Raw genomic sequence first — 140,929 nt, forward strand, 5'->3', positions numbered from 1 at the left:
AGATGTCAGGAGTGAACATGTGATCCATTTACGTGTGTGTGTGTGTGTGTGTGTGTGTGTGTGTGTTTCTCTTTCTCTTCCAGGAGAAAGTCCTGCTCGACTAGAGGTGGGAATCTCTCCAAGATGTTTGCTCCTGAAATTTCAGTCTCAGGCAGAGAAGTGGTCAGGTGACAGCCCTGTAGGAACCCCCAGTCCTTGCTCCCAGCAGGGGGACTTGTAGAGAGGGGGTTTGTAGAGAGTAACTGAGAACCGTCCTTTGTCTGTCACACGTGTCCAGGGACTCGGTTCCGGAACATCCTGGAAGGCTGTTCTCCAGGGACGGTGAGGTAGGCAGGACCTGCCCAGTGCACTCAAGGGGTCCTCAGGCTAAGTGCTCCTTCCGCAGCTCACCGGGTAACAGGACTGGGACAGGGACGGTGGTCACCACCTGATTCTGAAACACAAATCTCTTGATTCTCTCAAATACCCAGAGAAAGATGAGCAGGATGCTGACATACTGGATCCAGGCGAACTTGATCATTTCCCAGAACCCTGGGCGATAGGTGCAGGGTTAAGGAGTCAGCCAGGTCTTTGGAAGTTAAGTTATTCAGCCCAAATTGAGGGTGGAAATGGCAAAAATGCCACAAATACCCACAAGAAAAAAAAGAAGGGGCTGGAGTGACAGCACAGCGAGTAGGGCATTTGCCTTGCATGCGGCCGACCTGGGTTCGATTCCCAGCATCCCATATGGTCTCCCGAGCATCACCAGGAGTAATTCTTGAGTGCATGGGCCAGGAGTAACCCCTATGTACTGCCGTTGTGATCCAAAAGACAATAAATAAATAAATAAATAAAGATCCTTACTTAAAAAAAAAAAGAGAGACAAGAGAGTATTACTATGTAAATAAGGGTGATTTTGATCTAGAATTCCTCAGAAAGAAATGTGGCCAGGAAATGCTTTTACCCACACAGGAAGTACAGAAAAACCAGGTAATTTATGTGGGGCCGCTGCCCGCAAGGGGACGTCTCACCTCTGTTCCTTCTTGGGACAACTGAGAAATGCTCTTTGCAGAAACTAAGCCATGGATGCTCTTTAACTGAAAGGATATTCGATGACTTCCAGTGGGTACCGGATCACAGCATCAATCACAAACGGAGCCTCGGCGGCCCTGCCCACCAGCCAGACGGGGTTGGGGACGGTCAGGACAGTGGTGACTGCAAGACAGTGAGGCAGGAGCCCACCTTAGTGCTCTCTGGCCAGAAGAGACCAACGGCAAGGCAGACACATTGACAACTCTGCCCTGCAAACTGGCTCCACCGAAATGGTCCCAAAGGAAAGAGAAACTGAATGTGAAAAGCTGCCCACAAGTTATTTGGTAGAATATCTGTGAAAATACTTGGGTGCAAGGTGTGGGAACAGACTATGGGCGGGTCTAAGTGACTAAGTGACTAAGTAGAGGCACGTTATGCTACCACTAAAATCCATACCAATTAAGACTTTATAACTTGTCATGATATAATTACATTACAAAGTGAAAAAAAAAGTTGGATACCGAATTGTGATAAAAGCAGTATAAAAAGGAAAAATAATCCTGCATTTGGACAAAGACAGGAAGGAGTAAAGAAAGAAAAGTTGAGTTGATTTCAGAATTACTCAAACAATTATTATTTCTGCCACACATGGCAGTGCATGGGGGCGACTTATGGCTTTGTGCCCCCAGCAGTGATCAGGGGCCTGTGGTTTATACCACCCTGTCCGCTGTTGAGATTACTTATGGGAGGGCCAAGGATATAACTCAGTGGTAGAGCTCTTACTTTACACATAGGGAGGCCCCTAGGTTCAATCCCTAGCACTGCAGAAAGAAAATCCTGTATTTGGGGGGTAGTCTGTGTGATTTGGGCCTTAGGGCTTACTCCTGGCTCTATGCTTAGGTGTGGTTGGGGGACTATATGGGGTGCCAGGGGATTGAACCCAGGTCAGCCACCTGCCAGGCAAGCACCTTACCTGCTGTATTATCTCAGCAGCCTCCAGATCCTTTATTTCTGGGGCAATGCTGCTGCAGAAATACTATACAACATTGGAACTGTAGGCTCATCTGTGTAGTAGCCAGAATGTCTGGCTTCCAAGTAATACTTTAGCGGAAAACTCTGACCATCGGCCAGCCAAAAGTGCTGGGCCCAGCCGTGGACCCCAAGCCAGCAGCGTGATGAATCCGGCACTAGTTCAGTTCATTGGCACGGGTCTGCCGACCCAGGCGGGCTCTTGGTTAGTAGAGACCGGACAAACTCACAGGAACCGCCTCCTCTGCTCACTGCGCAGTCCCTGGTCCGGACTCTTGCAGCATGACGAGTGCTCCCCAGAGCCCCCCGCGACCCGGGAGGATGTGGGGAGCGTCCGCATGTGTCGGCCCCACTTACCATTCCTCTCCTGGTAGGCAGCGACAATGCGTGTCAGGTCATAATCCCAGGCAAAGGGGCTGGTCCCGTTAATGACTGACACCTGGGATATGGCAGGACAAAACGGTGAGTATCAGGGCAGCTGCACCGTGCAAGGGGTGGACCACGTGCTGTGCATGTGGGGGCCATCGGCAATGGACCCTGGCTGCCAGGAGCAACCCCTCCACATCACTGGGTACTGCTAGGGCTGTCCGGCCACCCATGCTGCTCTGAGGCCACCCTCTCGCTCCTGGTGGTCTAATCCAGTGTTGGATACTCTTTTCTTCTGTGCGGGTGGCCCAGTGAGGAGAATGCCTGCCTTTCGAGCCGAGGCCAGGAGTCGGATGCCCCATGCTGCCCACAAGTGCTTGCACTGCCATGGCAAGTGTGAGGAAGTGGGCGAGGAGAGCGCACGCAAGGGGCAGGGATAAGACAGTGCAGGGGTGGGATGCCTTCCTGGCATGCAGCCAATCACAGTTTGATCTCTGGCACCAAGTAGTTTCCCTGAATACTGCTAGGGGTGAGCCCAGAGCACCCAGCCAGGAGTACCCCTGAGCACTGTTGGCTCTGCAGCCCAGCCCCCATCACCTAACAAAAAGGTGGGCCCCTGGCTGGTGAGAAATGGAAGTAGAGTCTGGCAAGAAGTCTCTCTCTCTCTCCCCCTCATTTTTTTGGACCACATCTTGCTCTCTGCTCATGAGTGAGCCCTACTGATGCTCGGGGACCACATTTGGTGCTGAGGATTCATCGAACAAGCCTCTACTTGTGCGATCTCTCTGGCGTGCCTGCATCCATCTATGCATCGGTCCATCTGTCTACCTCCTTCTGGTGATCTCAGTTCTGTTGCCAATGTCTACTTGTCTTTTCATTGTGTCTATTCACTAACATTATACCCTTATGTCGTGCACAAGGCCTTACAATACTTATCCTCTGGCATTTGCATAAATCACTTGAGTTTCTTCAGGGGTCACTCCTGGCTGTGCTCAGGGAACCATCTGCAGTTCTGGGGTCCAGAATAGGGTCGGTGGCATGCAAAGCAGCATGCCTTAACCCCTCCAGTATATCTCCGACCCCCCCCCCCCCCAATCACTTCCTTGCGAATGTCAAGGTTTCATTTCGTAAAATGCCTGAACAGTCTTCCATTGTATGAACATGACACTTCTGCGCTGGTTTTTCGGCCACCTCTGGCTTAGCACAGGGCCCCTCCTACTGGTGCTCAGGGGGCCGTAGGAGTGCTGAGGGTCGAGTCTGGATTAGCCACATGCAAAGCGTGTCCCTTACCTGCACACTCTCTCTCTGGCCCCCAGACCACTTCTTTCTTACACACTACCAATAGCACTCCGGCTGCTTCTGCATTGTAGCTGACGTAAACAGCATCAATAGACAGTGGATCGATATGACTTTCGAGGTTAATGTTCCAGTGTTCTTGGCTGGATCATCCACTAAGTGTAGCAGCCCCCCGCCCCCCAAAAAAAGTTTATCTGGGGAGCCAAAGAGATGGTACAGCAGGTAGGGTGCTTGCCTTGCACACAGCTGACCCAATTTCCATCCCTGACACCACTATAGTACCTTAAGTCCCACCAGGAATAACCCCTGAGAACAGAGCCAGGTGTGATAACCCCTGGGCACAGCAAAGGTGTGGCCCCCGCCCGGAAGAAAAAACCCTCAAAAAATGCTCCTGTCAGGGAAGTAAGCTTGCCAGCGTGAGACTGATGGTCACACCGCTACTCTATCTTTGTCTTCTTAAGGACACTCCATTGCTTTCTCCAAGATCAATGCACATTTACATCCCTACTGATGTGCACTAAGCTTCCTTCTCCTCCTACTCTCTGTGCTCGGTGCCCGTGATGTGGCCGTTCTTGCAGGCAGGGGCTGGTGTCTCCTGGTGGTCTTAGCTGGTGTCTCCTGGTGGTATTAATTTCCACTTTCCTGACATGAACATTTTTTGTGGGTTTTTTCTTCTGGGTGGAGGGCACACCTCGCTGTGCTCAGGACTTATTCCTGGCTGTTTTCAGGGGTTACTCATGGTGGGGCTTGGGGAAACAGATGTGGTGTCAGAGATGGAATCTGGGTCAGCTATGTGCAAGGCAAGCACCCTACCTTTTCGCCCCCCCAAAGGAACATCATTGGGCCACACCCAGCGGTACCTCGGGCTTATTCCTAGTTCTGCTTTCACTCCTGGAAGGCTGGGGGGACCATGTGGGAGGCTGGGGATCGAGCCCAGGTCAGCTGCATGTGAGACAAAAGCCTACCCCTGTACTATTGCTCCGGTCCCTCAATTTTTTTTTATAAAAATATCAAAGGTTCTAAACTTTTAGTTATAAGATGAATAATATCTAAGTCACTAATACTTAGAATAATCACTGAAACTAGTAATACTGTATTATATGAATAAAATTTGCTGGGAAGGGAACTTAATGTTTCACACAAACACTCAATGTGTTAGGTGACAGTCATGTTCGTTAGACACGAAGATCCCTTTCACACGTGTATCAAATCCTCATGGTGGATAACTTTTTTTGTTCTAATAAAAGAAATTTACTTAGAGAAGTGTGAGGGGAGAGAAATACATGTTCAAGGGAGAACGTGGGCTTCTCTGAGGGAAGGGATAAAGCCCATAGTGGATAATTTAAAACCACTGAATTTTTTTTCTGATGGGAATTGAACCAAAGGGCTCACATATGCAAGGTAAGTCTCCACTGCTGACCCCATTCCTGGCTGACAATGGACAGTTTATTAAATTTTTTAAAAATTGTTTTTGTTGGGGCTGGAGCAATATGGAAGCATCATCATATATGACCCAAAAATAAAATTAAAAACTGAAAATAAATTAGGGAGCAGAGTGACCGTACAGCGGGGAGGGCGCTTGCCTTGCAGTTGTACGGCCCAGGTACGCTGCGGTTCTCCACCTGAGTGTTTTTTGAGAGCAGAACCAGTTTCTCTTCCACACCTGGCTGTTCTCAGGGGTCACTTGCAGTGGTACTTGGGGGACCACACACTGCTGGGGATTGAACCTGGGTCAGCCACACTCAAGGTAAGCATGTGGTAAGGCGTTTGCCTTGCACGCAGCCGACCTGGGTTCGATTCCCAGCATCCCATATGGTCCCGAGCACTGCCAGGAGTAATTCCTGAGTGCAGAGCCAGGAGTAACCCCTGTACATTGCTGGGTGTGACCCAAAACCAATAAATAAATAAATAAATAAAAAATTGTTTATGTTTTTGAGTTATACCCAGCAATGCTCAGAACTTACTCCTGGTTCTGCTCTCAAAAAACGCTCCGGTGCCCAGAGAGGCAAAAATGTATAGTCGAAGTGACATCTGCACTTGTTTGTTCATTGCAGCACTCTTTACAATAGCCAAAATCTGGGAAAAGACTGAGTGCCCGAGAACAGATGACTGGTTAAAGAAACTTTGGTACATCTACACAATGGAGTACTATGTAGCTGTTAGAAAGGATGAAGTCATGAAATTTACATACAAGTGGTACTACATGGAAAGTATCATGCTAAGCGAAATGAGTCAGAAAGAGGGGAAAGACATAGAAAGATTGCATTCATCTGGGGATATAAAGTAACAAAATATAAGATTAATACCCATGAATAGCTGAGATCAGCACCAGGAGGATTACTCCATAGCTTAGAGGCCAGTCGGGTATTCTAGGGGAAAGGGCAGATCAGATAGAGAAGGGAGCACCAAATAAAGGGTGTTTGGAGGATCCTCCCAGGAGGGGAGATGCATGTCGAAAGTGGACTATGGCCTGAACATGTTTGCCACTCAAAGCCTCTTTTGCAGACCACAACACCCAAAAGGAGAGAGAGAACACAGGGGATTGCCCTGCCACAGAGGCAGGGGGGATGGGGGGATGGGGGTGGGAGGGATATTATCCATGGTGGTGAAAAACGGGCACTGGTGGAGGGATGGGTATCTGATCATTGTATAATCAAACCAAAGCACAAAAAATTGTAAATCTACAACTGTACCTCATGGTGTTTCACTAATAAAAAAAAAAAATTTAAAAAAAACACTCCGGTGGAGCACCGCAATACACCCGGGCCGTCCAACTGCAAGGCACACGCCCTCCCCGCTGTACTGTCACTCTGCTCCCTAATTTATTTTCAGTTTTTAATTTTAGTTTTGGGCCATATCTGATGATGCTCTGGGGTTACTCCTGGTGGTGCTCAGGGAACCAGTGTGGGGTGCTGAGAACTAAATCCGGGTTGGCTGTGTCAAGGTAAGCGTCCTACCTGCTGTACTATTAGCTCTAAGCTCCGGGAAGTATTTTCAGTTTCTCTTCCACATCTGGCTGTTCTCAGGGGTCACTTGCAGTGGTACTTGGGGGACCACACACTGCTGGGGATTGCACCTGGGTCAGCCACACTCAAGGCAAGCACCTTAACCCCTGTACTATTTTGTTTGTTTGGGCCACACCCAATTTACCTTCCTAAAACCGGAGAAAGCAACAATAATGGGCTAGATAAATAGTACAGCAGGTTCAGGCGCATGCTTCCTGGCACCCCCATTATGGTCTCCCAAGCTCACCAGGAGTGACCCTTGAGCACAGAGGCAGGAGGAAGCCCTGAGCACAGCTGGATGAGGCCCCAAAATCGAAACTAAGAAGAATAACAAACAGCAAAGCCTTCCAGAAGCACCAAGGATCACGTTATGTTTTATCTTACAGTTCCCTTCCTTTTTGTATTCCAATTCATGTTGATAATAGCCAGGATTTATCTGCTTATCTGGGACAATCCTTGTTTATGCTATAATCACAAACAAAATCTGTCTTTCATTTTCAAAAGCGGACCAGCCCATTTTACATGCCGCTCCCGAATGATGCCAGAAAAAAACTCACAGAGATGTGAGCTCTGGCTCCAGACAGGTAACTCCTGGCCCCCGGCTTCAGAGTGCAGGATTGTGGGGAAACGCATCCCTGTGAACCCGGCTCCGGGGGTGAGGCTGAGCTGCCAGTTCTCTCTTACCGGCCCGACTCTGCGGTCTCTGGGGGAGAGAGGGATGTGGGCGCTTTGACCACCGAGGGAGACGGTAAATACGGAAGCTGAGACTCTCCCCCTCACCGTTCAGGTGAGGTCAGACAGGAAAGTCAAGCCATGTGCTGCAGAGGGTGTGGGGCTAGGCACCGGCCTTGTATGTGGCAGGCTCGGGTTCGACCCCCAGCACCATATGATGCCCCGAGCACTGCCAGGAGTGATCCTGGGGCACAGAGCCAGGAGGAAGCCCCGGGCATCGCTGGCTGTGGCCTGCACACAGGGATGATGCAAGGAGAACGCTCTTTCCTATGGGGGGGGGGCGGGGGGCGGGGCAGGAACAGCCCAGAGAGGACAGGAACCTACTCGAACTAGCAGGGCCAGCCCAGGGGGACTTGCAGAGGCCCACAGGGACCAGTTTGTGGACTGAAGATCAAAGGGCAGCAGGGCCTGGGGAGAGACAGTGCTGGGAGCGGGAGAGGGCAGGGCAGGGCAGGCCTCCGCAGGGACAGAGCTGACCAGTATGTGCCATGTTAGACATCAGCATCTTCAATCACACGCATGTGCCTAATTACTGGGGCTTCCAATAAAAATACTGAACGCTCTCAACAAACACCATGACCTCCCAGTACCTGTACTGCACACCGTAATGCACAAGTGGAGAGAGGGAGGGAGGGAGGGAGGGAGGGAGGAGGGTGCCCGCCACAGAGGCAGGCTGGGGTGGGGGGATGGTGAGAGGGAGAGGGGGACATTGTGGTAGGAGGCGTGTACTGGCGGAGGGATGGGGGTTGGGTCATTGCGTGGCTGAATCCCAGCCATGAACAGCTTTATAATGGCCTACCCCATGCTGATTCAATAAAGCACTGCACTGTAAGCACTGTCCTCCCGTTGTTCATCGATTTTCTCGAGCAGGCACCAGTAGCGTCTCCATTGTGAGACTTGCTGTTACTGTTTATGGCATATTGCATATGCCACGGGGAGCTTGCCAGCTCTGCCGCGCAGGCAGGATACTCTTGGTAGCTTGCCGGGCTCTCCGAGAGGGATAGAGGAATCGAACCCGGATCGACCGCATGCAAGGCAAATGACCTACCCACTGTGCTATCGCTCCAGCCTCAATAAAAATTAAAAACAAACAAACAAAACACACACACACACACACAAAACCAAACCAGGGCTTAGTCTTAGTTATTTCCTTATTTTGTCTTCTGGGCCACAGCCAGCAGTTCTCAGGGATGATTCCAGGCTCTGTGGTCAGGAGTGGCCCCTGAGGCCAGATGCCGCTGGGGGCTGAACCAGAATCTCGGCTACAAAGCCCGGGGCCTGGCCTCCTGCATTCTCCCTCCAGCCCCTTAGTCTTACTTTGGAAACGTTTCACACAAATTGAAAAAGGTCACTAGGATATGTTGTGTATATATCTGAAAACAAAAACCAATTTGGTTCTTAGAGACAATTTTTCTTCCCTTTGCAAATGTAAATATAGGTGCAGCTGGCTGTCTGTTCTGAAAGAATTCACGGCAAACATTCCTCAGAAATCCTCTTCTGCGATCCTCACAGAAAAAAGTCATTTCTGACTTCCATTTTTTCTTTTAATGTTTTCTGGAGGCACGGCATGGTGCTGGGGGCTACTCCGTTTGGTCCCGTGCTCCCGGCAGCGCCAGGGGGCCCTAGGGTGCCAGGGATCAGCCCTAGGGCTCCAACCTGCTCCCATCCTTGGAGCCATTTTCCTGGGCTCGTTTCTTCCTCCTTAACTTGACGGGCTGGGAAGAGGGGGAGCGATAGTCCAGCGGGTCGGATACTTGCTCCGCACGCAGCCAACCCGGGTTCAATTCCTGGCACCCTAGATGGTCCCCCGCGCGTGGCCAGGAATCATCTAGAGGGCAGAGCCAGGAGGATTGATGCGTGTGGCCCCAAACCAACAAACCCCAACTCCTCTGGGGTCTGGAGGGACATCACAGTAGTGAAGGTTCCTACCCGGCCTGTGGCTGACCCGAATCCATCCACGGCATCACAGTCTCACTGGGAGTGACCCTGAGCACAGAGCTAGGAGTAGCTGCTTGAGCACCACCGGGGATGACCCCTCAAAACCAAACATAAACAAAATGATGGGGGCCAGAGAGACCGTGCAAGGACTCGGGCATTGACCCCAGTTCACTCTCTGGCACCACGCGGTCCCGAGTGTCCCCCACTGCAGTCCTGAAGGAACCGCCCAGGTGGCACAGGTGGGCCCCAGCCCCGGGTGGCCGGAGCAGCACCGCACACTAAACTGCCAGGACGGGCCCCTGAGCTCCTGAGCACTGCCTGGGGTGCCGCCCCCCCCCCCCCCCCCCCCCCCGCAACAAGGAGACACAGAGAATGAGGCGCCCCTTACGTTGTAGCGCGTGTCCAGGCCGCTGGAGCCGAGTGGCTGCTTCTGCTGGAGTCTCAGCTCTCCGTTCACGTAGACCTGGGAGCCCGGCACGGCGAAGGACGACTGCAGGTAAGCCATGCTCTGCATCACCAGCGTGGACATCCTCTGCAAGCATTCCAGGCACGCCGGAGCGTCAGAGCCCGGGGTGCTGGGCACTAGCCCCTCAGCTCTCTGCTCAGCACTTCCCGGGCTGCTGGCGGCTCAGATAAATCTACAGGAACCCACTGAGAGAGACTTGATTTGCCTGCGTTGGATCCCAAATGACGGACGCCTCAGAAGCGCCTCCGCGGAGCAGAAGTTAGACAGAGAGCTGGTGTGAAGGGGAAGAACGGAAGGGCGGAGAGATACTACAGGCCTTTGCCTCTGGCCCACCCCGGTTCAGTCCTTATACAGGGTTTTTCAGTGCCGCCCGGAGGGAGCCCTAAGCCACAGAGTCCCGCTTCTCCCCACCCCATAAACAGACAAGGGGTGAGGACGGGCCTCCCGTAGGACCGACTCACGTGCAACTGGTAGGAGAACGTCAGGATGAGCTGCACGCCCAACACGTGCTCTGTCGCCCGCAGCGGCAGCTCCAGCCTAAAGTGCAGCACGTCGGGCTTCCCGTCCTGGTTCCGGTCCTCTTCTCTGGCCTGGGAAACCGAGAGTGCACCCCCCCAGTCTACACCTGCACCCATGCACTGGCGAAACAGGGGGGCGTGGGGGCGCCTCCTGCTGAGCAGGAGGCTGTGGGCTGGACCCCCAACTCCGGCCCTGTGGCACTGTCCCGGGGACCAGCAGAGAGGGGGCTCACGGCGCCCCACGGCCAGGGGTGGGACCTCTGCAAACAGCAGCAGCCACAAGGCCGGGAAGTGGGAGGAAAGGAGAGGAAGGAATCGCCTCCGTGTATCAGGCGGGGCCCCTGGCCTCCTCCACACTCCCCCAGAGCCACCAAGCGGGCAGTGCCACGGCCTGGCTGGCGTCCTTCTTCAGCTGTCTCGTTTGATGTCATTGGCTTGTTTCTCTTTCAGCACGCCTGAGTATGCATGAAAATGAAAACAAGCCGCCAGAGTTATCCTCAGCTCATATGAAAGTGAACTGACACACACACTCTCTCTCTTTCTCTCTCTCTGTTTTGGGTCACACCTGGCAGATTTCACGCCTGGAGAGCTTGGGGGACCATACTGGGTGTTGGGGATAGAATCTGGGTGGGCTGGGTGCAAGGCAAGTGCCCTCCCCACTGCTCTATTGCTCTGGCCCTCAACTTTCTCTTTTATCGAGGCATCAGAGTTTATTCTGGCATCAAGGTCCCTGTTTTACCACCGAGCGTGACCCCAATCCCTCCAGCATTGCTCGCTCCCCTCTCACTGGGTCTCCCCAGGGCTTGTCTGCACTAGGGCTGTCTACGCCCTTTCAGTTTCTTCACACTCTGCATATGAGGAAGGTCTGCGGTGTTTATCTTTCACCTTGACTCTGGAGAAGTCACCCACTCCGGGTGTTTTGGTTTGGCCGTGGGCCACACCCAGCGGTGCTCAGGGGCCACTTCAGGCGCTCTGCTGGCTGGGGCGGGGGGGGGGGGGGGCGGGGGTGCCACTCTGGTGGTGGTGGGGGCGTAAACAGTGCCATCGACTGAACCAGAGCCCTCTGGCGATCTCCCCAAGAACTCAGACTTTCTCAAGCAGAAAAGAGCCCAACAGGAACCACCCTGCATCCCCCAGCACTCGGCAGAAACGCGCCCCGCGCTATTTATACCTTCTTCAGCCACAAACGCTGCTTGAGATTCTTAACGCTGGACCTCAACTCATCATCGATGTCGAGGCCTTACAGCCTACTGCATCTTTTAGCGTCAATCAATAAAATGAAAAAGGAAGCTGAGGAAAAGCAGTGAGGCATTAAAACTACACAGACCTTTATAAATTATGGACGTGAAAGCGGGAAAGCAGAGTGCGGGGTGGCAGGGGCATGAGGCGAATTCCCGGTCTGGAGAAGGAACGTGCTGGTCACCTGCCCTGTCTCAGGGGGACCCTGAAGAGCGAATCCTACAATGACAATCTGTATCACTGTATCACTGTCCTCCCGTTGGTCATCGATTTGCTCGAGCGGGCCCAGTAACGTCTCCACTGGAGACTTTGTTGTTACTGTGTCTGGCATATCGAATATGCCACGGGGAGCTTGCCAGGCAATGACCAGACTTAAATGATCCTAAAGTGGGGGGAGACGGGAGATCCTGGCCACACTCGGCACTGACTCCACTCCCTGAATCGGGTCGGCTTGCTCCCGACGGGCTCCCCACACCCCCTCTGCAGTTCCCTGACCTTGCTTCACTCTCCTTTTCATCACCAAGACCCTTATGCACGGAAGACACTCTTTGTTCTTTGTCAGGCCAGCAGGGTTCAGGGCGGCGAGATCTGTTTCCCCGACCTTTCCGTCGTTTCTCTGCCTCCAGACAATGATGCCCTTATCCGAGGTCGGCTCACCGAGAAACCTACCCTTTTTTTTTTCTGCTGGAGACAGTTTTCTCTGTCCTGTACCCCCCAGTTTCCTCAGTGCCGGGAGGGGTATCTGTTACTGATGATCGGGTTACGGAGGCAATTATGTCTGTGCAATTATGAGCAGGACAGAAAGAGGCTGCCTTGTCTTTCCCCTTGCATTTCCCTCGTCTGGTGTCCGGGAAGGGTCTGGACTCGCATGCAATGGGCTCGTGAATCCACGCCTTCGGGATCTCTTGGGATGGACCAAGAGACAAAGATCAAGTGTCTCAACTTGCAAGGGAGGACAGCAGCCAGGCGGGAAGGGCCAGAAGAACTCAGACTCAAAATACACTGTGGCAGGAAGGAAGAGAACTGCGCTTCAGCTCCTCTTTACAATACACCGTGGGGAAGCAGAGCGAGTATTATCCCCATTGTACAGATGAGAACACTGAGGCTTCAGGGATTTATTGTGAAGGCTGATAAATGGTGAAGACCTGACTTAAAACCGTATCTCTGACTTTAAAACGTTCTAGGAATAGCTGTCCAGACTTAAAAAAAAAAATTAAATAAATAAAAAACAGGGACAAAACTCAAAAAGACATTTGGCAGGACAAGAGAAAACCCAGTGCCATAGATAGCTCAATGGGCTGAATGAGTTCCATCCTCAGGCAGACACAGTCCCCTGAGTACCACCCAGAGCAACCCTTGAGTACTAAGTTGGGAGTAGCTTCTGAGTATTGCCCAGAGTGGCTCAAACGCCAAATCAAAACGCAAGACTGCTGTGTGACTCCTTCACCTTCCTGGGAGACAGAGTGGGCATAGCGGCATCATTAGTGTCACTGGCTACATCCCCTCAGCATCGGTTGCCTATTTTTTTTAAGGGGCCAGAACTGTTTCCGGTGCTGGAAATAGACTGGCAAAGAAAACAGAGCAAGAGCCCACTGCAGTGGCGCTCCCATTCCCAGCAGTGAGGCCGAGAAGAAATCAATGAATAAATCTATCTCGGTGGTGGAGAGTGCCCCGGAGGAAGATGAAGCTGGCTAAAATTAGGCTATGGCCAGGGCAGAGCTGAACAGAACCTTGTACAGAGAAGATTCAGGAAGGTCTGACTGCTGGCAACAGCAGGGCGGCGAGGAGGCATGGGGAAATGAGGCAGGGCAGGGCCGAGGGAGCAGCAGGGTGGGGATGGGTGAGGCAGAGAGGGCTGGGCAGGGGGCACAGAGGGCCCAATCCTCCCATGCCCACAGGGCTGGGTAGGGTGGGTCTATTCATTTTTGGGGGGGGGGTCACATCCGGCAGTGCTCAGGGGTTACTCCTGGCTCTCACACCCAGCACCCGGCAATACTCTGGAATCACTCAGGGGACCATATGGGCTGTGGGGGATAGAACCTGGGTCAGCCCTGTTCAAGGCAAATGCCCTACCTGCTGGACTATCGCTCTGGCCCCCAAGGGAGGCCTTTTTTCTCTGCTACTGTAGATCCACAGATAAAATCCACCATCCAACGCCATTCTACTCAAATCAAGTTTAACACACAACAGCAGTGCAGGCACATGCCGAAAGAGCTAATACTTTCTTGAGTATGACTGTCAAGGTTAATATCAATAATGCCATCCATTTGTCTGGCTAAGAGAACTCCGAAATCACACCCACCTCTTATTTTTAAAAAAAAATTTGGGGGAGTCACACCCAGCGATGCTCAGGGGGTTATTCCTGGCTCTGCACTCAGGAATTACTCCTCGCAGTGCTTGGGGGACCATATGGGTTGCTAGGTATCGAACCCAGGTCGGCCGCATGCAAGACACACGCCCTACCCGCTGTGTTATCACTTCGCCCCCCCTTATTCTTTTAAGCTCTATATGTGTTCATTTGAGAACAATTTTTGGGTTTTCTTTGGGGATGGGGGTGGATGTGGGTACCCGGCAACGCTCAGGAGTTGCTCCCGGCTCTGCACTCAGGAATTACTCCTGGTGGTGCTCTGAAGAGACCATGAGGAATGCTGAGGATTGGATCCGGGTCAGCAGTGTGCAAGCCAACTCCCTCCCTGCTCTGGTCCCTGGGAACAGGTTTTATATCTGATCCGGTTCCCGTGTATATCCCAGGAGAGAGGCACCAGCACCGGCAGTTATAATGTCCAGCTGCCTGGTGGTGGTGTTTTGGGCCACACCCAGCAATGCTCAGGAATTACTCCTGATGGTACTCAGGGGACCCTATGGGATGTTGGGATTCGAACCTGGGTTGGTCATGTGCAAGGCAAGCATCCTTCTGGCTGTCCTATCTCTCCAGCCCCTGAACCTGGTGGTCTTTAAGGAGTTCCACTGAGGCTGAGGGAGGCTCTGGGGCCCAGAGCCAGAGCTGGGGCAAGTGCTTCTGATGCAGTGCTCTTTCCAAGAGAGCCACAGGAAACCTAATTCTCTTGGTGAGTAAAGGAGGATCATCCTTTCTAGGGATAAGCAGAATCCATATGCACAGACCAGGTAGGATAAATATGGGCACTGTCATTGCACATCAGAGTTCAATCAGAACAGAAATTTCAGTAACGAGGTGTTAAGGGCCAGAGAGATAGCACAATGGTCTGAGCACCTGCAAAGCCAAGCCTGTGAGGGAGGAACCTCAGAGCACTGCTGGGTGTGCTCCCCAAATCAAAACATCCACATAACCATTAGCAGTCATCCTCCTGCTTTCTCCTCTCCCAATTCCCCAAGTCCTTGGTGAACCTTAATCTATGTCTATTTGTTGACATTTCATATGAATGGGACCATCCAACACAGGTGCTTCATGGCTGGACTCCAGTTCCCATGTGACTAAGATTGTGCCCGCTGTAACTTGTATTAAGACTCCATTTCTGGGGCTGGAGCAATAGCACAGCGGGTAGGGCATTTGCCTTGCACGCGGCCGACCCGGGTTCGATTCCCAGCATCCCATAGGGTCCCCTGAGCACCGCCAGGAGTGATTCCTGAGTGCAGAGCCAGGAGTAACCCCTGAGCATCACAGGGTGTGACCCAAAGAACAAAAAAAAAAAAAAAAAAGAAGAAAAAAGAGTCCATTTCTTTGGGGGCCTAGATATAGTATTCCATTGTATGGGCGGATCACATTTTCTTCCACTTCCTCTTCCTCCTCCTCCTTCCCCTCTCCTTCCCTCTTCTTTTTTGAACTTTTGGGTCACACCTGGGGGGGATACTTCTGGCTCTGCACTCAGGAATTACTCCTAGTGGTGCTCAGGATCAAACCCGGGTGGGCTGCGTGCAAGGCAAAAACCTTACCTGCTGTACTATCACTCTGGCTCCATCTCCATTCATTTTTTGATAGACTTATGGATTGTCTTCACTTTCTCTGCTGTTACGAATAAGGCTGATAAGAACGTTTGTAGCACAAGTTTTCAGGTAGACTCATCCCTTCAATTCTCATGGGTACACAAACAGCCGGGAGTGGAGATGCTGGCATAGAAGGTATCAATATGGAACTTTCTGAGGAGCTGCCCCCCCCGACAATTTCTATTTTCCAAAGTGACTGTGACTTTCAGCTTGCGGCCACAAGCTCAGTGCCTCGGTCTCACATGCACAGGGCATGGGCCTGGGAGCTGTGCTGGCCACTGGCTGCACCCTGGCCAGGCATCCACAAGCACTGCAAAAAAGGAGTGAGCCCCAGCGGTTGCCAGAGCTAAAGAGATGGGGCATTGCCCTGGCCAGGAAGTGCAAGCCCTAGTGAGCACTTACAGACACCCCCCTCCCCCTGGCCCCCTAGCAAGCAGCGAGATGGTAACCTGAGTGCCTCAACCAAGAGTGTGGCCTCAGCCAGCACCACAGAGAGCAGCAATACACACAAGCACCACTCAACACCAACGCAACTGCAGACCAGGGTCTCTGTCACAGCAGCAGCAACCGCAGGAAAGGGCAGGGAATAATGAATAAAGTTTAAGTGTGTCTAAGTATTTTAAGAAAATGTGCCGAGGCGGGCTGGAGGGATAGTACAGCGGGTAGGGATAGTACAGTGGTGGCCTTGCACGCCGCCGACCTGGGTTCGATTCCCAGCATCCCATAGGGTCCCCTGAGCAGCTCCAGGAATAATTCCTGAGTGCAAAGCCAGGAGTAAAGCCTGATCGCTGGGTGTGATCCAAAAAGAAGAAAAAAAAAGATAATGTGCTGAGGGACCAGAGAGATGGCAGAGTGGGTTAGGTGCTCGCCTTGCATGCACCCAATCTGGGTTCCCACGGAGCATCCCACACAATCCCCTGACCTGGCGGGAGTGACTCCTGAGGGCAGAGCAGGAATAAAGCCCTGAGCACAGCCCGGTGTGGTCCAAAACCCAAATCAAACCGGAAACAACCACAACAAAAGAGAGGGAGCAGAAAGGGGTGATGATAACTGCACTCTGATCCCGAACCAAACGCGCAGTACTGGGAGCAAGTAGCCTCATCCAAGGGCCGGTTTGCAGGACGAGGACGCGAGCCAGGCTGGCCCGGGGCACGCTCGGGAGGACCCGGGCCCGACCAGTGCCGTGGCTCCCACGTGCCGGGGTGCACTCAGAACCCTGCCCCTCCGTGTTGCGGGCACCGCTGCCAGCCAGCGCAGGCTTACACGCCGGGCTCACGTCCTGGTCAAGGCTCCCTTCTTCATCCCCTCTGATGGTTTGGGGCGTCCGGAAGCGACCGGGGCAGGGACGGCCCTTCCTGGACTTCTGGGCCAGCGCGGGGCCGGAAGATGCCTCCTGGCCCAGTTCCTGGGGGCGTTATGGACCGCTCGGAGGAAGCCGGACGCACGGAGACTTCACCCCCAAGAAACCACCCGCGCTCGGGGCCGCGCGTCTCCCGCGAACCCTTCAGGCCCACGCAGGGCTCCCGGAGGGGGCCAGGGGGTGTCCGTGGCGCGGCCCCCCGCCCAGTCCCGGGGACGGGGATGAATCACGCACCGAGACGAGCGGGATGCGCAGGTGATCGCCCTGCAGGCGGTTGAAGGCGGGAAACGTGCTCCAGGCCAGGAAGCCGTCGCTGCCGGGCGCCAGCAGGGCCACGAGCAGCACCTGGTGCTGGAAGCGCACGCTCGGCTGCTCCTCGTAGCTGCTGCGCTTGGGCCAGAAGCCTGCGGGGCGGAGGGCGCGGGTGAGCGGGGGGCCCGGGCGCGCGGGGGGCGCGGGGCGCGGGGGACGGGCGCGGGGGGCTCACCGTGGCTCCGGAAGGCCACCAGCAGCGGCGGGATGTAGGTGAGCACGGCGGCCAGCAGCAGGAACAGCGCGGCCTTGGAGCAGAGGCCCGCGCGGTAGCCGCGCTCGGCGGGGTGAGAGAAGAGCTCGTAGAGAGCCATCGGCGCGGCGTGGAAGCCTGCGAGCGCTCCAGCCGCTGCACGAACAAATTTGGCTTCTCTTGGTTGCCATAGCCTTGGTCTCCATGGCAACCGCCGGGCGGAGCCAATGGCGAGGCCGCGGGGCTGCGCGAGGGGCGGGGCTAATGGGAGGCGGGGCCAAGGCTAACGGGGTTCGGGCCCACGGGGGCGGGGACAGGGGCGGGGCCCGCGCTCTGGCGCGTCGACCTGGCTTTAAGGTGTCCCCCGCCCCGGAGTTTGAGCAGAGGCAAAACCCAGAGCATGTGCGTAAAACAGGGCTTTCGTAAAAGGTGACTAAAAGCAACAGATTGCGTCTGTGTCAGCTATTGGCCCTCGCTGCGGCGCACGCTTTCAACTTGCTGGGCACTGCACACCCTCCTCTGGAGGAGGAAAACACACAACATAAATGTGGGCGCAGCCCGAGGCCAGGTCTGGGCTAAGACCGAACCCGGGTTCCTTTGTCTCCAAATGTTCTTTTGCTTCTCTTGACTTCACATAGAGAAACGGAACACAAATCTTCTGTTTTTTAAGGAGCAAGAAAGGGTTCCTTCCAATGCAATTCTCTGCCATGCTTGTTACCTTGTAATTGTCACGTGCTTTGGAGTCCTTGTCAAAGACAAAATTGGCTTATCATTTAATCGAATGCTTCTCACCCCCACCGGTATTTCCTTCCTTTCTTTCTTTCTTTCTTTCTTTCTTTCTTTCTTTCTTTTTTACTTTTTGGGTCACACCTGGCATGCTCAGGGGTCACTCCTGGCTCTGCACTCAAGAATCATTCCTGGCGGTGCTCAAGGGACCATATGGGATGCTGGGAATTGAACCCGGGTCCGCAGCGTGCAAGGCAAACGCCCTACCCGCTGTGCTATCACTCCAGCCCCCCTCACCGGTATTTGTAATGACGCTGAAGGATTGGTTTGGTTTTGGTTTGACCCTGGTCCAAAGTTGAGTTCTTCGTGGAAAGCCCGGCGCGATGCCAATAGTGCGATGCCAATAGACAGTGGAAGTGTGTGCTGAGTGAGTCCAAGGAGTTGGTGTCCTGATTGTTGAAGGCGACCTGGAAGTGGTTTTTTCATTTGCTTTTAATTAAACAAATTTATTGAATCACAGTGATAGACACATTTACAAAGGTGTTCATGATTGGATTTCAGTGTACTTCTCCCACCACCAGTGGTCCCAGTTTCTCTTCTGACTCACGGAAATGTTTTTTTTTAAATGAAGAGAACTGCTGAGATCCTAGCAACACAGTGAGAAGCCACGGCCTGCCTACTGGCCTTGAGTCTTTAGCAATGTCTTCCACCATAAAATGCTTCTGACATACCCAGTCTGGATAGAACTACTCACTTCTGGGCTGGAGTGACAGTACAGCAGGAAGGGCGCTTTGCCTTGCACAGGGCTGACCGGGGTACAATCCCCGGCATCCCGTATGGTCCCATTAGCACCTCCATCAGTAATTCCTGAGTGTAAAGCCAGGAATAAGCCCTGAGCACTGCCATGTAGCCCCAAAACCAAAACCAAAATCAAACAAACAACCCCCAAACTAGTCATTCCTGCTTTAAAGATTTCCTAAGGGGGCCTGGCATGTGACCAACCCTGGTTCTGATGTAGGATCCCTCAGTTTTCCCCTATCAGCAGGCACTGGGTTTAAACCACCTTACAAAGTACATTACTCTGCTGTCTAAAAATCTAGTGTTCTGCAAATGACTCCTCAGACAGTCAATGACATTATTAAAACTCTCCACAGGCCCAGGCAGCGGCAAGAATCTCAGCCAGAACATGCGAATAGCCCTTCTGGGCAAAGAAAGTATCAATAGCCCCCAAGGCCTCTGAGCTACACAGCCTGCACCTTCCCAAGGGCACCCTTAAACTATGTGAATCATGCCCAGGGTAGCACTGCAGACCAATAAAATAACAGAACGGGTTGGAGTCATAGTACTATAGGTAGTGCACTTGCCTTGCATGTGGACGACCTGGGTTCGATTCCTGGCACCCTCTATGGTCCTCCATATTCAATAAATCAAAGTTGTTTTGGGGGGTTACACCCGGCTATGCACAGGGTTTATTCCTTGCTCATGCACTCAGGAATTACTCCTGGAAGTGCTCAGGGAACCATATGGGATGCTGGGAATTGAACCCGGGTCAGCAGCATGCAAACGCCCTACCCGCTGTGCTATTGCTCCAGTCCAGTAAATCAAAGTTAAAAATAAAATGACAGAAAAAAATAAAATGACATCTTGAGATGTTGGGATGCCCTAACTCAGGTGGTAACTAATAAACAGCACCAGCAGTCCCAGAGCAGTGATCCAAACTGGTACTGTTATGAAGAGAATCTAGAAGACTCCTACAGGGCTGGAGTGATAGCACAGCAGGTAGGGCGTTTGCCTTGCATGTGGCCAACCCGGGTTCGATTCCCAGCATCACATATGGTCCCCTAAGCAACGCCAGTAGTAATTCCCGAGTGCATGAGCCAGGAGTAACGACTGTGCATTGCCAGGTGTGACCCAAAAAGGAAAAAAAAAAAAAAAAAGAAGACTCCGAGATGACAATTGTTCTACGGTACTTCCTCTGATGTCCTTCCTGTCTTTACTCCCAATAAACTTTCGTTTCTCAGCATCTTTGAATCTCATGCTAGTAGCCACGTTTCCATGAGCCTGTGCAAACCCAGGGCCTCTCCACGGCTCTCACTGCAGAGACTAATACCTGTCATCTAGTTTCCGGTGACAGTTTGGTCCTTTGTACCGCATATGGCCTGAACAATGCCAGGAGTCATTCCTGAGCACAGATCCAGGAGTAAGCTCTGAGTACTGTTGGATGTGGCTAAACACATCCCCACCCCCAGAAAAAAGGAAGAAATAATGGTGAACTAGGGGCTGGAGCAATAGCACAGCGGATAGGGCGTTTGCCTTTCACGTGGCCGACCCTTGTTAAATTCCCAGCATCCCATATGGTCCCCCAAGCACTGCCAGGAGTGATTCCTGAGTGCAGAGCCAGGAGTAACCCCTGAGCATCGGCTGGGTATGACCCCCCCAAAAAAAATTAAAAAAAAAGAACTAATGGTGAACTAGAGAAAGACATCAAGAAGCAGGTAACGAGGGCCTGGTAAGAGACTTGCTTTGTACTCGGTCACGCTGGGTTCAATTTCTGGCACCCATATGGGGTGCAAAGCCAGGCAGGAGTAATAAGCACTGAGCTACACTGGGTATGGCTGAAAACAAAAAAACAAAAAGGAAATTGGGAATTAACTTCGGTTGGAGAGCTAGTGATGTAGGCAGGTAGATAGGGAAAGGCCCTGGACAATGAAATAGGCCAGCAAAAGTTCTGGAAAGAAAATTCCAAGGCTGATTCACTTTGTGGATATGGATAAGACCTTGAGCAGCGGACCCTGAGGAGACTGGACCCCTCTCCATGAAGGAAATTCCTCGAATTCCCTCGGACCTCTTCCTCAATCTGAATAACTTTAGTGATTCAGCCCAAAGAATCACCATCACCTCTCCCAACCTCCTTGGTAACCTCCTTAGCAACGGGACTTTTACCTGGGAAGAAGCCCCCCCATGGGGGCATGTTGGAGAAACCCTATAAAACCATAATGAACAAAGGAAAGGCATGCCGATGCTGCCCAAGCCTGTGTGCTGCTTGGGCCCACATGGCCAAGCACATGGTGCCCGAGTACGTGTTGCCCGCATCTCCCCTCTTGAGATGTGTATTTCCATGCTTTTGTGTCTAATGCTAGGATGTGTGTAGGGGCTCTCTCCGCCCTCGCAAAAGCTCGTGTTCTCTCTTGAGTGCGTTCTACTCTCTCTCTCTCTCTCTCCCCATCCACACCTTAAAAACCCTCCAAGTAAAATCTATTTATTTCACTGCTTGTCTACTCCTGAAATTCCTTTTTGTGAGGCGAGACAAGAACTCAGTAACCCTGGGTCCTGGGTGGCAGAAGCAGTTGGGGAGAAAGTGACCGTCTTTCTCCTCCCTGCTTCACATAAGTCACCCGTGGGGCCCACCGACATCAATAGTACAGTAGATAGGGCACTTGCCTTGCATGTGGCTGATCATGGTTTGATCCCATATAGTCCCCCAAGCACCACCAGGAAGGATACCTGAATGCAGAGTCACAAATTGCATAGCTGGGTGTGGCCCAAAGCAAAGAAAAAGCAGGGTATGACAAAAGACAGACACCGGATACCTTTGAGAGCTTCAGATGACAGCCAGAAGGCTGCCTCTTCCCTCGAGGGGTGTATTAAAAACTGTTCTACGGGCAATGAGCTGTTTTCAGGACTGGCTTGCTCCAGGACACGATGACCAACTCTGTAAAGGGAAGTCGGTGTCCTGAACAGTTTCTGACTATCAGATAATGACCAATCATCTTCATTTTTCAGGTTTTAAACCTATTTGGAGGTTCACAGTGATAATTCCATGAGCTAGAGCACAATCCTGGGTCAGGGTCCCCTGAGCAAGGCGGGGAGCAACTTCTGAGAACCAATGAATGTGTCCAAACACAAAAGACAAAATGAAAATCCATTTGAAAAATGGGTCTTTTTATTTTTCACTCTCTAGTTGATCTCATATGATTCAAGAGCTTGAAATATTTCTTTCCTGCATTTGAGATGCATAGGTCATTTACTTTACATCTTCCCTTGTATGTGTCTCTTGGATATCTCATATTTAATACATCCAAAATCGAACTATAATTTTTTGCTTTGTTTTGTTTCCATGTGGGGAGAGGGAACACCCAGAGGTGCTAGGGCTTACTCTGGGCCGTGTGCTCAGGGATCACTTCTTTAGGGCTCAGGGGAACATATGGGGTGTTGGCAATCAAATCTTGGTCTGCCATATAAAAATTAATCACTTTACAGGGCTGGAGTGATAGCACAGCGGGTAGGGCATTTGCCTTGCACGCAGCCCGACCCGGGTTCTATTCCCAGCATCCCATATGGTCCCCCAAGCACCGCCAGGAGTAATTCCTTAGTGCATGAACCAGGAGTAACCCCTGTGCATCACTGGGTGTGACCCAAAAAGCAAAAAAAAATTAATCACTTTACCCACTGTACTATCTCTCTAGCCACCAAAAGCAAACTTTTTAAAAAGCATTATTGAATTGCCATGAATTACCAAGTTACAAAGTTATTCATGATTGAGCCTCAATCATCCAGGTGTAAAATGTTCCAACACCAGTCCCTTCACCAGTATTCCCTTCTCTCTACCAATATTCCCAGTTTCCCTCCCACCTCCTGGGTCTGCCTTTATGGTAGGCACTCCCCCCCTTTTTTTCTCCTTCAAAATCAACCCCCACCGCCACCACGACCCTGGAGTTTTGTGCCACACCCAGCGATGCTCAAGGATTACTCCTGGCTCTGGACTCAGGAATTCCTCATGGTGGTTGCTCGGGGGACTGTATGGGAAGGTGAGAATTGAACCCAGGTTGACACATGCAAGGCAAATACCCTGCCCTCTGTACTATCGCTCCGGCTCCTAAAATCAAACTCTTGATTCTCACAGCCCACCCTCAAACTATTTCAGGAAATGGCAATACATTTAAAATCCTTGACTTTATTTATTTATTTTGCATTTTGGGTCACACCCAGCGATGCACAGGGGTTACTCCTGGCGGTGCTCAGGGGACCATATGGGATGCTGGGAATCGAACCCGGGTCGGCTGTGTGCAAGGCAAACGCCCTACCCACTGTGCTATCTTTCCAGCCCCTAAAATCCTTGACTTTAACTTGGGACTTATACTTTACATACACTCTCTCTGCAACTTTGGTCAATTACCTTCAAAATATATCCAGAATTACAGCTGCTTCCCACTTCCTTCCCAGGTACCATCTTGGTTTAAGACCTTCTACTGGCTTATACACACCCCACCCCTCCACCAAATCCCTCCATTGACTTCTCATTCTTTGTAAAATTCCAAGTTCTTCCACTGGAGAGAACTCAACAGGATGAGCATGTGGGATGTCTCTGGGGGCAATCCCCACCACCGCATATCACACACACTCTACCCTAGAACTGCCGAATGCAAACCCAGAGCACCGGGGCCTGGAGCAGTCCCTGAGCTCTGCTGGGTGTGGTCTAAAAACCAAAAACAAACAAAGGCAGCTCATCAAGTAGAACTCAAAGCTCCAAACTGTTTTGTGCTAGATCCCTTTGATCTCACCTCCTGACACTCTCCGCTGCCCCTTCTCTAGTCTGCTCTAGCTAGCTAGCTAGCTACCCAGGCTCCTTCCTGTTCCCAGAATAAGCCAAACACTTCACCTAATTAGCATTCTGTCCCACCATCACTTAGTCACCAGCCCTGCTTCATTTTTCTAAAGGGCACCTGACATAGTTGACTTCTCCCACTAGAGCAAAGCTGCCGGCTCCCGCTCCGTGTTTCTCCCTAATATCCAGAACACCATTGGCAACAATAACATCTAAGTGGGAAATTCAAAGTCTTTTCTCCCTTACAAACAAGCAAGCAGGGCTCCCCGGGTTTAGCTCATGAGAGTGCACGCCTCATTGGTCTGAGACCCCGAATTTGATCCCCGGTACCACAGGGACAAAAACAAAAAGACAAACAAAAAACAAAAAAACACCTGGCTGCCCAGAGACCCACAAGTTGAAAATAACAAAGATACTTCCAGAGTGAAACTAGAATCCACAACATGCTTCAGGAATTTCAATGGGAGGAAATGATGAAAGGCGACGTTGAAAACCCGCCAGGACAGCCGCATCCAGGGCACGTGGCGGATCATGTGCCCCGTGAGCCCACATTCTTGTCACACAGTCACCTGCTCGTAAACAGAGGATGACCCGGAGCACACTGCCCTGCCGCCTGCTGGGAAGACAGCAATGACATCGCTGGGAATGTCAGGACAGGGGCCCTGGCAGGTGACACACACCCACCCACGCACGCAGCCCATCCGGGCGGGTGTGGGGTGCGGGTGCTCCCTGCTGAGCCCCTGCCCCTAAGGACCAGGGTGTCTTCGCCAGCAGAGCGTGGCTACTCCCCCGCCGGCTCACTGGGGCTGCTTCTCCTTGGCTGTTTACTCGGGAATCAAGGGGCTGGGGAAGAGGGCAAAGTGGGGAGGGCGTTTGCTTTGCATGAGCAACCATACCCAGCATCCTATATGGTCCCCCGAGCACCCCCAGGAGGAACTCCTGAGTGCAGAGCCAGGAGTAACCCCTGAGCATTGCCGGGTGTGATCCCCCAAAAAAGCAAATAAATAAAAAAATAACTTGGTGAATCAAGGAGGACACGGGGTCTGTTTATAAACTCAGGCCCAGGGTGGGCTGCTCTCTGCCGTCCGGCTCTCCGAGATGCGATAGCTGCACGGCCTACTCGAGCAGCGGGGCCCTTGCCCTCCCGGCCACCTCCCGTCTTGACCCCCCTCACCCCGCCGAAAGTCTCTCCTCGCCGCCCCCCTGCAGCCAGCGGGGCCCGCACCTGGGCAACCCCGCGGGGCTCTTCCGCGTCGGGTCCCGCCCCCGCCGGCCGGCCGGCCGGCGCCGGAAGCCCCGCCCCCGCCCGTTGCTAGGCGCCGGCGCCGGAAGTCCCGCCCGCCGCGTAGTCCCCGTCGCCGCCGCCGCCGCCGCCGCCGTTGTTGTTGTGGTCGGTGCGCTGAGCTCCGCGGCTCCCCGGGCCGGCTGCGTCCTTCCCCGCCGCCGCCATGAAGTGGATGTTCAAGGAGGACCACTCGCTGGGTGAGCGGCGGGCCCGGGGGCGGCCGCGGGGCGCCGGCGGGGGTCCCCTCCCCCACTCGGGCCGGGCCGGGCGGGGCCGCGGTCGGCGCGACTCGGGGGGGCCCCCCCGCCCCGGCGAGGCCCAGGCCGGGGCCCGGGGCGGGGGGCGCGCGGGGGGCGCGGGCCGGGCCGTCAGCCGCGCGTGTTGTGCGTCTCTCCTTAGAACACAGATGCGTGGAGTCGGCCAAGATCCGAGCCAAGTACCCCGACCGGGTTCCGGTGAGTGTCGGGACTTCCCCGCCCCCTCGCCGCCCTGCCCCCCTCCCCCGCCGCCTCCGGTCGGGAACCCGGGGCGGGGGGGTCCCCGCGGGCCCGCCCGCGGCAGCCCAGGGGGTCGGCGGCGGCCGCACGGCCCCGGGTTCGAGGGGGAGCCCCCCCGGGGGTCGGGCGGGTGCTGTTCAGGCGGCCCCAGTGCTGAATCCGCCGATCTAGGCCAGCCGCGGTCGGTCGGGGCTCCCTGGCCAATTATGTAAGGACGATGTTCTAGGACGGGCGACAGTGTCACTTGGGGGAGCAGGGGGGCCGGGAGACCGTCGCCGGGCGCCTGGAAGTGGCTCCGGAGCTTCAGGACGTTGGTCTTGAACTTGGAGCCTCCGCCTCTCGCCTCTCTTCCCGCACCCGCCACCCCTTCCGGGCCTTCCCCCTGCTCGGTGGTAATGAGTCGGGCTGTGTCCGCCTCCCCGGGCAGGGGAGATGCTTTCTGGCCATTGATTTTTAGAGGACATCCAGTCCTGTTGTTACGGCTCTTGGCTTGTGCATGATTGCTCTGGGGACCGAGCAAGAGGGACAGATTGGAGACCTAGTTCAGGGAAAAGCAACAGGCCAAAGGGGTGGTCTGGTTCTGGCCCGGGAGTGCTGATAACCCCCCAGTTGGGTTGTAATTCTGGTCGCCCCGGTTCCTGGAGACCTTAGTTCCCCCTGCAGAGTGAAGGCAGAGCTGTGCTGGGGTTCTGGGGTTACAGGGTGGAGAGGGAACCTCCTCATGTCTTCTTGAGGCGGCCGGGACAGCATGGTGGGAAGCTTCATAAGAAGGGCTGAGATCAGGGATGAGAAATAGAATCGCTGACCACAAAAAGGCACTTACCGCTTCTCCGTAACGCATTTATATTGGTGGAGCACTTTTCCTCAACCTTCTCCCGATCATGGTCCTTTTCCAGCCTTGTTTTCCTTCCTGTGGATCCATTTGCCCCCTGGTTTCATTCTGTGGCCACCATTTACGTGTTTTCACCTGGGGCACCCTTGAAATTCCCTGGGGTGCCTTGGGGGGTAGGAGGGGGCCTATGTCATTCCCCTGGTTATGCAGTGCTACTCTGTAGTGTGGTTTCCTGAGCCAGGACATGTGTCGTGTTGTTCCCCCCACCCCCCCCCCCCAGCTGAATCTGGTCTCGGACAGTTTGAGGCCTGAGCCTCACAGTCGATGTTCAGTTCTGACCTCCCTTTGCTTCCCCAGGTGATTGTGGAGAAGGTGTCAGGCTCTCAGATTGTGGACATTGACAAGCGGAAGTATCTGGTCCCATCTGACATCACTGTGGCTCAGTTCATGTGGATCATCAGGAAAAGGATCCAGCTTCCGTCGGAAAAGGCCATCTTCCTGTTTGTGGATAAGACGGTCCCACAGTCCAGGTGAGAGGTAGTGCTGGTCGTGCCCATCCGCTTGGCTGCTCACAGAATTCAGTGCTTTGGAGGTCTGAAAATGCTCTGTGGTCCTGAGTAAGGCTTTTGAATTTGCTGCTGTCAGGAGCTCCAGGAAAGGAAGAACGGTCTGTATGTGGGAGTTAATTTGAGTTAAGAAAACAGGACAAAGCGTGAACTTTTGTTGTTGTTGTTGTTTTCTTTTTGGGTCACATCTGGCGATGCACAGCAGTTACTCCTGGTTCATGCACTCAGGAATTACTCCTGGCGGTGCTCTGGGACCACATGGGATGCTGGGAATCAAACCTGGGTCGACCTTGTGCAAGGCAAACGCCCTACCCGCTGTGCTCTCGCTCCAGCTTGAAAGTGTGAACTTCTTATTTCTTGAGTATAATGAAATGCAGAAGAAATCTAACCTTAGATTCCTGAGAATTCTTTAAAATAGCTGAAGACTGAGCATAAGCCATCAGTACAACTAAAGCCAAAAAAGTGATTTCCTGCTGGTGGGCTGGGTCCTGTCATTCTCTGTGCAGCTCCTGTAGGTACTCTCTGTTCGTCCGCTCTCTCCAATCTCAGTCACACCCAGGTCACCGTGAGCGTCCGGGCTGCCTGATCCTTGAGTCTGATAAAACGGACTCAGTTTTATCCAGTAATGGGCACTGAAGTTGCTTTGCAGGCTCGCCTCTTCCCTCGTCACCCCTGGGTCTGAAGGGCCCAGCAGCCAGCATTGTGGTCTAGCTGTGCTGCCTGGGAGCAATCTTTGGGATGACTCGGGTCCCGCTTCTCGGAGGGGCTTTGCAATTCCCTTCTGTGTGGGAGACAGCCCAGCTTTAGTCCCCTGTGCAGAGGAGAATGGACTGGCTCCATCTGAATTCCTAGTCAGCCCTTTCCCGTTATTGATTGAGGACTTCTAGGCCTTGTGCCAAAGGCGGCCCTTCCCCCGAGTGTGAGTTCCTGTCATTGGTGTCACCCAGACCAAGTTTCATTGGTTCCATCGCAAAAGCAGCACTTCTCAGTGCCAAGCCTCCTGTCTGTTTGCTTTTGTTTTAGCTTTCTGGGCCACACCCAGCTGTGCTCAGATCTTACTCCTGCTCTGAGGATCACTCCAGGATCACTCCTGGCAGGGCTCCGGGGACCAGATGCTGTGCTGGGGATTAGACCCCCGTTAGCCACAAGCCAGGCCTCACTTGGTATTCTCAGCCCCTCACTGCTGCTGCTTGAGACGCGCTCACTGTGGTCACGCTGTGTTTTTGAAAATCCTTGAAAGCAGCAGAAGAGGCCTGCGTTATTTTGCTACAAACGGTAGATGCTCAGGCTCTGTGCCCCGGTTTCCCGTCCCAGGCTCCGCTACTTCTTCTTTCAGTGGTGAGAGGTAGGAGGAGAAGAGAGGAAGTTCTTCGCTCAGGCTGGGTTTTGCCTCGGCTGCCCCCAGGTTTACTGGTACCGGTAGGCCCAGTGGTGGTGGTGTTGCCAGAGTGACCCTGCCCGCAGTGGAGGTGGGCCTGGGCATCTGTGGTCACTGCGTTTCCGCCCAGGTGCGGGGGGAGGAAGTGGGTACCGGGACCTGTGGCGTTGTGCGGGCTTCCTTCCTCCGCTGGTGTCTGCAGGAAGTGGAAGGCGACTCTGGAGACGCTCTAACGGCTCATCCAGCGGCTAAAACGGCTGCAGGTTTTGGCAACCCCCCTCCCATTATTCCTGAGCTATAAATAGAACTGGAAATGAAAAGTGATTCTCAGGGCAGCAAGCGCTGCTCCAGGGCCATTTTCTCTTCAGGGCCCATTTGCTTCTCCAGAGTCAGGCGTGAGGTGCAGAGCGGCCGGGCTCGGAGAAGAGGCTCAGGCCCCTGGGCCCGGCCCGCCCGCAGTTGGCCCAGGTTCTGTCTTTGGGCCCCGTACTTAATGCAGCACCCTGTAGTAGGGGAGGTGGGAGTGGGTTGGGGGAGTTTTTTCTTTTTGCTTTTTGGGTCACACCTGGAGATGCGCAGGGGTTACTCCTGGCTCTGTACTCAGGAATTACTCCTGTCGGTGTTCAGGGAGCCATATGGGATTCTGGGATTCGAACCCGGGTTGGCTGCATGCAAGGCAAACGCCCTACCTGCTATGCTATCGCTCCAGCCCCTGGGGGAGTTATTCTTAAAATCAAATTTCTGGGAGCCTGAGTGCTGCACAGCTGGGCGCCTTCATTGTATGAGGGAAGCCTGGATTTGCACTGCACAGTTCCCCCGAGCACTGCCTGGAGTGACCCTGAGCACTGAGGCTGGAGTAGTTCCAGCACCACCGTGCTAGGTGTGGCAGAAAAATTCAAATGGGGAAAAAAAAAGCCATACTTGGTCTGCAACAAGTCTAGTGAGTCCCTTGGGTTTATGCCTATGCTAATCCAGCTGCCTGGGGTCTGCCCCACTCTTCCCAAGGCTGAGGTCTCCCCAGTCTTCGGGGAGCAAAACCTGAGGTCAGAGACAGACGCGGCCTGCAGGGCTCCCCCTGTGGTGGCAGTCAGATCTGCTGAGACCAGGAACTGCACCAGCCCCTCAGTCACTCACCCTGGCCTCTGGCTGAACTTCCGCCCAGGGTGTGGAGTGATCATCTGGTCAGTCCAGTGTCATGATTGGTGTCAAAGATTAATTCTAGAAATAGAGGCAGCTTTCTGTTTTACTTCTGAAACTTAAAGAGGAGGTGGGCAGAAGCTCTTAATTGCCTTTTTTGATTTAGCATTGGGAAGTTAAATTCTCTGTCAGCACCTGCATTAACAATTTGGCCAAAAACGAAAGGGAAACTAACTCCCTGGGTGCTGACAGGCCTTGAGAGTGGGGGCGCCCTCTCTGCTGGGGCTTTAGAGGGGACTCAGGCCTGGGGGTAGCACTGATTTGGCAGTCTTTTGTTTAGAAGACAGTCTTGATAATCCTGTTTAAAATAGAAACGTGAGTGCGTTTTTAAATATCTCAAGATGCTTAACTTGGAATGTTACGTAGGGAACCACCTGTGCTATTTAGATGCTTTTTTCTTATTTCTGGGTATGAGGAAACCATGGGACCATTTCTGGTCTCTTGAAGACCAGATTTCGTTCAGCTGTAGAATAGTGTCTAATTGTAGCAGAAAGAAGTTTGATAAGGGAACATCCAGCGATGGCTTTAGATTCCCGGAGGCCTTCAGGGTCTGGTGACTTTGAGGTGTGACTTTCGGGAGCTACAGCACTGGCCGTGGCCTCCAGACCGTCCCCCATCTGTGCAGCGGTGACCCTTGTCGGGAAAGCACGCGGGCTCTGGGCAGAGGGGGCGGGGCATGTGCGGTCAGTCTTGGTTGCGGGCCAGGAGCTGTCCACGCTGGTCGCCTTGTGCCCTCTGACTGTTGCTTCCCCTAGGCGCATGGCAGCTCCTAGCTCCAGCTCCTCTCAGAGGCATCTTTCCCATTGGCGGTTTTTTTTTCGCTGGAGATGTGGTTTTGTCTGGATCTGAATGGGGAACTGAGAGTTTGGGGGGCGGGCCTGGAGAGGTGCTTCAGCGAGCTGAGAGCACATGCTTTGCATGTAGGCGACCTGGTCCGGTCCCCAGGATGACATGGTCCCCCGAGCACTGCTAGGAACAATCCCCAAGCTTCAAGCAGGGAGTGGCCCCCAGCACCACCGGAACAACAGAAACGACAGAAAACCATGCCCATGCATTTTGGGGGTAGTTGCGGTTCATTTCCCCTGGTGCGCCGGGACCCCGCTGCATCCTCGGTGGGCTGGCCCCAAGGGACAGCTGGCCCAGCGTGAACAGCTCCTGGCCCGCAACCAAGCCTTTGGCATCCTCCGTTTCCTTCTGTACCACGCCACAAGCGTGGGGCGCAGTGGCACCTGGGTCTGGGCAGCAGCCTGAGCGCAGGTCCCCTGTGGGACATCAGGGGGCCGTCTGCGACCCCTGCCGTGACTCAGATGGCTCGGCACTGGCGCTCTCCTCAGTGGCTGAGGAGCCGGGCCTAAGGGACACGGGCCTTCTGCGCTCACCGCCTATGACTGGCCGCGCCTGCCTCCCTGCACGTCGCCTGACTGTCCTCCTCATGCAACTTTCAAGAAATGTCGAAACGGTCTGTGGCCAGCTCTGACTCCAGGCCAGGTTATTCCATGTCTCTCTTCCTCCTTCCCTCTGTCTCTTCCTCCCTCTCTCTCCCCCATTTCCTCCCCCCTTCTCTCTGTCTCTCTCATAGCACCCAGGGATGCCTCCAAATCAGGGTTCTCTCGCAGGCTGCTGAGGTGCTTGTAGCTCCCAGCAGTGAGCAGTATCTGTTTCCAAGTTCCTTTTCAAAAGGATCCCCTGGGTGTAAGGACACGGCGCGGCCGCCAGCGAGACCGTTACTCAGCTGTCGGTGACAGGACCTGGCCACTTGGAGGGGAGCGGCTGGCACTGCCACTCTCCCGAGGAACCTGTGAGGAAGGTCACGCCTCGGGCTGGCCCACCCTCACCGCCAGTCACAGCAGCCGCGCCGTGCAGGCTGCCTGGGGACCCATAGCAAAGTGGCCGAGTGAGTTCGCGTGGATGACCTTGCCCGGGTGTGGCCGCTTCCTGTGTGTGAGTGTCAGAGGATGGTGCCCGTCTCACAGGACGGTCAGTTCCTGAGTCACCTACAGCAGCACCGAGCCCAGCTGGCTGTCATGGTTGGGGTCTTAAATTAGACGACGGAAGCCTGAGTGTAGACATTTGGTCTGTGTATCCGTAGGGGTGGAGAGAGGCCCTGGCAAGTGGGTCTCCTCCAAAAAGACCAGAACCTCCTGTCTGGGGACCATGTCTCAGCCCGCTCCTCTTGGAATCAGCTTTTTTTTGGTGCCAGGGGTCAAAGCCGGGGCCTTGTCCATGAGAAGCGCGTGCTCTGAGCTGTCCCCCACTGTCAGTCTTAGCCGTGGTAACACAGGCTGAGGGGGGCAGGGGGACTGTACGTAGGAGCCCAGGTTTCTGTCCCGAGCAGCACTGGGTGTGACACAAAACCAAGGGACTTGAGTCTGGGTCGGACGTGAGACGGCCTTACTCGGAGGGAGGAGGGCCGGCTGGAGTGGTGTCCCAGTTCTGCAGGCTCTCTGGAGCCCGGGGTCCCCTCTCTGCTCACTGCCACCCAATGGCATCTGTGCTGCAAGAGTGATCTGACATTTCCTTGTCGCCTCATGGTGAACAAAAGAGAAAGAGGTCAGGTTGATTGTACTAGATTGTACTCACCCGGTATGTGTGAAGTGTCCGTGTGTAATCAAGTCGAGGTATTTCACTCTTCAAATACTCTCTTTCTTTGACTCTTGTGTATGTTTTACCCTCAGCGCATCCCAGCTCAGTTAAGCGGCATCTGAGTGCTGAGCCATGGCCCTCTGGGGGCAGTGCTCCGGGAGCGGCCTGCCCTGCCCCGTGCTGGCCGCGGGCGTCTTAAGGCCAGTGTCCTCCGCCGCAGGTTGTTGCTTCACAGCGCGCAGACGAGCAGAGCACACACCCCTTTAGGGCCCTGGCCGCGCTCCTGTTCCCGGGAGGCCGCACAGCGGGTGGGCCAGAGCAGCACTTGGGGTCTCCGCCGTGACCTGGCCCCTGTTGGCCCCCCCGCAGTCTGACACAGTCTTACGGGGGCTTCCAAGTCGCAGTCTTGCTGCCGTAGCCGCACTCCCTACAGCTGGTTTGTCTCCGGTTTCTCGAAGGCCACCTGGCCCGCACACACACCTGGTTCCCCGACAGCCCGCGTGGCCCGTGCACATCCGGTTCCTGACGGCCTGCGTGGCCGCGCACACCCTATTCCTGGGTGTTACTAGGCTCCCCTGGAGCTGGTTCAACTCGGTCTCGCGGCAGAGCCTGCCAGTCGGTGTGGCAGTGCTCTCCCACCCACACGTTTAGTTTGACAGCAGCTATTTCTGGAAGGTTCCTAGGAGGGTGGGGCTGGGCCTCTCTGGATCCCCCACGCAGAGCCAGAGCTTTCTGTGTTCATGTGAGGAAACACGTCCCCTCCCGAGCCCCACAGCGTCCTGCGGGGCGGCTTCCCCCAGATGAGCCCAGACACTCCCTGGGCTGCGACCGCCTGAAGGAGGAGCGCGCCTGGGTTCTCCTTCCTGGGCCCTCCGCTCACACAGAGACAACAGTGGAGCTTGTTTCCTCCTCACCCTGGTTGTGCAGGGTACCAGGAGACGTTCCAGAAGCAGGAGGCTGAGCGCACTCCGGGAGAGGGCGGCCCCGGCAGAGGCCTGGGCTGGAAGGCTAAGGGGAGGCCAGTGCTGAGTCCTTGGCAGAAGAATGGAGCATGGCTCCGTCTCACTCCCATCCGGCTGCAGTTCCTTCGCTGCCGCACAGCAAGAGATCGCGGGCAGCCGACTGCCCTTCCCCGCCCGCTGCCTGGAAAGGCGGGCTGGGTCCGCGAGCCCCCAACTCAGGTGTTTGTGTTTCTCCCTCCAGCCTAACGATGGGACAGCTGTACGAGAAGGAGAAAGACGAGGACGGATTCTTGTATGTGGCCTACAGCGGAGAGAACACCTTCGGCTTCTGAGGGCCGTGTTGGGCCGCGCCCCCCGCTCGTGTCCCTTGTACATAGCCGGCCGCTTTCCGTTCCCGCCAGGACCTCCCAGACAGACATGGTAGTGCGTTTGTAACTGGATTTAGTTCTTTAATATATTATCGGAAGGTTTTGTTTCCTTAGAGTAGTAAATTATCACACAGTTTTATTTCGAGTTTTCTTTTCAGGCTGTCCTCATGGCTACCCTCTGCCGGGAACACGTTCCTCTGGGGGCCATGAAGATGTTTCCATTCGAAGTGAGATAGGTGGGTTGTTCAAGTTAAAGGGAGAGACACTGACACTAGCTCTGGATTATGTTTGAAGTGTTAGGTGGCTAAGTATTAAAAGCATCCAAATTAAATCCTTCGCAATCAGAATACTTGCTTCACTAGATTTTGCCAACTGCCAATCATGTTGGACTGAAATAATATGTTCCTCTTCTGAAACTATTAAATAATTAACAATAAAATTTCCTCTTATAAAGGCATCACAGTGTCACTGTGTCCGTTATTCGCCCTTGTTTGGGTGGGTGCCAGAAGCAGGTCCTACATCTGCTGATGCCAGAAGGGGTTGGGAGTGGGGGGTTTGCGGACTGGGAAAAGAGTTTCTATCAGGAGGGATTTTTAAAGTGGTTAGTAGATCCACAACATCCGGTACCAGGACCAAAATAAGGGAGACACTGAGAAATTCTGATCTCACCATGGCCTTCTTGCTCCCCTCACCCTGTGCCTGGTGGGAAAAATAACTTTCACTGCTTCAGTTTCTCTTTGGAAGTACAATTAGATATGAACACGTGCCCTTATTTTTGTTTTTCTTGTGCTGGGGATGGAACCCAAGGTTTCCATATACACGGCAAGGCTTCCACCAAGAAGCTACTCCGGGCTATTATACTTTTTCTTATACAGAAGGAAACACATACATACATACAGAAGAAAACAGATACATACATTGCCATCTCTCGGGACCATACAGGCTGTCTTGGTGCCCTTTCCAGAGGTTCTGAGAGTCTTCATCTATTTTTCTGTCAAGCAGTATTACACTGTCGCTCTCTCTTTATCACTTACCTAGTTCCCTGTCAGAGGTACCTGTATTATTTGCAGTCTTTCACTGTTACACGGTGTGTCGTGATAAACCACCTCCATACAGGGAGGTGCTCTTCAATCCCTTTGTAAAACAAAAGAAAAATTTTCCAGACCCACTAGTTCCATGATTTCTCATAAATCATGGGGGTCAGAGTGACAGAACAGCAAGTAGGGTGCTTGCCGTGCATGCAGCTGACATGGGTTCAACCCTGGGCTCCACAGATAGTCCCTCAGCTCCTCCTGGAACGACCCCTGAGTGCAGAAACAGGAGTAAACTTGAGCACTGCAGGGTGTGGCCCTCCCCAAACAAAAATAGACAAAGTCACATATATGTCTAGGCTTGCCAGGACAATGCCTCTAAGAGAAAATGTTTAATTTCCTAAATCAACGAGCTGGAGAAATGCTAGGTAGGATGCTTGCCTTGCTCATGGCTGACCCAGGTTTGAGCTTGACATTCCCTATGTCCCCTGAGCACCACCAGGAGAGATTCCTGAGCATCACTGAGTGTGGCCTAAAAACAACCTAAAAACTTTTTACTTTCTGTGTTGGAGGCCAGAGCCCCATGCAGATGTGACATCATAAAGAAGGGATAACCCAGCCACCAGGGAACAAGTAGTTAAATCACTGTCAAACTCTACTGGGAAGCAACCAAGACCTTGAGCTTTTTTGTCACCAAATTAATCATCCCATCCTGTGTTAGCTTCCTAACTGTGATGAAAAGTTGACTTTTTGTTATTGTTGGCAGCATCTTTTTGATTCCCCCATCCCCCACCCCAACCTGACTCAAGACCACCTCTTTGTTTTGTTGCTAGCATATGTGTGTGTGTGTGTGTGTGTGTGTGTGTGTGTTGGGGGGAGGGGGGAGAGAGAGCGAGGGAGAGATTAAGAATTGTAAATCATGGGCCTTTAAGTTAAAAACAAGTCTCCTAGTCACTAGCCCAGAAGCAGAAGGCCAGACCCCGTTGGGACCAAATACCGAGCTCTTTGGAGATGCAGAAGATGAAGCACCGCCTAGAGAAGGGGGAGCCCCTCGGCAAAGGAGCCGCTTCCAGAGGGAAAAGGCTCCGGTCAGAACAGGAAGGCCTCGCAAGAGCCAGAGCTCCCCTCTGTCGCGGTCCCCTTCCAGCTGAGACAGCTCCAGGCCCAGTGGTGGCAAAGCCCACCTTGCGCAGCTCTGGGCGCGCTTCCGCGCTGTGACGATCAGACCCTCAGTGCAGTGTCTGTGCTGGGGGGATGCCAGTGTCCATGTGTGCAGGGGCCTGTCACACCCTCCTGAGACCCTTACGTGGGGCACCCAGGAGGCAAACGCCTTTGAGGAAGCCCCACTAATCTGTGTCAGTTTCCAACTGGAAGCGAGTTTACACTGACTTCCGGATGAGTGAGATGCAGGGCGGGTACCACGCCTGTGCACGCAGCACCGTGCTGGCCACGGCGGGCACCCCCCGGCCTGGCGTGGCTCTCCCCACTGTCCCCTCATCTCTCCCTGTGCTGGCTGCCTTCTGAAGCAGCTTTCTTTTTCTTCCTCGTTTTCCAGTCACATCCTGTGGTGGTCAGGATTTATTCCTTTCTGGCTTTGTGCTCAGCGGTCACTCCTGGAAGACTCAGGGGACCATATAAGGTGCTTGGGGTCGAACTTCGGTCAGCTGCAGGCAAGCCAAGTGCCCCGACCTGCTGTACTCTCTCCAGGCCCCCAAGGTAGTTTTCCTAGAGCTATGAGAAAATACAGAAAGCTCCACCAGCCTTAGCAAGTTCAGTGAGAGAAGAGCATTTCACAGCACACAGCTGGATGTCTCTGGGAGGACGCTGGCCTCTCTGGAATCATCAGACAGTTTCCGTCCTATCTGGGGCCCAGACTGATGGCAATGGCTGGTGAATCCCTTGTCAGCCAGGAGAACAGAACAGGGCATATACACATGAAGTCGGTTAGCTCTTCAAAGACACTCCTGTTTGCTTCACAGCCACATGCCCACAGATGCACTAGAGAAGTAGAGGGAAGAAGGTTAAGTGATCTCAGAGCCTTGCATGCGGCTGACTCAAGTTCAATCCCAGCAGCCCATATAGTCCCCTCAGCCCACCAGGAGTGACCCCTGAGCACAGAACCAGACTAAGCCCTGAGCATAGCTGGTGGTGGCCCAAAAAACCAAAACAAAAGAGAAGTGTTATAAAAACGCTAAACAGGGGCCAGAGCTGTAGGATGCTTGCCTTGCACGAGGAGATCTGAGTTTGATCCCTGGCACGACTGGCCACTAGGAGTGATCCCTGAGCACAGAGCCAGGAGTAAGCCCTGAGTACCATTGGGTGTGGTCCAATAACCGAAAACCAACCAACAAACCAAATAATACCCCTCAAAACCTGGATCCTAGCTAATTTACATATCACAGTTAATCTAGGGACCAGAGCAATAGTGCAGTGGGTAGGACATTTGCCTTGCATGTGGCAACCCAGATTTGATCCCCAGCATCCCACCTGGTCTCCAGAGCACCACCAGGAGTAACACCTTAGCATAGCTCGGTGTGACCCCTTGAGAAAAAATCCCCCCAAAGCTACAAATAATCTCAAAAAGATAACACCTTTTAAGACAATGTAGGGGCTGGAGCAATAGCACAGCGGGAAAGGCATTTGCCTTGCACGTGGCCAACCCGGGTTCGATTCCCAGCATCCCATATGGTCCCCCACGCACTGCCAGGAGTAATTCCTGAGTGCATGAGCCAGGAGTAAACCCTGTGCATTGCCGGGTGTGACCCAAGAAGAAGAAAAAATACAATGTAAGTCCCACAACCACACTGCTGCCGAGTGGCAGAAGACACCAAATTTGAGATTTATTTATATATCTGGGAGCCACGCCGGGCAGTGTTTGCGGGACCATGTGCGATTTTGAGCAACTGGAGTCGGCTTACCCGCTCTTCTATCTTCCAACCCCCAAACTTGAGATATAAGAAGAGAGACCGTCGTCAAACCACCCTATTAGCAGTGGCTTCACACTGCTGGAGACTGGGGCACAAATCGTCTGAATAAAGCATTAGTCCTTCCTCTGGGAGCTTACGGTATGTGATAAACAAGTCAGCACATAATCAAATAATAACAAAGCAATGTAGTAAGTGCTGGAACAGAAAGTATTACTGGAACAGAGGAGAAAATAGCTATTACCTGTAAAGATAATTGAAGAAAAAAAAAGCTTTATTTGTAATAGCAATAAAAATAGATTGGCAATCTGGCTTTTAAAATGTAGTTTCTTGGCTGGAGCTCTGTGCTCAGGGATCACTCCTGGCAAACTCAGGGGATCATATGCGGTGCCCGGGATTGAACACATACTTCTGTGTGTTGGACAGAGGGATGGACACACACTCCTCCAAAGAGCACAGAGGATGAAGCAGAAGCGGGGCTGGAGCATTTGCCTTGCACGCGGCTGACCTGGGTTCGATTCCCAGCATCCCATAATGGTTCCCGGAGCACCACCAGGAGTAATTCCTGAGTGCAGAGCCAGGAGTAACCCCTGTGCATTGCCAGGTGTCACCCAAAAAGCACACACACACACACACACACACACACACACACACACACACACAAGATGAAGCAGAAGCAATATCAAAAGGTCTTCATCATAACTACTTAACAGAAAAATGCAAAGCAGGGCGATAGTGAGGGCATCTCAGACCGAGAGAGCAGCATCGAACAGACCCCAAAACAGGCAGCGTTGGCGTGGAGCTGCTGGGAACATGGAGGGCGTGTCGCTGGGGCAGCCTCAGGGAAGACAGTCTGGAGACTTATTCAGATCCTGCCGGAGCTCACGTACTGCCCAGCACGCATCCAAAGAACAGCAGCATTCATTTGAAAAGACATGAGCGCCCCCTGAGTCGTCGGACCAGCTCCCGAGCAGTCAGGGGGTCCCGGGCCAGCTCCTCTCCTGTACCAGGCTGTGCACCAAGGCCTGGCCATGCTCCGGGGCACAGCAGGGGCAGGCCAGTCCCCTGAGAGCCAAGAGCCTCTGAGCAGAGCCGGAGCACCTTAGCTTGGTGAGAACGAGGAGCCAGGCGGCCCGAGATGGCTCCGTGTTAGGGCTTCCCTCCTGCAGGCCAGAGCTGGAGTGTTCCACGGCCCAAGCCCCTCCTGGTGGCACTGCCTGCTGGGTCCCGGGCAGCACAGCCCAGTGCCACAACGACCAAGTGTGAGTTCTGGGAAACGAGGCGAGCACTGCAACCCTGGCCTCCAGCTGATGCGCGAGCACTGGGCGCGGGGGCCTGGCAGGGAACACGGCAGATGTGAGCTCTAAGAAGGGAGGAAGGAGCTCAGTCTCCTGCTTTCCACGGCAGGCTGGGTGGGGCGGGGAGCGAGCGGGCAGAGCACGGCTGAGGGAGCCTCTGGCGGGGCAAACTGGGGCTGCCACGGTGCTATTCCCGGGGTGTCCCGGAGAGGTGGTGCGGGCAGGCCTTGCTGTGGACTGTGGCAAGATAGGGGAGCAGGGGCGCTGTGGTCAGGGGCCAGGGGCCCACCACCCGGCTCCCCTGGCACAGGATTCGAGGCGCTTTTCACTCTCCTGGCTGCTGAGCTAACAGCCATCACAGTTTCCATTGTGCAGTTCTCTCTGCCTGGAGCCCAGCCCGGGCTCGGGGACGATGTCTGGAACCCAGCAGGCGGGCCCCTGGACTCTTGCCTCTGCTTCTCCCATCAGGCCACGTCCCCAGGCCGGGAGGGTGCAGAACCTGCGTATTCACCCCCAAAGCTGGTTTCTAACCTCGCTGGCTCATCGGAATGAGGGACAAGAAGCCTGGCCCCCCTGTTCAGAGCCCAGGGGGCCAGCCACCGCCTACCCACCCCCAAAGCCTGGTTTCCTGGAGAAAGTCTCTCTGTGCCTTCTGTGCCCAATTAAGAATTATGAGAAATCCTACCTGGAGATCGAAAACTTACACGGAGCCTCCTAATTGGAACCACGTTTTGTGGCCCAGGCGACAGGTTGGAAAGCAGAGGGAATTTCCCCCACATTTACTAGGAAATGGCCGAGTTGGTACTAGAACATAATCACTTAAATGTCTAGACCAGAGCCGATTCAACTCTACCAAGTAATTACTAAGCACATGTGATTAAAAATTAAAACAATTTTTTTTTTTTTTTGCGGGGGGCCGGGGGGACTACACTCAGCAGTGCTCAGAGCTCATTCCTGGCAGTGCTCAGGGAACTTTTGGTTTGCCAGGGATCAAACCCAGGGCAGCCACTTGCAAGGTAAGTGGCCTATCTTCCATACCATCTCTCTGGCCCCCAAGGATATGGTGTTTTTTTTTGGGGGGGGGTCACACCTGGGGTTACTCCTGGCTCTGCACTCAGGAATTACTCCTGTCAGTGCTCAGGAGTATTGCTCCACCGGGACATGGTGATTTTTAAAAACATTTTTAAAACTGAGGGGTGCAGCTGGAGTGATAGCACAGCGGGTAGGGCGTTTGCCTTGCACGCGGCCGACCCGGGTTCGATTCCCAGCATCCCATATGGTCCCGAGCACTGCCAGGGGTAATTCCTGAGTGCAGAGCCAGGAGCAACCCCTGTGCATTGCTGGGTGTGACCCAAAAAGAAAAAAAAAACAACTGAGGGGTAATGACAAACAAAATGCATAGACCTGAAGGGTAGAGCTTAATAAATATCTACCCGTGTAAGAACAAAACATTTCTCAGCGGCCAGAGCATAGGCTCTTCCTGCCGGAGACCCAGGGTGGGCCGCAGGCACTGTGGAACAGACCACAACATCGCGTCACCTGCAAGGCCCCCGCGACCCTGTCCGCCCAGCCTTTCTTCCTCATCTTTACCCCAGGTACCAGCCCGTTCTCTCCAAAACACACCTGACCGGTACCGTCTGCGGCTTGCTCTCCCCCAGGATGGCCCCTGGTCTCCCTGGACAGAACTGCCTGGAGAGGCAGCACAGACGGGAGGCCACTGGCCTTGCAGGTGACCACCCAGCACCACATCTGGTCCCCTGAGCACCCCCCGGGGTCACTCCTGAGTAGCCAGGAAGAGCCCCTGAGCACTGCTGGGGTGTGGCCTCCCAGTCCTACTCCCCCACCCCCCCCCCAACCCCACTCTCCCTCCTCCAAAGAGAACTGCAGGGGCCCGTGAAGTGCACACTGAACCTCTACTTGCTAGCAGGTTCCCTCCTGTTGTCTCGCGACGCCTTTAAACAGCCCCGTGTCGCCCCCACCATGCACAGCGGCCAGCGGCTCGAGGTAATAAATACCGCCCGCAGCGTCTGCTCTCGGCCGGGGAGCCGGAGAACTTTGGCAGGGCCGGCGCGGAACATTGTCTCAGAGCCAGAAGCTGCTGCCAGGTCCAGGTGGAGGCCACGTCCCCTGTCCAAACCCCCCCTCCTGCCCCCGCCACGGCCACGCCGCAGCAGGATGCGCCCAGCTGGCAGCGTCCCCTCCCGCAGAAGCAGGCGGCCTCGCTGCCCCAGACGCTGAGCTCACGCTTGGCACCCCACGGCTCACCAGGCACGTCACCCCAGAAACCGCGCACGGAACAAACACCAAACGACTGAAGTCGGCCTTTCAGAAAAAGGGAAATCACGCAGTCTCGGAACAGTCACTTGTGAAGATGAAGGAGTGGACACGTGGCTGTGAGTCTGGGGCAGTGTAAGGCCGGCGGTGGCCCCTGAGGTCAGACATGCTCTCGTCCCTGCAGTGTCGCTGGGGTATTTCCTGGGGCTCCTCTAGTTCTGTATGTGTGTGTCAGGGCTACTCCTGGCTCCATGCTCAGAGGTCACTCATGGCAGTGCGTGGTGGGCCCCCCAAGTGGTACTGGGACTGGAACTCAGGTCTGCAGCATGCAAAGCTGGTTCTCGGCCCACCATGCTCTCCCCAGCCCTATTTCTATAGTTGAAATAGGAAAATATTTCTCCATTACTTTTTTTTTTCATTTCTAAGAAAATTTTTAAACAGGCACTGTATTAACGTGTCTTAAAGATTCTAATATAATAAAATCTAAAGAGTATCCAGTGAGAAGTTTCCTTCCACTGCTGGGCCCAACCTTCCTCTTTGCCCCTGTGACCCCGTTAGTGGTTTCTGGGTTTCTATGCTGAGCGAGTACCTGGCAAAACAGACAGATTTCTTTCACTTTCTGTTTTTTGGAGAAGTGTTCTGGGCCTTACCCAGAGATGCTCAGGAATCACTCCTGGCGGTGCTCAGGGAACATATGGGATTGAACTCAGACTGGCCACGTGCAAGGCAAATGTCCTACTCATTGCACTATCGCTCTGGCCCCTCAAAGGATTTATTTTGAAAACAAAAAAAAAATCAGGGCTGTTAGGGGCTCGGGATGTGGCCCATGCTTTGCACATGCGAGGCTAGGGGTGTGGTCCTGCTACTGTGAAACAAAACAAGAGACCAGGAGCTGGTTAGGAGGAACGAGTCTTAATTCTGCAATTTATGGAGGAAAGAGGGCTTGTGTTCTCACTCAGACTTGTGCACAAATGTTCAAAGTAGTTTGTTCCCAAGAGCTGAAAAGACAGGGACAACCGCTGACCTCAACGTCCGTCAGTGATGCCTGGGGCAAACAAGTCCTAAAACCGCCGTGGAACTGCAAGTGCGGGCCATGCCACACTGCCTGACTCTTGAAGACATTAAAGGAAAGAAGTCAGCCACAAAACACCAAATTCTCGAGGATTCCATTCCTATGGAAGGTTTGGAACAGATGGATCTGTGAGACAGAAAGTAGCTTATCACTTTGGCGGAGGGCGGGGGGGGGGGGGGAGGCAAAATGAGAAGTGACAGCTAGTAGGCATTGTACAGGGTCCGAGAGCGCACTGTGCAGTTTCCTCACAAGGAACTCCTAAAGTTGATTAAGGAGACGGCTGCTTTGCGGGAATTCCAAAAACCCCTAAATTTCATGATATGTGACTTTATTGTCAATAAAACTGTTTAAAATACTTAAAAACAGATACGCCCAAGAAACACAGTTGGTCCCCGTACTCGGGGCAGTTTCCATTTTCAGTCAGCAGTTGGAGGGGAAGAGCTTGAGAGCCAAACAGAAGGGCTGGACCCCAATGCCATAGGCCTGGCGGCTGGGTCGGTTGCTCACGGGAGGCATGTCTCTTGGTCTTTCAGGAAGGAAACGTCGGTGGGAAGACGCGGGGCACCCACCGAACAGCAGCAGGAACCTTTCGCCACGACAGCAGGTCGAGGCGGAGGGAGGCTCCACTCTGAGGGCTGAGAGCACGTGGCGGCCATGGGTTCAACAGGAGAGTGGATCTTGGCGGGCAGTGTCTGAGACACTTCCCGGCTAGCTCAGGCAGGTGGGGTGGCCCTCCAACGGAAGACGGCTGGACAGGGCAGAGATGCCCTTTGTCAGGCAGAGCTCCAGTGTGTGTGCAGAGCCCGACCTCCCCGATGCCCACAGGGCACTGACAGAGCCCGGCCCAGGTCCCAGCATGGCGCCTTCTGCTCTCACGTTTCCGGGAAGCATCAACCCCAAGCGAGGGCAGGTTCTGGGCATGAGCGAGATGCCACATTAGCTGAGAGCGTTTCCATCCAGTGCAGGTTGTTCCGTGATGCAATTTTCTTCCATCTTGGGAGAGATGCGTAGCTCCGAGAAATCACCAACCTGTCCCCATCTTCTGAATCAGCTGAAACGTGGCCGGGACTCTTCCCGGGGAGGAAGTGGCTCCCAGACATGGAGGCCCGCATGCTTCCCATCTCATCGGAACTGCTGGTACTCGGCTGGGCTTCTGAGCCAGGAGGCGAAGGCCTGCTTCCGGAGTGCGCTCCAGGCATCCTGGTACGCAGAGGCGGCATCCTTGTAGTCCTGGTATGTCTCCAGCGTCTGCGCCCTAATGCACACACACCAGTAAGCAGAGGCTCTTGGGCCCGCTGCCCTCTGTGGCCCCAGGGGTGCTGGGGCCATCAGAAGGGTGCAAATATTAGAAGACTCAGGAACAGGAGGGCTGTGGCACGCTCCGTGTCCTCTCATGGGAGTCACTCAAGGGGCAGCTGTTGCTGGCACCACGGTGTGTGAGATTCAGACTATGTCCCTGTGATCCACATGGAGCATGTGCTCCTGTGAGCATGTGATCATAGGTAAAATGTCCTGGGGAACGGGGTGGGGGGAGGGCAAGCCAGTGGTGCCAGGGTCTGGCCCCGGGCAGCGGGCTCCTTTGAGCTCTCTCTGACCCCAAGTGTCCTACTCTCTGGCTTAGATTTTTCTCAGTGCTGACCATTGCCACCAGAGGCTCTGTATTTGCCTTTTCTCTTTTGGGTTTAGGCCAGACCTGGCAGTGTTCAGGGCTTACTCCTGGCTTTGTTTTTTGTTTTTTGCTTTTTGGGTCACATTCAGAGATGCTCAGGAGACTCTGTACTCAGGAATTACTCCTGGTGGTACTTGGAGGGCTATATGGGATGCCGGGAATTGAACCTGGGCAGCCATAGCAAATGCCCTACCCGCTATACGATCGCTTCATCCCCTTACTCCTGACTCTGTGCCCAGGGACTGTTCCTGGGGTGGGGCAGGGGGACTCGTATGTGATGCCGGGAATCAAACCTGGGTGGGCCGCATGCGAGGCAAGCCCTGACGCTGCTGTCCTATCTCTCCGGCCCATGTACCAGAGGATCAGGCTGTTAGAAACCTCTCGGCTGCATTTCTCCAAACAAACCCAGGCACTTCCCATTCTCCTGGGTCCCTTCAGCTGCTGCGACAGCGCTGGGCAGTGCCTGTGACACTCAGGCCCCCAAAACAATCTCTGATGCGAGTCTCGCCTTCAGCCAGCGATCAAAGTTGAGGCCGACTTCTCAGGCCTCAGCGCTGACTGGGCCCTGCCCTTGCTCCCTCAGAGTTGGCAAGCGGAGAAGATCGAGCCTTACTGCCTTTCTTCCCAACCGCTTTACCCTGATTCTGCTCTGATTCTTTGGTTTTTCACCAAGGCCTGAGGAGAGACCCAGGTCACTTCAGCAACGCGGCTCAGTCTAGCAGACAGTGATGTTATTTCACCTGAGCCCCAATTTCCTAAAAACAGCTTCTGTCGAGCTGGAGATGGTTCAAAAGGCAGGAGCAGATGATTTGCCTGCAGGAGGTCCCAGCTTGATGCCAGCACCCCCTGAGCTCAGCCAGGTATGACCCCAATACAAAAGTAATCAAAAAAGTTATTTTTTTTTAAGGCTATGGTTAAAAAAAAAAACCCTCCTGGGGCCAGAATAATACTATTGTGGGTAGGGAACTTGCCTTGCAGGCCGCCAACCCAAGTCTGATCCCTGGTATCCCATTTGGTCCCACCAAGCACCTCCAGGAGTGATCCCTGAGCAGAGCCAGGAGTAAGCCCTAAGCGCAAAGCGTGGCTCCGTGTGGCCCTAAAACTCAAACCCAAACCCAGACTGCTGTGGCATAGGGTAACAGGCACAGCAGAAGCAGGACGGCGCCCGAGCACTCGGGGGTGTAACTCCACCCCCCCAAACCAAAAAGAATCAATTCCCTTCCCCATTCTGTGTCTGGAAACCTCAAAGAACTGTCCCTCCCTCGGAGTCGCAACCCTAGTTCCTCAGACAGGCCGGGCAGACTTGCAACCTTTACAAGAGGCAAATAAAGTGCTTCTCTAACTCGGAACGTTCACTGAATGGCCTCATCCGGGCAAGTGGCAGTGGGGTTGGTTGGGGACAGTGGCTGGCTTGTAGCTGAGATCTGAAGTGAGTGGCAGTTTGGGGGCCAGACCCTCACCTGCCTGTACCTACACAGACCACCCCACCTGCCTGCACCTTATACCCTAGACAGACCACCCCACCTGCCTGTATTATACAGACCAGCCACACCTGCCTGTACTTTATACCCTACACGGACCACCCCACCTGCCTGTTCTATACAGACCACCCCCTGTCTCCTGACGCTCCATACCCCCAGCCACCAGCCCCGCCCCCTGCATCATGCTGAGCGCTACCCAGGGGGTTGTGGAGGGCAGAGCACAGGCCAGTTAATATGGCTCCCGGACAGGCCTCCTGCCAAACTCAGCCACAGTGGGCAAAAGCCAGGCCAGCGGCGTCACCTGAGCGAGTCCGGCCACTGGTCCTCAGGGATGCTGGCGAGTAGCTTCCGGAATGCCTGAAAGAGCTCTACTTTGCAGATTTGGGATCTGTTGGGAAAAAGACAGGGTCGGTATTTGCTGTGGACCCGGCTCTATCACAGAAAGACATGAAGCATCACGTGGTGTTCCCTTTGGAATGTTCCAGAGTCCCCACTTGGCAAAAAAAAAAAAAAAAAAAAAGGAAAACTTGATTTTCCAAGGCTCAAATTGGCGGTGTCATCAGCAGAGAAACCACCACGGTGACATGCTGAAATGGGGTAAGGACTGGTGTGGGTGACAGTCCCCTGCGCCTATCAGACCGTAGTCGGGAGTCGGCCAAGGCCCCTGCGGCAGCTTCTGTTGGTGTCGTCAGAGATGGCACTTGGGGCCACACTGAGGTGTGTCACACCGAGAACCACGCAGGAGTTCCTCAAAACGCTAAACACAGACTAGCGTCAGGATTCCGCTCTCTGCATACCCAGAGATCCGAAAACAGACGGTTCCCCAGAATCTGGTATATAAACGCTCATGGCAGCATTAACTCACGATGGCCAAGAGAGAAACTCCCCCAAAGTCCCCAAAAGTCCCATTGATAAACATCTAATTAGGGATGAATGGATGAACCAGAGGTGCTAAGAGGCCAGATCAATCCCATAAAGGAAGGACACAGGCTCCCCGGTGGGTGAGTCTGCAAAACACCAGTCATGTCAAAGCAGCTGGACACACAGGGTCGCTCACTGGATGGCTCAGTGACTTGATGTTCAGGGCAGATACATCCAGGGATGAGGAGAGTGGGAGGGGTGGGGAGTACAGGGGTGTTATTTGGGGAACAACGGGTAACAGCCAGAATATTCTGGAATTACAGGAGTGAGGGGCCAGCCACTGTCTCCTGGCCCAAAAGCTGTACCTGGCCTGAAGGTTTCTCATCCCTTTCTTCGTTGTCCCCTGGGGAAAGCCGTTGGCAGTGACGTCCAGGGGCTGATCGGGAACTGCACTCCAGCTGATGGCTACAAGAGGGAAGGTACCACGTTCTGAAAAGCGGCTTCATGTTCTGAAAATGCCAAAGGCGCCTTTTTCATTTTCATCTTTTTTTTTTTTTTTTTTTTTGCTTTTTGGGTCACATCCGACAATGTTCAAGGGTTACTCCTGGCTCTGCACTCAGGAATCACTCCTGGCAGTGCTCGGGGAACCATATGGGATGCTGGGGATTGAACCCATGTCAGCCGCGTGCAAGGCAAACGCCCTACCCGCTGTGCTATCGCTCCAAGCCCCAGGAATTTTTGTTTGTTTTAGAGACTTGCTCAGGGTCACCCAGAGCACAACCTTGACCCATTGTGGGTCTCTCCAGGCCCTCTCAGGCCACTGAAGTTTCCAGACAAAACCGTCCCAAGCAAGTGGATCTGGGTCCCTTACCAGCCCCACAGGGAACCAGCCGACCCGCACCATCGGCCCTCCTGGCCTGCACCGCGCGGCGGCTCTGCGCAAACAGCTCACTGGACTGCACGATCTTCACTTCTCGAACTTCAAAGCCGCTGGGCAAAGATGAGACGTTCTGACACCTAAATGAGAGGGAAGGTGCACTCGGTTTAAGCGCGCCCCTAGAGAAAAGGGGTATCTGGCCTTGCCACCACATCCGTGCTCCTGGATTATAAAACTTTTATTTTAGTTTTTGGGTCACACCTGATGATGCTCAGGGGTCACTCTTGGCCCCGCACTCAAATTACAGAGGTGCTCTGGGGACCATACGGATGTCACGAATTGAACCCACGTTAGCCACATGCAAGGCAAGCCCCTTAACTGTTGTATTCTCTCTTCAGCCCCAAGGTTTATTAATTTTTTAAAAGTTGGGGCTGGAGTAACTACAGCCAGCAGCTGACCCGAGTCCCATCCCCTGCACCCCAAATGGCCCCCTGAGCCCCACCACGAGTATCCCTGAACGCAGAGACAAGAGGAAGCCCTGACACCACTAGGTGTGGCCCAAAACCAAAGTAAAAGGAACAAAGTCCTTATTTTTCCGCAGAACTAGGGATTGAACCCAGGGCCTGAGGTACCCAAAGCAGTATTCCGCCACTGAGTTACAGCCTGGGCCCCCAAATTTTCATTTTCTCCCTCTGCATCATTTTTCAAGTGTGTGTGTGTGGGGGGGGTGCACACCCAGTGGTGCTCAGGGGCCACTCCTGAGGAGGCTCGGGGAACCATCTGGGGTGTTGGAGATGGAACCTGGGTCGGCTACGTGCGCGGCGAGCATCCCACCTGGCCCCTCCTCGCGTCTCTAAAGATGCCACTGCCCGACCTGCCTCCCTAGGAGCTGCGGGGACTGCAGGTGCTGGCGGCCGTCTGGGGAGTCCATGCGGGAACCCCCGGGTCTCACCTGCCAGTCAGTGCTCTCTGCATGGCCTCCTGGCTGTACGGGCACTTCCCGATGACCACGGCGGACAGGTAGACAGGCTCCTCCAGGAAGTGCATCAGCAGTGCTCCCTGGCACCCGAGCACATTCCACCGTGCCAGCTTGTCACTGCAGGACATGGAGCAGGTCCTGTCCCCCCGGCCTGGCTTCACCCGGAGTGGCCCCACTTGGTGGTAGGCGGCCCCGGGCAGGCGTGAGTCCCCGGGCACCCCGGGCACGCACTTGGCCCCTGTCCGATACACGTCCACCACTGCGGGCCGGCCGGGACTAGACGGGGCCTGGCCACTGTCTCCTGTGTGGCCCGCGCCACGGGCAGCTTCCGAGGCAGGAGGCCCGGGATCACGCCTCATCCTCTTGTTCGCAGGCTCGTCGGGGTCTTCGCAGGTGACGGTCTCCCTGGTGGGGGTCCAGGCGTCCTCTCCACCAACCGGATGGCACGGCTGATCTTCCGGCGCCAGCATGGGGATGATGGAGGCGTCGCCACCTGCACAGATGCCGTCCCTGAGCCAGGGGTCTCGCCGGGCCCACCACGGTGGCCCCCCCAGGGACCCGCTGAAGCCCCAGGACTTGTCCAGCTGTCCGCTTCCCACTGGGCCCACACCAGCTCCAAAGCCCCTGTTGGAAATGAACATTCTGCAGGGTCATGGCTAGCACCATCCTCAGGTCCTGGTGGGGCTCAGGCCGAGCCTACTCCAGACCCCAGGGGGCAGAAGCTCTGGGAGGAGAGCCGAGAAACTGCAACTTTTGGGGGGATGCTAATACCCTGCTGCTCCCGGCCCTGTGCTCGGGAAGCTCCCAGAGGCACTCAGAGGCCCAGGCAGTGCTGGGAACCGGGCTGGGGCCAGGCTGCATGTACTCTCTCTCACTCTCTCTTGCCCCAAACAGATGTTTTTTTTTTTTATGTTTTGTTTGTTGGGCAACAACCAGTGATCTCGGGGCATATTCCTGGCTCTGCACTCAGGGATGGCTCCTGAAGGGCTTGGGGGACCCTGTGTGGTGCCGGGGATCGAATCCTGGTTGGCTGCATGCAAGGCAAGTGCCCTCCCTGCTGTACTATCATTCCACCCCCCTGAAATGGAATATTTTACCAAGATATTTACCAGGGACTTTAGGCCAGGATTCCTCCACTTCTACATCACTGGCACTGAGGACTAGATACCTCATCTTGGGGGTGTCCTCTTGGAAGCAGATACCAGATACCACGTAGTACCAGATACCACTAGCCCTCATGTCCCCAATCTGAACCTTCAGAAGATCTCCAGACTGCTCTCTGGACCAGGAGAGCATCCCTAACTGAATTCAGGATGAGCATGGCTTCCCAAGTGACTTTAGTGGAATGCTACCCTGTCCCAAGATGCCTTGGCAAACAAAAGCATTTGATTGGGGCCAAAATGATGGTACTGGGTAGGGCTCTTGTCTTGCACGTGACTGACCCAGGTTTGATCCTAGGTACCACAGACAGCTTCCAGAGCCGCCAAGAGAGATCCCCGGGCACAGAGCCGGGAGGAAGCCCTGTGTACAATCGGGTGTGACTCAAAAACCAAACCAAACCAAAACCACAACAACAACAAAAAAAACCCCAAAGTGTGTGTTTTATCTCACAGTTAAGCACAGCTTGCTGGTGCATGTTCTAAGTCCACAGACCGCAGTGACCACCCACTGGCCTTTCCTTTGCTGGGCAGCCGTTTCTGACCGACTCCATGCAGGAAACCAGGTACAGTACAGCGCCCCCCCCCCCCCGCCCCCAAGAAGGGAGCTGCTGCCTCCAATGCACCCCTCGAGGGTGGCACTTTCCCAGAGCGTCAGTCATCCACCTGCAGCCCCACGGGTGAGAGGGAAGGCAGGAGATGGAACGGCGGGAGTGTTGCCAGCAGCCGGCCGGAGCTCTCCAGAGCCCTCACAAGGTGACACTGACTCTGGGTTCATGGGGGCCAACCCCCCCTGCCCCAGCAGCTCTGAGATTTGATCTTGACAGATGCCTGGACTCGGCGGCAGGCTCCTGCGGATCAAATGCACAAAGGTGCAGCAGCTGTGCAGATACCAAACAGCCCATCGTACAGGGAAGGAACGCCAGGGCGGTGGGTGATGCTCCCGGGGTGGTTCTTTCTGCAAACTCTACCTCCCAGCTGGCGGCACTGGACTGATGGGTTTGGACCACTTTCAGTCTCATCAAATTCCCAGATCGTAAGAGCAGGAGAGGGCTGTTTTGTATATATATTTTTTGTTTGTTTGTTTCATGTGGTGCGGGGGATCAAACTCGGGTCCTCCTGCATGCAGAGCCTGAGCCCGGCCACTCGAGCTATTATTATTTAGGTCCCATGTGTCACTTATGAAGTCTGATACCCAGAGGGAAAGTTTATGTCCTTTTTTTCCAAAGCTTTCAGGGTGAGGCTACTTTACTGCCATCACTGAGCTGTCTACAGAAGGAAGAAACTCTTCTCCCTTGTCAAGGAAAAGAGAAGGCAGAAACCGCTATCTGGACTGGGTCTGATCCTTCTGCCTCCTGGAACTCATCAAGGCTATCCCTTGCCGGGGCCCGAGAAAAGTATGGCAGGTAGACGTCTGCCTTGCATGCGGCCTCCCTGGGTTCGATTCCGGCATCCCTGAGCCCACCAAGAGTGATCCCTGAGCATGGAGCCAGGAGTAAGTCCTGAGCGCCGGCAGGTGTAGCCCCTCAAAAAAGCAAACAACAAAAAGATTTAGCCCGAGCTGCCCATGGATGTCCCTTCTCCCTGCTTTCAGGGCCAGATGGAGGTCACTCTCCTTGAGGGCGGGGGAAGGCACACTGGGGGCGCTCGGGGCCACTCCGGGATCACTCCTGGTGAGGCGGGGAGGGAACCATGTGGGAGGTGAGGCATCTTGCCTGCTGTGCTCTAGCTCGGGCCCCAGGGGCTGCTCTTAATCCCCGTCACACAGCGGCAGACAAGCAGGAGATGGGAGGCCCAATGCAAGAACAAGACACGTTTCAGGATCGACCACGGGAGAGTCAAGGCTTTGGCTGCCGAGTCCCACAGTGGCTCTCGGGCCTGGTGGGGTGTCGGCTTGAAGTTTACCATCCTGATTGGCGCTGGAGTAGAAGCCAGGGGCACACCCCCCCGCCCCCACCCCCGCCAGCAGAGATGAGGTGCACAGTCCCTCCCGCAGAGGCCCTGCCACTGGTCAGAGCTGCGACTCTGTCGGCGCTATGGTTATTACGCTTTTTCTTTTTCTTTTTGGGTCACACCCGGCGATGCTCAGGGGTTACTCCTGGCTCATGCACTCAGGAATGACTCCTGGCGGTGCTCGGGGGACCACATGGGATGCTGGGAATCGGACCTGTGTTGGCCATGTTGGCTGCGTGCAAGGCAAACGCCCTACCCGCTGTGCTATCGCTCCAGCCCCGCTGTTTTGCTTTTTAAGAAATGAATCAGCGATTCAGATAGCAGAGAGTAGACGACGCAACATTCCCCCAAAGGCTTACGTACAGGGCGTGTGGCTGGAGAAAAAGACAAACGAGAGGCCGGGCCTGAGTCTCCACTGCCCCTTCCGCGTCCCCGGGACGAAGATGCTCTTCCCCTGCCCGGCCGCGGTCAGCTGCAGCTGATGGAGGAGGTACCTGGCGGGGAGCAGGACATGAGAAGGAACCACCCGGCTCCACGGGACGGACGGGACAAGACTGGCCGGGGCCGCTGCTGACCCCTGGGCGGGGAGAAGCACCCAGATGCCGCAGCTCTGCTGAGTCCGGGCAGCTGTGACCCAGGGCTCTGGGGTCCCGGTCCAGTCGCTGCCTCCTCCCCGCCCCCGCCCCGGCCTCACTCTTCGGGGCCATGGACTTACCTTTGAAAACTCCTCTTGGTGATGACCTCAGCGTGGCTGTCATTGAGGACATCTCCTGGGGCAAAGGGACACCATGAGGAGACCTGGTCTCCAGAGCGGAAGACCCCATTCGCCCACACGCAGGGAAGCCACGACAGATGTGTCTCAGCTCAGTGCAGCTCCCCATACTCTTGGCCTCTGGAGGACATTGGGCAGCATCCCCGCCTCTACTCACTAGGGGTGATTCACGTTCTCTTCTCCCCTCTCCCCATGACAACCAGTAATGTCGCCAGACATCTCCTATGTCCCTCAGGGCTCACGCCTGGCTCTGGGCTCAGGGATCACTCCTGGTTCTGTGCTCAGGGATCACACCTGGCTCTGGACTCAGGGATCACTCCTGGCTCTGGGCTCAGGGATCACTCCTGACTCTGTGCTCAGGGCTCACGCGTGGCTCTGGGCTCAGCGATCACTCCTGGCTCTGAGCTCAGGGATCACTCCTGGCTCTGGGCTCAGGGATCACGCCTGGCTCTGAGCTCAGGGATCACTCCTGGTTCTGTGCTCAGGGATCACTCCTGGCTCTGGGCTCAGGGCTCACACCTGGCTCTGGACTCAGGGATCACTCCTGGCTCTGGGCTCAGGGATCACTCCTGGCTCTGTGCTCAGGGCTCACGCGTGGCTCTGGGCTCAGCGATCACTCCTGGCTCTGAGCTCAGGGATCACTCCTCGCTCTGGGCTCAGGGATCACACCTGGCTCTGGGCTCAGGGATCACACCTGGCTCTGGACTCAGGGATCACTCCTGGCTCTGGGCTCAGGGATCACACTTGGCTCTGGGCTCAGGGATCACACCTGGCTCTGGACTCAGGGATCACTCCTGGCTCTGGGCTCAGGGATCATGCCTGGCTCTGAGCTCAGGGATCACTCCTGGCTCTGTGCTTAGAGCTTACTCCTGGCTCTGTGCTCAAGGCTCACTCCTGGAGGTGCGCAAGGGACCATATGGGAGACCAGGGATTGAACTGGGGGGCGGCCTATGAACTATGTCTCCAGTTCCCAGGAAACTTCTGGGAGGTGGCCAGGCAGCCTTGGCTCCCACTTTTGTCTGTCCCTCTTCAAATGAGCTTTGTCCTTACCAATGGGGACTCCCACAAGCCCCCTTGGCACCAGGGCCCCCTCCCCGAACCAGGAGCAGGGGGCCCGCCAGTCTCTGCACGCTGAGACCCTGACCAGGCTTACCGCTCTTCCTCATTTTGGACTGGCCGATGCATTTCGTTCCTGTTCCCATGGAGACCACTTCCTTTGTCACTGCGGGTGGGGGGACAGACCGTTAGAGAGCTCTTGGAATTGGAACAGTTCCCAGAGCTCAGCTTCCAAGTCTGCAGACGGTTTCCGAGGAGTCCCCTGGGCGCACCTGGCCGATACATCCCACAGGGTCATCCCAGGCCTACAGCGCACAGCACCCCCTGGTGGCCACTGGCGGCTTCTGCTATGCTTCTGAGCAGGCCCCGGGGCTCACCTTGCATAGGTCTGTCTGGGCCGTTGCAGGCAAGGTCCACTGTGGGCTGCACCTTCACCACTGCCGCTAGTAACGTCCACTCGCGGTCGGGCTCCGGCTTCCCCCGCTTGGGCAGCCGGGTCTCGTAGTGCTCGTAACATAGCCGTGCAATCTCGTCCGCGGTCCACATGGTCTCGCCCAGGCCCTGGTCAAAAGCCACAAACAGAGGCTGGAGTGATAGCACAGCAGGTAGGGCATTTGCCTTGCACGCGGCCAACCCAGGTTCGATTCCCAGCATCCCATATGGTCCCCTGAGCACCGCCAGGAGTAATTCCTGAGTGCATGAGCCAGGAGTAACCCCTGTGCATTGCCAGGTGTGACCCCCCCCCCCCCCAAAAAAAAAGCCACAAACATCATCAGGTCAGCAAAGAACAGAGCGGCCACTTTGCATCCATCTCTGGCCTTTTGCTGCTCCTACCTCCCAGCTCCTTGAATGAAAAAATCAAAGCCCCAAATCTCCCCGTCCCCCCGGAAGGCGATCAAAACCTTTTGTGGTTCAAAACCTATCAGGAGGCAAGCACGTGGCTTCTCCCTGGCGAGGGCACCAAATCTCTTGGCCAGACCCTCCTCCCACGAGGCTTCTCCTACCTGAACTCTTTTCCTGCCTCTCAGGGGCATTTTCCTTTTCTTAATCTCACAGCAGAACTCTACCCGCCATCTATAAATCCGCTGATTCCAGAGCTGCCTCTGGAAACAACACAATTTCTCCTCATGTCTCAGGACACAGCTGTGAGCACGGAGCTCTTACCTGCCGCCTTCATGCCTGGCAGGGCTGGAGGCAGCGGGTCCTGGAAACAAGCCTTTCTCGGCTTAAGTTCTGGCTTTGCGCCACCTAACGATGACAGTGGTTGTTGACTTGTTTCTGTTTTCACACCCAGTGATGCCCAGGAATCTGGCTGATACTGGTGGTGCTCCGGGGGAACGAGCGCCTTGCCCGCTGCTATCTCTCTAACCCCCTTAACTTCGCTTTCCTTATCTCTCCTAACAGGTCTAAAGAGGGCAGGAGACACAGTACAGGGGTGACTGGGTTTGATCCTTGGAACCCCAGTTTCCTAAGCCCTGCCAGGAGTGATCCCCGAGCACAGGGCCAGGAGTAAGGCTTGCATTTTGTCTATGTAAGTCTGTTCCTGGGTTCGTTGGCAGACACTCCTAACCAATTCGTTTGGTGTGACTGGATCCCACTTGATTTTTGCTCAGTCAACTCTTAGAAAATGTAATATACCTTGACAGCCCCAAGTGCAAGCCCACCAACGTCATACACGGTGATGGTAAACCAGACCAGGGATTCAAGGCAAAATTCTGGCGGGAACGAACAGTGACTTTTAAATTCAGAATGAGCATGTTGGAGGGACCAAAAGAAACTTACAGGAGCGGCCAGAATCCTCTCTTTGGGTGGTGTTTTCCTCATTTCTGGGGGCCATCACAAACAGTAGGATGCTTAATGAAGGCAGAAAATCTGCACCAAGCACTGCGGGTATAGCGCCCCCTCTCCGTCACCCCCCAAATATATTAAAAATTGATTACATATTGAAATACATTAAACGCTTATTCTGTTTAATAATTAAATTTAAATATATTAAATTCGGATATCTGGGGTCCACTGCAATCCAAAGTCACTCTTTCCAGGATCAGAAATAAACTTATAAGGCAAAGGCTGAATAGACAAGTTCCCCTCACACCCCAACAAGGTTCCAACTAGCCAGAGAAACTCGCCCAAAGCCAAGCAAAGGTGGGCAGCCCGACGGGAGGGTCCATTCGGCCACTGCGGGCCCGGCGACCACGGCACGTCCACGAAGCGGCCCGGCAAGAGGGACGCCCCCCGACCCGGCAGAAAGATTCGGCCCCACATTCCCCGATCCCGCGCCCCGGGCCGCGCCCACCGCCCACCTCCACGGCGCGCGCCCTCCGAGGGAGCCGAACCCGCGGCGCAGAGACGTGACGTCACAGAGGCGGCGCTCCCGGGCCCCGCCCCGCAGGCGCGCGGTGCACGCCGGGCCTTGTAGTCCTTCAGCCGAGGATTCCCCTGGCACGCCGGTGAGGGCTGTCCCTCGGGGCACGGAGGGGTGAGCAAGACTGCAGTGGAAGGTGACTTCAAACTGCGTGCGGCGATGCAGCTCGGAATTCTAGAGTGTGGATCTTAGAACGCCGGTCAGAATTTGTCTAGGGAAGAGCTGTTTTATATCCGTCGATCTCTAAATGCAGTTTTGGCCAGGTATGTAATTAAAATTTTTCTAGATGCTATGCTTCAAAAAGTCTGACAAGTGAATTAAATGAATGCTTATTACCTTTGAGCGACACACCTTTGTTCTGGCCCTATGGGGTGCTAGAAATTGTTTCTTAATTAGCGCATTATTTCAATGTGTGACCAAAACTTTAAGAAATTGTTGAGGTATTTTATTATATATATACACACACACACATATATATTGGCCACAACCCACAATGCTCAGGGCTTATTGCTGACTGTACACCACTCCTGGTGATGCTCAGGAACCAAATGTGGTGTGGGATCAAACCTGGGTCTGATTTGGGTGTGTGCAAGGGATGAGCCTTACTTATCGGCTTGTACTACTTACTGTTCTGGCCCTGTTGAATACTGGCCCTTAACTGCTTGAGGCTTCATTAGTGAAGTGCTCCTTTTCCTTCCTCCAGAGAAACTTTAGTGCTCTTATGAACACTCCTAATCCCCCCAAGTTTCAAGTTTATTTCTAACCTTTCCTTGTTCTTTACCTCTCATTGTTAGCTACTAAATCCCCCAAGTCAGGCTTAGTTACTTCTGAAGTCAGACCTGGTGCTTCTGGATTTTATATGTGTAATGTTACTTGCTTTTTCTATTTCCCTTTAACCTTGTCATATTTTAGTGTCGAGCAATGTTCTTTGCTCGAACACAGACTGTTAATGCTATGCCCCTAGTAGTTGGGAGTTGATTCACTCTGACATCTATCTACTACTGTGCATCCATAATGATTTGACTCGGGCTTTGGTTTCTAACACCCCAAAGAGGGGGTTCCTGCCATAGGACTTGAATGGACCTGGGACGAGCAGCAAAGCTACCCCGGCATCAAAATGGGACAAGTGGAAAGGTAAAGCATGGTCTTGATGCAAGTCATTGGGATTTGAGACAGGATCCCCTATGGGGAAGGAAAAGCTAAACTGGCCTGAGGACTTAGTCTGGGGTTTACGGTAAAAGCCTTGCTTGCCCTGGAAGCCCAGAGAACTGTTTCCTTGCTACTCAGGGGAAAGAGAAAAGCAATATAGTTGTCCCTGGAAGACAGAGAGCATCTCCTCGAGTTAATCCCAAGAGGATTGCTTCCATCGAAATGCTTTACCTCTGTAAATGACCAATCACACCTACACGCAGTGCTGTACCCCAAACCCACAGATTTTGCATTAAGGCTACTCAGCTCTGGAATTTCAAAACGGGCCATTTTGACCACGTGAGTCTTTGTTCCTCTGCTGGAAAGGCCTGGGGAAGAGGCGGTTCTCAGCCACCAAACATGTGGTGCACTTGAACTCACAGCTGGCGTGCCTGGGTGGTCATGAAGTCTCTTATTCTCCCACATAAGTATTATTTTTGGCCACACCGAACGTTACTGGGGCAGGGGTGGGGGACATGGCGGGCATATGGTGGCAGGGACTGAACCTGGAGCTCCTGTGTGCAAAGAACACGCCCTGAAGTACATCTTAGGCAGGACCACTTATATTTCATCTAACAGTCATTAGCCATCACTGGGCTAAACCTTCGGGTTGCTGGAAACAGGTATTTTGTCAAGAATCCACAGGCCTAACCGTCCAGTAATTATATAGACCTCAATTACTAAAGATGAGAAAATTCTCTTGAATTTTGGGCCACACTCGGCAGTGTTTAGGGCTTACTCCTGGCTCTAGATGCAGGGACCACTCATGGTGGGGTCTGGGGGAGCATATGGGGAACAGGGGATTGAATTTGGGTAGGCTGTGTTCAGGGCAAATGCCCTCCCTGCTGTATCTTATCTCCAGCCCTAAGAGGACATGATTTTCTTGCTGCCTCTTGGAAGATGGACTGTTGACTTGTCTTACTGCTAGGGCTAGAGGTTTCCTCCAAAACTAAGAACCCCTCTTTCCTTGACATATAGTTAACCTGTACCTGATTCCCTCTCATGCCTTTCAAACAATTCTGGCTGGAGAAATAGCACCAGGCTTAGGGTACTTTCCTTACACACTGCCAACCCCAGTTGAATCCCTTGACAAGTATATGGTCCGCTAAGCAGCACCAGGTATGATGCCAAAACAAGATTCTTAGGGCAGGGCAGGAAATCTCTTCTAGGGTTCATCTTTGGGACTTAGTACTGTCAACAAAAATCTCCACAATAGAATCCGTCACCCATATTCAGTGTGGACATACCAAAAAGGTGCTCAAAATGAGGTCCTCTTGGGGCTGGAGACAGTACAGTGGGGAGGACACTTGCCTTCAACTGGGCCAACCTGAATTCTCTCTCTTGACATCCCATTTGGCTCCCTGAGCCTGCCAGGAATGATCTCCAAGTGCAGAGCCATGAGTAAGCTCTGAGCACTGCTGCCTGCCACCCCCAAACCAAGTAATAGAAGGTCCTCTAGATCTGAAGGTCTTTTTCCTCAGATGTGTCTCTATTATGTCTATGTCACCCAGAAGAGGTATATGTTCCCTACTTATCTCTCTCAAAACAGCACCTACCCTCTTATCCTGCTTAATTTTATTAGTATATAACCCTTTAGAATATGTCTTTTTACGGATTCCCTTAGAATAAAGCCCAGCACAGTGCAGGTATTAATGTGTAAGTTCGCTAACCCTAAACATTTTTCATATGAGAAGGAAAAAAGCTGACATTCCAAAGGTAAAGGGAAGTGTGGTGAGGAAAGAGTAGATACAAATGGTTTATTTGTTAACAAGGAGTCAAAAGAAATTTTTTTTTTGGCCACAGCTGGCAGTGTTCAGTGTTCAGGGGTTACTCCTGGTAGAGCTCAGGGGACCAAATGGGATGCCAGGGACTGAACCCTCTTCTGCCACGTGCAAGACAAGAGCCCCACCCACTGTACTATCACCCCACCGCCGAGACAGAAAGGATTCTTAATTCGTCTTTTTTTCTGGTGGAACTGAGACAGTCAAGAGGGTGGTAGCACACAAGAATTCCCTGGGGGTCTTTGATTGACCTCCTGCAGAAACGCAAAGACGCCTGAGTTAAAGAACCTGTAGTTTTTATTTTCTAGACAGAAGTGCCAGCTGCTGTGTTTTCCACTGCGTCAGAGGCTGCGTTTTCCTTCTTGTCTTCTGGTTTCATGGCAGGAAACAGAAGTACTTCCTATAGGAGAGGAAAAGAGTCAAAGTGGAAAGCACTGTTTTCCCCAACCATCCCCAGTGCTTTTCCCTCCAACGAGTGCTAGCACCTGCGTTCTGTGCACCCCCCGCCGAAAGCACGGATGCATTCTGAGCGTTGGAACTGCACTGGTGCTGCTAGGGGTCAGTAAGATGTGGGCATCGAACCTGGGCCTCCAGCGCACAAAATGTGTCCACTAGCTCTTTGAGTTAGCTCAACTCAGGGCCTCTCACAATGGGAGGATGGCAAAGAACAAATGTGTCCCTGGCACTTTTTTCCAAGTCTGATTTCCCCACCAGCCTTTACCCTCAGAGGGTAGACCTACACCCCAAGGCCTGCCCACTCCTCCTTCCACTCAAACACTTTGTTTATTTTGAAAAAAAAAAATTTTTTTTTTTTTTTTGCTATTTGGGTCACACCCAGAGATGCTCAGGGGTTACTCCTGGCTCTGCACTCAGGAATTACATGGGATGCTGGGAATTGAACCCGGGTCGGCCACGAGCAAGGCAAATGCCCTACCCCCTATGCTATCGCTCCAGCCCCCACCCAAACACTTTCAATGGCCACAGTGTCAGCCTCTTCCACACAGTGGACTCGTCGGGGCTGGACGCTGTGGGGCCCATTACCTTGATGTTGTTGGAGTCGGTGAGAAACATGGTGACGCGGTCGATGCCCATGCCCCAGCCGGCCGTGGGCGGCAGCCCGTACTCCAGCGCGGTGCAGAAGTTCTCGTCTATGAACATGGCCTCGTCGTCACCAGCAGCCTTGGCCTACGGGAGTAAATCCAAAAATGGGGACACAGATCCAGGCTGCGCCATTTCTCTGTGTCTATGCTAAGATACTCAGGGATAACCCTTCCGGGGATGCTTGGAACACCCAGACTTCATGGGGAATTGGTTTCTGAGCACCTCCAGATGGTGTCATCTCCCCAAGACCGGGAGATTAAGACTGATAAATCTTAGAAACTCCTAAGAATTCTCCATGAAACACATCTGCGCCCAAGGCTCTGAGCACTCAGGGAGGCTGATTTCCAAGTCACCCAAAAGTCCTCATTTCCTCAGACACCCAGCAATGGCAGAGACAGTGCAGGAAGCTGGGGCAAGTGGGAAAAGTTGGGCATTAATTTTTTTTTTTTCTTTTTGGGTCACACCGGTGATGCTCAGGGGTTGGTCCTGACTCTGTACTCAGGAATTACTGCTGGCAGTACTCGGGGACCATATGGGATGCTGGGGACTGAACCTGGGTCAGCCTGTGCAAGGCAAACGCCCTCCCTGTTGTACTATCGCTCTGGCCCCAAGTCGGGTATTAATCTGGATGGGCTTCTCACCCCCAAGCCACATGGCTAAATGTACCATCTAAGAGAAATGATGCTCGTTAGGCCAGTGTAATTAGCTGGTCTCTGCTTGAAGTCTGACTTCCTCCACTGAAGCTGGGGCTTCGCCCTTTATCCCTGTGAAGTTACAGACCAGGACGTGGCTGACACTTCCCAGGCGCGCCGATGAACACCGTGTTTGCTCAGATTCTTCCTCACCTTGGCTTGTTCCTCAAAGAGCTGCCGCTGCCGCACGGGGTCGTTGAGCTCGGTGTAGGCGTTGCATATTTCCTTCTTCATGACGAACAGCTCAAAGCGCTCCGTCAGGCCCTCTTTGGAACGATGCCTGGGGACAGGAGACAAAAGGGGAGGCTGAGCAGACAGGCTCCCTCACTGACAGCACCTGGAGCTCCCGAGCTCTGACAGGAGGTCACTGCGTGTAACCTGAGGCCACATGCACGTCAGCACCCAATCACCTGGTCCGACAGGAGGATCAGAGCTGCAGGAGTCACTGTCCTTGCCCAACCCGTCAGCAGTGTGATGACCGGGGTACGTCGCTTAGGTGCCCACAGCTACCTCGAGCCACCCTCTAACAGACTCTGGCTCTGGCCAACAGCAGCAGTGGTGCCAGGGTTTGTTCCTCAGGGAAGCCAGCTGCTGCCCTTAAGAAAGCGCGGGCTCTGGAGAGGCTCGAGGGAAGACAGCCCTGGCCGCAGGCACCTGCCTGGGTGAAAAAACCCACACGAGGCCCCAAAGCTGTAGAGACCCTGGCAGCAGCGCCACTGGGGTCCCCTGGAAAGTGCCGGAGGGTATGGCTGAGGGTCATAGAACCAGACATGCACAACCCTGGTCACTGCTCGCGAGTGCACAGCAGACAGTGCTTGCCTTGCATGTGGCCAACCCAGGTTTGATCCCTGGTGCCCCATGTGATGCCCAGAGCCCTACCAGGAGTGATCCAAAAACCAAAACCAACCAATCAAAAAAGTGACAGGGGCTGGAGCAATAGTACAGAGGGTAGGGCATTTGCCTTGCATGTCGCCAACCTGGGTTGGATACCTGGCATCCCATATGGTCTCCCAAGCATGCCAGGAGTAATCCCTGAGCATCACTGGGTGTGACAGAGAAAGCCAACCTTTCCCCCAAAACAAAAAACAAAAAACCCAAAACAAGAAAGGAAGGGGGAGGGTGCTTTTCCAGTTCCCTCAGACACACTACACAAGGCAAAGACACGGCCTAAGGTGCCCTGAGAATGAGTGTCTTTGGTGGTGCCGGGGATCGAACCCAGGGCCTCACACACGCAAGCAAGTGCTCTACTATTGAGCCCGCAGCCCCTGCATGATCACTTCATGCCAGTAACAAGGGGCTCATGCGACAGTGAGTGCCATGCTTCCTCTTACCACTTTGCCAACGGGCTCATTATCTGCGGGTGGTCACAGATGAATGTCGGGTTGATGCAGGTCACTTCCAGGAACTCCCCAACCAGCTGAAGGAGAAAGCAAGTCAAGTTAGCCACCATGAAGGGCACTGTGAGCAGCCCAGCCTGTGGAGGAGCGGCCTTGGCGATCCCCCACACTGGAGGGTCGGGATTCCTCCCGAGCCAGGGAACAATTAAAAAGCCACCACCGGGACTATCTGACAGAGCCCAGCACCACAGGGGCACAGAGCTTGTTAAATTATCCTGTTTCAGTCTGTAGGAAAACCTAGGAGTGGTTTTGCAGGGTTGAGGTCATTTAGGGGGTGATGGGCCGGGTACCCGTGGAGGCAGAGCCCTTCACCTTATCTAGGAGTCTGGCTGTGGTACGAGGCGGTGGGCACTCCACTTCTTTGGCCACACAGATGTCATCCAGGATCTTCCGAGTCTCTGCGGCACAAACACACAGGTCAGGACGGAAGGCAGCACCCAGCCCCAGGGAAGTCTGTAAGAGAAGGCGTGGGAGTCCTCGCCGAGCCCCGGAAAAGACAAGCTCACACATCCCTCTACCTACCTTCAGTGTCAAACAGTTTCGTTTCTGGGAGCTTCACGCCCAAGGCCTTCTCCAGCTCTTCGACCATGCTGATTCTCCGGAAGGGTGGGGTGAAGTCTATCTCACAGGCTTGGCCTTCGGGGCCGTCCGGATGGTAGATGACCTTGTAACTGCCCGTTATGTGCTTTACCATCCCTGAGAAAAGGATCTGGTGGTGAGAGGCCCACCGCGGACCCCTGCGAGCTGGCACAGCCTCAGGCGGCAAAGAGTCGCGGCTCACCTGAAACCATCTTCTCCGTGATCTCCATGAGGTCGTGGTAGTCTGCGTAGGCCATGTAGAACTCACACGTGGTGAACTCGGGATTGTGTGTCAAGTCAATGCCTTCATTCCGGAACTGACGTCCGATCTCATAAACCCGGTCGATGCCACCTACCACCAGCATCTGTAACACACGGCAGGGTCACTGCCTCCAAGCCTCATGGCCTTGTGACAAGGGTCTACCTAGGCTGGAACTCGGTGTTGAAGTCTCAGCTGCGCATGCCTGTCTCTACCAAGACCCCCAGCGCCTTGTTTAGGAGCTGTGGTAGGTAAGGCATCATTCTCTTTGGCTGATGTGAGGATAAGCCTCCAAGAAGCCACTCATGGGGTTCGGAAGCACGCATACACCTGAGACTTCGACAAGAAACTACTCGGAGATGTAGGTACCAGAGAATTCACCTGGCAAAGGGGTGAGAGCTTTTCAGCTTGTCAGACTAAGTGGTGGGTGAGTTGGAGACCGTTTGCTGTCAGACTAAAGACGACAGGGCAATGTGAGCAGTGCTTGTTCCGGGTCACATGCAGGGGGGACAGGTGGGAAGGACACTGTGTGGTCAAGCCCGAGCCCGCTCTTCCTGGTGATTAAGCTCCCATGGAACTTCTCTACAGTTTTTCTGTTGCTCAAACTAGTTTTAGTAGGTTCTGTTGTCTGCAATTAAGAATTTTATGGGAAGAGACTTATGTTCACCTTCCAGAGGTTAAGCTCTTCTGAAAAAACTCAATTGTCAGATGGAATCCAAATTTCACAGCTTGAAGACCATAAACTTCTGAATATAATGGGTGCCAAAGCAAGCAAACCAATAGCGGTCAGAGGGTCTGTACCCCCAGGAAAGAAGATTCTATTACCTTTTGACCTGCAGTGTTTTTATGGACCTTGTAGAAAAGATCTAGAAGCATTCAACATACAAGCCTGACAAGTTTGAATTCTTCCCAGCTTAATCTGCCGACACTGGCACCCTGACCCTCCTCTCTTGGAGATCGACTGCCCAGCCAATCCTTCCAGCTTTTGCTTTTCTAGGAAAACAGCGTCTTTTATTACCTTGTGGTAGAGTTCTGGAGCAATTCTCATATACAGATTCATGTCCAGTTCATTGTGGTAGGTGATAAAAGGCTTGGCGACAGCTCCTCCTGGGATGATGTTCATCATGGGTGTTTCGATCTACCAGGGGACAAACTCAGTTCACAGAGGCCCTTACCAGAAGCCTGGGGACAGATCAGTGCATGTGACAATCTACGTCTGTTACACTCCCAAGTGAAAGTTAAGCAATGAGTGAGGAGTAAAAGATGTAGATAGTTTGATTTCCTAGTGTCTTGGTTTCATTAATATGGCATTAACATAATGCCGCAAGCTTCCACATGCTGTAGATGCTATTATAAATGGAATAGAGTACTCATTCTTAATAGAGTTCAGCCTACAGTGCTGTTTAAATCTTATTCTCTTTGAATTACTTCCAAGAAATCTACTCTATATAGCAGTCTGTATTATCAAGAGGGAAAATAAACTCTGTAGCCTTAGAAAGGACTACTATAAACACACTTGGGCAAAAGGCTCCAGAATATACTCAATGTGTGTAGTTCTTTCATCCTGAGTGACCATCTTTGCTTAAAGCAAAAAAAGAAAAAAAAATTCCTTGTAACACAAATGTGTAAAAAATTCCTTTGAACACTTGTGTAAAAAACCAAAACCCTACTAAACCCCCAAATGACCTGATACCATACTGGGATGGCCCTCTAGCTTGTCCATTAATTCCTGTCTTCCTAACCAGGCTGGAAAGAGACCCTTTGAGGGGTTCTGTTCAAGGAGGCGGAAGGACACAGACACAAGATGTGCCGTGAACGGGGAAGGCAGGGAGCATCTCACGAGCATGCAACTCGCGCCCCCACCTCTAGGAATCCCAACTCATCCAAGAAACTTCTTATATACGTGATGATCTTGGAGCGGATGATAAACTTCTGCCTCACGAAGTCATTCAGGATCAGATCCAAGTACCTCTGTCGATACCGGGTTTCCTACAAGGAAAGCAGCAGATGGAAAGTGCTGCCAGACAGGGCTCTTGCCACATCTGCCACAGCTACGGGCTCCAAGAGCTTACCTTGTCTTTGAGGCCAAAGTGAAGATGCGGCAACATATGCAAGCAAGGCGACAGCAGAGTGATTTCGTAGGGGATGATGCTCAGCTCACCCTTCTTGGTTTTCCCAGGATTCCCCTGAACTCCAATTATGTCACCCCGACGAAGCTTGTTATTGATACGAACAAATTCTTCTTCTGATTTATAATTCCTGAAAGGAGAATGTCATTCCAAACTTGGACTTCCAGGTTATTCTAAATTAATGCTGACCAGGGAATATTCTCTAAAACCAGTCAAGTGAATGTGAGCCCAGAGGAATCTCTTAAACTGTATTACCTCTTTATTTTTAGATCACACCTGGCAGTGCCAGTGAGTGAAATGGGCACCTACATGCAAAGCTTATCACCTTTCATGTTTAACTGCTAATTGAGCCAGAATAGCTAAGACTCCAGGCTGACTAGCAGCATTTCACCCCTACCTCACCACATCCCTCCTTTGCTTCTTAACTCTTAGTACCATAGGCGCAGCCAGCCTATGATGCCTAAACTGGCTGTTTGAATACCTGGAATTGGCCATGACTTGCAATTTCACACCCTCTCCTCGAAGATCATAGAAGATGAGCTTTCCCCCGGAAGCTCTTTTGGCATGGATTCTACCTAGAAAAAGAAGAGCGAAAATACTGGTAGAACCAGAGGTCATTTCATGGTGTTGTTGTCAAAAAGGCTCCCTCTGCCATCTTACCTCGGGGCATAACAAATGCATTTTAAGTCCTGTTTGTTCTTTCAAGACAAAAGATCCCCAACCAAACTGAAGCTGTCAAGAAGTTCTGGCTTTAGAGCTTGTTTACTCAGGGCCAAGAATATGGATCTAAGGGGCTGAGTTTATGGCTGGCTGGGAGAGGCGCTTGGTTTGATCCCTAGCACCAAATGGCCCCTGGTGGTCAGGAGCAGACCTTAAGTCTACCAGCTCTACTCTGTGCGACTCCTATCAAAGGCCTTCCTGGACTCCTGAAAGATGGGGGTACACAGGCAACAGTGACTTCAGCATCTTCCTGAATCCTCATATGAAAAGAGAAAGCACAGAGGCCAGCAGTACCACAGCAAATAAGGAGCTTACCTGCTGTTTGGCCTGGTATTTGGGTTTAGAAGTGGGCACGGAGCCAAGTGTAAGCCCTGAGCACAGGTGAGAGTGAAGAGCCATGCCAATGCCATGAACACACTCAAGGACACAGACTGACAATTAATAAAGTGAAGTGACATATGGAAAAATTACAAGGAGAGAAGGCCTTAGGGTGACAAGGAAGATGAAACTAAAAATCAAGTACAGGGACAGGGAGGCAGTAGCGGGTCACAGTGATGTGCGGGAGACCAGGCAGTGCCATGGGTCCATCTCAGGTTCCAGCATGCAAAGCCAAGCCAGTGCTCCCCTGTACCCTGTCAGCATCTCCCCGGCCCCTGAATGCTCTCATATTTCTACAGCTAATAGTTTCATCACTTGGGGTGGGGAGATGCAATAAAGGTAATTATTTAATATTTTAAAAATGGATGATACCACACAGGATATTAAATTTCAAATGGTGATGATCTACAACTATAACCACTCTATAGCAAAACTTTTGTTTTAAGTGGGGGGAGGTTTGTTTGAGGGGGCCACACCCGACAATACTCAGGGGATACTCCTGGCTCTGCACTCTGGATTCATTCCTGATGGTGCTCCAGGGACTATAAGGGACGCTGGAGATTGAACTGGGTCAGTCAGGTGCAGGGCAAATGCCCTCCCCACCGTACTATTGCTCTGGCCCCTAGCTAACCATTATAAGGCTACAGTTTGGACTATCTGAGAACCTGGGACCTTAGCATCAGGGCTGGAGTTCACCCCAGAAAACTCCCCGTTCTTTAAGCATTGCTAGGAATGCGAATGCCTGCTGGACTTCTTTGGACAGGTATTCTGGATCAGTCCCAGGAAAGTAACCTTGACAGGTTACTTGAGAGCAGGACGACACCAGACTGGCATTCCTTTGTGCCCGTGCAGAGTCCTGCCACCCCAGTGTGCGGAACACTGCAGATTTCCTACCTGCCACCCTCAAGGTGATGTCTGTCAGGTGGTCTCCAGGCTGCAGGTGACTGTATTCCTGGATGAAGTGAGTGAGCGAGACATCTACATGGAACTTGTGTGGGTAAGGGTCTTCCCCACTGACCTTCAGCTGGTGGACTGCTTGACTGCGGATCTTGTAGTATTGCTAAAAACAACAAAAACCGATTTTGGAGAAGTTGGATGCTGGCAGACCTGGGACCACTGAACAGAATATTCAATTTATCCGTCTGAATTTTGTCATTTGGGCCAAACCCAGCAGTGTAAGGGGATCATATATCCCAGGGTCAAACCCAAGTCAGTTGTGTGCAATGCAAGTACTTTACCCTTTATCCTATCTGCCCGAATCTACATTAAGGTTTTATTTTATTGGAGGGGGGAGGCACACCTGGCAATGAACGCTTGGGGCTTACTCCTGGCTCTGCACTTAGAAATCACTCCTAGAGGTGCTCCAGGATACATCTCATATGCATTCATCTGGGATGCTGAGGAATCAAACCCAGGTCGGCCATGTGCAAGGCAAATGATTGCAAGAGTTAGCAACCACTACTATCTCGCTAGCCCCCTCTACTAAGTTTTTAAACCAAGCCCTCTATATCACTGTAATCACAGGATTAATTATGGAATGGGACTTTCCCTTCAAACATGCAAGGTGGCTGCACCCTAAGTTGGAACGAAGGCCAGAGCTCCAAAATGCAACATTTAACCAAAACAAATTGGATTTCGGTCCAAAATCAGGACAATCGGATTATATGGCTTTGTCTACCAGTTTTGTGGACTCATCCTCATGGCAATCACGGTTCATCTCTCCAATCACTGGCCACACACTCACTATATCCGGCAGGCCCAGGTGAAAAGGAATATTCTAGGGTAGTGTTGAGCCAAGTTTTTCTGAAGTAACTACTCAGAAATGATGCACATTTGCAGTTGTAGTGTGGAATCCTCAGACAGTACAAATAAACAAATATGGCCAAGTTCCCTCAGAATTATTTATCAAGATGGTGGATGAGGTGGGGCGCAAGGGAGGATGTGTCCTGGGGAACAGAGCAAATCTCTAAGGTGAATCACCTTCTCTGGGGTTGCTGGAGGCCCAGGAAGAAGAGGCTCGGAGAACACGATTCTCCCAGTGCCTGCCAGGAGTTCAGGGTCCGCTGACTAGCCCGAAGGAGTGGCGAGCCCACATTTGTCCCTCTACAGGGACTCGGCCCACTGCCCAGTCTCTGGACTCTGGTCCCAAGGAAAGGACTGGAAGCCTCCTCACAAGATTCCCAGAGCCTCAACTACCAGTGGGGGTCCCGGGACTTACGTTGGGGTCCAGGCTCTCCTCCTCAGCACCCACACCATTGTCAGCGGTGTGGTTGGTGGCGGCAGCCTGGCCCAGCTGTTTCTCACTGAGCTCCTTCTGCTTGGCCTCCTTCTCCGCTACTTTCTTCTCAGCTTTTAAGCGTCGCTTCAGCTCACTGTGGGGAAGATAAAAATGTTCATAGCATGAGGTTGGCCTCAAAGCTCTCTAGTACAGTTTCCCCCACTGCCACTCTCCAAACTCAATGCTGTTCCTAGTTCTGTGGCTCCCGCCTCCACCCAACACCTCCCTTTTGGGTCTCTTAGTCACTAACAGGCAAAAGCGGGGGGTGAGGAGGGGGTAAGCTTAGAACTAAGGAGTGAAAGACTTAAGCCTCTATTTTGGTCCGTGGTTCTTGGCATTAGATCCCAACTAAAATTAGACTACACTAGCACAAAGAAAATCCTCTACTAGTTTACGTTTAAAATAGAAAAATGGGTTATCCCAGAAACCAGCAAGACCAGCTTCTGTGCGCAGGGAGCTGAGCCTTGGCTGCAGCAGCAAGACTCCCACGACCCTCCCCTCGGAATCAGTCAGGGGGGAAATGGGGCAAAGGGGCGCCTGAGCCCAAGACGCTCCGCCGACAACCTGTCCCTAAGCACTGGCCTCCCCTCTGCCACGTAAAGCCCCAACCTGACAATGAAACGGGCAGAACTACACGCGGCACTGGACGGGGGTGACAGGCCATCTCTGGAATCTGAATGTCTGATACAGCCACCACCAGTTATGAGGCTTCAGGCAAACAGCTAAGCTTCCGGTCTGTAAGATGGGAGTAATGATACTCCTCCCCTTTCCCGTGAAAACTGAGGCAAAGGGACATTCCTGTCCCTAACATTTGGTAGGTGTGCAAGCAGGAGCTAGTGTAAGCACTACTCACGATCTTTCTTTTTTGGGGGGGCGGAGGGGCACTCTTTTCAGGAGCTGCTTCGGGTATGGTGGTGCTCTGGGGACCATGTGGAGTCCGGGGTCAAATGAGCCCGAGTGAAAGCGTGGGCTTCAGCCTGCTCAGCTCTCCTGGCCCTCCTTACTACCCTCTCTCCCATCTGCACCCAGGATCGAAATCTTACAGATTTGGATATGTTTCTGATGAAATTCCTTGCTTTCCAAACTTGTTATCTGTGATTAAGATCGAAAAAATTGAAGTGATGGGGGATAAATGGTATCCCTTATGTCTGAACCCAGAAACAGACTTGGATAATAGAACCATGGTCAACAGGCCCAGTCCTGCCTGCATACTGTCCCTTTAGGGGACCATTTTAATTTCTCAATGAATTTAGAATTTTAAAATTTGGAGCTGACATCTTCTTTACAGAAAATAAATGCAGGGTTTCTCTGAGAAGTAAAAAAAAGTAGGTGGCATCTGTTTTGTGGCAGTGGTGAACATGACATCCCCCAAAGTATGAGGCCGCCTGTGCTGGATGTCAGTCATTGGGACTTTGCAGCCATCATCCCAGCATCAACAGAGAATAACCCTAGTCTCCATTCAACTAGAATAAAGCAAAAGTAAGGATAATAAGAAACCCTAGGGACAGAACTTAGATTAGATTCCAGGAAGCCAGAAAAAGGAAAACAGCCCATACTAAGAATTCCTTATTGGGGCCAGAACAGAAGTACATCAAGTGTGGCACCTGCCTTGCAAGTGGCTGACCTGGGTTTGATCCCTGTTACCCATATGGTCTCGGAGCCCACCAGGCGTGATCTCGAAGAAGCGAGCCAGGAGTAAACCTTAAGGAAGCTGGCTGTGCCTCCCTCCACCCCCCAAACAAGACAATCTCTTAATCACAGAAGGGTTTTCTTCTTAGCACGATCCTAGAATAAGATCCATAAAGTCATCTCCAGAATCTGGAGGAGAGTCTGAAATACAGAAGTGGAGGAGGGCTGTTTCCTTCGCATCAAGCATGGGGGCTTAGCCTGAGTTCTAACAGCTAAGCACTAAGGAAGGGAAAGAGTTTTCGCTCCCACAGCAAGGAAGAAGGTAACAGGCACCAACCTTCTTTTATCAGAAAGTGGCTTGTCCTTGTGACTCGCTGTGAAAGGAGCAAGTTGACACAGTCGCAGCTCCCTCTGCCCCCACTGTGCCCAGGAGGGTTGGCGCAGGGACCCCCTAACAAGCCTGACAGCCGCTTGCGTCAACATGGCAGAACACCCTGGAGCTAATTACCACCACCTAACAGGAAACAGAGACGTCGTATGAGATGGGATGCCCAGTGCAGTATACCCACCCCGCGCACCTGCCTGCTCTCCTGACTTGGTGGGGGGTGTGGGGTTAGCACAGCCCCTCAGAGTCCCACTTAAGATCCTCACTGACTCCAACCCTGTACCACTCACGCACACGCTGCTCAGTGCTGCTCCTGTCAAGAGCTCAGGCGAAGCCCCGCTTCCCGTGTCTGGGCTGGCTCGCCCCCCATCCAAACAGAAGGGCGGGGCAGGGGACGTCTTAGCATTAAGCACTGGTGGCTTGGCTTGAGTGCAGTCTCAGCAGCTCGGCTGTGGGGGACCTCCAACAACCTGGCCGCTGAAAGCCAGCAGAGTGAGCGCGGGAGTTTAAAAAGTGGGTCACAACGACCCCCTGGAGGCACAACTGAGTGTTTGCAAACACCACAACTGGCAGGCATCGGTACAAGCAGCACAGCTCAGAGTGTGTAACTGGGGCTGGAGTGATAGTGGGCAGGGCATTTGTCTTACATGCAGCATCCCACAGGGTCCCCTGAACACCAACAGGAGTGATTCCTGAGTGCAGAGTCAGGAGTAACCCCTGAGCACCGCTGGTGTGGTCCCAAAACCAAAAGCATGCAACCCCCAGCCAGCATCACAACCAAATCTTCCAGCCCTACGGCCAGGTCGGTGACAGCTCAGTCACTGCGGCAACAGCCAGCAAGGACTATAAGGGAAGGGGAAAACAGAGGCAGCTCTTTCAGTTCCTAGCACGACATCTCAAGATGAAGTACTAGGCCACAAAGCTGGCAAAGGAAAGTAAGCCCTGCCCCACCCCCAAACTGGGAGTAGTGTTGCTGGCCTTCAAACACCACGGGGTCCAAGTATCTTTGGGAGTAACCCCAAATAGCAGGAAAAGTTATTTATATAAGAATTATATTACCCCAGCCACCAGAACATACAACAACACCAGCATCTTCTTTTTGCTTGGGGGCCACATCCAGCTGTGCTGGAGGCTTACTCCTGGCTCCATTCTGAGAGATCACTCCCTGGGAGTGCTCAGGGGATCATAAGCAATGGTGGGCTGGAGACCGGCTGACGCCTTGAAGAGCAGTAGCTGTGGGTTGGGGCCAGAGAAACAGTCCAGTGGGCAGAGAATTTGTCTTGCACACAGATGACCTGGGTTTGATCTCTAGCATCTCATATGGTCACCTGAGCACTGCCAGGAGGTTAACCCTGAGCAATGTCAGATGTGCTCCCACGAAGAAAAAAAAAGTGGCAGCTGTAATTTAATAAACCCATAGAGAAAAAAAAAATTTATAGGAGCTTCCCCCAGGAGAGTGATATATTGAGGTACTATCAACCTGTAGACCAGGTCAATGTCACTTCCTTTTTCTGAAATATCTAACTCATAAACCCATAGAGAGAGAAAAAAAATTTTTTTTAATAGGTGCTTCCCCCAGGTGCCGGTAGAGCGTGGTGCAAAACTGGGTGCTCCTTTGGCCTACCTCTCTACCCTAGCCGAGATGGCACACCTTAATCATTTAGCCAGCAGGTATAGGAGAATCCAGCAAGAGGACAGAACCCCAATGCTCCAAGTCAGCAGTCCTGTGTAGAAGCCACTTCTTCCCGGGAAACCGCCATTCTATTAGCTGTGCCCGCCCTTCCAAGGGCTGAGAAACACTCCTTGCAACCAAGGCCTGTGCTGTGCTCCAGGGAATGTAGTATTAAAGGGTGTGGGGTGGTTAGTACCCATATGGCCAGGTAACGTACCGGTAGAACTGATGCCTTTAATACAATTCCTCTGAAACGCCAATGGGAGACTCAACTTCCCCCCTCCCGGACCACACCTGGGGGCTCTCCGAGGTTTATTCTGGGCACCACACTTAGGGATCATTTTTGGCGGCGCCGGAAGGAGGGGGGTTAGAAGGCATTGCAGTGCCTGGGACGGAACCTGGGTTGACCCCTGCAAGGCAACAGCTTGCCCACGGGACTCTCCTAGGGGCTGTATTCTCTCTCCCGCCCTGGGGGGCCCCAACGTTTAACACGCAAGCCAAGCTCGCCTCCTGGATCCCGGCTTCCAACCCCCACCTCCTCAACGTTCGCGCATCTCCCCCGAGATGACCGCCTGGTGCCCAAACTGCCCTGAAGTCGGTCCCTGCCCAAGCAGACGCCAATCACGGGCAAAAAAAGTCAGAAATCGGTTAAGCACGGGGTGGTGGTTCCCGGCGGCGCCGCAACTTGCAGAGGACGACAACCAGCCCTCCCCCTGCCATATGCGGGCACTGAGGTCGGGAGGGGAGGGCGGCTGCTCCGCGCCCATCCCCCTCCCCCCCGCGGGCTGTCCCCTCCAACGCGGCCACTCGCCGCCCCCGACTCTCCCCCCTCGGGTCGGGGCACTCGGGGCTCGGGCCGGCGTGGGCAGCGCCGACCCTACGGGCTGAAAACGGGGCATTTCCCCCAACTTCCTCCACGGGACGCTCATCTCGGAGGAGGAAAGGCAAGGAGTCGAGTTTCGCTTTTCTTCTCAGGGCTCCCTCCCCCCCAACCCACCCATCCGACGTCTCCCTCGGGGGTCCTGGGCCCCGGGCACGCGGCTCCCGGGAGCACCCTGGGGAGCCCGGGGCACCCTGGGGACTGTAGTTCCGGGGCGTAGCGGCTCCCCGATCCCGGCGTGTCCCGACCCACGAGCCCCTGAGGGCGGCCTCCGACACCAGCCGCTCGGGACGGAGCCTCGGAGACGCTTCCGCGCGGACCCGCTCGGGTCCCCCGGGGGCCTCCGTGACCCGCCGCGACACCTACTTTTTGCTCAGCTTGGGTTCGCCGCCGTCCACTTTGGCGGCCTCCGCCTGCACCGCTGCCATCTTCCCCGCGGGCCCGACCTGAAAGGAGTGAGGTCCGGCCCGCAGTTTCCAGGTCACGGCGCGCGGCCCCGCCCCGGATCCGGGGAGGAGGGGCGGGGCCGCGGGAGAGGAAGCCCCGCCTCTTCCGGGGCGGAGCCGGCCTCGCGCAGGCGCCGTCGCGCGCGCTGGTTGTGGAGGGCGGGTGCGCCGGAGCGGGGCGTTCGCCGGCCGCGCGCGGGGAGCCGGCGAGCGGGCGGGTCGCGGTCGCCGAGGCGAGCGAACGGTCGTTGGCCGCCGTGGGTGCTTCTCTCTCGGGACCGACCATGGCGGAGGGGCTGGAGCTGGGCAAAGACCCCAACGGGCCTTCGCACTCGCCGACTCTGTTCGTGAACGCGGACGGCTCGTCCATGTCCTTCTACGTGCGGCCCAGCCCGGCCAAGCGGCGCCTGTCGACGCTCATCCTGCACGGCGGCGGCACCGTGTGCCGGGTGCAGGAGCCGGGCGCCGTGCTGCTGGCGCAGCCGGGCGAGGCGGCGGCCGAGGCGGCGGGCGACTTCATCTCCACGCAGTACATCCTGGACTGCGTGGAGCGCAACGAGAAGCTGGAGCTGGAGGCCTACCGCCTGCGCGCCGCGGCCGGCCCCGACGCCGCCCAGGCCGAGCCCGCGCCCGCGCCCGCGCCCGCGCCCGCGCTCACGGGCCGCCTGGCCTTCTCGGACGCCGACGACGTGGCCATCCTGACGTACGTGAAGGAGAACTCGCGCTCGCCGGGCGCGGCCACGGGCACGGCGCTCTGGAAGGCCATGGAGAAGAGCGCGCTGACGGCGCACCCGTGGCAGGCGCTGCGCGACCGCTACCTCAAGCACCTGCGCGGCCACGAGCACAAGTACCTGCTGGGCGACGCGCCCGTCAGCCCCGCCACGCAGAAGCTCAAGCGCAAGGCCGAGCAGGACCCCGAGGCGGCCGACAGCGGGGGTGAGGGACCCCCGTGTGTGTGTGTGTGTGTGTAAGGGGGGTTGTGCGGGGCCATCCCCGCTGCTGGGGATGGAAGGTTTTGGCTCCGCCCCCTCCCCTCCCCCCCCCCCCCCCCGCCAGCCCCACCTGCTGCCCTCGAGGCCCAGGGGTGGGGGGCGGTGGGGGGGGGCCCACAGCCGGGAACCCGGGTGGTGGGGGCGGGGCAAGGCGCTCGCCCGCCCGGGACCCCCTCGGACCCCGGTTTCAGCCTCGCACCTGCCGATGGTGGCCTGCCAGCACAGAGCCAGGAGAGCCCCCCCCCCCCCCCCACGAGCTCCACCCTCCAGAGTTCTGGGAGAGCTTCGGGAGTCAGGGTTTGGCTGGAGAGGGCGTGTCCGCCACAGATTGTTCTCTTTGAGGGGGCTGGAGCGGTCGGACGGCGGGTAAGGGGTTTGCCTTGCACGCGCCGGCCCAGGTTCGATCCCCCGGCATCATCCCATATGGTCCCCCCCAAGCACCGCCAGGAGTCATTCCTGAGTGCAGAGCCAGGAGGAACCCCTGAGCATTGCTATGTGTGACCCAAAAAGTAAAGAAAAAAAATCGTTCTCTTTGAGGGGTTCAGAAGTGGCCTGGTCTGGAGTCTACCCAGGCTTGATTCCCGGATCGTTCCTGCCACCGCCACCGCATTTGGTTCCCAGGAGCACCCAAGGCCGTGACTTCCTCCGCGGGAGGCCCTCCCTGCCCCACCTCCCCCAGGGTCTTGTCGGTTGGGGCCCCTCCCTGGGCCTTCCTGGTGAAGTGAGGCTTTAGCTCAGTGGAACTGGACGTTCGGACTGGGCTTGGACGACAACTGGTCCTGCAAAAACCTTCAGGATGCAGCCCCGTCGACGCCCTGTTGATTGAGGAGAAAAGCTTTCTCTCCACCTTCTCCGTTATTCCTGTTGCTCTTTTACCTAATGGTGACAGTGGAAATCTGAGGAGCTTTGACCTGGGAAGATTTATTGGTCTATTCTTTGGAATGTGACTCTGGGCCTTTTCTCTGCCCGCGAGATGGTGGCTGGGATGAATATATTTGGTCTTCCAAGTGGGGCTCCAGGGCCCCTCCTGGCAATTCTAGGTCCGAACTGTTTGGTTGAATGCTAGGACCCAAGGAAATGGTGCTGCTCTGGCCTTGCAGTGCCAGGGAGTACCAGGGCCGTTCCCAAGGCTCTGGGGGGACCTCCAGGACGATTGGTGATGCTTAGGGAAATCAAAGTCGGTACAACTATTACAAACTTAGCAGTTAACTTTTGTTAAGGGAAAAAGAATAAAGAGCAGTGGGAATGGGGATGTTTAGCTTTTTTGTAGCTGTTTTGTGTGCATTGTAGTTGTACCTCTAGGAGCCACCTGCCCAAAGGCCTGTCATCTGAGGGTGGCCAGCGTCAATGATCATACATAGTTTTAAAGGCTGTTTTAAAACATAGTTTTAAAACCTACCTCTGAAGGGTCAACTCTGAAGACCTTTCAGAAGTCAGTTTTTAGCAGAAGCTTAGTTGGAAAAGGAAGGCTTGGACAACTCAGCTTCTCTGTCCACCTACCCCAGTTTTCTTCTCTTCCACAAGTGCTTCCCAGGGTCACCCCCACTTTCAGACCTGCTTCCCATAGAACCCAGCTTCTGTCACGGTTGTGTTAATTTCTAAAATCAAAAACAGAGCAGAAGAGATGACTTAAACTGAAGTTTCCTTTTACATGCCAGAATCTGGGCGTCCCTCTTTGAGATTCCCAAAGCTTGCAGCAGTATTTTTGCTACTTTCTTATTCCCCCCAACAGGGTGTTTGCTTCTTTTAACTTCTCAAATACTTGTTTTTAAAAAGAAAACAACCTAGGAAAAGTATGTCTTTGAGGCAAGTAGAAATTATTGAACATACATATATATACACATAAATTTGTGTGTATACTTTTTTTTGTGTGTTTGTGCATAAACATCCCTATCCTCTTTGCTCTTTATTTTTCCCTTGACAAAAGCTAACTACTAAGTCTGTAGTGGTATTTTTTTTAATGACCTAATCAGAGATAGAAAAGAAAAGTACATATTCAGTTCCGACCCAAACTTAACAGAGTGTGCTTTTTGGTTTCTGCAAAAGAGGCTAATTCCAATCTGGTGCTGTTTACTTCAATAGAACCACAGAACAAGAGAACTCCAGACTTGCCAGAAGAGGAATTTATTGCAAAGAAAGACATCAAGGAGAATGAAGAAGCAGTCAAAAAGATGCTTGTGGAAGCCACCAGGGAGTTTGAGGACATAGTGGTATGTTAACTATCTTTTTTTTAAAAAGTTCTTTCTCCTTTGAAGTTGATCATCCTGTCTCCCTTTTTCAGCCTCTCACTTCTGCTAGTCACTTATGTATCCCCCTTTCATACACCTCAACCCACAGAGGTAAGGGAGAGGTTAAAGATGCAAATGTAATGTTTCAAAAGTAATTTGCTATGCTGTATCAAGTTTTAACTTTTTCAGACTACCTTCTAATAACTCATGTACTTTGTTGGAATCCCATATATAATCATAAAGGCAGGAGAAATTTAATGAATTTAACTTAATTTTAAATTTAATGAGAAATTTAAAAAAGTTCCAATTAGATTGGGGCTACTCAACAAGTGGCTTAAACCATGATCCCAAAGACTCAGAAACAAATCTCCAAACCCAGCAGCTTTTGGCAGAAACACAACCGAACTCTGCATTAGGTGACCAGCCCCGGGCCACCCCAGGTGGGAATAGGTTTCGTGCCTTGGCCTGTTCCCCCTGGCAGCTCAGGGTCCACCATTTTCCAGAGGCCAATGGACAGCCAGGTGGGGGCCGGCGGGAGACATGCCAGGTCTCATGGGATGGGAGTAGAGCCAGCCCTTTCCTCCCCCGCCCCCACAGGAGTCCCAGTCGCTGCCCACGAACCAGCGGCTTAAACCATGATCCCAGAGACTCAGAAACAAATCTCCAAACTCAGTGGCTTTTGGCTGAAATCCCTCCAGATTTAATTAAGATTTCAGAATTCCAAAGTCATGTGGCTGCAGTAGCGGCCGCGCGACATTGTGTACTATTCATTATCAGCGATAGAAAACAAAGTGTCTAATGTTGCCTTTTTGGCAGATGTGACTGTGGGGTAAAATCCCACAAAATAATGGTGGATCTGGTGTCAAAATGTTGAATGTAATCAAAGCAGAGAGAGAGAGAGTAATGTGGAAACTCTGCCATACAGGTAGGGGAGGGTGTGGGATGGGGGTATACTGGAATTTTGGTGATGGGAAATGTGCACTGGTGAAGGACGGGTGTTTCATCATTGTATGACCAAGACTTAAACCCAAAAGCTTTGTAACTGCTCTCACGGTGATTCAATAAATAAATTTATTAAAGGGAAAAAAAAAGAAAAGTTAATTAGGCCTCAATCTCAAAAGGAATACTATTTAAGTATTTGTAATTGGTGCATTAAGGAATACAGGATTTATGGATTAATTGACTTGTGATGTGATTTTTTAAATTTTTTATTTTCTGTAAACTTTTAAATGTTCTAAATACTTCTCAAATGACTCAACAGGTCTCATTTCACATATCATACTTTGTACAGTACCTAAATGTAGTGTCCAGGTCCAAATATATTCATATAGCATTAAATTTTTTATATTATGTGCTGTCATTGACATGATATAGTTCCTACTCTTACAGAATTTACATAATCTGAGTGATGTCACACTTAATACTCTAGTCATTATGCATACACATACTTGTATATGTGTATTCCTTGCATACATATTTCATATTTGGTACATCTTAACTTTTTTGGGGCTGGAGCGATAGCACAGCGATAGGGCGTTTGCCTTGCATGCAGCCAACATGGGCGACTCGAGTTTGATTCCTCCACCCCTCTTGGAGAGCCCGGCAAGCTACCAAGAGTATCTAGTCTGCACGGCAGAGCCTGGAAAGCTCCCCGTGATGTACTTGATATGCCAAACACAGTAACAACAAGTCCCATGATGGAGACGTTACTGGGCCCGCTCGAGCAAATCGATGAACAATGGGAGGACTGTGACCGTGAACTGTTTTTTTGCAATACCATAGTTAAACATATATATGCATGCACATGCATATAAATGTTCTTCACCTATAGATACACTTCCTGTCTTCCCCATCATGTGTATATACATCCAATTTAAGTGAGTGTAGGAAATAACATGAGAGGTCATAAAGGAAGTCTAGGTTGACTGGAGTGAAAAGGGCAAGAAGGTGGTCATTAGGACAGATCAGATGTTGCTGAGTAACTGACTGGTCCAATTCCTTCCTTTTTCTAGGTGGAGGAGAGTCCTGATTTTGAAATACACATAACAATGTGTGATGATGATCCTCCTGAAGAAGACTCGGAAACACAGCCAGAGGAGGAGGAGGAGGAGGAAGAAGAAAAGGTTTCTCCCCCTGAGGTGGGGGCTGCTATTAAGATCATCCGGCAGTTAATGGAAAAGTTTAATTTGGACCTGTCAACAGTTACACAGGCTTTCCTGAAAAATAGTGGCGAGCTGGAGGCTACCTCCTCTTTTTTAGAGTCTGGTCAGAGGGCTGATGGGTATCCCATTTGGTCCCGACAGGATGACTTAGATTTACAAAAAGATGATGAGGTTACTCGAAATGCATTGGTCAAAAAATTCGGTCCTCATAATGTAGCTCGGAGAATTGAATTCCGAAAGAAATAATTCGTAATACTGTGAGTAAAGGAAAATGTGTGGCAGATGAGGCAATGAAAAAGATTTCCGTGGCTATTGAACTTTTAGAGGGTGTTTTTTTTGTGTGTGTATGTGATGGTTATCAAACTCAGGGCCTCACATGCGCAAAGCGTGTAACTTTACCACTGAGCCACATCCCTGCCCAAACTTCAGAGATTCTTGTTTTGGAGCTGACCCTTGTCTTTTGGCCAGTGCTGTCATTGCTGTAGAAAGGTTAGGTTTTGTACCCAAGCAGAACTGTATAGCAAGGTAACAAAGGAAATTGATACACTTGGAGCTCTCTCTACCAGTATTAGTTGTGTTTGTGAATGGATAAATCTAAGCCAGAGATTGGTTTACACAGTAGTAAGCCTTTTCTGGAATGGAACCTCTCTTGATGACAAGAACTAGTGACAAAGTCAAAAGAGGAAAATTAGGAAGATAGATCTTTTTTTACATGAATAAAGACTCTTGAGGTTTGCAGAAGCTTCTCTAGGTTGTAATGGTTTCCAAATTAAGAATTTGGGAATAGGGAAAGTTAACAAAATCTTGAGTACTCTCAAATCCCAGTGAGCTTTGCTTTGAAAAGTCCTTATTCCTTTTGCTATAATATTTGGGGACCCTGCTTCTTGACTGTTATTTTCTTGGAGTATTTGTCTGTTTGTTCTGTAATACATGTTTCTCTGTAGTTGTGCAAATCACACAAAACTTTAGAATGTCTCAAGAATAGCCTGACTTGGTTAGTAGTAATGCACTCTTATTTATTGAGGGTAGTTTTGTGCTAAGGACTGTGCTAGACTTAAAAAACTAATGCATTAGTTCTTCATTGTATTGTTTCATTCCTGCAAATAAAATTTTGTATTCAAGTCTTCAACAGATGTCTTATTATATTCACAAAATCTTTCAGGAATGGACATTTATTAAAAGCAATAAAGAGGCTCCATTTCAGAGCCAATGGCTTTTAGGAAGAAACTAGTTGTAATGAGTGGAGCAATGAGAAGATCTGCACCAGAGAGCCTAGGGGAGAGGAGCCAGGCGAGAAGAGTGGGTGTGCCACAATTGGCGTGCTGCACCACGTCCACTCACCAGTCCAGCCACCAGCAGGGGTCCCACTGCAAGTGGTTGTATGAATTGGTATCCCTGGGAATGACTTTCAGCTAACTGAATTAGAAGACACATAGCCAGCTTCCTTGCTGACAAGAGAAGGAGAGATAGAACCGATTATTTGAGATTTGTTCCTTGAATGGGAAAATGGTTTCCATGCCAGCATTTAGAGGTCCCCAGCACAAGTAAACAGTGTTGACCCTAGTAGGTGAGGAAGGAAATGAGGGAGGCTGACAAGGGAATTTGCTTACAAGTTCGCCTTTCATGGAGTTTTCGTCTCACATGGTGTGTGTTCGGGAATCATCAGTTCCATTCAGATAACTACTACTCTTGGTGGAGCCTAGCTTAAGTCCAAATACTTAAAATTTTTTTAAAAAATATTTTTACTTTTTATTATTCATAAAAAATTATATGTAATAAATTTTGTTTTTAGTCCAAGCCCAGCAGTGCTCAGGGGTTAATCTGGGCAGTGCTCTGAGATTATATGGGATGCTACAGATCGGACCTTAGTCAGCCCACATGTAAGGCAAGCACCCTATCCACTATACTATCTCTCCAGCCCCAATATTTTTACTTTTTAAGTTATTTTTCATTTGGGGCTACAATTGGCAGTGCTCAGAGCTTACTCTGGGCCCCTTGCTCAGGGATCACCTGGCAGTTCTCTGGGGACCATCTTGAGTACCAGAGAAATGCTTTACCTGCTATACTACCTGTCCAGCTCCTCCCCGTTTTTAAAAGGTAGCTTTTTTGTGGGGTGGTGATGCCAGGATGAGACGGCGTCTACAAAGCATATGCTCTCTCACTGAGCCACATCCCCAGCCACATTTAGTAATATTGGCATAAACAACCAAGGAGGAAACTGGGCTTTCAGAAGAAGGAAACTGGTTCTTCTCTCGTAAGACTAAAATACAGGCCCTTCACCCCAATTTTGCTGCAGCTGGTTTCTTGGTTGGTTTTGCTGGTGATCACTTTGACTGTAGAAGCTGTAGTAATCTGTGTCGTCTTGGGGAGACGCCTGCCAGGATGGAGGGGACAGGGTCTCTCCAGAGGCCTGAGGATAGCCCTGCTGTGGCTGCCTTTGATAGGAAGGCCAGGGGTGCGTAAGGTTCCCAGGGCTCTGGGGTGGGTGCATCTGCTCCTGATGGTATTCCCAGGTGCCTTCTCCTTGGTAGTGAGGATAGGGAGGCGGCTGAGGATGACACCAGCCCCCACAATGCTGCTGTCCCTCCTGCCTCATCTGCACGTGGAGAGCATAATGGGGAGGAAGGGGCCCGTGAACTGCCTTGTCCCCGCTCCTGCCCAGTCTCTGTCAAAATACTGCACAAATGGTGTGAGATGCTGAGCACCTGTGGCTGTGTTGTTACTGGAGAAAGGATAGGCAGAAAAAGGCCCATTTCCTCTATAATTTTGGCAAAACCCAAAGCTGGTTTGATTTGCAGTGATGCTTCCAGGTGCGGGTCCCACCTGCTGGGAACAAGCAGCTCCACTCACGAGAGACCCTTGGGGGTGAGAGACGCTCTGCTCTGCATTTTGGAAGCTGGAGCTCTGGTCTGAGAGTCCTGGGACACTGGCATCTTGTTTTCCTGTCTCCACCTGAGAAAGAGTCTGTGTCTCTCTTTTGGTGCAAGTCTGGCTCTCTTGTTCTGGAACCAGGTCTAAAGGGTGTTTTGTCAAACACTGATTATATTCTTTAGTGCATTACTATATCATGGGATTTTTTTTTTTTTTTTTTTTTTTTTTTTTTTTGCCTTTTTGCAGTAGTTTTTTCTGACAGTGAGAAAAACTCTTGCTCCAGGACCAGGTCTGTGGTAAGAGATTGAGGTGGGGGCCAGTGTACGGTGGGAAGGGGTCTTTTTTACACTAGCTGCACCTCTGCTGACAGTGGACCTCATGATTTGCATTAAACCAGGCCATGTGAGAAATGTGTCCGGACCCCGCAGTAGGTTACTGTCGCCGGGCCACCCCAGGGGGAAAGGGTGCTGTCCCTCCGCCTGTTTCCTTCTGGTGGCTCTGTGGCCATCATTCTCCAGAGGCCACTGGACAGTCAGGCTTGGGCCCACAGTGACGAAACTTGTTGGGCCTCACGGGATGGGGAGGAGCCGGGCCTGTCCTCCCCACCCCGAGACCCCAAGTCATCGCCCACGAACGGCCTCTCTGGCTCCTCATCAAGCTGCTCAACGGCTATGATCCCAGAGACTCAGGAGCAGATCTCGAAACCCAGTGGCTTTTGGCAGAAATCCCTCCAGATTTAAGTGTTAAAATTTCGGAATTTCAATACCACATGGCCCTACTGCAGCCATGCGACATCATATGTTATTCATAACCAGCAATAGAACACAAATTGTCTATTGTTGCCTTTTCAGCAGATCTGAGTGTTGAGGTAAAATCTCAAATAATAATGGTGGGTCTGGTGTCGAAATATTGAATGTGATCAAAGTAGAGAGAGAGTAATGTGGAAATCATCTGCCCCACAGGCAGGGGGAGGGTGTGGGATGGGGGAATACTGGGGTTTTTGGTGGTGGAGAATGGGCACTGGTGAAGGTACGGGTGTTTCATTGTATGACCGAGACTTAGACCCAAAAACTTTGTAACTGCTCTCACAGTGATTCAATAAATAAAATTATAAAAAATGAAAAAAAAAAAGGTGGAGTTCATGCACAATTCAATCAGCTAATCAGTGGCTGAGTAAATAGCAGTACTCCTACAAAAAAAGAAAAAAAACAGGCCATGTGGAATCTTGGTCCCGCCTTGCTGTCTTGCCACCCTTGTTCACAGAGACAAACTGGCAGGACGGCCAGCTGTGCCTCCCACACAGTGCATTGTTCCTGCAGATGCTGCTTTCTTCAGGCTGCCATCGTGCTGACACCCTTCCTACCCCATTCTTCTTTACACCATACCCACTACTTTGTTTTATTTGGGGGCCACACCTGGTGGTGCTTAGGGGCTATTTCTGGCTTCACATATTCTCCAAAATGTACTAAGACTTACCAGAATGTACTAAGACTCTTATTGGGGGAGATAACTCAAGTGATAGAGTAGAGCACATCCCTCCAATGATCTGAACCTGAACCCATTTGATCCCTGCCACACATTTTCTTCATCCCCCCCACCCCCCAAGAGGAACCTCAGGATATGGCCACTGAAAAAAAATTCCTTATCAGTCCTAGTCACCTCTCCTGACTAGTGTGCTAACCAACACATCCATTCTACTACAGTCATATAATAGACACATTTAAAAAGAGAAAAATAGGGGTTGTCCCAAGCAATCTAGGGGGTCACCAGGGCCAGATCCAGCTGTAGGTGGGGGGACTATGTGGCATCAATCATCCCGGGGATTGGAGCATCGTACGCTCCACCCCTTTGAACTAGTTCTGTAGCCCAAAGCACAGTTTTGTGATAAAAATGCTATCACACTGCTTCACAAGAGTTCGTCTGTTTTTCATATTGTGTTTGTGCCAATATCGGCCATCTGAATTCTGTGCCTTCCTATACACACTTCTTATAAAATTCACCCTTTCACATAAATAATAATTGCTTCACAGTGGAATTGTTTGGCCAGTTTTTTTCTCATTTCATAATAGGGGTAGGGGATTTGTGTAAATTCTACCTTTAACTTTTGCAATTGTTCTGCACTAAATCGATGTTGGACTTTTGTTTTTCGTTCGTTCTTTGTTTCTCTTTCCTTGTCAGAAACCTTGTCATCTGGCTGATCTGTCAAAAATGAAGTGGAGAGGAAAACATTGGAAAACTGGTCAGAACCACATAAAAAAAAATGAATTTCAGAACAGGGATTCATAAAATAAAACCGTGACCTACTCCCTTAGTCACACACAAGAATCAAATGGTATTTCTAAGTAGGAATCTAGCCAATGGGATGTATTTGTAACTACAGATCTGTTGAAACCTCATTCCCATTCATGTTGTCTGTGACTGCTTTCAAGCGAACAGAGGCCAAATAGTGACTCAAATAGTGAACAGAGGCCAAGTAGTGACTCAAGTTTGCTGATGGACCACAAAGCAAGCATTTACTCTCTCAGATCAGATAAGTGACTTTTAGGAGTGATGATTAGAGAAAGCCTTGCCACTTCCGTTCTGAGAGGAGACAGGTAAGTGGGCTGCAGTTCGCAGATGGGGAGTGAGCTTCTCAACCCTGGAGTGGAAGACTAAAGGCCTCCTTGCAGGATTCTGAATGTCAATTCTAGGTGTTTACACCCACAAACTGTCCCCAGCGCCATGTAATCTCATCTACGGCCAAGATCCAGAGACTATAAAACAAAGCTTCAGAAAAGAGCTACTCAGTTTTTCCTGGAGGCCACCCTAAAAGCCTCTGTCCCCCTCCTTCCCCCCACCAAGGGTATCCCGCCCATATGGCAGAGCTTGGCAAGCTACCCGTGACATATTCGATATGCCAAAAACAGTAACAGTGGATCTCATTCCCCTGACCCTGAAAGAGCCCCCAATATGGCAGCGTTGGGAAGGGCGAGTAAGGAGAGGCTGCTAAAATCATGCTTTTTGTGTTCCTGGTGTGAGCAGACGCCACTGGGCTATACTAGCACGAAACCAGGACAAATGGAGACGTTACTGCTGCTCGCTCGAGTTAAACAATGGGATAAGTGATACAAGTGATACTGGTTTGTGAATGGTTTTTGAAATGAATATGGGTATTGATTAAGTTCTGGCTTGGAATCTGTGCGCTATATTTCAAGTGTAAAGCTTTATTTTCAATAGCTTTCAAGCTTTTTATCCAACCTCATTTTCTTGGTTCTTTTATTTTTGTGCCACACCCGACTGCTTAGGGCTTATTCCTGACTCAGCTCGGGGATCACTCCTGGTGGGCTCAGGGGACCAATGGGATGCTGGAGATGGAATCCAGATGGACCATATGCAATGCAAGTGCTCTACCCATTGTAGTATTGCTCCAGTCCATCAACCTTATTCTTTTCTCTGTGTGACTTTTAAACGATTTAAATTTTTTAAAGTTCTCATAAAATAAAATAAATTTTATTTATTTGGAATTCAACCTTGGCCCTCACACATGCAGGACAAGTGCTCTGTAGCTTAGCTCCCCTGCCCCAGTTCTTCTGTACTGAATTTCTAGTACTTTCACATTCCCTCAATGTGGTCCATCCCTTGCTCTGCTCACTGCACTATTTCTGTGACACTTCAGGAAATTTGTGCTCAGGTGCTGCTCTCCTTTGGGATGCCATCCCCTCTCTCACCTCCTCTCTGTCCCCAATCTCCCACTATTACCTCCCAGTCTTGGTTCAAAACTCACTTTTCCATGGTGTCTTACCCCACCATCTCACTTAGATAAATACGATCATTTCCCGGAATGTCATCCTTTTTCCTTGCTCTACTTCTAGTTCCAGTTTCTGTAACATGATCCTGCTCTAAGATACTAAACGAGCTTTCTGTTCCCCCCCCCCCCCCCTTCCAAACACACTTCCTATCATCTGGATGATGGGAAACTGCAGAAGCTTGTATTCTTATCTCGTTTATTGACATTTTCGAGAAGTTTGAAATGTCAGTTTACAAAAGTGGACTTTCGGGTCAAATGCTGAGTGGCTGAGCACCACTGTGAATGGTCTGGGGCTTGAGTACTATTTGGGGATTGCTGCCCTACCAAAACCCACACTTCTCAAAATTAAAACAACAAAAAGGCAAATCAACATGCCTTTATTGTAATGGAAATTCTTCTGGAACTCTGCACAAAAACAAACATCTTCAATAAATATATAATAAATACTTCCCCCTGCCCTGCAAGGCCTGGGCGTGGGAAGTGTGCCAAAGATTGAACTTTGCTCCTTTTCAGGCATTTATAGCCTTAGTCACTAATAAACTTTTATTTTTGTTTTGGGGCCACACCTGGCAGTGCCCAAAGCTGACTCTTGGCCCTGTGCTCAGGGATCACTCTTGTCAGGCTTGGGGGACCCTCTGTGATAATAGAGATCAAATTCAACTTGGCAAGTTCCTTATCTGCTGTGTAACCCTTTGGCTCTTATACATCTCTTGAAAGAATGAACTAGAACAACCATTGTCTAATGATGTTAGGCCGTTAGAAGCCCTCCTGGGTCTCTGGAGAGAGTACAGCAGGGAGGGCACTTGCCTTGCATGAGATAACCTGGGTTCAGTCCCCAGCATCCTACATTGTCCCCCTCAGGAGTAATTCCCGAGTGTGGAGCCAGGAGTAAGCCTTGAGCATTGCTGGGTGTGGCACAAAAACAAAAAACAAGAAAAGAAAAGCCCCGAGTCAAAGCTGGAGGATTCTAGGAACTGCAAGGTGGGGGTGAATGGGGGGGCGGCTGGGAAAGGAGAAAATTGAACAGTGATGGGAATCCTTGAATGCCTCTCTGGAGAGCAAAGGGTGACCAGGAGTAGACGAGTAACACACCTTGGCTGTGCCAAGAAACTCAAGAATCTGACAAAGTGCTGTCTCCAGCACAGAGCCAGGCAGAGCTCCTAAGCACCATCAGGTGTGGTCAACTCCCACCTCATCACCTCCAATAATCCCGAAATAGAAGAACAAGGTTTGATGAATACTTACTGATTTCAAAATTACAAAGCAACAATAGTAACCAAGAAGCGTGGTTTTGACACAATTTAGAAATAAATATCTGGGGGCCTTCCAAGTGAAGGAGGTTGGGGTCCTCTCTTGGAAAACCAGAGCTGGATGGCTCAGTGCTCTGCTGGCAGTGCCAGGCTGCTTAGGCTTGGTGCTTAAGGGTCCTCCAGGTCTAACTTGGGGGTTTGGGATGCCTGGGATCCAATCCGGGCTTTGTATGTTCAGGGCGCAGGATCCAGCCTGAGCTATGCCCTGCACCCTGCCTTGTCTGAGGTAAAATAGAATTGAGAGGTAAGAAATGAAATTCCTGGGGCTGGAGCGATAGCACAGTGGGTAGGGCGTTTGCCTTGTGCGCAGCCAATATGGCCGATACAGGTACGATTCCCAGCATCCCATATGGTCCCCCGAGCACCGCCAGAAGTGATTCCTGAGTGCAGAGCCAGGAGTAACCCCTGAGCATCGCTGGGGTTAAAAAGCAAAAAGCAAAAAAAAAAAAAAAAAAGAAAGAAAAAAAAAGAAATTCCTTACATTTTCTGTCAATTCATTTTCAACAATGATGCGAAGATAATTCAGTGGGGCCAAGAATAGTCTTTTTAACAGTCCTGGGGCAACTGGCTAGAGAAGGGAAGGGAATAAAAATTCATTGGAAAAGGAGGAAAAAAGACAGTAGTAACTCTTGTTTTAGACTGGGGGTGGGAATAGAGTAGGGGTGGAACCTTTTTTTCTCCCAGGGGTCCACTGACTATTTAGAACACTGTTCCCGGGCCTCCAAGGCAGACAGGCTGCAGGCAGCCAGGCAGAAACAGGTGAAGCTGATGAGAAGGACCCCCTACCTGTTCCTTCCTGCGCCAGACCAGATCATGCGATTTTGCTGCCCTTCCACAGTTTGGAGCCGGAGCCGGACATTTCCAGCCCCTGTCTCAGAGCAGTTTCTTCCATCGCTCCCTGAGCAGATCCACGAGTGAGCTCTAAGCACGGCTGGGTGTCACTTAATCACTTAATCACTTAACTTCCCGTTAGTCGTCGATTTGCTCGAACGGGCGCCAGTAACGTCTCCATTTGTCCCTGTGGCGTGCTAGTGTAGCCCAATGGCATCTGTTCGCTCTGGGAACATGAAGAGCCTCAAACCGATCGTTCATGATCTTCACGAAGAAGTCTGACCATCTGGTAGGTGGGCGGCCACGCGGTCTTTTGATATCCCGTGGAATCCAGTCAGTAACAGCTCTAGTCCATTGGTCGTCTTTAAATCTCATTACGTGACCAGCCCATCTGATTTTTGACACCTTGGCAAACGAGACAGTGTCCCTGATTCTTGATCTTCGACGGATGTCAGAACTCCGGATTCTTTCACTCATTGGAGTGAAACGTGATATTCCAAGCATAGCTCTTTCATAGGGAGACCTGAATAGCGTTCTCATCTTGTTTGCGTAGGGCCCAGGTCTCTGAGGCATATGTTAATGCAGGAAGAACAGTGGAATCAAAGAGATGTGCCTGGAGCCGGAGGTTCTTCGTCCTCTTAGCTATTTCTTCGATGTTCTTAAAGGCGTTCCAAGCCGCTCTCTTTCTCCTGCGCAGCTCGGGTGCCAGGTCATTTGTCATGTTGACCTCTCGACCTAGGTACACATAGCTGTTGCTATGGAGATGGTCATTCCGTTGAGAGCGAATGGGGCGTCAGGAACAAGGCTGTTTCTCATAAACATTGTCTTCGTAAGATTCAGCTGTAGTCCTACCTTTCCACACTCACGGTCAAAGTCGGCCAGCATTTGTACCGCTTGGCTGATGTTTGGTGTTATTAAAACAATGTCATCAGCAAAGCGGAGGTGGTGTAGTTGCCCACCATCTATCTTCACTCCCATTCCTTCCCATTCCAGTCGTCGCATGATGTTCACGAGGGTGGCACTGAAGAGTTTCGGTGAAATGGTATCACCCTGCCTCACCCCTCTCTTGACATTAACGATCACTTCTTTGTAGAATGGTGAGATCCTGGTAGTGAATCTGCAATACAGCTCACGGAGGATCCTGATGTATTGGGCTTGAATACCCTGATTGGCTAGGGAATGCCGTTGTGTATTCGATATGCCAAAACCAGTAACTACAACTGGTCTCATTCACCTGACCCTGAAGGCTTCACCGACATGGCAGCACTGAGAAGGATGAGAAAGGAGAGGCCGACAAAATCTCAAGGCCGACCTAGGCTGCCACAACGAAGGAAGACAAAAATGATCGTCTGTACTTTCAATGCACGTACGCTAGCATCAGATGCATCCATCGAGGACCTGATGGTACAAGCGCGAATGATCAAGTACGACATCATTGTTCTGACCGAGACAAGAAGGCACGAATCTCACCATGCCGTTTTCGACACTGGAGAAGAATTGTTCCTCGGAACATGTGATAAAAGAGGTGTCGGAGGCGTCGGTGTCCTTGTCAACACAAACTTGGCCAAGAGCATTGATTCATTCGAATGCCTAACAACCCGAATCGGACGTTTACGTTTGAATAGATGTGGCTCACTGCCTGCAGTTTCTATCTTCGTTGTCTACGCACCAACATCCAATTATGATGAAGGGGAAATTGAGAAGTTCTACATGGAGCTGGAGAAGTTCTATAAAGAAGACCACACCTTCTACAAGATCATTGTGGGTGATTTTAATGCCAAGATAGGACCGAGAAGATCAGCTGAAGAACTTCACATCGGGACCCATGGCCTAGAATGGAACGAACAGGGTGAGAGACTGTCTGAGTTCATCATGTCGACCAAGACCATTCATGGTAACTCACAGTTCCAGAAGGCAGAATCTAAACGATGGACATGGGAGTCTCCCGGTGGACGATTCCACAACGAAATAGACCACAGCATATTCAATCGACGGTTTTGCCTGACTGATGTCGCTGTTGTCCCAAAATTTGTCCTTCTTCTCTCTCTGCGGCTGTGTGCTGTAAAGATGGCCTACGCTCCCTTTTCTCTTTCCCTTTTTATTTAATCTACTTTTTGGTTTTTGGGTGACGCCCGATGGTGCTCAGGGCTTACTCCTGGCTCTGCTCAGGAATCATGAGTCCTGGCTGGACTCGGGACCATATGGGTGCTAGGGGTCAAACCCGGATTGGTCAAACCCGGATTGGCCACATGCAAAGGAGGTGCCCAACTGGCTGAACCATTTCTCTGGGCCTCTCCTTCCCTTTCAAATAAAAGGTCTTTACTTCATCATGGGTGTCCCTTGTCACCCGACCGCTGCCTTGTAAGTGTCGGGACCTGGTGTTTCTATTGCATAGGTGCTGCCTGAGATTTTTAGCAGCCCTGTCCTTCCTGCCTTCCCCAGCCAGGCCCAGAGGGCCAAGCAGGTCAGAGGCACCACTGGGGCCACCCCCCATATGCTGACTCCCCACAGCAATATTCCCACTGAAGCTGGCTGTGGGAAATCTCACCAGAGGCTGTTCTGCTTGTGCCTTTGACATGCACTTTGTATTCAGACCGTGTGTGCGGAGGGGCCTTTCCTAAGGAAGGAATAATTCTGGCATTAATCGAGTCAGAGGGCCAGAGCGACATACAGTGGGCAGCGTGCTTGCTTTGTATGTGACTGACCTGGGTTCGATTCTCAGCACCACATATGATTCCCCCAATTCCTGCCAGGACTGATTCCTGAGTGCAAAGCCAGGAGTAAGACCTGAGATTTTTTTTGGCTACTGCGTATGGCCTAAAATCCAAAAAAGGAAAAATACTGCTCAGAGCAGCAAGGCAAGAATGAGTTGCTTCGCACTGACCCTTGGTGGGACCTTTCTCACCCTATCCAGGATGCATCAACCTAGAGCCAGCCAGGTTGTTTTGAGACTGTCATTTTGGAGAACAGGGCTAAGTTTCAACTTCTGAACAAAATCACATCATCTCAACTCTTACTATGTTTGTGAGGCAGGGAAAGGAATATCTATGACTTTTATACTTGTAAGCCTGTTTAAAAGCTAAAGATCAAACAAAATTGGGTTTATTTTTTCTACAGGGCTATGGGGATGTTCTCTACCACAGATAACATCCCCAGCCCAGAATTTAACACTTAAATAACTAATTCTATTGGAAAAAACCTCAGATCTAATTCTGTCCCCCAGTTTATCACACCAGCGGAAAGGAATACCACAACCTTCACTTGTAAAAAAGTAAAAACTCAAACCGTATAAGAACCTAATTCTCCCAGAAAAGAATCTAAACCCCCAGATGTTAATTCAGCATGAAAGACACTTACTGTGGAGGCCCCAGAGGAGTTTCAGTGTCGAGTCTTTCAATGGAGGAGAAGCTAAACTCTGGAACAAAACCACTTATTCTTTCACAGGAACACACCCTAAATGTCTCCACCCTACTAATTCCTTTCCAGGTGCACTAGACAATTCTGTTTGAATCCTCTTTTCCATTTCTGGAGCAAAGATGGTTTGATTCCACTCTAGGGAGACCTATGGGGCAGAGCTAGGGGTGTGGAGCCTGGTCAGCGCTGGCCCTGGTTTTCCCATTCAGATCTGAGGGAGACAGTTTTCCATTTTATTTGGTCATTTAACTTTTGGGGGTACACAGCCCTACTCAGGGCCACCAGGGATATACTTTTTGGTGCGGCAATGATATACCAGGCAATGTGGTACCAGGGATCACTCGGCACGCCAGCCCTTTGAGCTGTATCCTTCCCCCCAACTTAAGATTTCTTTTTGTCAAGTCATGGTGAATTACAAAGTTATTTATGATAACTAGGCTTATAATGTTTCAACACTAACTCCTGTGCTAGTATCCATTACTGTCACTGTCACTGTCCTCCTGTTGTTCATCGATTTGCTCAAGCGGGCCCAGTAACATCTCCATTGGAGACTTTGTTGTTACTGTGTTTGGCATATCAGATACATCATGGGTAGCTTGCCAGGCTCTGCCGTGCGGGCGAGATACTCTCGGTAGCTTGCCGGGCTCTCTGAGAGGGGCGGAGGAATCGAACTCGGGTCGGCCATGTTGGCTGTGTGCAAGGCAAACGCCCTACAGCTGTGTTATCGCTCCAGCTAGTATCCATATCCCTTCACTAATCTCCAGTTTCCCTCCCAATGCCCTTAAGCTTTAAAAAAAAAATCTTATTTTGTTTTGAGAGAATTTCTGGGACAGAACCTGGTTGCTTCTCCACTGTGCTCAGGGGACCATGTGGTGCCAGGGATTGAACCCAGGCTCTTGTGTTCAATCCCTCAAGCCTGCCCTCGAGCCTGTTGAGACATCTCTCTGTCCACGAGGTTTTGTTTTTTTAAAATATTTTTCGGATCACAACTGATGATGCTCAGGGGTTACTCCTGGCTCTTCGTATGTGTGCTCAGTTACACAGTACAGAACCACTGGGTTCTCTTTGACCATAATTCAAAGAGACCATGACCAGTAACTATGTAAATTGAGCACACTAATTAAATAACTCTTGTTATTAGGAGCATAGAATATACCTCAGTGGTAAAGTTCATGGATTTGATCCCTATTACCACCCACTCACATCCCCACCCCCCACCACCTCCCCAACACAAACACATACTTGTACACAAAGAGCAAAATAAAAACCAAACAACCCAACCAACCAAATAACTATAATATTAAATTGTACAAGTTAAAAAATTATATTCCCCTTACACTTTACATAAACCCTGTCACTGTCACTGTTCTGTCACTGTCCTCCCGTTGTTCATCGATTTGCTCGAGCGGGCCCAGTAACGTCTCCATTGGAGACTTTGTTGTTACTGTGTTTGGCATATGAATCATAAACAATTTTGTAAACCAGGATTTATGTCACTGTCACTGTCCTCCCGCTGTTCATCGAACTCGGGTCTGGGCTGGAGCGATAGCACAGAGGTAGGGCATTTGCCTTGCATGCAACCAACATGGCTGACCCGAGTTCGATTCCTCCGCCCCTCTCAGAGAGCCTGGCAAGCCACCGAGAGTATCTCGCCCGCATGGCAGAGCCTGGCAAGCTACCCGTGATGTATCTGATATGCCAAACACAGTAACAACAAAGTCTCCAATGGAGATGTTCTGGGCCCGCTTGAGCAAATCGATGAACAGCAAAAGGACAGTGACAGTGACAGTGACATAAACCCTGGTTTACAAAATTGTTTATGATGATTTGTACAGACACTCAGTATTCCAACACCTATCTTACCACCATTGTACCTTCCCACCACCATTATTTCCAATTTTCCCAATCACCCCTTAAGTCTTCTCCCATAGCGGGACCACAAAAATTTATTTTATATTGCTTGTTGTAAATAATTTGCTAAAAGAATGATCAAAAATGTTTCCTTAGAAGAAAGTTAGTGAAGATTGTTTTATCTCACAATGGAGCCCTTAAGTCCTTGTATAAGAGATTACTAAAATGTTGTTACAGATTAAGCCTCTATTAATATTTTGTCAATCGAGATTGGTTGCTTTCTACTTTAAATCCCATCCAATCTGGTGTACTACTCCTGGTTTATCAGTGTTGTAGAGTTTGATATGTCTTGTGGCCAAGAATGTAAACTTGTGCTTTAGGAAGTCCAAAATTTGTAAGGGGTGATACAGCTGGAGTTAATTTTTCAATTGGGTAGTGGCTTTAGGGCATGTTCATGACTGCCAGGGCTTCCAGAAGTACAGGGAAATGGGAGTGGGTAGTTCATCCCCGACTCCATGAAAGCCTGGATATTTCAGTCACAAAATCTGCATATCTCAGTTTTTCAACAGATTAATTTTTGGATAAGGCTCATCTCGAGCAGTGGAGTTCAGCTGGGAGCATGGTGGCATTTGTGGAGTGTGGAGGATTTCAGCTTTCAGGCTGTTAGGGCAGACGCTGGGCTCTCCTGACTCCATCTGTGCCTTAGATGGCTCAGCCTTGAGTGGGGTCCAGAAGAATCTCTGCAACTTGTGCAACTTTATACTATAAGAAAAATCACTGCTATTCTAAAAGAGTGAAATTTATGGCATGAGAATTTTATTTCAAGAACGCTTATAAAACAAAAGGATACAACCCAACAAAATGAATTAAGAAAAATGTCATGACATACTTTATATCTGTTTAAATGAATATGCAGAAAACTCAAATACAATGAACCTTGCAAAATTCTATTACAATGGAAAGTGAAATTTGATGTGTAGTGCATTATTCTGATATTTGAAGTCAATACTATTATAATTATCAACACTAAATGACAGAAGCCACAGATTATTTTGACCAAGACATACTAGTCGACTATAGCACAGACATTCAAGTAAAGCGTGTTTTGAGAAGCAAACAGTATACATATTTTTAGGGGGGACACAGCCGGTGGTGTTCAGGAGCGACAACTGGCTATGTGCTTAGGACCAAACCCAGTAACGCCTGGGGACCCAAACACAGTGCTGGGATTTAAATCACTATGTGGTCAAAAAGCCACAAGCCAGGGAAGTGCCCTAAACTCTGTATTATTTCTTTGGCCCAAACAATATGTTTGTAGTATTCAATTGATTCTGTGAATATCTTACGATCACGATCACGACCATCCTGTTCGTCAATTGCCTCGAGCAGGCCTCAGTAACGTCTCCTTCTTCCTAGCCCTGAGATTTTTTAAAAAAGTGCCATATTCAAGGCTCTTTCAGGGTTAGGAGAATGAGACCCATCATTGTTACTGATATTTGGCATATTGGATACGCCATGGGGAGTTTGCCAGACTCTGCCGTGTGGGCAGGTTACATTCGGTAGCCTGCCAGTTTGTCCAAAGTAGGAATGAGATAATAAGATGTCACAATAAGATGTCAGGGCCGCGCACTTCTGGGAGCTGGGTTTTATAGTCCCTGAGTCTTGGTCAATGATGGGATTACACGGAACCAGGGGGCCAGTGGGTGGGTGTGACCCCTGCCTACTGGAATTTGGAGGATCTGGGTGGAGGATGCTCAGGCCTGATCCGAGCAGGCTTGGAGAGCGCAGCCCCAGGACCCGCATGCCTTTGTTCCTTGGCTGGTACCTTCATGTGTGTGGAAAGTGGTCTCAGCATGGTGGTGGCTGGTTCTGGAGGTCTTCGGCTGCCAGAGCCCTGGTCGGGGCGGGGAGGGAAACTCAACCCGCTCCCCTCCAAGGGGCCCTGGCGAGGACAGCCAGGCACAAGGGCAGGAGACTCTGCCATGAATATCTTAAATTTTGTGAATAAGATTATTAACATAATGGGGATAAGGCAAGTACCTTAAACCCTGTCCTATCTTTCCAGCCTCCACAGTATCTTCTTATTTAATGTGTCCAGTTAAAACCAATGCTTGCCGCCATCTCTCTCCTTGTCAGTGGAAGAAACAAATTCCTGGAGAGGTTTGGAGTTTTATCCTTAGGGCCCCCTGATAAATTATGCAGGAGAAAGAGCTGAGAGCCATGTCTTCCTGCCCTGATCTGATCTTATGAAATAATTTGTATTATTATTTTAACATTGTCCAGACAGGAAACTGATCCATGGAACATCACTTAAAGCTATGCTACATGGAATTTATGACAATAATAAAAACGTATTTCCTTGATGTAAAAGAAGTGGCAGTGATGATTTAGTGTGTACAGATGTTGAATCATAATATAGCTCACCTAAAATTTATGTAATGTTCTAAATCAAGGTTACAGTAGAAGTCTACTTTAAAAACGGGGCATTCAGGGGCCAGAGAGATAGTACAACAGGTAGGGCGCTTGTCTTGCTTGCGGCCATCCTGGGTTCAATCCTCAGCACCACATATGGTCCCTAAGCCCTGCCAGGAGTAGTCCCTGAGTGCAGAGGCAGGAGTAAACTCTGAGCACAGCAGAGTATGCCCCCAAACAAAACAAATAAGAGGGCAGGGTGAATTCAGAGAACTTGAAGTCAGCGAAAATGGAGGGCTTCAAGGGCCAACTGCTATCTTTGTGTTTGGTTTTGACTATGTAGATGTGTACATGACAGGAAATGTGGCTATAATAACTTGGTAATTTTGAGTTGTGTACTGCATCTGCATAATTCTCTGCTCTGGACAACCTCCGGTATCCTAACTGCTGAAAACAATGTTTTAGGGTCCCCTGATAAATTAAGGAGCTACCTCAAAACAAAATTTTCAAGTCAAAGTCCACGCTCGCCCTCAGCAAAAACTTATTTTTGTCAACTGCAAAGAAATGTTTAAGGCAAATCACATTTGTATAGAATTTTTTGGGGGGGGCCACACCCAGCTGTGCTCAGGGTTTACTTCTGGTTCTGTGCTCCGAGACTACTCCTGGTTGGACTGGAGGGACCATGCATGGTGCTAAGGTACAAACATGGGTGGGCCGTGTGCAAGGCAATCCCCCTACCACTATACTATTGCTCTGGTATTCCTTCATTTCTAAAGGACAACTCTGACAGAATATTTTTCTGGCATGTTGAACAAAGCATTTCACTTTCTCTGTCTTCTAAGACTTCCTTTTACAAGCCTCTTGCCACCTCCCTCTTTTGGTGGGGAACAGGGGCCTGGGCCATACACTGTGGCACTCAGGTTCTGTGCTGGGGTAAGGCCTGGTGATGTTCAGAGAACATGGCACTGCAAATCAACTCCAGGGCTCCAGCATTTAATTCCTGTGTTCCAGCCCATTGGCCTTTCTCTTATCCTGGAGAAGGAAATTTTACTCATCTTTTCTTTTATTGGGCCATGGGCAGCTTTCTGGGCTTACTCCAGACTTCCTGCTCAGGGATCATTCCTGGCAGTGCTTGAGGGACCGTATGTGGTTCTGGGGAACCGTACCCAGTCTGCTGCTTCAAAGAAAGTACCCTACCCTCTGTACTATGTCTCCAGCACTTGGAGGTAATGTCACTGTCCTCCCGTTGTTCATCGATTTGCTCGAGCGGGCCCAGTAACGTCTCCATTGGAGACTTTGTTGTTACTGTGTTTGGCATATGGAATACGTCACGGGGAGCTTGCCAGGCTCTGCCGCGCAGGCGAGATACTCTTGGTAGCTTGTCGGGCTCTCCGAGAGGGGCGGAGGAATCGAACTCGGGTCGGCCATGTTGGCTGTGTGCAAGGCAAATGCCCTACTGCTGTGCTATCGAGGTAATTTTATTGAAATGATGGTGGGAACAAATAAGTTTATTAATTTATTGATGTTCAAATCTCTCCCCAGAGGTGCAAACAACTCAACTATTATCTCTTGAAATAAATGTCCTTCCCCTTTCTCCCTTGCCTCTCCCCAGAACTCTTAACAATCCTGATGTTTGTTCTTAGGGGTCAAGTTCACCCACAAGGCCCTCTTGGGTGCTGTAGAAGAGAAAGGGGAATCTTTGGGCTTGAGAGATGGCACAGGTGCACTTGCCCCAAGTGCCACCCATCCCTTTTTGTTTCGGGCACCCATGGTCCCTAAGCACCTTCTGGAGCAACCAGAAGCACAGTGCAAGTGAGACCCTAAAATAGTCTCCCCGACCCCCCCCCCCCCCCCCCAAAGAAAGGGATTTCTTTACAGGACTCCCGGGCAGCTGGGTGCCAGGAGCTCCTCACCTTCCCTTTCCCAAGGGAGAAGTCTCCATGGCCAGTTCTGCCCACACCTGTGCCCAGGAGCAGTGCTAGAAAAGTCCCCTGAGCTTTCCCAAAGTGCCCCATTTGGAAAGGAGAAGCGAGGCAGGATTCTGATGACCTCTGTAGCCAACCTCGTGGGCGTGCTCTCCCTGCAAGTCCTCCTGGTGCCCTTCAGCCTCAGCCCCACGAAGTTCAGCGACGCCCTGCAACAATTTCATGCACCCCGACACTGGCGCAGGAGGGGCCCTGACGCGGGACAGGCACGTGTGGCACAACGGAGATCCCGCTAGGGTGGCGGGGCACCCCGGTGACGGGCCCCCGGGTGAGGGGCCCTCGCGAGCCAGAACCGCCAAGGGCACCCTGCTAGACGGCCTGGCGCGTGTTGTGGCGACGCATCCTCTGCCCGCCCGGCTGTGCTCTCGCGATACCACCTTCTGTCCCCAGGGCTGTGTTCTCGCGATGCCATCCTCTGCCCGCTGGAGCTGTGCTCTTGCAACGCCTCCTCTACCTGCCCCGCTGTGCTCTCGCGATACCACCTTCTTCCCACTTGGTTGTGTTCTCGCGATATCACCTTCGGTCCCCGGGGCTGTGCTCTCCCGTCGCATCCTCTGCCCGCCGGCCCGTGTTCTCGCGATACCACCCTTTGCCGCCCCGAGTTGGCCACGTGCGCTGTGCGGAGGCCTCGCACACCCTGAGCCGGCCGGCTGGGCACCTGGACACGTGTGTTGAGGTCCCCAATGGACAGGGTGCCCGTGGCTCCGGGTGATGCCCTCCTGGGTGCGCTGCTACTGGCTCCTGACCGCACCCAGCAGCCTGGCACCGTGGTAACGAGCAACGGTTCTGCCTGCAGCGGGGTGAGTGGCAGGTGGCAACAGGAGGTCGTGCTGTCGCCAACCTTCCCCAGCCAGGCCAGAACCCTGCGTCTGCAGGCCCCCCCCCCCCCCATGGATTCGATGGACAAGCTGGCATTGGAGGTTGGTCAGGGTGGTCCCAGCCCAGTCTGCTGGGACTAATGGGGCAAGTCCAGACTCCTTGAGGAGCTCCTGCCTCTGGGCTCCTTGCTGCCCCCGCCAGACCCGCAAACCCTTACCCCAGGGCTGTACGGCATAGGCTTTCCACTGAGTCTGCATTATTGAATTCTTTCTCAGGATCGCACACTGATGCAAAGCGGGGATACCTGTCAGAAAAAGATGAGAGGCTTGGTTGAAAACCAAAAAAGGCAGAAATACTTCTTTTATTGGGGGTTGGGGGCGAGCAGGAGCGGGTTGGAACTACACCCGGTGGAGGTTACTCTGGCTCTGTATTTGTACGAGAGGGTTCCCTGTGGTGCTCGGGACCATTTGGTGACCGGGATTGAGCCTGGGTCAGCCACATGCAAGACAACCGCTTAACCTGGGTTTTCCACCCTAGCTGAACAGTGATCATCCTATAGCTGGTTTCATGGAACTGTGTCTCCAGGGAGAGAGGTGACAGGTGATTGGACTGAGCGCTGTGAGTCTAGGAGAGCAGATGTGTTCTGCGATAGACCCTGTGCCCAGGTGTCTGTGTCTGGCAGGTGTCACAAAATGATCTTAACCCTCAGGGTTTCGCAGACACACTGGGTGCTTTTGTTGCCCAGTGACTCATTTTCCCTCCTTTTGAAGCATTTTTTTTAATGTAAAGAATCGTGATTTACAAAGTTATTGGTAGTTGAAGTTTAGCCATATAATATTGTAACATCAATCCCATCACCAGTGTCAACTTCCACCCACCGGTGTTCCCAGGTTCTCTCACACCCACACCCTCTGCCTCTCACCCCCACCCCACCTTGATAGGCACATTTAAGAGTTTGGTGGTTTTAGTTTAGACCTCTTGTTTTCAGTGTTGTTGAGTCTGTGCTTTGGATATGTAGCTATTCTACTCTCCCAAAGTATTACACTGACTGTTTTTACGTTTTTTTTGGGCTCCTCCCAGCTATGCTTAGGGCTTACTTCTGACTGTGTGCTCAGAGATACCTCGTTGCAGTACTAGGGGGACCATTGCAGTGCTGAGGAGCCAACCTGTTCAGTCTCATTAAGCAGCTTACCTGATATCCAGTCTCTCTGGCTCCTGTTTTTCAGTCCACTTTTGATTGTGATTTGTGATTTGATTTTAGATGTGGACAATTTGTAAAGACGTTTATGTTCTACAGAAGAAGCCCAAGACAAGGGAGGCTAAGAGGCCAGCTCCTTTGCTCTTTCTTCTCCATTTCATTCCAGGTGTGCAGGAGAACTGCAGTGGTGAAGAATTATCCATTCTAGGGATTGGGGCCATAGTACAGAGGGTAGGGCACTTGCCTTGCATGCAGCCAACTCTGACATCCCATATGGTCCCCCAAACACTGGCAGGAGTAATTCCTGAGGACAGAAACAGGAATAACTCCTGAGAACCTCTGGGTGTGGCCCCCAAACCAAGAAAACATTTTTCCATCCTTTGTTGGGCAGATGTTGTGTGCTTTGAAGTTACGAGTTCCAGTCTCATCTCCAGCACCACAAGGTCCCCCTTCTCCAAAGAGAGAGAGAGGAAAAAGTGCAGTCAGAAGTTAACAGAGCTACAGCTACAAGGATGCTGACATTATCCTCTAAGTAGGTTGGTAGTTCCAGAGAGGGGCAGGGGGCAGTGGTCAGTTCCAGAAGGCCGAATCTAAACGTTGGACATGGGAGTCTCCTGGTGGATGGTTCCGCAACAAAATTGACCATATCATATTCAATCAACGATTTTGCCTGACTAATGTTGCTGTTGTCCCAAAATTCCAAACGGGATCGGACCACCATCTCCTTTGTGCAAAATTCTACTTCACAGAGCGGGAAGTCAGGGCTGCAAAGTTTAAGAAGAGAACTCCCAGAACGACCACCAACTGGGAGCTCTTTGGCACTATTGCTGCAACATGGGAAGATGCAATGTTGACAACATTGACGAGGAATACGATCAATTGGTTCAGCACCTCCATGATTGTGCGAGGAACGCCAAGAGAGAGATAGCCACAAAAAAATGTCTGTCTTTGAAAATTCTTGAGCTTATTCGCCAACGTGGTTTGGCGCATGCCTCAGGCAACTGCAAGTGAATGTCCGAGCTCGCAAAGCACTGTAGAGATGCGATCAAGGAAGACCTCAAAGAGAGAAGAGCAGAAGTGCTGGTAGATGCGGCAGAAGCTGGGAAAAGCATTCATAATGCCTGCCTGTCCTTCGCCAACTACAGGACCAAGAGGACTGCCCTCCGACATCCTGATGGATCTATCACATCTTCCAGAAGGGCAATGGAGAAAATTATCCAAGGCTTCTACTAAGATCTCTTCGATAGCCATGTCCACCTGCCCACATAACAAATTTCACAGGATGGATATGTCGTTCCCAATGTTCTCCCTTCCAAAATCCGACACGCCATTTCGTTGGTAAAGAAACTAACAGCACCCAGCCCAGACAAGGTCAGACCTGAACACTTGAAGAACCTGCTGTCAGTACTCATCAATATGCTGGCTCAGCTCTTCACATGCTACCTGTCTGAATGCAAGGTTCCATCCCAATGGAAAGCCAGCAGGACTGTACTACTATACAAGAAGGGAGACATCCATGACATTGGCAACTATCGCCCGATCTGCCTATTGTCTGTCATCTACAAGTTGTTCACTCGAGTCATCCTAATAGGATTGGCAGAACACTAGATGAAGGACAACCATGCGAGCAAGCCGGGTTCCGCAAAGGATTCAGCACCATCGACCATATCCACATGATAACCAAGCTCATTGAGGTTTCTCGGGAGTTCAAGATGCCTCTCTGTCTAACATTCATTGATTTAAAGAAGGCCTTTGATTCTGTTGAGACGGGAGCCGTCATTGAAGCCCTAGCCAATCAGGGCATTCAAACTCAATACATCAGGATCCTCCGTGAGCTGTATTATGGATTCACTACCAGGATCTCACCATTCTACAAAGAAGTATTCATCCATGTCAAGAGAGGGGTTCGGCAGGGTGATACCATTTCACCGAAACTCTTCAGTGCCACCCTCGAGAACATCATGTGACGAATGGAATGGGAAGGAATAGGAGTGAAGATAGATGGTCGGCAGCTACACCACCTCCGCTTTGCTGATGACATTGTTTTAATAACACCAAACATTAGCCAAGCGGCACAAATGCTGGCCGACTTCGACTGTGAGTGTGGAAAGGTCGGACTACAGTTGAATCTTACAAAGACAGTGTTTATGAGAAACAGCCCGTTCCTGACGCTCCATTCGCTCTCAATGGAATGACCGTCTCCAAATGCAACAGTTATGTATAACTAGGTCGAGAAGTCAGCATGATGAATGACCTGGCACCTGAGTTGCACAGGAGGAAGAGAGCGACTTGGAATGCCTTCAAGAGCGTCGAAGAAATAGCAAAGAGGACGAAGAACCTCTGGCTCCGGGCACATCTCTTTGATTCCACTGTTCTTCCTGCATTAATATATGCCTCAGAGATCTGGGTCCTACGCAAACAGGATGAGAATGCTATTCGGGTCTCCCAAAGAGGAATTGAAAGAGCTATGCTTGGAGTATCACGTTTCACTCAAATGAGTGAAAGAATTCGGAGTTCCGACCTCCGTTGATGGTCAAGAATCAGGGACGCTGTCTCGTTTGCCAAGGCATCAAAAATCGGATGGGCTGGTCACGTAATGAGGTTTGGAGACGACCACTGGACTAGAGCCGTTACCGACTGGATTCCATGGGATGTCAAAAGACCACATGGCCGCCCACCTACCAGATGGTCAGACTTCTTCATCAAGATCATGAACGATCGGTTTGAGGCTCTTTGTGTTCCTAGAACGAACAGACGCCATTGGGCTACACTAGCACGTGACAGGGACAAATGGAGATGTTACTGGAGCCCGCTCGAGCAAATCGACAATTAACAGGAAGTCAAAGTGATCAAATGATCAAGAGAGTATTAACAAAGTTTGGAAATTTCAAATGTTTTGAATAAAATGACTTGGTTATGTTGAAAATGAAGAGACATCAAAACACTGAGAAAGCCTCTGTTCAGCCCCAGATATATACTTTTGGTTTTTGGGCCTCACTCAGTGGTACTCAGGAGTTGCTCCCGTCTCTGCATTCAGGGATCAGTCCTGGCAGGCTCTGGGGACCATAAGTGATACTGGGGATCAAACTCAGGTTGGCCACATGCAAGGCTGTTATCTGATCTCTCTCCTAATTACTTGCTTTTTTAGTCAAAGTCTGTCTAAGCAACATAATTTTACTTATTCGTTTTATTTATTGCCAAGAGGTATTGTGTCCGATTCTGTATTCTATACACAGCAATAGAATAGAAAAGCATTGCTCCAAAAATTATGAGAATATAATAGTTCACAAAGCACTGGAGTAATAATGGCAATAGGAACACACCTTTTATTCAAGATTAAATTTCTGTTCAGTATTTTTATAGTACCACATAATTACTATATTGATAAAATGGAAAGATTTAATATTAATTTATAGTTCATGACTTTACATCAATCAGTCTAGATGAAATTATGTTAATAAATTATAATACATTTAATCATAGAACACACAATTCTAATCTAACATTTTTATTGTCCTGTTATCAAAATGATAGTGATATTTCATTCAGATTTACTCTTTTACTTAAGGTGCTTTGACATCATTCTGGTTTTCAAACATTGCCGTGACAATTTTCTCTTGCTTCAGACTTGAAATAAACTAACGTAACACTAAATACTGCTTTTCTAAAATTCGAATTTCTTGTCAGGGCACTGCAGGAAGAAATGTAAGTAGGAATTAATATCAATCAGACTTCATTTCTAACATTCAAACCTAGAAGTGAAAAAATAAAAAGTAAAGTTCCCAAGAATAGAAAATTGGTTAAATACAGTGTAAATAGGTCATCATGAAATATAATCCTCTGTCAGTCCTGGGATCCCTGGCACAGTTGTTTCATATGAGTTCTTATTTTTTTGGTTTGTTTTTGGGTCTACCTGTGACGTATTCAGTATGCCAAACACAGTAACAACAAGTCTCAAAATGGAGATGTTACTGGGCCCGCTCAAGCAAATCGATGAACAATGGGAGGACAGTGCTACAGTGCTACAGTTTTGGGGTCACATCCAGCGTGCTCAGTGCTTACTCCTAGCTCTGCTTAGGGATCACTCCTCGCCGGCTTGGTGGATCATACGGGATGCGGGGAATTGAAGCTGGGTCGGCCAAATACAAGGCAAACTTTTGCATCTGCCCCAGCTCTCTTTTCTGTTTTTAAGGAAGTATTATTCACAGCCCTTTCCAAGTACGCTGAGAAAGTACAGACGTGTTATCCAAGAGATTGTGCTTATCTGCTGAAACTCAGGTTCCCTATTTGTATTATTCTTTTGGTTTTTGGGTCACACCCAGTGATATTCGGGGGTAATTCCTTGCTTTATGCTCAGGAGTCACTCCTGGCAGTGCTCGGGGGACCATATGGCATACTGGGGATCAAACCCAGGTTGTCTGCATACAAGGCAAGCGCCTTACCAACTGTACTATTGCTCCAACCTCTCCATATCTTATTTTAAGGCTTCTTTCTCTTATTTCTTGGCTTTTTTTGGTGTGTGAGCCACACCCGGCATTGCTCAGGGGTTTCTCCTGGCTCTGCACTCAGTAATTACTCCTGGCGGTGCTTGGGGAACCATATGGGATGCCGGGGATTGAACCCAGGTTTGGCGCATGCAAGGCAAACGCCTTCCCCACTGGACTATCGCTTTAGCCTATTTTAAGTCTTCTTGATTATAAGCACTTATTTAACAGAAATGAGATTTAAAAAAAACTTTGAAAACGAGCCATGAAATCCCACTGAACAGCTTTCAGTGCACTGTGGAATGTGTTCGTTGTTTGTTGGTAAGGCCTCCTGCTGCTGGAGCAGACTTGGAGACACCCTTAAATTGAATTCGACGTTACATCAGAATCCATAAACTCACCCCTGCTCTGGCAAGAGAAATCAAACTAGAATTATAAAGATGTAATTACAAACAGCATCAGAGAGCTGGAGGAGGCGGGAGCGGGGGTGGCGAAAAGGCCATGGAGCCTGCACTTTGCATGGGGGCGCCCCAGCTGGCGTCCTTGGCACCTCCTGGTGTCCCAGACACCACTTGAGGCACCCCCTGAGCACAAAACTGGGAATACCCCGAGCACTGCCAAATATTCCCTCCCCCCCACCCCCCGCCAAAAAGAAACCACACACACACACACCTATCCACACACCAAATTGGGGGGACATGGTAGCTAGACTAGTGTGCTGTGGGTGTAGTAGTGCAGTATACCTTGGCACTGTGTTTGCCAGAGAGCCATGTTGGATTGTTTTTTCCTGGACACTGGTGAGGCCACATGGACACTTTCCACATTGTGCGACACTGCAGGTATTCTCATCTTGAGCCACCAGGTGCTTGTGAGGTCCCATCTGGGTCTTGCCTGAGGCTGGGAAGTCAGGCTCAGGTGCGGCCTGCCCCAGAAGCTCCAGGCTAGCACATGTCTCCGAGGAACATCAGCTGCCAGATAACCCCTCTCTCGAGAGCCAGCCTTGTCGGGGACGTGGCTGCCAGGCTGCAGTGCGATCAGAGGAAAACCTTCGCTATGTAGCCAGAGTGTCCGGGTACAGACGAATATGCTTCCTGAGCTGTGGCAGCAAGCTGTGCTTTCTCTGGGGCATGATTCCCCCGCCTACTGCTCCCCAGAACTGTGTAATTCCTCTTCAGAAACAGATGGATGGAATAAGAGACGCGTAGAGACTTTCTTCCTGGTCTCACTTGTCCTTGACAAGGTTAGAGAGCTGCACTCCTACTTGTATGTGCACTCCTGTCTTCTGCATGCGCAGTCCTGCCGTCTACACGCACAGTCCTGCCTTCTGCACGCACAGTCCTGCCTTCTATATGCACAGTCGTGCTTTCTGCATGCACAGTCCTGCCGTCTACACGCACAGTCCTGCCTTCTGCACGCACAGTCCTGCCTTCTGCACGCACAGTCCTGCCTTCTGCACGCACAGTCCTGCCTTCTGTATGCACAGTCCTGCCTTCTGCATGCCCTCCCGCCCGCCGTGTGCACTGTTGCTTGCTGCCTCCATCCTACTGCTCTTTGCGCACCTCCTGTTATCTGTGCTCTTGCCTGCTGTGTGCCCTGACCAGAAGACTGGGAAGTAGTTTGTCTTTTGAAATTATTGTTATTTTTTGTGAATCCAGGATTGAACCCAGACCTCACACCTGGAGGACAAATGTTGTATCATGAGCTGTCTGGCCAGCCCTCCTGGAATATGAACTTTTCTTTACTTTTTTTTTTTTTTTTACAATTCTCTCAGCATCTGAGATCTGGTTTCCTGTGTTGTGCTGTGCCTATAAGCCACAGCCTGTGCGCTCTGGGTTGTGACTGATGTCTGGGCCTGTCCCCAACACCTCAGAGACCTGCTGCTGTGTGGCCAGTGGAGAAACACAAGGAGTGGGGGCAGCTGCCTGCCCAGGATCCCCGCTAAGTCCCAGTGATGTCCACAGGGCACAGCGCTCTTCCTCCTATTTCCACCTGCATCATTTTGCCCAGGGCTGGCTCTGGTGGAAGCCCGTGCCCGTGTGAGTGTGTGTGTGTGTGTGTGTGTGTGTGTGTGTGGTGGTGGTGGTGGTGGTGGTGGTGGTGGGTGATAGTGGCAGAGTTTAGCCTGAAGCAGATGAAGCGTTTTGTTGAAAGCTTAAATCTAATTGCTTTATAGATGTAGTCAGTCCAGATTTTGGCTCTGGCATCCCACTGCTGCCTTTTGCCAGCACCGTCATCTGCTGAAGTGTGCACCCCAAAAGGCTGGTTTTGAGAGATGCTCAAACCTCTGCAGGAGCACTTCTGCCCTGCGTGCTCAGAGCCCAGGACGAAAGCCGGAAGTGCCTGAACCACACACAGGGCCCCTGGGAACTCCATACGAAGTAGGGAGAGGGAAGTGGAGGCAAGCTGTGTTTGGTCTCTAAATAATTATCTAGGAGTGGTCCCTGAGCGCTGAGCCAGGTGTCGGCCCTGTGCGCTGCTGGGTGTGCCCCATAACACCCCCCTTCCAGTATTCAGACTACTTTCTTCCTCAATCAGTTCCGTTCTTGGTGCACAGAGTAAACTCTTTTTAGTCTCTCTTGCTCTAAGACTGGCTCATGTGGAATCTGCAGTATTGGGGTTCAGGCGCTAACCTGGCATCTGCAGTCTGTAGCACCGGAGTTCAGGTGCTCGCCTGGCATCTGCAGTACCAAGGTTCAGGCGCTCACCTGGCATCTGTAGTACCGGGGTTCAGGCACTCGCCTGGCATCCCACTGATCCAGCTTCTCCTCAGCACCACATATGGTCCCCACTGGGGTCCTCCCGAGCACAGAGCCAGGAATCGCTCCTGAGTTTCTGCCTGGTGTGGCCCCCAAACTAACCAAATTCTCAGTATTTATGGGAGCTTAATAAGCACCCATGAAGGAAACCATGTCCGTGTTTCCACCGCCCGGAAACTGAAAGGATGCCAGACACCCAAATTCCTTCCCAGGGAGAGTCATTTATGAAACACTATTTTAGAAATTAGAATTCTATTGAGCTTCATTCTGAGCAAAATTGGAGCAAATGTGTCCGATACTTAGCAATTGTAGTGAAAACAGTTGCAGGAAAAATCTAAAATTACATCAGAAGGGAGAGAAAAAAATTTCATTTTAGTGTAAATTCTAATGACAAAAATAGCCTCTAAGCACTATCAGGAAATCAGATAAGATGGAAACAAATTACTAATGCAATCATATTTATATAATGTACATTAACTGCTATCCTAAAATATTATAATCCTATTAATTCTCCATTTGAGATTTGCACCCTTAAGTGACAGCAATGGAAGCAGAGAGAGAGAGAGAGAGAGAGAGAGAGAGAGAATGATTAAGAGGAAAAACAATTCTTGCTGTGATTCTGATTATTTTAGTGGACTTGTTATCAGAAACAGCCACTATTAAATAACAGAATAACATGGAAACTCTCCATTTCAAGGGTCAGATGAAACAGTCTTGGAGTTTAGAAAACTAGTTAAGCTCCAGGTTGGTGGGTCCTCGGTGCCCCTAAGAGGGGCAGAAAGAGCCCCACTCTTTAAATTTGAAGGAGCCCAGACTCCAGCACTGGCGAGTGCATGTTCAGGGGTGGGGAGAACGTGGAGCCCAGGGCCGGCTGAGGTGAGACATTTCAGCCAGGGCCCCACTGTCTCTCCCTCCTTAAATTTTTTTTATTTTATAAAGTAGTTCACAATATTTGATTACATTTAATATTTGAACATCAATTCCATCACCATTACAACCTTCCCTCTACTCTATTTCAGATGTTTCCATCCCGAACCCCAATCCCTGCCCCAAAGCAGAACCGATAATATATTTTGTATTCTTTGTTATGAAAATCTACCGAAAAAGTATCCTTAGAGGAAAGAGTGTGAAGATTGTTGTATTTCACCCAGAGGCCATTAAGCCCTTCCATAAGAGATCACTACCATGTTGTTAAAGGTTGAGCCTTGTGTGCTTTTATATATATGTGTAAAAAAATGTCCCCCTCTAAAATTGGTTGCCTCGTGCTTTGAACCCCATCATATGTGGTGTGGTACTCTTGGAGTCTGGATAGGGTGTGTGGTATGACGTGTCTAGGAATAGGTTTACTTGTGAGTGATGCTCGGCCCAAGAATGGTCGTGTGCAGGGCGGCGGTTGAGTTCTGGAGGCTGCCAGGGCTGGGTCCTTTGGGGCAGGAGGGTTCTCACCTGTTTCCCCTCTGGGACGCCCCGAGGGAAACAGCCTGGCATGGGTCCGGCGGCATGGTTACGGTGCATGTCATGCTATGCTCCCTTTTAATAGGACCCAAGGACCCACTCTAAGTGCCAAAGAGTTTGCCTGTGTCAGTATCTGTGTCAAGACAGTGTCCTTGAGGGTTCCTGAGCATGCCCTTACTGGGGTCCCCAGTGCCCCCAGCCCCCTTGCCCAGCCCTCTGGTGTTCCTCACCCCGGGGGAGTTTGAGGCTTTCTGCTGAGCCCCTCTGCTCTCGAGACCCTGCGGAGGGGGGGCCCTCTCTCCCCGGAAGGTGTTTGTCTTTGCACACACTTCTCCCAGTCTAGCACAGGAGAAGCAGCCAGGTCAGGGGCGGTCCCCAGCTGCCCCCGCACCCGAGAGCAGAGCATGGAGCCGGTGACAAGTTAAGGGCGTGTGGGGGCAGAAGGCCCGCGGTCAGCTCCAGGTGTCTTCAACTTAGTTGGCAATGATGCAGACAGCAGCCTTGCATGAGGGTGCCCTGGTGCCCAGACTCAGTGTCGAGCTGCCTGGCGTCAGGGCCTGAGCACTCTGCTCCAGCTGTGTGTGTTGTGTGACCCTGGCAATGCTTGGGGACCCTGCGATGCTGCATGCCGACAAGCGCCTTGCCCTCAGCACTGTGTCGGCCAGGCCGGCGATGTGTTTCAAGCTGCAGGCTGAGGGCTGAAGGAGGAATTAGTGTGTTTGTTTCCGCGCTCCCAGGATTACCGTGCTCCTGCCTGCCTGTCAGGGCTTGCAGAGAATTGCAGGAACTACCCGGCCTTTTTATTTTTCTTGGTGAAAGGCAAAAATTCCTTCCCCGTTGTTCCGTCGTGGCTAGAAGCCAATGTCTTGTTAAGAAATCGGAACGGGGAACAGAATTAGTTCGAGGTGGCTTGAAGTTGACCACGAGGTGGCAGCGTTATACAAGGAACAACTCCTCAGCCCCCAGAGTTCTGGGGTTCCTGCACCATTGTGTCTGGTATTAGCTTGGTGCACACTAGTCTGTCCCATCAAAATTTATTTTGTTTAATTCCTCTATTTATGATCATGGAGTTTTTTACTTTCACATAATATTTTTAGAAATATTTTAGCCCTTGCAGGGCTGGGGCGATAGTGGGTAGGTTGCTTGCCGTGCACTCGGCTGGCCCGGGTTGGATTCCCAGCTCTCCATATTGTCCCTCAAGCACCGCCAGGAATGACCCCTGAATGTAGAGCCAGGAGGAAGCCCTGAGCACCGCCCGGTGTGGTGCCCCTTCCCCTGCCCCTCCACAGTTAGCACTGGCTCTAGATGGGGTGATGGACAACTCACTTCTCACTCAGCCAGTGGGAGAAAGCAGACAGAAGGAGGCAGGGAAGCTTTCTGCCTCTCCATGGATTGAAGTATATTTACAGAAACCCTTTTGTTTTTGGACCACACCTGGCAAAGCACTCAGGAATCACTCCTGGCGGTGCTTGAGGGACATATGGGATTCTGGGGATTGAATCTGAGCTGACCGCATGCCAGACAAGGCCTTACCTGCTGTATTTGGCCCCAAAAAATCTTCTGAAAAATTTTTTTGGCTATTTTTATGTCACTGTTATTTGCAAAGTTATTCATGATTGAGCGTCAGGCATTCAGTGTTCCGACACCCATCCCATCTCTGTTGTCAGCTTCCCTCCACCGGTCCCTCCACCCTCATCGGTCTCTGTGGCTGGTCTTCTCTTGTGTATGTGTGTTTACATCTTGTCCATCCAGTCAGCCCAACGTGTTTTAGTCTTGGTCCCTCAGGGACATGGAAAGCTGTTTCCGGAGGTGCCTGACATTGAGCACAGCCTGTGTGGCACGTGCCTTTCACCTGCAAACTGAAGGAAATTCCTCTCCCAATAAATGAGTTCCGATTGCTTTCTTCTTTATACACACAAAACAACTGCTAATAGAGATATGCTGTTTTTTTTCTTTTTTTTTTTCTTTTTTAATTAAAAACTTGGGGCCATAGCCAGCAGTGCTCAGGGACTATTCCTGGCTTGTGCTCAGGAGTGGGGCTCATGAGATTGAAGCAGGGTCAGCAGGCTGCAAGGCCAGGGCCCTTCCCTCCCTCTTGGCGGTGCTTCTGCGGGACCATATGCTGGGTTGGCTGTATGCGTGGCACAGCCTCACCCACTGTATTAGCTCTCTGGCCGCTCCCTCCAGCTCTTATGTTGAAAATCTCATTTCCGAGGGGATGGCATTGGGGACCAGAACCTGTGGGATAAGGAAGTCCCTTGGCAAAGAGGCCCTGGCGCAGCCCTGTCCCGGGCTCTCGGGAGGACAGGGAATGGTCCAGAGAATTCCAGCTAGTGCCCTGGCCTCACGCTTCCAGCTCGGGGGAAAAATTCTTCCAATCCACTTGGTCTGTGGTCTCTTGTCTGGCAGCACCGGGAGTGTAGGCCCAGGCACAGAGATGAGCTAGGGTATCGGCCCTGTATTACCCGCCCCAGTGCTGGTGTGTTGGGGTGCCCAGTGGGGCGCTGCATTGGCCCCGCACTGCCACGTGAATGTGTTGCTTCTGGCCCGTCTCCCGTGAACCCTTTAGCTTCAGGATTCATCAGTGGCTGTTTATAAACTGCAGGGACGATGTGAAAGACACTCACCTCAAGACCTCTGAATTAGCATCCTGAAGTCTTAAAATAGTTGCCTTTGAAGTGCTCTGCTGGTCAGCTGGGGAGGGAGTAGGCTTGGGGTCCATGGGGCAGGGACTCTCCACTGGTGGAGAGTGTGCTGTTGGAATTCTGTGCATGAGAAACCATTACTAAGAGCCATTATTATTTATAAACCACCGAATCGCAATGAAAAAAAAACAACACTTAAAAGGTATTGGTCAGACTTTCAGGCCACCTGTGCCCCCACACAGACCCTGGGCCTGGGCGCAGGGGTGGCGTCTCTTCCTTCTTCCCGTGTGTGATGGTGACACAGTTCAGTGGGAGATTTCAGGATTCACAGTTCTTGGATGGAGTCTGTCTTTCGGACAAAATGGCAAGTGTTCCCCGCTACTCCCCCCACCCCCATTGCACAATAGCAGGATTGTGGCTTGTGTTCCGGTTCGAGAAACCAGAAAGCCAGAGCTCGCAGGTCTGGGTGGGCACACCGGTGGCACACTCGGTGGGGGGCTTGGGAAAGCTTCTGCCCCCTGAGCTGTTTTTTCCTTCCCATTTGTCCCATGGCCTTCCAACAGTAGTTCCTGGAACACTTCTCATGGCACTGTGCTCCCAGCAGAGGAGGGCTCTGTGGGGCTTTAGGGGACCTTAGGGCACCCCTCCACATCATCGTACCTGTCCCTTCCTGTCAGCAGAACCTGCGTGTTCTCCATTGACCAGGATGCGAGGCGATTTACTGGCTCACACTCCATTCATTTTCACTCCCTTCCCCTCCCTCGGAGAGCCCGGCAAGCTACCGAGAGTATCTTGCCCGTATGTCAAAGCCTGGCAAGCTCCCCGTGACGTATTCGATAAGCCAAACACAGTAACAACAAGTCTCACAATGGAGACGTTACTGGGCCCGCTCAAGCAAATCGATGAACAACAGGAAGACAGTGCTACAGTGCCCCTCCCCCCTCCTGAAAACAGAGTGCACCTGAGGTCATGAATTTTGCTTTTCTGGTTCCAGATCCTGTCACAGAGTGTCTAGCACAAATTGAGTCTTCAGTGCAAATTGATGATGTGAATAACGTGCATCCCGGTGCCTGATGTTGCCCTGTCTCTTGTCACCATCAGTGTTGCAGTATGAATCTGACATGGTACCTAGAGTTAGCAATAGGGCACTGGGAAATTCAGTATCTGTTCAAGGACGGGGTTCTGATTATGTGACTGACCAAAAATACAAACACTCACAAGGCCTCTTTGGACCGTGAGGCACATGTTTAGTACCATGGTGTGGTGTCTCGGGGGTTGGCGTATGTCCAAACTCATCATGAAGTTGATATTAAACACATACAACTTTTATCAAACCCAGAAAGTTTAAAAAAAAATGAAACGTTTATTGACCCCCACACTGTTACTCAGTCCCACCAGACTCTGGTTGTTGGAGGAACAGGCCCACACAAAGCAGACTGAAGTCGAGGGCCTGATTAAATACAAATTTATTGTTCAAGTTGCTCCTGGATAACTGGCTTGCAATTCCTTTATATTTGAAACTTTGCAACGAGGATGGCTTGGCATAAAAGGATAGCTTCATTAAATAAAACCCCTTTGGGTGACTCCCCGTGGAACCTCCTGAAACTTCATACTAACACGGCTCTCTAATAAACTGCCTCTGAGACAAGGACCTCGGGAGCCCTTTCATCTGCCCCTTCAAAATCCCAGCAAGAAACTTTTCTCACGGAAACAAGTATATGCACAAAGTAATCTTTTCTTCTTATCAAAATGGGATTAAGTGTGATCCAATGCTTAGATGGTTCAATTTAGCGGACTAATTTTTGAAGTGGTAATCGCTGTCAGACATGGCACTTAAATACATCCCATTCCTCAAATTTCTTAGTTTTTCATTTCACGTGAGTATCGCCTCTGCAGAGCCACCATAATAGAAAGCTTTTCAAAAACGCTTTCGCTGGCGTTTTCCCTCTGAGGATGGTGGTGGTGTTGTCATCAGGAATTGGAGACTCAGAAGGGCATGATGGGAAGATGAATATGCCTCAACCTTAGAAGTGTCTCCGGCTCCTGACTTTGTTCTTTCCCCGAGGCAGAATGAGGTGAATATAGAATATCTTGCAGTTGAATAATTCGGGTTGCTTTTAGGCAAGAAGTTTTGTGATGTTATAAAAATTGAGATCTAAAAGGAAACTTAACCTTCAGTTCATTCTTTTGATGTATTTTGCCTGAAGCGTGGTGCTAGGACCTGTTATCTCAAATAGGCAATATAAAAATATCTTTCTAATTCACTCCTACAGTTGAAAGATTCTCATGGATTGAAATTACTGTGATCTATCAAAATTCTCTATGTTGTGGAAATAAAATAAAATCACATGTCAGGCGAGGAATGATGACAACAATGGACCAGCTTATTATGAAGCTTAAAATGAAAATGCTCTATTGGTAACACTATTGGACTTTTGAAAGATGGAGAATGCGTGTCAAAATCAGAGAAGTTGCAATGTTCTACTCAATCTTTTTGATGTGGCTGGTTTGCCCCATGCTTAAGGCCGAGCTGTGGGAGTCACGAGCAGTATTTGGTTTAATTGTATGTCACGTTGTTGTTGCGATGTAATTCTCGTGCCATGAAACTCATCATTCTAAACTGTGTAATTCACTGGTTTTGAATATATTCACTGGTACCTCAAACATGATGATTGTTTCCAGAATATTTTCATTATTTACAAATATAATGAAACGTACTCTCAAAGATGAATGTGCATTCAAAGATGAATGTACTTGCTGGCCCTGGGGATTTGCTTATTTTGGACTTTTTCGTATAAATGGAATCATATAACATGTATGTTTGATCTTGTTGGGCCACTTTCATGTAGTGATACTTTTGCAGAGTCATCCTGTTGCCTCTATATCAGCCTTCATTCCCTCTCATCCAGAGGTTTATTCACTTGTGTGGTCACACCACAATTTATCCATCCTTTTGTAAGTTGATGAGCATTTTCTGTTCCCACTTTTTCACCTCTTCACAGTATGAATAATGCTGCTGTGAACAGTTGTGTGCAACTTTTTTTTTTGGGGGGGGTAACATCTGGCGGTGCACAGGGCTTGCTCCTGGCTCTGCACTCAGGAATTACCCCTGGCAGTGCTCAGGGTACCCTATGGGATGCTGGGAATCGAACCTGGGTCAGCCGTGCATGCAAGGCAAACAACCTACCCTCTGTGCTATTGCTCCAGCCCCTGTGTGCAACTTTTTTTTTTTTTTTTACTTTTTGGGTCACAGCCAGCGACGCTCAGGGGTTTTTCCTGGTTCTACACTCAGGAATTACTCCTGGCAGTGCTTGGGGTACCGCACGGGATGCCGGATATTGAACCAAGGCAAACGCCCTACCCGCTGTGCTATTGCTCTGGCCCCCGGGTGCAACTTTTAATGTGAACGTATGTTTTCATTTCTCTTGAGTTTCCTTCTGGAAGTGAAATAGTTGGGTCATGTAGGCCCACTATGCTTAACTTTTTGGAGATCAGCCCAACTATTTCCCATACTAGCCGTACAATTTCACACCCCTGCTGGCAATTCTAGTTTCTCCACAGTAGTGTCAGTACATACTATCTTCCATTTTTAAAATGACAGCCGTTTGAGTGGACATGAAATGGTGTCTCATGGTGGTGTTGATATCTAACGAATGACATTAAATGCCCTTTTGCCTGCTTATTTGCTCGCTGTTTCTTTTTGAATCCTTTGCAATTTTAAAACTCGGGTTATTTGTCATCTTACTATGCACTGGAGCACTGGAGCACTGTAGCGCTGTCTTCCCGTTGTTCATCGATTTTCTTGAGCACTAGTAATGTCTCCACTGTGAGACTTGTTGTTACTGTTTTTGGCATATCAAATAGCTTTCCAGGCTCTTCGAGAGGGCCGGAGGAATCAACCTAGGTTAGCTGCGTGCAAGGAAAACGCCCTACCCGCTATCTTACTATGGCCCATCTTATTATGAATTGTAATTATTCTTCATTTTGGGTACTATATATTAATTAGACATGCAATTTGCACGCATTTTCTTGAATTCTGCAGTAGATAATTTTTATTTTATTTTATTTTATTTTATTTTTGATTAGTGAAACACTATGAGGTACAGTTGTAGATTTACAAATTTTTGTGCTTGGGTTTCGGTTATACAATGATCAAATACCCACCCCTCCACCAGTGCCCATTTTCCACCACCATGGATAACATCCCTCCCCCCCACCCCCCCACCCTGCCTCTGTGGCAGGGCATTCCCTTTTGTTCTCTCTCTCCTTTTGGGTGTTGTGGTCTGCAAAAGAGGCATTGAGTGGCAAACATGTTCAGTCCATAGTCTACTTTCAATATGCATCTCCCCTCCTGGGAGGATCCTCCAAACACCCTTTATTTGGTGCTCCCTTCTCTATCTGAACTGCCCTTTCCCCTATGTGGTAGATAATTTTTTATGGTGGTATTTTGCTCTCTCTGGTACTGGGAATGCTGACTCTGCACTTCTAGGGCTACAGCTGAGAAAGGCAGTGGAGGATGATACTCAGGTAAGTTGAAACACCACAAAACTTGCTTTTTTGAAATGTCTGTTTAGCCATTTTGTTTGAGTCATACCCAGCAGTACTGGAGGCTCCTCCCAGCTCTGTGATCAGGGGTTGTTCCCAGTGGTGCTGAGGGGATCATGCAGTGCCAGGGATTGAACCTGGGCCTTATGCATACAAAACGTACTCTGCCCATTGACCTTTCTTTTTGGTTCCATATTTAGTCATTATTTTATTGAACAAAGTCATCTTAGTGGGTTTACTCAAGGTTTTGGTTAATATCCAGAGTCTTGAAAAGAGTTGATTTTTGAGAGTTTTGGTCAGTTTTTTGTGTTGCTTTAAATGTCTTAGAGATTCCTGTTCTGACATTGTCATTGGTTTCACCTGAATCACGATCACGATCACGATCACGACCATCCTGTTATTCATCAATTGCCTCGAGCAGGCCCCAGTAACGTTTCCTTCATCCTAGCCCTGAGATTTTTTAAAAGGTGCCATATTCAAGGCTCTTTCAGGGTTAGGAGAATGAGACCCATCATTGTTACTGGTATTTGGCATATTGGGTATGCCACGGGAGTTTGCCAAACTCTGCTGTGTGGGCAGGTTATATTCGGTAGCCTGTCAGTTTGTCCAAAGTAGGAATGAGATAATAAGATGTCGCAATAAGATGTCGCGGCCGCGCACTTCCGGGACCTGGGTTTTATAGTCTCTGAGTCTTGGCCATTGATGGGATTACACGGCACCAGGGGGCCAGTGGGTGGGTGTGACCCCTGCCTACTGGAATTTGGAGGATCTGGGTGGAGGATGCTCAGCCCTGATCCGAGCAGGCTTGGATATCTCAGCCCCAGGATCTGCATGCCTTTGTTCCTCTGCTGGTACCTTCATGCGGGTTGATTTTCCCTCCCCGCCCCGACCAGGGCTCTGGCAGCCGAAGACCTCCAGAACCATCCACCACCATGATGAGACCACTCTCCACACGCATGAAGGTACCGGCAGAGGAACAAAGGCATGTGGGTCCCAGGGCTGAGATCTCCAAGCCTGCTCGGATCGGGGCTGAGCATCCTCCACCCAGATCCTCCAAATTCCAGTAGGCAGGGGTCACACCCACCAACTGGCCCCCTGGTGCCATGTAATCCCATCAACGGCCAAGACTCAGAGACTATAAAACCCAACTCCTGGAAGAGAACTGCACAGAGTCTCCTGCCCCCGCACCTGGCTGTCCTCGCCCGGGCCCCTTGGAGGGGAGCGGGTTGAGTTTCACCTGAATAATGCCTGACATATCACGGTGGGATCAGCACACTTTGCTTTTAATTTTTTTTTTTTTATATACAGACTTTCCTAGTCAAGTGGGTGCCATAGAAAAACCGATTCAGGAATCTTTTAGACTCATCACCACAGCTTTTCACTACAGAGCATCCCTTCTTGCTATCATAATTCATGAAGTTGGGGACCAAGTAAAGCCTTAGAGATTGGCCAGTGGGCTAGCCCCCCCTTTTTTTTTACCCAGGACAAAACTGAACCTTATCTCCCGTAAAGAGATGTGGATTGCCTGACTTCTTCGTCTAGTCTCGTCGGGTTGAGCCTGAAGAAGACTGCAAGTTTGAAACGAAACAGAAATACTCATTGTAACTCCTTAGCAGTTTTTCTGGGTCTCCTCACTCAGCAGTTCATCCTCGGGAGCAGCTTTTCATCTTTTGAATGGCCAGTGGCTTAGCACCTGTGAGACTTTGGAATATGCGAAAACACAAGGTTCCCACACAGCTGCGTGGCATTTCTGTGAACTTAGATCAGCCTGGGCATGATTTGCAGGTTATGAAAACCCTTAGTCACCAAGAAGCAGACGTAGTTTGATCTGTGAGAAACTCACACATGGAAGACCCATTCTGTCCAGCTTTCTCTGTTCATTATTGAATCATTCTGAGTCAGGTGGCCTCAGGGATGAATTTTGCGAAATCAAAGAGAAAACAATGATTTCCAAATGGAACGTTTGTGCTAAAATGGAGCCTATGAACGTACACTCGAAGCACTTGCTCCTTGGTGCTTTCTAACATTAGACGTTCGATGGTGTTTGTCTTACTTTACTAAGGCCAACAAGTATCGTGAATGAGGTGGCTAAAGCAACTGAAATATTTTTTCCTCACAGTTCTTAAAATCTAAGGCCAAGTTCTTAAAATCTTGGTTTCTTCTAAGACTTCTCTTCTTACCTTGTACATGACTGCTTTCTCCCTCTGTTACCACATGGGCTCCCCTCGGTAACACTACCTGAGTTTCCTTCTCTTATAAGTACACTAGTCTCACTGGATTAGCATCCACCATAATGACTTTATTTTAATTTAATTACCTCTCTAATAACCTCACCTCCAAATGGAAGCAGCATTTCAATATACATGGGGTTTAGGATTTCAGCATGTGGTTTTGGAAGAATATACTCTGTCTATAACAGTCTTGCTATAGGAAAAATAAGTGGAAATTTTTTCTTTCCTAAAATGAATAGGAAGCTCACAAAGGAATTCACACATACTCATACTTGTCACAGACCTCACTTGTAAAAGCTGATGGCTACATAGTCAGGATGTTTGTGAGCCTGTTTTTAAACTGTCAGTAGATTGAAATTATTGTTGAAACCATTAGAATCATTTTTGAAATATTTGTGCCATGGAAATAGGCAAAAAACCCTTTTATTCACTGTTCCACCCAGAGCTGGTCACTGCTTGTATGTTATGTGCCCCCCCCCCCCTTTTTTTTGGTTATGTTATTTTTTCTGATAGAGCAGGTCACTTGAGAAATCAAGTTTTTTTTTTTTAAAAGGGATGAGGGGGCCAGAGAGATGGTACAGTGGGCAGGGTACTTTCCTTGCATGTGACTGACCTGATTTGCTCCCTGACACACTATATGGTACCCCCAGGCCGCCAGGAGTGACTCCTGAGTACAGAGCCAGGGCCAGAAGTACTCGTGAGCACCACTGGGTGGCCCCCCAAAACAAAAATAAAAAGGAATGAAAAATGGAAATTCTGTGAGTTGATATCTGCATTAAGAAATCACTAATGGAGATTTCTTCTTTCCACTATAAGATACAACAAACTTGAAAATCATCATACCATTTTTACTAATAAGAAACAAATAACCATATGGAAATAACTTGATTTTAGGCCAATATAGAGTTAAAACCTTTGAAACCATCAGGGAGTTGAAATCACAGGGCAAAACATCACCCCTCTCTGCTGAAGTAGAAAGACAAATGAAGACAGAGAATAACCGCCAATCCAAGCTTATAGGAAGTAGGAGCTGCCGGAGCCAGTGTCTGGGAAGAGCACTTAAATAATAATTGAAAGATTGCTGAGAGTCTTTGTGAGAGAATAGTGTGAGAGAGAAAATCTCCTGCGTGCCCACTCACGGAGAGAGGCACACTTTTGTAGGTTTAATTTACAGGTACCCAATCAAGTCTTTATACTTGATTTGGAAAAATAGTTGCATTATGCAGGAAGAGAATAAAAGCAAGCATTTTGAGATATATCCAGCTATTTTTTTTGCAGGGGTTTGGGCCATACCCAGAGGGAATGAGGTTTGCTTGGGATGAGGTGAAGTAGGGGTTGTCACTCCAGGTTGTCAATACTCAAGAGCCATGTGGTGTCAGGAATCAAACCAGGGTTGGCCACATGCGAGTACCATAACCCCTGTGCTATCTTTCCAGCCCTACACAGGTAGTTTGATAGTTACTTATAAAGGCGTCTTCTGAAGGGAAACTGTTTTCCCAGAGCCTTACCTGGGATGGACAACTCCACGTCACTTATAAAGGGTGGGGGTTAGGCTAATAAATGTTTTTGTCAGTCAAAGCCCATGAGGGCTAAGGCACCTGAAAACATTGGAAGTTCAAGATTATCCCCTCCCTGCCTCCCAACACTGCATCAGCAGAGCCCCACTAAAGTAAAGTAAACTACAACGGACAGTTTCCAAGATGCATGTTGTATTTAAGACTGAGCTCTTAGGACAGCCCACAGACTTCAGGGAGGAAAAGTACAAACAGCAGCAAACAAATAAGCCAGAGGAAACCTGATTGACAGCTATAGCAAACTTGAAACCAGAGTTCAACCAGAAGAACATAAATTGCTCCAATCATGTTCCAGTTCAATTCTGATTACAAGATACAGCATTATCATGCTTTCAACTAAAAATGACAGGCATTCTAAAAGGCAAGAAAATACATAATATGGAGAAGGCAAGTATTGGAATGAAAGTCATGTTTGTCAGAAATAATAGTATTATTAGATAAGTGAAAAACAACAGTCATGAATACGTTGAGGGCTCTCACTGGAATAGCAGGCGATACGTAGCATTGAATGGGGTTGGGGACCTAGAGCTGGACTATCTTGGCAAGAATAAATGGGAAATGCTACCACAAATCCTGGAACAGAAATGAAGAATGCTTTTGAGTCTTTTTTACAGAAAATGTAAGGACTGTGGGACAGTTACAAAAGAGGTAGCACAAACATGATGGAAGTAATAGAAAAAAGAAGAGCAGAATAAAAATTGAGGTAATGATGAGAATTTTTCTGATTAATGTTGGGTATCCAAGACAGACCAAGAAGCTTAGGTAATGACAAACAGGATAAATAACAAAAAGTATGTACCCATATCTCATATATTTAAACTACAGAAAACTAGTGACAAAGAGGAAGAATTTGGGAGGATGGAAGAATTACTTATAGAAATTATTTAAGAAACACGTTGGTCGGGGCTATGGTGTTGCCAGTAGGTCAACCTGTACCTGCAGGGTGAGTGCATCAGCAGCCTGATGGTGCCTTCAGACTTCCAGATACCCCAAAATTGCTGCTGTGCCTTTGACCCAGATCTCAACAACTTGGGGCCCAGTTTACAAAGAAATTAAATGGCCAAAAGTTAGGTATGTGGGAGCCACACCCACAAACTACCTCCAGCTCAGCTACACAAGCTCATTTATTGGACTGACTTCAGAGACCCATACATCTCAAAAGAGATCAAAAGCCGCAGTTAGGACCGGTGGCTGTGGCATAATGTGGGCGAGTGGGTGCACCCTGCTGGGCATTTGCCAATAGTTTATTTCTCTGGAAAAGATGGAAACAAGGACCATAATCTAGAGACATACAAAAGAATCTCTGAAACTAGCACCTCACTGCAGAGATGCCTTTGGACTTTAAGTCAGGCTGATTTCACTGGAATGCCCCAGACAGGGGGAGGCATCATCCCTCCACCTGTCCCCTAAAAACTCTGGCGGCCGCCAACTTCCACATCCCAATGAGAAGTGCAGGTATATGGGTTCAGTGATGACAAACTCCAGAACTCAAGGGATAGGGGAATCCCTTCTCATCCCCCCCACCCTGTCCCTGTGGGACCCTAGAGGTCACGCCCACAAACTGCCACAGGCTGCTGCTTGAGCTCCTTAACGACCATGATTCAGAGAGACACAAAGGAATCTCCGGACTGAGGAGCTTGCTGCAGAGATTTCTCCAGACCCTAATTACCTAAAATTTTAGAATTTCAGGAGCTCGCAGCCACTCTTGCAGCCATGAAACATCTTATGCTTTTCATAATAAGCAATACAAAAGAGAGTATGGGGGAGATTGTCTGCCATAGAGGCAGAAAGAAGGGTTGGATGGCGAGGGGATACTGGAGATCTTGGTGGAAGATGTACAGTGGTGGAGGGTTGGGTGATGGATCATTGTATGACTGAAACTCAAACAGGAAAGCTCTGTGTAACTGTATCTCACAGTGATTAATAATAATAATAATAAAATTAACATTCTGAATTAAAAAAAAGTAATGTGTAGTTCAAGCCCAATTCAATCAGCTTAATCAATGGTTGAGTAAATAGCAGTACTCCTACATCAAAAAAACAAAACAAAACACGGTGGGGCCAGAGTGAGAGTACAGTGTGTAGGGCGTTTCCCTTGCAAGTGGCTGACCCCTGGCAGCCTATAGGTTTAATTCCCAGCAGCCTATAGGTCTCATGAGCACTTCCAGGAGTGATTCCTGAGTGCAGAGCCAGCAGTAAGCCCTGAGAATTGCCAGATGTGGCTCAAAAACACTCCTCCCCCCAATTATGTTGAACTCTTTTTCACATGTCAGATGAACAACGAGTGTTTAGTAAAATGTCTAAAGTCTTCAAATGAAAAAAAAAACTCACCAATTTAGAATTCTGTATCTAGATAACTGACTTTTAAGGTGAAAGAAAATTTATATACTGAAATAAAACAGGAAAATTGTTGGCCATACATTTGCCTTAGAGACAGTATTGAAATAAGTTATCGAAGACTGAAGAGATAACAAGGTGGGCTGGGCACATGCTTGCATGCGAGAGGCCTGGATTTGATTCCTGGAACCATATGGAGTGTGGTGCCAGGAGTGACCCCTAGGCACAGAGCCTGGAGGAGCCCCTGAACACAACCAGATGTGGACCAGAAATGAAAGAACAAAGAAACCCAAATGGAAAAATAAAAACACAGAAGGAAGGAAAATGGGGAAGATGAAAACACAAGGATAAAAAAAAGTGCAACTAGAAGAGTTCCACAGGTGATAGGGTAGTTTCATCCAACCATGTGTCTGCACTCTCTTTCAAAGTGAATGTCAGAGACAGAGAGCAAATGAAAGCAAAGTGAGACACTGATCACGCAGATCAAAGGGCTACACTAATGAAAGCAAAACTGCAATAATTGTTGATTTTAGGTAAAGCTGATTTCAGAACCTGGAAAATGTCCAGGAGTAAATGAGGTATTGTGTTATAAAAGCAGAGTTGCCTTTCTAAGAATCCGTGACAATCTGCAATATGTATGCTTCTAACAACAGAGCATTAAAGTCGGCGAAGTAAAAAACTGGCAGAACTGATCACAGAAGATCTCATGGACAATAGAAAGATAATATGAAATACTACGTACAGTTCTATATTTACAAATTTGACAGTTTACATAAACTACACCATTGAACAGAAAGTACCAAACTCAAACAAGAAGAAATGGGCTCTCTAAATAGACAGTGAAATATTTTGAACCAACATTTAATGGGCTGGAGCTATAGCACAGTGGGTAGGGCATTTGCCTTGTATGCAGCCGACCAGGCCAACCCAGCCAACCTGAGTTCGATTCCTCCACCCCTCTCGGAGAGCCTGGCAAACTCTCCTTGATGTATTCAATATGCCAAACACAGTAACAACAAAGTCTCACAATGGAGACGTTACTGGGCCTGCTCGAGCAACATTTAATAAAATCCCACAAATGAAAGCACCAGTTCTAGATGATTTCATTGATAAACCTAACATTTAAGGAAGAAGGGACACCAATTCTCTACAACCTCTTTCAGAGAATGGAAGCAGAGGGAACACTTTCCAACACCTTACAAAGGTAGCATTGCACTAACCCCCAAACCAGATAAAGACATTATAAAGCAAACACCAGACAATTATTTCTTTTGAACCTACATGTAAAAGCCCTCTAAAAATTAGAGTATCTGTTTATTTTACCCCACTTTAAATACCATGGATTCCAAACTTGTTCATGATGATTTGTTACAGGCATTCAATAGTCCAATCCCACACCCCTGTGACCTTCCTTTCACCATTATTCCCATTTTCCCAATCACCCCTCAGCTTGCCCCATAGCAGGCCCAAGATGACTTATACTGCTTGTTACCACTAAGTGGCAAAAGGAATTATCAAAAATACTTTGGTGTAAGCTCAAGACCTTAGAAAAGGATAAACAGAAAGTGCCTAAATCAGGCAGAAAGAAAGAGATCATAAAACTTAGAGCAGAAATCAACGACATGGAAACCAAAGAAACAATCCGAAAGATCAGTGAAACCAAGAGCTAGTTCTTTGAGAAAATAAACAAGATAGATAAACCACTAGCAACACTCACAAAGAAACAGAGAGAGAGAACCCTAATAAACTGAATCAGAAATGAGAAGGGGGATATCACAACAGAAACCAAAGAAATCCAAAAGATCATCAGAGACTACTTTGAAAGTCTGTATGCCACCAAACAAGAGAACCTAGAAGAAATGGATAAATTCCTGGACTCCTATAATCTCCCAAAGCTGAATAAAGAGGATCTAGAGTATCTGAATAGACCTATTAACATCAAGGAAATTGAAACTGTAATCAAAAGTCTTCCCCAAAACAAAAGCCCAGGTCCAGATGAATTCACTAGCGAATTTTTCCAAACATTTAAAGAGGACCTACTGCCAGTCCTTCTCAAACTTTTCCAGGAAACTGAAAAAACGGAAACTCTCCCAAACAGTTTCTATGAAGGCCATATCTCTCTAATACCAAAAGGAAACAAAGACATCACGAGAAAAGAAAACTACAGGCCGATATACCTGATGAACATGGATGCGAAGATTCTCAACATAATACTAGCAAATAGAATTCAACTACTCATCAAAAAGATCATACACCATGACCAAGTAGGATTCATCCCTGGGATGCAAGGCTGGTTTAACACTCAGAAATCAGTCAACATAATTCATCATATCAACAAAAGAAAAGATAAAAATCATATGATCATATCAATAGATGCAGAGAAAGCATTTGACAAGATCCAGCACCCGTTCATGATGAAAACCCTAGCCAAAATGGGAATAGAGGGGACTTTCCTCAATATAGTTAAAGCAATTTACCACAAGCCTACAGCAAGCATCATCCTCAATGGGGAAAAACTGAGAGCCTTCCCCCTAAGATCAGGGACGAGACAAAGATGTCCACTCTCTCCACTGCTGTTCAATATAGTACTAGAAGTACTTGCAATAGCGATTAGGCAAGAAAAAGATATAAAGGGCATCCAGGTAGGAAAGGAAGAAATCAAGCTCTCACTATTCGCAGACGATATGATACTATACTTAGAGAACCCTAAAACCTCTACCAAGAAACTCCTAGAAACGATCGGCTTGTATAGTAATGTTGCAGGCTATAAAATCAATACCCAAAAGTCCATGGCTTTCCTATATGCAAATAGTGAAAGAAGAAAGCGACATGAAAAAAACAATCCCGTTTACAATTGTGCCCCAGAAAATCAAGTACCTAGGAATCAGCTTAACTAAGGAAGTAAAGGATCTGTACAAAGAAAACTATAAAACGTTACTTCAGGAAATAAAAGAGGATATGAGGAAATGGAAAAATATCCCCTGTTCATGAATCGGGAGAATTAGTATTGTCAAAATGGCAATACTTCCCAAAGCACTGTATAAATTCAATGTGATCCCTATTAGGATACCCATGCCATTCTTCAAAGAAATGGAGCAAACACTCCTGAAATTTATATGGAACAATAAGCCCCACGAATAGCTAAAGCAATTCTTGGGAAAAAGAAAATGGGAGGAATCAACCTGCCTAACTTCAAGCTCTACTACAAAGCAGTGGTAATTAAAACAGCATGGTTCTGGAACAAAGGCAGAGCTGTAGACCAATGGAACAGGGTTGAATATACTGACATCTCCCCCAAGCATATGAGCATCTAATCTTCGATAAGGGGGCAAGAAAAGTGAAGTGGAGCAGGGAAAGCCTCTTTAACAAATTGTGCTGGCAAAACTGGACGGCTACATGCAAAAAAGTGGGCTCAGATCTTTGCCTAACTCCATGTACAAAAGTAAGATCAAAGTGGATTAAAGACCTCAACATCAGACCGGAATCCATAAGGTATATTGAGAAAAAAGTTGGCAAAACCCTCCATGACATAGAAGCTAATGGTGTCTTCAAAGATGTCACACTGCTGGCCAAGCAAGTGAAAACAGAGATAGACAAAGGGGACTATCTTAAACTAAGAAGCTTCTGCACCTCCAAAGAAACAGTGACCAAAATACAAAGACAGTCTACAGAATGGGAAAGGATATTCGCCAAATACACATCCGACAAAGGGTTGATATCAAGGATATACAAAGTACTGGTTGAACTCCACAAAAAGAAAACATTCAACCCCATCAGAAAATGGGAAGATGAAATGAATAGAAACTTTCACAAAGAAGAAATCCGAATGGCTAAAAGGCACATGAGAAAATGCTCCACATCATTAATCATCAGGGAGATGCAGATCAAAACCACAATGAGATAGCATTTCACACCACAGAGACTGGCACATATCCACAAGAACAAAAGCAACCGGTGCTGGCGAGGATGTGGCGAGAAAGGGACCCTCCTTCACTGTTGGTGGGAATGCCGACTGGTTCAGCCCTTTTGGAAAACAGTATGGACGATTCTCAAAAAATTAGAAATTGAGCTCCCATTTGACCCAGCAATACCACTCCTGGGAATATATCCCAGAGAGGCAAAAAAGTATAGTCAAAGTGACATCTGCACTTGTTTGTTCATTGCAGCACTCTTTACAATAGCCAGAATCTGGAAAAAACCTGAGTGCCCAAGAACAGATGACTGGTTAAAGAAACTTTGGTACGTCTACACAATGGAGTACTATGTAGCTGTTAGAAAAGACGAAATCATGAAATTTACATACAAGTGGTACTACATGGAAAGTATCATGTTAAGCGAAATGACTCAGAAAGAAAGGGATAGACATAGAAAGACTGCATTCATCTGATGAACATAAAGTAACAAAACAGGAGACTAACACCCAAGAATGGCCGAGATTAGTACCAGGAATTTTACTCCATGGCTTGGAGGCCAGCCACACATGCTAGGGGAAAAGGGAGCTCAGATAGAGAAGGGAACACCAAATAAAGGTTTTGGGAGGATCCTCCCAGGATGGGAGAAGCATGCTGAAAGTAGACTATAGACCAAACATTATTGTCACCCATTGCCTCTTTTGCAAACCGCAACACCCAATAAGAGAGAACAAAAGGGAATGCCCTGCCACAGAGGCAGGGTGGAATGGGGGCGATGGGGGGTGGGAGGGATACTGGGATCCGTGGTGGTGGGAAATGGGCACTGGTGGAGGGATGGACATTTGGTCATTGTATAATTGAAACCCAAGCACAAAAATTTGTAAGTCTACAATTGTAACTCATATGTCTCACTAATAAAAAAAAATACTTTGGTGTAAAATACAAAACAAAACAAAACAAAAAACAAAAAAAATACTTTGGTAAAGGAAAATTTATGAAAATTGCTGTCCTTCACCATGGGGATATTAAGTCGTTGTCTGAAGGTTTACTAAGTTGTTGTTGCTAGTTGAGCCTTTGTTAATGTTTCTGTTGATTGAACTTAGTTGGCTTCTAGATTACATTCCCATCCAATCTGGTGTGCAACTGGGATGTTAATATTGTAGAGCTTGGAGATGTCAAGAAAATCCAGAATATTTAACTGGGCAGTGAGCTTGAATGACTGTGGTGGTGCAATGTGTGTGTGACTGCTGGAACTTTTGGGACGGGAGGTCACTCACCCTGACTCCGAGAAAGCCTGGAGTTTTTAGCCAAAAAGAAACCCAGTGTACCTGAAATTTTCAGCAGCTTGGTATCTCTGTGGAACTCAGTTGTGAGTCAGAGAAGTCTGGTCACAGGCAAAATATTAGAAAATTTAACCCAACAATGAAGAAAATATTATACATTATATGGCCAGGATGAAACTCAGTAGCACAGCACATGTCTTGTTTATGTGAGTGTCGGAATTCAATACCTGGCACCACACACACACACACACACACACACACACACACATACACACACACACTGAGAAATATGTCGGTACATACATACACAAACATTATCATGATTAATCACGAAGTTGAAATGATCCCAGTTACACATAGCTAAAAAATCTAAAATCCTCACAGTACTAAAATCTGGTGAGAATTTGGGAATGTTTGCCCTTTGCTAGTGGAAATACAAAATGGTGAATCACTTTGAAAGACAATTTGTCAGTTTCTTACAAAGCTAGACTTTTACCACAGATCTAGCAGAAACCGTGTTCGTATTATTAAAATGAGTTGAAACCTTATGTATACATACACATACAAACACAAGCCTACACAGAAGACTTTATGGCAGTTTTGTTCATAATTACCCAAACTGGAAGTACATGAGGGAAGTAGATAAAACAAACTTTTTTTTCCATTTTTTATAATTTTATTTATTGAATCACCGTGAGAGCAGTTGCAAAGTTTTTGGGTCTAAGTCTCGGTCATACAATGAAACACCCATACCTTCACCAGTGCCCATTCTCCACCACCCAAAACCCCAGTATTCCCCCATCCCACACCCTCCCCCTACCTGTGGGGCAGATGATTTCCACATTACTCTCTCTCTAGTTTGATTACATTCAATATTTTGACACCAGATCCACCATTGTTATTTGTGATTTTACCAACACTCAGATCTGCTGAAAAGGCAACAATAGACAATTTGTCTTCTATTGCTGATTATGAATAACATATGATCTCGCCTGGCTGCAGTAGTGGCCGCAGGATTTTGAAATTCCAAAATTTTAACACTTAAATCTGGAGGGATTTTGGCCAAAAGCCACTGGGTTTCGAGGTCTGCTCCTGAGTCTCTGGGATCATAGCCGTTGAGCAGCTTGATGAGGAGCCAGAGACGCTGTTCATGGGCGATGACTTGGGGTCTCATTGGGGTGGGGAGAACAGGCCCGGCTCCACCCCATCCCATGAGGCCCAACAAGTTTCGTCACTGCGGGCCCAAGCCTGATTGTCCAGTGGCCTTTGGAGGATGACGGCCACAGAGCCGCCAGAAGGAAACAGGCGGAGGGACAGCACCCTTTCCCCCTTGGGGTGGCCCGGGAACAGTAACCTACTGCGGGGTCCGGACACATTTCTGCCATAAGCTGCTGGGTTTCGAGATTTGTTTCTGAGTCTCTGGGATCAAGGCCGTTAAGCAGCTTGATCAGGACCCAGAGAGGCTGTTTGTGGACAATGACTTGGGGTCTCATTGGGGTGGGGAGGACAGGCCCGGTTCCCCCCACCCCCCCATCCTGTGAGGCCCAACAAGTTTCGTCACTGTGGGCCCAAGCCTGACTGTCCAGTGGCCTCTGGAGGATGACGGTCCCCAAGCCGCCAAGAGGGAGCAGGCGGAGGGACAATACCCTTTCATCCCTGGGGTGGCCAGGCGACAGTACCGTACTGTGGGGTCCGGATGCGTTTCTGCCAAAAGCCACTGGGTTTTGAGATTTGTTTCTGAGTCTCTGAGATCATGGCCGTTAAGCAGCTTGATCAGGAGCCAGAGAGGCCATTCGTGGGCGATGACTTGGGGTCTCGTTGGGGTGGGGAGGACAAGCTGGGCTCCACCCCCATCCTATGAGGCCCTGTGTGTCTCGTCACTGGGGGCCCAAATGTGACTATCCAGTGGCCTCTGAAAGATGGCGGCCACTGGGCCGCCAGGGGGAACAAGCCAAGGCACGAAACCTATTCCCACCTGGGTTGGCCCAGCACCGGTAGTGTACTGCAGGGACCGGATGCATTTCTACCTAAAGCCACTGGGTTCCGAGATTCGTTTCTGAGTCTCTGGGATCATGGCCATTAAGCAGCTCAATCAGGAACCAAAGAGGCCTTGCCTCCAATTATATAGCTGAGTCGGAGGTGGTTTGTGGGTGTGTTTCCCACATACCTAACTTTTGGCCGTTTACTTTCTTGGTAAACTTTGCCCCAATTTTTTGGGGTCTGGCCAAAGGCACAGCAGCAATTTTGGGGTATCTGGAAGTCTAAAGGCGCCATGAGGCTGCTGATGCACTCACCTCACAGGTACAGATTGACCTGCTGGTGGCACCATACCCCCTAAAACAAACTTTTATCCATTCATACAATAAAATATTGTTTAGTGGAAAAGAAATGACCACATCACAAAAAGATATGGAAGACTTTCAGTTTTGTATTTGTTTCACACCCTGTGTAACTCCTGTGGTGCTCAGGAGTTACTCCTGGCTCGATGCTCAGGGATAACTCCAGGCAATTCTTAGGGGACCATAAGGGGTGCCAGGATTTGACCCTGGTTTGGCCAGGTGTAGGGCAAGGGCCCTCCTTGTACTGTCTCTCAAACCTCAGTATGGGAGACTCTTAAATGTATATTTCTTAGTGAAACAAAACAGTCTGAAAAGGATACATATTCCATTATAATTGTAATTCTTAAAAACTGTAGGGACAATAGAAACTATAGTAATAATAAAAAGATTAGTGGTTGGGAGGGGTGGGAGGAAGGGAGGAATGATGAAAAGGTGAAACAGCAGTTTCAAAAGACAAGCTGTTCTCTATGATACGCTAATATTGGTTATGTGAGATATTTTCAAAACCAATAGTACTATACAACTCTATTGTAAGCTATGAACTTCAGTTAATAATAATGTACCAATATTGTTTCACTAACTTTAACAGATGTATTTTATGCGTGCAGATGTTAATACGATAAAACAGTTGCAGAGAGGAATCTATGAAAGTTTTGTATTATCTGCTTGATTTTGTCTGTAAATCAAAATCCTCTAAGAAATCTATTAATTTACATTAATTAGAAAAAGCAAACATGTAAAATAATGTGAGTGATTTCAATTTGTTTATGACATGCTCAGAAATCTGTTTTATTCAAACAAATACCAGTTTTGATATAATCAGACTGCCCAAAAGAGGGTGCCAAAGACATACAAAGATACTTTCTTCAGAATGGACAATGAAACAATCAATAGAATAAAAACCCAGAAGACCTTAGTATAAGTCAACACGCGCGACTCTTGTCTATGGCTTGCGTGACTTGAAACATTTTTCTCAGTGCTCAGGTCCTCCCTCTGCCCCTCAGGGTTGATATTTTGCTCTGTTTGAGGGTCTTATTCACTCTAATGATATTTAGGCTTTTTAAATTTTTCTGGCCACACCTGGTCATACTTAGGATTTCCTTCTGGCTCTGCACTCAGGGCTTACTTGTGGCTCTGCACTCAGTGTTCACTCCTAGTAGGCCCTTGTCTGGTGTAGGGAGTGAAACCAGGTCAGGTTCATGCAAGCAAGCACTTTACCTGCTGTACTATCTCTTCGACCCCAGGCCTTCAACACTTTACCCTTATGTTTTTCTCTTCCTAGGTCCCCAGGGAGCCTGTAATTCATGATTATGAATCAGTGCACAGACTTTACCTCTTGGTGAGTAATTTTGTCAAGGAATCTCCTTGTTGGAGTAATAATACCATGGGTAAACTCAGTTTCATTTTTGGTTATATTGCCTTTTTTTGTATTTTCAATACATCTTTATGTTTTGTTGGTCATAAAAATATTGAAAAATGTGTAAAAACGTGCTCTCTAATAATCAGATTAGTAAAGTTCAAAGTGGAAATTCACTTCATGTCATTTGCAGAGATGATACTTCTTAACAAATTGTCATTTAACTTTCTAAATAAGTAAAGAGCCCTGATGTTTGCTAAGTGTATAAAGTATGAGAAGGGATTTATCCCTGCGAGTTGACTTTAATATTTGCCAGGGAGATGAACAGGAAGAAAGTGGTTTATAGAACTGGTCAGGCCCAAGAAAATGCATAAAGGTAGAAGTTACGGCTTTTCTGGCAGAGAGTGGCAGAAGCTCTGGGAGACACTTCTGGGTTGAAGGGAAACCCATGAAGAGATGGAGACAACCATGAAGGTGGACTTGACCAGTGGCAATGGTTAGAGGCCACAGGGTTGGCTCGCTGAAATTTGATTTTTAGAAAGAATAGATCAGCAATTATAAAATCATGTTGCATCTACTGAGAACCAGTCTCTCTCTCTCTCTCTCTCTCTCTCTCTCTCTCTCTCTCTCTCTCTGTCTTTCTGTGTGGGGGTACAGGCAGTGGTCCTCAAGGTTTGCTCTTGGCTCTATGTTCAGGGATCACTTCTGGCGGGGTACAGGGGACCATATGGTGTCCCAGGGGTCCAATCTGGGTAGACCGTGTGCCATGCAAACACCCTACCCGCTGTTCTAGCGCTCCAGCCCCTGAGAGCCACTCTTGAATGTGTTTCAGATTCTGCACTCTGAGTGTAAGTTGTTGACATTTTTTTTTTTATAATTTATTTATTTATTGAATCACTGTGGGAAAAGTTACAGAGCTTTCGGGTTTAGGTCTCAGTCATGTAGATACCGAGCACATTTCCCTTTACCAATACTCATTTTTAACCCCGAACCCCAATAGACCCCCACCTCCCACCCCTCCCAATTCTTGTGAGGCAGATGAGTTCTAGTTAATACTCTATCTACTTTGACTAGATAGATTATTTCGATAGAAGATGCACAATTATTGTTAAGAGTTTACGACCCACCCCCACCCCCAATCAGACATGCTGAAACAGCGTTGTGAAATGATTTGCTTTCTACAACTTGGTTTAAGAATAAAATGATGTCGCGTGGCCTCGATAGCGGCCGCGCGATTTTGAATTTCTGCTATTTTACTTATTGACCCTGGAAGAATTTCTATTAAAAGTTAGCTAGTTAAGAGATTGGTTTCTGTGTCCTGGAGTCGTGGCCGTGCCGGAGAGCCGCTCGTGGGGGGCAGCTGGCGACCTCGGTGGGGCGTGGGGGACGGCCCACAAAGGCCCCCTTCCCATGAGGTCCCCGCTGCTCCCCCCCCCCCGAGCCCGGCTCAAACCCGCTTTCCACAAGGCTCCCGTGCGGCCGCCATCTTTCTTTCCAGAGAGGAGCGGGCGGGCTGGTCAACGCCCTTCCCCCTCCGGGCAGGCTTGGTGGCGCGCGGTTTAACACAAGTCCCTTTGCTTTTCTGCTCCAAGCGGCTGGTTCTCTGTGCTAAGTCCTTGTGCCTCCGGGGCCGTGGCCGTGCCGGAGAGCCGCTCGTGGGGGGCAGCTGGCGACCTCGGTGGGGCGTGGGGGACGGCCCACAAAGCCCCCCTTCCCATGAGGTCCCCGCTGCTCCCCCCCCCCCCCAGCCCGGCTCAAACCCGCTTTCCACAAGGCTCCCGTGCGGCCGCCATCTTTCTTTCCAGAGAGGAGCGGGCGGGCTGGTCAACGCCCTTCCCCCTCCGGGCAGGCTTGGTGGCGCGCGGTTTAACACAAGTCCCTTTGCTTTTCTGCTCCAAGCGGCTGGTTCTCTGTGCTAAGTCCTTGTGCCTCCGGGGCCGTGGCCGTGCCGGAGAGCCGCTCGTGGGGGGCAGCTGGCGACCTCGGTGGGGCGTGGGGGACGGCCCACAAAGCCCCCCTTCCCATGAGGTCCCCGCTGCTCCCCCCCCCCCCCAGCCCGGCTCAAACCCGCTTTCCACAAGGCTCCCGTGCGGCCGCCATCTTTCTTTCCAGAGAGTTGTTGACATTTTTTAAAAAGAACTATGCTTATTCGCCCTCTCCTCTCTGGAAAGAAAGATGGCGGCCACATGGGAGCCTTGTGGACAGCAGGTATGAGCTGGGAGTGTGGGGGCGACTAAAACCTCATGGGAAGGGGGGCGTTCCGGTCCGTCCTTCACGCCCTACCGAGGTCACCAGTTGCCCCCCACGAGCGGCTCTCCAGCACGGCCACAGCCCCAGAAGCACAAGGGCTTAATGCAGAACCCAGCAGCTTGGAGCAGAAAAGTGAAAGGACTATGCGTTAATCCAGGCAATCATTTCTGCCCAGAGGGGAAAGGGTGTTGCTCCCTTCCGCCCTCCTCCCTCTGGAAAGAAAGATGGCGGCCACATGGGAGCCTTGTGGACAGCAGGTATGAGCCGGGGGTGTGGGGGCGACTAAAACCTCATGGGAAGGGGGGCGTTCCGGTCCGTCCTTCACGCCCTACCGAGGTCACCAGTTGCCCCCAAAGCGGCTCTCCAGCACAGCCACGGCCCCAGAAGCACAAGGACTTAATGCAGAACCCAGCAGCTTGGAGCAGAAAAGTGAACGGACTATGCATTGATCCAGGCCATCAAGTCTGCCGGAGGGGAAAGGGTGTTGCCCCATTCGCCCTCTCCTCTCTGGAAAGAAAGATGGCGGCCACATGGGAGCCTTGTGGACAGCAGGTATGAGCCGGGGGAGTGGGGGCGACTAAAACCTCATGGGTCGGGGGGCGTTCCGGTCCGTCCTTCACGCCCTACTGAGGTCACAAGTCGCCCCCCGCGAGCGGCTCTCCAGCACGGCCATGGCCCCAGAAGCACAAGGACTTAATGCAGAACCCAGCAGCTTGGAGCAGAAAAGTGAACGGACTATGCGTTGATCCAGCCCATCAAGTCTGCCGGAGGGGAAAGGGTGTTGCCCCATTCGCCCTCTCCTCTCTGGAAAGAAAGATGGCGGCCACATGGGAGCCTTGTGGACAGCAGGTATGAGCCGGGAGTGTGGGGGCGACTAAAACCTCATGGGAAGGGGGGCGTTTCGCTCCGCCCTTCACGCCCTACCGAGGCCACCAGTTGCCCCCCACGAGCGGCTCTCCAGCACGGCCACGACTCCAGAACACAGAAACCAATTTCTTAACTATCTGACTTTCAGTAGAAATACTTCCAGGGTCAATAGGTAAAATAGCAGAAATCCAAAACCAACATTTAATTCTTGAACCCAGCTGTAGAAAGCAAATCACTTCACAATGCTTTTTCAGCATGTCTGATTTGGGGGGGGGGGAAACTCTAAATAATAGTGGTGAATCTTTTATTGAAACAATCTAATCAAAGCGGATAGAGTGTTAACTAGAATTCATCTGCCTCACAGGGACGGGGAGGGGTGGGGGGTGGGGTTTTTATTGGGGTTCTTCATGGGAAAAAATAAGTATTGGTAAAGGGAAATGTGTTTGATATTTGCATGACTGAGACATAAACCTGAAAGCTTTGTAACCTTTCCCACAGTGATTCAATAAAAAAAAAAAAAAAGAACTATGCTTGAGAAATGGAGAAATATTTTTTTAAGATTTATTGTGGCTTAATATCTGTGAAATAACCAGTCACTGTGGCAGAGATACTTGCATGTATTCAGACTAACAATAGTGATGTGTAAGTTCACCCTCAAGAATAAGATTAGCAGCTAATATGAATTGAATGGTGTTCTTTGTGCCAGGTAGCATGTGAAGTTTTCTACTTTCACCACTGTTTGTGTGTTACACATGACGGAAGTGAAGCTTAGAGAGAATCTGTAATTCATCTCAAGTCCCAAAGCTAGTAAATGCTATGGCCAGAGCTTGAATGAATATCTTCTGCAAAGCCTATTGCTCTGAAGTCTATCCCGTAGTAAGCTCATCCCCATCTTTTTCAGAATTATTTGGGAGAAGTCATAAGCATATAAGCATGCAGGTATTTTGAAAGACTCTCATTATTTAATTTTTTTTTTCTTTTTGGATCACACCCGACAATGCTCAGGGGTTACTCCTGGCTCTGCACTTAGGAATTACTACTGGTGGCACTTAGGGGACCATATGGGATGCTGGGAATTGAACCCGGGTTGGTCACATGCAAGGCAAATGCCCTACCCGCTGTACTATAGCTTCAGCCCCTTAATTTTTTAAAGTTTATATTTAGTTAGTTTATAAATTTCTGACAATCTCCTACAGAAGTTGATTGGCATTATATCATTATTTTTCTAATTATTCATATTAAAATTAATTACTGGCCCAGTTCACATGTATTGAGAGTGAATATCACTATGTTTGTGGCAGGATTTTATGATCTCCAGAGTTTTAATAGGTTAGTGTTTAATGTTTAATGCTGCTGCCATCTGTCTGTCTCTCTGTCCACCCAGCCATCCATTCACCCATCCATCCATCTGTCCATCCATCCAGCATTTGTAAGATGCCTAGGAGTGTTAGCTGTGAATTGGTATGTGCTATGCCACTGCTTGCATCAGTGGTGTGCTAACCCCTCTCCCCATAGCTCATTAATATCCTGCATACAGCCCAGATTTATGCACGTTTCCTTTGTTGTCTTTTTATTTTGTTTTTCATTGTGATTCATTCCTATTTGTTAAATCATCACATAAGAACTCCAACCGCACTTCCCCCATTTGCCACGCACTCTCATTTGCATCCTTCAGCAGGACAGTGATTGGACAGAGAGACTTCTTCAGACTTCCTGGTGTCTTCAGACTTCCTGGTGTCTTCTGTGTCCTTTGCATTTAGTTGGCCCGTCATGAAGGGGAGATATAGAGGGTTGAGCACCCAGTACTTAGCATCTTAGCCCAGAATTGGCAAATGTCACTAGGCCTCACATTCCATTGATGAGAACTTGTTACTTAGAGCCCAGCTGGTTGCCTCTCTCTCTCTCTCTCTCTCTCTCTCTCTCTCTCTCTCTCTCTCTCTCTCACTCTCTCTCTTGGTTTTGAGCCACACCCAGCGGTGCTCAGGTTTTACTCCTGGCTCTGCACTCAGGACTTACTCCTGAAGGTGTTTGGGGGACCATACGGGATGCCGGGGTTTGAACCAGGTTGGCTGCGTGCAGGGCAGGCGTGCTGCCCGCTGTACCATCTCTCCAGCCCCTGGGTACTCTCTTTCTCTCAGCAGATTTAGACTGTGGGGGAGGAGTGTGGGTCTTGGTCAGTCCCTTGTCTTTCTGTCCAATCACTGTCCTGCTGAAGGATGCAAATGAGAGTGCGTGGCAAATGGGGGAAGTGCGGTTGGAGTTCTTATGTGATGATTTAACAAATAGGAATGAATCACAATGAAAAACAAAATAAATCTGTTGGAACTGATTTGACATACGGTGCCAATCATGCATCATCTAGTTTTTCTTCAGGCTTGTGAAGAGTATCTGAGTTGTTTCGGTCCCTACCCGTCCTTGCTGAAGACCCCCTCCTCCAAGAGATGAGAACAGGGGAAGGTTCTAGGTTCTATTTAGAAAGAAGCCAAAGGGTGTGAGACCAAGGGCTGTGTAACTTTTTCAAACATCTTAGAGGCTGCGAAGCCTTGTCTCCGTGTATTTAATATGATCTTTGTGATCTTAGGTCAGTGGTTTCTTTGGGACTCACGGTTCTTGTCCTTTCGCTCTTAGTTTTCAGAGCTAAAACAATAATTCTTCTTAGATTATAATTTTCTTCAGTTGTATTAAATATGTAAAATGGCATATTCATTACACAGAATTTTATTTTCCTGCCTGAAGTTAAACTGGCAAATTAGGATACAGATTTTGCGGCTGCTTGGGAAATGGCTGGGATCCACTTCACACCCCGCCCTGGAGTCTCTGTGGAAGCTGATTGGAGAAAATGTCATTTTCTCTTATCTCTTTACATTGCTGGCATGTCCATTTCAGGTGCCGTTTCAATTAACGGTCTAATCATGCCCTGACACTAAGATGCCGGCACCTCTGGGCTGTGGTGATAAAATGAGATGCACTGATGGAATGGATAATGACATTCAAGGCAGAGACAAGAAACCAGATGAATCCGACTCAATGGCCTTGGAGAAAACAGTTGACCCATTTCTGTGCAACTATGGAATGCCAAATATTGACAATATTAACATTATCAAAATACCATGAATAAAATCACTTGACATATCTTAGAACTGCCCCCAGAGGACTTACATCTCAAAGATCATGAAACAGACCAAGAATTTTATAGACATTAAACAAGAATGTGACCATTGTAGCAAACAATTTTTTTTGAAGTGAAGTAGCTTTATTTAGGGAATATGAAAAAGGAGGGGAGGAGAGAGCAGGAGGAGGATGTGGAGGAGGGATGGGAGGAGAGAGCAGGAGGAGGAGGTGGAGGAGGGATGGAAGGAGAGAGAGCAAGAGAGTGAGAGAGAGAGGGGGGGAGAGAGAGGGAAAGGGAGAGAGAAATCAAGAAGGGTTTCTCCTTGGTGCTGGGGCAGAGCTAAGGAAGATAAGTCAGGGAAGGGAACACAGATTAGTCGGGAAGGGGGAATGTGCCCGCCACAGATGCAGAATGGGGGGTGGGAGGGAAACTGGGGATACTACTGGTGGAGGGTAGTGGGCACTGGTGAAGGGATTGTTGTTGGAACAATATACGCCTGAAACTCAATCATAAATACCTTTGTAACTGTAGTGCGCAGTGCTTCAGTTAAAAAAAAAATCACAGAAAAGTTACATAAGACTTGAGACTTCAGTGGGGAGAGAGCCAAGGTTGCACCATAAAGTAAAAAGAAAGGACTCAAGACACCCCAGACTGAGATGATGTGGGTGACCCCAGGCCGGGCGACGCATAGCAAATAACTTAAAACACAGGATTTAAATGGTTACACTATCATCAGTGAATGGGATGTTCACTGGTCACTTCTTCAAGCTGTAAATTTTATTTACAAGATGAAGCAAGATAGATTTTTTTTTAAATTGAAAATTATTTAGAAAGATGTGAGGGGAGAGAAAGAGAGAAGCTGGAGAGAAAACATGGGCTTCTCCAGAGTGAAAGTAAGGAACCCTGGGATAAGAAAGCGCATTTCGAGGGAGAGCAGGGACTTGAAGCTCTTTATTCTGATGCTTCAAAAGCAGGACCAGGACAATTATTGTTACAGGTTATGTTTTATGCACGTTTTAATGACAAATCACAAAAACTGTATGTTTTGGGACTTCCAGGTGATTCTTTGAGGTTGTTAGCGCCTGGTCACAGACATTAGCATACTGCCTGGTCATGCTTCCTGTCTCTCAAGTACTAGAAAACACGCACACCCGAGCCCGGACCTAGCAAAGGAGCTGTGGGTGCCCACCGTGCTGTCACTCGCTGCTGGCTCCGGCTCTGCAGACTGCCCTGAGCTGAGGGGGACCAGCCTGAGGGGGACTCAAGACGAGCGTGTCCCGGGTGCAGGAGTGCTCTCTGCTCTGTACCACGTGGGTGGCTTTCATGCAGTGGAGTCCCAGTGGCCTTCTTGCTGCGGTTGGCTTGCCTGCAACAAACCAGTTAGACTGGGCAAGGCCGACAACCCTGCAGAGGATGGATAGCAGACTCCCCGCCCCTTCACAAGACCAACAGAACTGAGGGCCTCCAGGAAGCCCTTACTGAGAGCACTGCTCACTGGGGGGCCGGGTCCACTTTGGAGAGATGCCTAGGGGAGTGGAGGGCTGCCCTGGGGAGGACCCAGGCTGGGGTGGGGCGCAAAGTTCCTGGTGAGGACTGTGCTCACTCAGCAAAGGGGAGGGGGCACTGGTTGGCACAGCTCAGTGCCTGGGCCAGCCTCACCCATTCGGTCCCTCCAGGAGGCCTGTAATGAGTGTGTTTACAGACAGGCTTGAGTGACAACAGTCCCCCCGCCCCCTAGGAAGCGCTGAGAGAGATGATTTTACAGTATTTCCTCTCATCAAAGTAACACACGCTGTCTCTCGCTTCCTGACACAGAAAATTGCATTTTGTCACCCATTTGTCAGTTCTTAGAGATTTTAAGATAATTAAAGAACATTATAGCAGGTGACAGCTGTTGCCGAATGCCGTGTTGCTAGTTCTTCTGCTCGTTGGATGCCCATGAATCTCGGATGATGATAGCTTGGTGCTCCAGGTTTAATTAGCTGGTTGTTTGGAATCTGTCCGGGCTCTCAGGTGTGGGGTGAGCAGGCTTGCCGCGTGCGGAGCTGAGCCGGGCTGAGCCCTGGGTGTTGGCCTCGGTCTGAGCAGCCCCGGGAGGACCCGGGACCCACCTCACACAGGGCACCAAAGACGGGCCGCGCTCTGCAGGGCACAGCTATTGATTGGTTTCCCGACGTTCTTGCTCCTAAGCAGCCTTTTGATTGAGAAATTTATTTTTTGATTAAATCTCCTCCAAGGCCACCTCTTCTATTATCTAGCGCCGTAATCATAATCCATGTGGATTTCCTTCCAAGCCAGGAATTTTTTTTTACCAAAAATTTCCTGACCTGCAGGAGAGAGCTCCAAACGGTCTCAGCTCCGCCGCGGGGGGATGTGTCCTTGGGTCCCCAAGGCATCTGTATGGCTTCACACTGTGCTCTGCCCGAAGTGCTATGCTGCTTTCCCCTTTCATTCTCTGTTTTCTAACAAATTGTTCAGAGAAAGCATTTCATTAAAAAAAAAATTACCCTCATGGTTTTAAGTTTGCACCCCCTCTTTGTACTTGGTTTTTCAACCTTAAAACAAAAAACCGTTTCAGCAATAAGATAAAAAAAAAATCCCTCTTAGGTGAATGCATTTCCAATGATGCTTTCTGAATCATTAAAATTAATAAAGTAGAAGGGCATCACTTTTAATTTTAGAGCCACAGTGAGAGTCTCGGCTCCTGGTTGGAACGGACATCTGTTCACACCTTTGTTTATTCAACGTTATGCTCTTTTCCTGAGTCCTTTCTCCTCCTTAAAAATAGTTTTTGTATTGAAGTGACATTGCATGCTACTATATAGGGTTTCAGGGGCACATCACAATAAGTAAGCACCTGCACATCATATGCTCAGTTTACTACTGAAAGTTAGCTCCATCCTTTACCACACAATTGACCTGTTTGGCCCAATTTATCTACTGTCCTTCCCTGCTGGTAACCGTGACTGTGGTCTTTTAGTCTAAAGGCTTCTATTTGTCTTACTCAGTTTCATTAGTCTCTTTCTGTAACTAGCTCGTATGGTATTTGTCTCTCCTCATACACTCTCGGTCCATCCATGCTGCTGTAAGTCACGGTATTTCATTTTTATTTATTTTTGATAACTGAGTAGCATTCCATGGTGTCTACTTACCACCCCTAGTTTCTCCGACCATATAAATGGGCACTTTCCACCCCTGGACTATTGTAAAATTTTGTGCAATGAATCCAGGGGGACATATGTCTTCTTGGAGTCTTATTCTGAGGTAAATACCCCAAAGTGGCCTAACTGGATCCCTTTCTGCTTTTTATTCTCAGGTCAAACACTTGCCAGGTGTTTAGTTCTTCGCCTCTTCTGTGAAACCTCCCAGTGTCCATAGTGGGCCTGAGCCCTCTTCCCTTTGGTGCTGCTTCTGCTGCTCTATTCGTGCCCACTGTGAATCCAGACCCTCTGCAGCTTAACGGCTCCACTCGGAGCACCTTATCGTTCATTCTCCCTGATGCAAGGATGGTATTTTGTGAGACTTTTTCTCAGAAAGAGGCAGGTTATAAATAATGCTATTATTCATTTCAAGGATTCTAGAAAGTCCCATCCACTAACAGAGAGCTGCCATGGACAGTTAGCAGCAGACTGTGACCCCTCTGCCTCTGATTCTTATATTGCCGTGTCCGCTAATCCTAACGGATTATGCCACAATCCCTACCTTATTGATTCAGACCTCCACATTAGAAGGCCTGCCTTAATTTGGAAGGATTCTTCTTCCGTCTCCCTCCCATCTTCTGTTGAAGGTCTGGTAACTTTGCCCCCCAAAATCAGTTAACTATATGTGTGCATCTTTTTTAATTCTATTACCTGTTAAATTTCCTGATCAAAAAAAATTCTTGCATTATTCTTATACCATTATTATTATTGTAATTTAAAGTCTCTAAATAGGATTATGTGATTGACCAAAAAAGCCTTCTTGTTGATATATATACACATGTATGTATATATACATGTATGTGTACATATGTATGTATATCACTGTATCATTGTCATCCCGTTGTTCATCAGTTTACTTTAGTGGGTGCCAGTAATGTCTCCTTTCATCCCAGCCCTGAAATTTTAGCAGCCTCTCCTTACTCATCTTTCCCAATGCTGCCATATCGGAGGCTCTTTCAGGGTAAGGGGAGTGAGACCCATTATTGTGACTGTTTTTGGCATATCGAATACCCCACGGGTAGCTTGCCAGGCTCTGCCGTGATGTATGTATGTAAATACATAAAACTATATATGTTTTTTGCTTTTTGGGCCACATTCAGTGACGTTCAGGGTAACTCCTGGCTCTGCACTCAGGAATTACTCCTGGTGGTGCTCGGGGACCATATGGGATGCTGGGGAGCAAACTTGGGTTAACTGCAAATGCCCTACCCTCTATACTATTGCTCTGCCCCCATTGACATTTTTAAAATATGCCTTATGTTTATGTTTTAAATTGATGATTAATTTTTGTCTCGGGGACCATGCTTGGGGTATTCCCTGGCTCTGCGTCCAGGGGTTGCTCTCAGCAGTTCTAGGGGACCATGCCATGCTGGGATCAAAACCAGGCCTCCCACTGCTGAGCATGTGCTCAGCCCACTGAGCTGTCTTTTGGGCCCTCTTGCTGAGTTTTTGTACTATGGAGACCCACTGGCCAATGGTTTAGCCACTGTCTCGAATAATTGTTATTGTTGAACTTATTTTCCACTTGATCAAGTTTTATAATTTAACACTTAGGTTTCTATCTGCTTTCTCCAGAATAAAAATGAGAACAACAACAACAATAAAAAAAGTGCTACCTCAGCCCAGATTTAAAAAATCTCAGCAATAGTGAGACCCAGCAATAGTGCAATGGGTAGGGTGTGTGCTGAGCTCACACCCAGCAGTTCTAGTCTCCTGTCACCACATGGTCGCCCCCAGCTTTGCTGGGTGGAGCCCTGGAGGCGTTGGCAGCCTTATGGATGGGGAACTGGGGTGTTTCTTTCCACACAGACAACCAGGCGCCCCCAAACTGCCTCCATCTCAGAGCAGGGCAGAGGTGGAATTGCAGGGCAGAAGGTTTTGTGCAGGGAGCCAGGTCTGTGGAAGTTGCTGGTCCTGGGGTCAGCAGGCCCAGGAGTTTGGAGGAACATGCAGCCTCCCCCCGGCGTTATTTTGCCTTTCTTCTTTGACTTGGAAGGTAGAGAAATTAATTAG

General features: G+C 50.2%; 5 protein-coding genes across 7 annotated transcripts; 2 read left to right on the plus strand and 3 right to left on the minus strand.

Moving 5' to 3' along the window:
- Positions 1-302: 302 nt before the first annotated feature.
- On the minus strand, positions 303-17,551 carry TMEM231 (transmembrane protein 231). The gene is made up of 7 exons (XM_056136699.1): positions 17,411-17,551; positions 17,158-17,327; positions 10,305-10,433; positions 9,766-9,909; positions 2,398-2,479; positions 1,078-1,194; positions 303-531 (listed from the first exon to the last, which is right to left on the minus strand). Exons 1-7 carry the CDS (start codon positions 17,547-17,549, stop codon positions 362-364), a joined length of 951 nt encoding a protein of 316 aa, XP_055992674.1. The 5' UTR covers positions 17,550-17,551; the 3' UTR covers positions 303-361.
- A 7,532-nt stretch (positions 17,552-25,083) lies between these two features.
- GABARAPL2 (GABA type A receptor associated protein like 2) lies at positions 25,084-33,884 on the plus strand. The gene is made up of 4 exons (XM_056136708.1): positions 25,084-25,241; positions 25,444-25,499; positions 26,731-26,903; positions 33,301-33,884. Exons 1-4 carry the CDS (start codon positions 25,208-25,210, stop codon positions 33,389-33,391), a joined length of 354 nt encoding a protein of 117 aa, XP_055992683.1. The 5' UTR covers positions 25,084-25,207; the 3' UTR covers positions 33,392-33,884.
- A 9,219-nt stretch (positions 33,885-43,103) lies between these two features.
- On the minus strand, positions 43,104-53,377 carry ADAT1 (adenosine deaminase tRNA specific 1). The gene is made up of 9 exons (XM_056136139.1): positions 53,209-53,377; positions 52,929-52,997; positions 51,719-51,773; positions 51,367-51,497; positions 47,867-48,386; positions 46,909-47,054; positions 46,403-46,502; positions 45,478-45,564; positions 43,104-43,281 (listed from the first exon to the last, which is right to left on the minus strand). Exons 1-9 carry the CDS (start codon positions 53,375-53,377, stop codon positions 43,149-43,151), a joined length of 1,410 nt encoding a protein of 469 aa, XP_055992114.1. The 3' UTR covers positions 43,104-43,148.
- Positions 53,378-58,444: 5,067 nt separating this feature from the next.
- On the minus strand, positions 58,445-72,774 carry KARS1 (lysyl-tRNA synthetase 1). 2 transcript variants are annotated; one of them, XM_056136073.1, is made up of 15 exons: positions 72,631-72,774; positions 69,665-69,841; positions 67,639-67,792; positions 66,315-66,480; positions 64,804-64,897; positions 64,266-64,452; positions 64,057-64,182; positions 63,212-63,331; positions 62,137-62,299; positions 61,878-62,051; positions 61,668-61,753; positions 61,290-61,375; positions 60,112-60,238; positions 59,207-59,350; positions 58,445-58,565 (listed from the first exon to the last, which is right to left on the minus strand). In XM_056136073.1, exons 2-15 carry the CDS (start codon positions 69,808-69,810, stop codon positions 58,470-58,472), a joined length of 1,869 nt encoding a protein of 622 aa, XP_055992048.1. In that variant the 5' UTR covers positions 69,811-69,841; positions 72,631-72,774; the 3' UTR covers positions 58,445-58,469. The 2 variants fall into 2 exon arrangements, with proteins under 2 accessions (XP_055992048.1, XP_055992049.1); XM_056136074.1 differs by lacking the exon at positions 69,665-69,841 and having other exon boundaries at positions 72,631-72,762.
- Positions 72,775-72,943: 169 nt separating this feature from the next.
- On the plus strand, positions 72,944-107,987 carry TERF2IP (TERF2 interacting protein). Of its 2 annotated transcripts, XR_008795364.1 has the most exons (4): positions 72,944-73,646; positions 75,785-75,912; positions 77,943-78,657; positions 107,973-107,987. XR_008795364.1 is itself a non-coding variant. In XM_056135991.1 (3 exons), exons 1-3 carry the CDS (start codon positions 72,995-72,997, stop codon positions 78,336-78,338), a joined length of 1,176 nt encoding a protein of 391 aa, XP_055991966.1. In that variant the 5' UTR covers positions 72,944-72,994; the 3' UTR covers positions 78,339-79,221. The 2 variants fall into 2 exon arrangements, 1 of the variants encoding a protein (XP_055991966.1); XM_056135991.1 differs by lacking the exon at positions 107,973-107,987 and having other exon boundaries at positions 77,943-79,221.
- Positions 107,988-140,929: the final 32,942 nt, after the last annotated feature.

Source organism: Sorex fumeus, unplaced genomic scaffold, assembly GCF_029834395.1.
Source record: "Sorex fumeus unplaced genomic scaffold, SorFum_2.1 ptg000122l, whole genome shotgun sequence".
NCBI classification, from domain to species: domain Eukaryota; kingdom Metazoa; phylum Chordata; class Mammalia; order Eulipotyphla; family Soricidae; genus Sorex; species Sorex fumeus.

Excerpts from the sequence above, each read along its gene's own strand:
- GABARAPL2 (XM_056136708.1), top strand. The coding sequence starts at position 25,208 with ATGAAGTGGATGTTCAAGGAGGACCACTCGCTGG. Across the intron at positions 25,242-25,443 it reads CAAGGAGGACCACTCGCTGG|AACACAGATGCGTGGAGTCG; the intron begins GTGAGCGGCGGG and ends GTCTCTCCTTAG. Across the intron at positions 25,500-26,730 it reads AGTACCCCGACCGGGTTCCG|GTGATTGTGGAGAAGGTGTC; the intron begins GTGAGTGTCGGG and ends TTGCTTCCCCAG.
- TERF2IP (XM_056135991.1), top strand. The coding sequence starts at position 72,995 with ATGGCGGAGGGGCTGGAGCTGGGCAAAGACCCCAACGGGCCTTCGCAC. Across the intron at positions 73,647-75,784 it reads CGAGGCGGCCGACAGCGGGG|AACCACAGAACAAGAGAACT; the intron begins GTGAGGGACCCC and ends TTACTTCAATAG. Across the intron at positions 75,913-77,942 it reads GGGAGTTTGAGGACATAGTG|GTGGAGGAGAGTCCTGATTT; the intron begins GTATGTTAACTA and ends TCCTTTTTCTAG.
- TMEM231 (XM_056136699.1), bottom strand. The coding sequence starts at position 17,549 with ATGGCTCTCTACGAGCTCTTCTCTCACCCCGCCGAGCGCGGCTACCGC. Across the intron at positions 9,910-10,304 it reads CGTTCTCCTACCAGTTGCAC|AGGATGTCCACGCTGGTGAT; the intron begins GTGAGTCGGTCC and ends GAATGCTTGCAG. Across the intron at positions 2,480-9,765 it reads GCCTGGACACGCGCTACAAC|GTGTCAGTCATTAACGGGAC; the intron begins GTAAGGGGCGCC and ends GCCATATCCCAG.
- KARS1 (XM_056136073.1), bottom strand. The coding sequence starts at position 69,810 with ATGTTGACGCAAGCGGCTGTCAGGCTTGTTAGGGGGTCCCTGCGCCAA. Across the intron at positions 60,239-61,289 it reads ATGAGCCCGTTGGCAAAGTG|GCATCGTTCCAAAGAGGGCC; the intron begins GTAAGAGGAAGC and ends TCCTGTCCCCAG. Across the intron at positions 59,351-60,111 it reads TCTTTGAGGAACAAGCCAAG|GCCAAGGCTGCTGGTGACGA; the intron begins GTGAGGAAGAAT and ends TTACTCCCGTAG.
- ADAT1 (XM_056136139.1), bottom strand. The coding sequence starts at position 53,377 with ATGTGGACCGCGGACGAGATTGCACGGCTATGTTACGAGCACTACGAG. Across the intron at positions 51,774-52,928 it reads GTCCAAAATGAGGAAGAGCG|GAGATGTCCTCAATGACAGC; the intron begins GTAAGCCTGGTC and ends CCTTTGCCCCAG. Across the intron at positions 43,282-45,477 it reads CAGTGGCCGGACTCGCTCAG|GGCGCAGACGCTGGAGACAT; the intron begins GTGACGCCGCTG and ends TGTGTGCATTAG.